A 129,617-nucleotide genomic window follows, 5' to 3' on the forward strand; every position below is an offset into this window, starting at 1 on the left:
GCCCCTTTATCTCAGGATCCAGTAAGGTTCTGGTCTGAGAGTGGCACTCAATGGGGTGGATACAAGCTGGTACAGCTTGAAGCTGTGCAGTTTGGGAGGCTATCTTTAAGAAAAAGAATACTCTTTTTGGTGCAGAGCCTTGGACAGACCCCTCTACAAGTGACATTTGCCCTATTTCCAATTCACCCCTGGCAGCCATTGAGAGTTTGTGGTCTTAGATGTTGTCAGGGTGAGAAGTTGTCTGATGGACAAGACAGGTTATTCTTCAGCTCACCCCTCCATCCATAGGAATAGCCATGGGGATGTTTAGCCTTGCCCCATATTAGGATCACTTGGGGGAGCTTAAAAAAAAAAATATACCGGCCCAGAGCAGATATTCTGACTTATAATTGTTCTTGACTGAGGATTGAGTTTTAGTACTTTTCAAGCTCCTAGGAGATTCTAACATAGTCAAGGCCAAGAACCCCTGAGCAGTGTCCTGCCTCTTAACCTTTCTTTATCTGCTCCACACTTATACCAAGAGAAGCCTGATGACTGTACCTTCCACCACCACCACCTTCCTTCCCCTCTCCTTCTGAGGGGAGGACGCCTGGCCGTGGTCAGTGTCAACACCAGCCACATCCCTGGCCCACCTCCAGGGCGCTCCCTCCATGCTGGGGACAAATCAACCCATAATATTAGGGATTTAATAAGCACCTGACGTTATTTCTAATCCTCACTGCAACACTGCATTTCAGCAGGGAGGAAACTGAGCTCGGGAAGCCTTGTGATGCCTTCAGAGCCCCAGTGGGAATTGCTGGAGCGGATAAAGCCCTCGTGTATTTCCCTGGCCAGGCTGCTCCTATTTATTGAACACCAGCCAAGCCCAGGTCACAGGCCCAGGGGATAGCCCACGGCAGACTTATCCATTAGACACAGCAGACACAGTAGTACCTAGGGCTCACGATAATTCTAGGGGAGGCCTATGAAATATTTCAATTTTGTTTGAAACCAGAGGAAAAAAATGAATAATAACAAGAAACTCAGTGTGGATTACATTTATCTTTATGCCAATACACTTGTAAAAAAAATATGTATTTTTTAATGGAACAGGAAACCCATGTAGCCAAAACTGTCTAAAGTCCATGGAAGTCATGATGCAGCCCTGCATACAGTCATGGGTTCTGGAAGGCCCTTCCCAGAGCATGGCTAGTGCTAGTGGGGATTAAGGCAAGACATGTTTATCACATACCTCTGTACGCCTCGCTCTGGGAAGTAAACAAGAGCATAAAGCCTGCCCTGGTCTGGCTCGGAAGAGAAGATATACACACAGGAAGCCACGGGCAAGACAAGACAGGATGCACTCTCCAATTGTCGTCAGTTCTTCCATCTCTTCTTGTTTTTGTCATTTCATTTGTCACTTAGGTCCTGCTTGCAGGTGATTGAACTGTTTCATGTATGTAATTATTCAATCAACTAGTCTTTTGTTGATTTATTCCTTTCTTCAACAAATGTTTACTATTTTAAGAATATATTTTTTAGCCCTGACCGATTTGGCTCAGTGGATGGGGCGTTGGCCTGCAGACTGAGGGGTTCTGGGTTCGATTCTGGTCAAGGGCATGTGCCTTGGTTGCGGGCACATCCCCAGTGGGGGATGTGCGGGAGGCAGCTGGTGGATGTTTCTCTCGCATCGATGTTTCTAACTCTCTATCCCTCTCCCTTCCTCTCTGTAAAAAATCAATAAAAGATATATATTAAAAATAAAGAATATACTTTTTATTTTTAAATACTTTATTTCTTTTGAATGGCTAATTCAGCCTATGGTGCAAAACTTCAGAATGTACTAAAGAGTACACATTAAGAAGGCTGGAGGCAGGAGAGAAATGGAGGCTTCTTTTTACTAACCCTTTGGTCCTGTTTGGACTTTGTATAAGGTGCAAGTACTACCTACTTAATAGAATGATTAAAACAAACAATCAAGCATGCATAAAAAACCCAAAGTATGGGCTGAATGGTTAATTCCCTCTGATCTGGCTTCCAGCAACCTGGTCCCACCCCAAGAGACAATTATCTTTCCCAGTTTCCAATGTATCTTTACAAAGACATTTTATGCATATGCAAGCATATGTGCTCTGTAAAAAATGTACACAAATTGTAGCATACTATATACATTGTTGTTAGCCACTTAGTATTTTGATCTTTTGATACTGAGGGCTGCCTCATTCTCAATAGCTGGATGATCTAGCATAATTTATTTAACCAGGTCCTCTATTGATAAAGGTGGTTTCTAGTTTCTTTCCTTTTATTATAAAGTAACATTCTGGAGCATAACTCCCACTCTTTAAGATGTGCATTATTTAACGGTATAAAGACACATCTGTATGGTGTATGTATTTATTAAGTGGAATTGCAGCATCAACAGGTGTGGGTGTTGCTGCAGGGACAGGAACTTCCTGTCCCTGGTACAACTTCTATAGGGAGGCCAATTTGGCCCTATTTATCCAATATTAAAACCTCTCTCCCCAGACAATTTCCGGAGTCCCTCCTGGGTGCTGGGCCAGGGGTTCAGACATGAGGAGCACTCAGGCTGTGCTCCAGGGGCTCTCAGAGGCAGACTCATCATTTCCAGCCTGGGAAGGAGGCATGTATAAATGCCAGGACAGTGCAAGGAAGACAGACTTGGGCCTGCCCTTGGGAAGAGAGAGAAAAAATGTTTCTTAGAGGAAAAGAAGGAAGGGCATTCTAGGTGAATGGGCCAGCATGTGCGAAGGCAGAAAAGCAGGGCTCCCTGTACTAAATGCCTTTGGCCAGTAGCAAGTGCCCCACAGAAACATAACCAAGCACCAAGATGAGCCACATCCCTGGGCATCATTTAAATGACAGCTCCTGTATTACCCTGAGGTGGAGGGGAGTGAGCCTCTTCCAGGGCAGGGGGATGGGGAGTGGTCAGGTCAGGTCTGGGGTTGTGATCTGATGCTACTCACAGCAACAGTGGCATTCTTTAGAAATCTCCCATTTCTGCCCTAACTGGTTCGGCTCAGTGGATAGAGCGTCGGCCTGTGGACTGAAGGGTCCCGGGTTCGATTCCGGTCAAGGGCATGTACCTGGGTTGCGGGCACGTCCCCAGTAGGGGGTGTGCAGGAGGTAGCTGATAGATGTTTCTTTCTCATCGATGTTTCTAACTCTCTATCCCTCTCCCTTTCTCTCCATAAAAAATCAATAAAATATATTAAAAAAAGTCTCCCATTTCTGTCCAAAACTCAGGAATTTTGCATTCTATCCCCTAATATATCTGGGTTAGCTTTAATATTACAAATGAAACATATTATAAATAAAACATACAAATAAATTTCTCAACATGTTTGGGTCAAATTCGTTCTCTAAAAAAATCCTTTGACTTCAAGAGCCACCCCACGACCCTGCCCAGATAGAGAAGGGTGCAGGTAATTCAATTTCACTGTTGCAAATCCACAGCTCTCACCTTGACCTGTATGCTGCTGCCTCCAGCCCTCTCAACAACCATGAGGCTCTCTATTTATCTGATCACCGGGTGTTGTCCTCTCCTGTGGCATCACAGCAGAATGACAACAGCAGCTTTAAATGCTTTACATTTTGATACTCTCAATCAATACTCTCAAAGACCCGGTGAGGTAGGTGCTGTTATTATTAAGCCTATTTTACAGATGGGGAAACTGAAACTCAGAAAGGATATGTAAAATGACCAAGGCTACTGTGTAAGGGGCAGAGCCAGGATTAGGACCTAACAGTCTGACCCCAGAGCCTGTCCTCTTACCTCCTGCATTACCTGCACTGCTCAGCTGGGGGTGAGAAGCCTTAAGTACTGCGATAAAGGGCAAGGAGCCCTGGGAGTCAGCAAACCTCTGCTCAATTTGCCCTGTGACCTTGGACAAGCCATTCTCCTTTTCTGGTCCTAGAATCTACCCAGGCTCCTGCTCTCTGCCCATTGTGCCCTGCACTTCTGAAAGGTTACAAAGATAGAGGGTTAAGTGCAGCCCAGGGGGTGTGACCAATAGCAATTGGCAGGGAAGTTTCTGTTGGTTCCCTTACATAGCCCACGTTTCTTCTCCAGGTCACTTCCCACAGTGAGCTGCTGAGTCCTACAGTGTGTCAGAACTTTACTCATTTAACTCCCACCTAGATTAAATAGGCACATTTTATAGATGAGGAAATTGAGTCTCCTACATATTAAGTAGTTTCCAGGGTTAGTTTAGTGGCTTAAACTGGTAATTAATGATGGACTGCATTTCATATAACTAATAATAGCTACCATTTATTGAGCACTTATTAGCTGCCAGACACTGTGCTAAGCACTTTAATCTTCAAAACAACGTCCCAATATTATTATTACCAGTTAAGTCTCAGGCTCCAACTCTGTAATCTACAACATGGGAATAATAATAGTGCACTATTGGGGATTATTGTAGGAGGTGAAGGAAGTTGCCCAAGTCCATAAAGCTCAAAGGTGGCTAAGCAGGATTTGAACACAGGTCTGTTGGGTTTAACAAAGTAATGGTTCAGAACCATTACTCTGTATTGCCCAAGCACAGGCTCTGTGGAGTGGCAATAGTGAAACCAGAAGTCAATTCAGAGAGGCTATGGTAATGGTAATTCTCTCTGAGGGAAAGTAGTCAAAAGTCAAAAAATAAACAAGCCTAAAAGTGGGTGAGATTAGTTAGGGATTGGTTGAACCAGTATTCCCAACATTTCATGCATCCTGGCGGTTCCTAGGATAATTTCAGGTGATGCAAAGATAAATACATATTTATTTTAAAGTGATAAGTATAACTAGCACATTTGTGACTTCATGGAGATCACTGCTTATGATAAGGCTAAATACATATGGTGAGTTGATTTTAAAAATTAAGTAAATAAGCATCAATAACATGTGCATACTGTTCAGATGTTCTCTCACACTCTCAATATGCAACAGCAAATCATGCTGGTTCTGTCTTCAAATACGTTCACTTCTCCCCAACCCAGCAGGGCCCCGCATGGACCACAGCAACAGCCTCCTTCCTACCAAGGCCCTGCTCCACTGGCCCTCTGCGATCTATTCTTCACGCGACCACTAGAGGGAGCCAATTAAAACAAAGATGATCATGCCCCAGGCCAGGAACCTTCAGGGGCTCCCCAGCCCACTCAGAGGACAAGCCAAAGACCCAACAATGTCCAGTATGAACCTATTATCTGCCCTCCAGTATTTTTCCCATCTCATCACATCTTTGTTAGTTTTGGAACGTGGGCATGCTCCCACCTCAGCACCCTTGCTGTTCTCTGTGCCTGGAACATTTTTTCTCCAGATAGTGTCATAGTGATTCACCCATCACTGTCAAGACCTTGCTCAAATGCCACCTTCTCAGGGAAGCATTCCCTGCCCACTTTCCCTGAACCACACATACCCTCCTAAATTCCTCTCTCCCCCTCTCTGCTGTATTCCGATCTTGGCACCTTTGCCTTCCCAAACACTTTATACCTGATTACTTTGTTTATGGTTTGTCTGTCCTCCCATGAGACCCCCTGGAGCTCAGGGATTTTTGTGTTTTGCTGACTGCAGGATTCCTAGCACCTAGAACACAGCCTGTCATACAATAGGAGCTCAGTAAGTATTTGCTGAGTGAATGAACGTAAAGTTCCATTCATGCACGTATGCATTTTTCAAGAGAGAGTGAGAGAGTCCATAGCATTCACCAAAGCCTCAGAAGGGTAGTCTACCACCCAAGGGTCTCCCAATTCCCCCATTTTGGGCCATGTTGGCCAAGTAGATTTACCTTCCAAAGAGGCCGACTTAGTTGGGGCTATAGTTATTTCCCAGAAGAAGTAATGAGTCGGGCCCTGGTTTATTCACCCGTCTACTGTAAAGTGGGTTAGGATGAATCAGTCTCCCTGCCTATCCATTTGACTGTAGTGAGAGGTGGCTCCGACTCCCTCTGTGATACCTCAGTTCATAACCGGTGGCCCCTAGAGCCCGCCTCTTCCCACCACCAAGTAAGTAAGTTCTGCCTTGTTTCTGTGTCATGCCTTATATCTTTCCAGCTAAAGTGGAAACTTCCCAAGGACAAAGAATCATATTTTCTTTTCTAGGAACAGGCAATAAGAAGATGCACACTTACCTCAAGCAGCCCTGGGTTCAAGTACCAGCTCTGCCAACTATTGGCTGTGTGACCAGAGATGAATTCCTTAACTTCTCTGTTTCCTTCTCTAAAATCTAGTCTAGTAAGAATAAATTCTTCATTATGTTGATGGGGGGATTTGATGAGATAGTGCATGTAAGTGTTCGGTACAGGATGATAATGAGCATGGAGCTTGGTGAAGTGAGGGATTTCAATTAACCACACAACCAATATTTACTGAGTGCCCACTATGTGGCAGGCTCTGTGCTAGTGACTGGGGCGGGGGGAATAGGTCAGGTGCTGTCTTGTGTGAGTTGGCTTCTTTGTGGGTACAGCAGAATGGCATCAAATGGCCCGCTTCTGACTCTACTTCCTTCGCGCTGCTGTGGGAGGCCTGTGCCTGATAGTTCCAGCATCTCTCGGGTCTTCCTCTCTAGAGGCAGAGGAGAATGACAAGGAGTTGTATGGTTCTGAATTGCAAGAAGCCCTGTAAAGGGGAAGCACAGGATGCTTTTGGGGGGGGGGGGGGAGGGGGAGGACTGGAATAATGGGAAGGGTGCGGATTTGAATCTGAGGGGATAGAGTTACTTCTCTGTGATTTACTTTGTCAGTGACTTGCTACAGGCACCTGAGGAGCAGCAGCTGGGACCCCACCTTCCACCTCTCCTACACCCCCAGGCAATTGGAGCTTGTTCCCTAGGAGGGTGCTGTTAAGCTGGAGGTCAGAGGCCCTGCCCTTCTGGGACCCTGCTGCACACACCCTCTAGTGGTCATAATGCAGGTTGCGCTAGGCTGGATGGGCCCTGGGAATCCAAAGACCTTGGACTCACTGCCACTGCTCTTCCCTTCCTGATACTATCTCCCCTCAGAGGCAGTCTTCCTGTCAGGCTGTCCTAATTGTGGTAACCACCTCCAGCATGATTCCTATTCTCATGTCACAGAGGAGTACCCCAAGGCTTCAGAGCTGCGATAGCTTAAGTAGGCTCAGTACTGAACTTAGGCCTGGATGACTCTGGGTTCAGCACTCTTCAGGCTCATCCGGCTGGCACCCCACCCCCCAATACCACATCTCTGGGTGAGCAAGAGCTGAAGCCATACTTGATCCGAGTTACTGCCCAGGGGAGAAGGCTGCTCTCCCAGGAAGGCCAACTGCTTCAGACTCCACCTGACATCCCTCAGAGCAGTCCCTCAGGAACCCTGCAAAAAGAAATGCCATAGTATCCCAGGGAGCTACGGGGATGGAGGGGGAAGAGCCACAGTTCAGATTTGCCCCCAGCGGTAGGTGCTGAGCATCTGTGGAAGCTGATCGCCCATCTCCTGCCTGCTGTCCCATTTCCTTTGCTTCTCATTACGCACACACATACCCTTTCCCCAAACTGGCTGGGTTCAAATTACGCCTCTGCCACTAACTACAAGCTTGGGCAAGTTACTTAATGCCTTTGTGCCTCAGTGTTCTTATCTGAAAACCGGTGGTAACAATTATACTTACCTCCAAAGTTGTGTTGTATGGAGTCGGGGGCCTTTACCCCATAGCACTGATTCAACAGGCCAAATGGATCACATTATGAAAAATCACTGCCCCGAAGGATGTGCCTCCTTCTAGCTGTTAGGGGTGAACATCCATACTAGTTTATTATGCCCTTCTGTTTTAGTATTTTAGCACCCTCAACACTATTTTCATTTCAACAGCAAATTGAAAGGGCAAGTTCCTGTGCCTCAGTTTCCTCATCAGTAAAATAGAGATAATAGTACCTAATCAGGGTTGTTGTGAGAATTAAATGACTAAAATCTTTGTAATGTTTCCAACATCGCCTTGCCCATAGTAATGAGTCTATACAATGAGCTATTATTATTGTAATCAACAGCCAAAACAGCAAATACCCTGATAAGAAAAATACTTTACGTTACATTGAGTTTCTCCTTGTATTTTAAGATGCATTAATTTCCCTGAGGACAGGAAGTGACTTAAAGGGGCTTCTGGGGTGTGCCCCCCTTCCCATTACCTTGTCTCCTGGGTACTGGTTACACAGGTATTGTGTTCACTTGTGAAAAATTCATCCCGCCGATCACTTGCGATTTGTGTACTTAAAATGCACTATCTCCTATGGGATCTGTATGTGTCTGTGAAGAACGCAAGGCAGGCTTCGTACCCATTTTACAAACAAGAAATTGAGGCCAAGACAACAATTTTGATTTGGCCAAAGCAGTAGGGGATGAGGGTGGGGAGCCTCTCAGTCCCGTGCTCCATTCGGGAGAGCAACTGCCTCTGCCAGGGAGCGCGGTGCGAAAAGTACCTGGCTCCAGGTAAAGCTCGCCAAAAGGCTCTGAGCCCTTCCTGCAAGTCCCCCTCCTCCCCCAGTGTTCACAGGCGCCGGGTCGGGTGCTCGCACGGACGCATACTCGCTGGGCCAGCTCGACGCGTGGGCACCCGGAAGGGAAACCCCCAAGCGGGAGCCCCCGAAGGCGCCCAGCCCCGGGCCAATGGGAGTAGCGGAATTTCTTTCATTCAGTGAGGGGCCGGCCTCCGGCTCCTGCCCGGAAAGGGGCGGGGCGCCGTGCCGGGGGCGGGGCCGCCGTGCTCCGGAGAGAGGGCGGTGCCCGCCCCGCGGTCGGGCCAATCGGCGCCGCGCCCGGAGGGGGAGGGGGGACCAGGCCTTTTTTCCCTCCGCGCGGGACCAATCGGGACTTTACAAGCTTGAACTTTTGCCACCCACGGACGAGCGAGCGCGCCCGAGGAGGTACCCCGCCGCGCCGGCTCCAGGGCCTTGGAGCGGCCTTAACCCTTCCCACGCCGGGCCCGCAGCCGCCGCCGCGCCCCCAAGCTCGTCCCTGACCCTGCAGGACCCCGTCCCCATTTCAGTGGTGAAATGTCGCTGGAGAAAGCACGACCTCTACCCACACCCCTCTCTGCGGTGCAGAGAGGAAACTGGGGAAGGGGGAGGAGGAAGCATCAGCCCTGCGGGGGCCCGGGAGCGCTGGCTCCGAGGGAGGGCTGTGGCGACCGAGAGGAGCTCGGCCGGCGCAGACGCTCCCGCCTCTACCCCACCCTCAGCAACTCCTTACCTCGGGCCCCTGCGTGCGAAGCGTCCCACGGCAGCCCGTTTGGCCCGGTACAGCGACCCCTGATTTGGCTCGGGAGGTGTGGAGACCTCGGCCATCACGGAAGATCCCAGCACCCCACCAAACCAGCACCCCCTGTTCCTAAGAGACGCAAGCCAGTAAGGCTCACACGCACACCCATTTTTATTAGCTTTCCCTGTGATGGAGTTTGCATCAACTCTAACGTGCAGTGTGTTTGTAAGTTTGTGCCCCAGCCAGAGATAGGCAAGGCGCCCCGTTTGCGTCCGAGACTCGGTGGGTTCGTGGAGCCCTCGCGCCACCCGCCCGGGGTTTGTGTAACCGTGTGTCGTGTGTGCGCGCGCGCGTGTGCTCGCTCGCATCCGTGCCCGCGGCGCAACGCGAGCCCGAGAGCGGGCGGTGGGGGCAGTCCGGCCCGGGCGGGGGTGCCGGGGCGAGCACGGGGCGGGGGCCGGGGTTCGGCCCGCCCCGGGAGCCGGCCCCTCGGAGCCGCGGGCCCTGCAAAGGGACGTGTTCTCCTTTAAGAGTTAAGAAACTTGAAACCTTGTTTGCGCAACAATCAGCGCCGCGGAGCCGCCAAAGTGTCTAGACTGGCATATGATGGGAGGCAGCCAATGACTCCGCGGCGCTCCTCCGGGGGCCCTCAGTGTGCGTTTGAGGAGAACAAAAAAGAGAGAGAGAGCGAGCCGAGCGGGGGAGCGAGCGAGGGAGCCGAGCCGAGAGAAAGAGCCGCCGGGCGCTGCCTCGCTGGACTTCGCCGGGACCGCGGGGCCACCGGGAGGCACTTTTTGTGGAGGGGGGAGGGGGAGCGACCTCTGCAGCCGCGGCGCCCGGGGCGTCCGAGCGCCGTGTGGGGTGGGCTGCGACCTCTGCCTCGCCGGATTGCATTTTTCATTAAGGATTCCCAGCAGCTCTTTGGGATTTTTACAGTTTCCACTCATGTGTTGACACTCGCGTTTGGGAGAAACTCGCTCTAAGTGCATCTAGCGCCTGGGACCTGAGACGGAGTTGGCCTTTCGTGCATGCAATTCCAGGGATTTGGGGTTTGTTTGGGGTTTCTTTTTCTTCCATTTTTTTTTTTCCTTTTTGCAGGGAGTAAGACGAAAACTCAGAGTATCAACAAGCCTGCCTTTCGGATCCTGCAGGAAAAGCCCATGCAGTTAAGCGCTTGGGTTTTACAGGCAGGACTTCCCAGGCACATTTAGGGGGCTCGGCGCGAGCGCTTTGTGCTCATGGGCCAGCCGCGCAACTTTTGAAGGCTCGCCGGCCCATGCGGGGACTTTTTGGCGGCGCGCCGCCTGCGGTCCCCCTCAAGCGCCGGGGCTGGAGTTGCTGAGCAGCCCGGCCACCGGGGTCCATGTAGCCGCTGGCCGGGCGCAGACTTCGGCTCGGCGTGCGCGTGTTCCCCGCCGGCCCACCCCGGCGAGCTCCCTCATGTTGCAGCCCTGCGGCGCCCCTTCGACGACAGGCTGTGCGCGGTCTGCACGGCGCCCGGCGGCGGTGCTTCATGTGGGGCTGCGGCCCGCGCAGCCGGCGCCTCGCTGAGGGAACGGACCCGCGGTAACCGGAGACCGCCTCCCTCCCACCCCCGGCGCCAAAGGATATCGTATGTTCAGGTCCAAACGCTCGGGGCTGGTGCGGCGACTTTGGCGAAGTCGTGTGGTCCCCGACCGGGAGGAAGGTGGCGGCGGCGGCGGCGGCGGCGACCAGGATGGGAGCTTGGGCAGCCAAGCTGAGCCGGCCCCGCGGGCACGAGAAGGCGGAGGCTGCGGCCGCTCGGAAGTCCGCCCGGTAGCCCCGCGGCGGCCCCGGGACGCGGTGGGACAGCGAGGCGCCCAGGGCGCGGTGAGGCGCCGGCGCGCGGGGGGCCCCCCGAGGCCCATGTCGGAGCCGGGGGCCGGCGCTGGCGGTTTCCCGCTGGACGTGGCGGAACCGGGAGGCCCGGGCTGGCTGCCCGAAAGTGACTGCGAGACGGTGACTTGCTGTCTCTTCTCGGAGCGGGACGCGGCGGGCGCGCCCCGGGACGCCAGCGACCCCCTGGCCGGGGCGGCCGTGGAGCCGGTGGGCGGCGGGCGGAGTCGCGAAGCCCGCTCCCGGCTGCTGCTGTTGGAGCAGGAACTCAAGACGGTCACGTACTCGCTCCTGAAGCGGCTCAAGGAGCGCTCGCTGGACACGCTGCTGGAGGCGGTGGAGTCCCGCGGCGGCGTGCCGGGTGGCTGCGTGCTGGTGCCGCGCGCGGACCTCCGCCTGGGCGGCCAGCCTGCGCCCCCGCAGCTGCTGCTCGGCCGCCTCTTCCGCTGGCCCGACCTGCAGCACGCGGTGGAGCTGAAGCCCCTGTGCGGCTGCCACAGCTTCGCCGCCGCCGCCGACGGCCCCACGGTGTGCTGCAACCCCTACCACTTCAGCCGGCTCTGCGGGCCAGGTGAGCGCGCTGCGCCGGGCGAGGGACGGGCTTGGGCGCGGGGTCCCCCTCCGGTCCCCTTCCGTGGCCTTTTTATATCGGACACCTCGGGTGGGCAGAGCTGCGGTGCTCCCGCTCCCGTGGGTGCCCCTGGGTGGTGGGAGCTTCAGTGGAGGCGCCTCAACCTGGTCCTACCGGGGAGGGGATCTGGGCACACTCATCAAATGGCAACTTCATCAAGGCACCAGCAAACTTAAAAAGGGTCACGGTGGAGTTTTCTTTATGTAGCTTCAGGCTCCAACTTTACAGGGAGAGGGTAGGCCCTAGGAGAAGCCAAAGATTGCGAGGCGGCCCCTCATTTACCCCCAGTCTGTGCTCAGGCTGTAGCATTTGTGTGCATACGCCTATACCTAAGCTGTACTTTCTTACCACCAAGTGCAAGTATATGTTGTGAAATTGGGTGTGGACAATTCGTGGCTTGAGTCAAAGTGTTTGTAAACTGTCGCACTTGTTCCTTTGTATACTTTGGAGCAAAGCTTTTTCAGGGTAACCCCTCTCAAGGTGGATACCACCCTCTTGGCCTGATTGCTCCCAGCATCCCTTGGGTGTTAAAGGTGAGGGCTCTCCATCATCATCATTCTCAATTCTGTGTCCAGTTGAGGGTCCTGGGGGCATTTATGAGTAGGTGAAGAAGCCAGGTATTTTATTACATCTGAGGAGTGCTCCCTGTCTTTGTTCCCTCCCTGGGACTTCCTGCACACACATACCACCCCCAGCCCAGCTTACCTGAGGATGCCTGGGTGCTTTAGCAGAGGTGAGGACAGATGGAGGTTCTTAGCAGGCCAGAAGCTTGCAGGAACACACATTTTAACCTGTAGCATCTTTGAGGTGTATGCATTTTAGGGGGCTTTGGGGGGTCCTGCAGGGGTGTGCCTATCAGAGAGTTATAGGCTGTTGGATGTTGGAGGGCTCCGAGTTTCTCCAGTCTGGTCCCTCTGGAGTGAGTGAGCACCCAGCCTGAGGGTCCATAGAGGGTCAGACCACAGGTCTCCTGACTCCCAGCGTGAAAGGGAGGGGTGGGCCTATGAGTGTGCTTGGGGGTAGTGGCTGAAGGGGAAAGGAAGGTGCCTCAATGGTGGTTCACAGAAGGGGGTTGGTGGTGAAAGGCAGCATTGACCTGGCAGCCCTGCTCCCCACATGGGTTGTCATTCCAGGCCTGATTCAGGAGCTTCGACTGTCCCTGACCTGTGGCCCATGGCTTTCTGTGCCCCTTGTTCCTCTTTCTCACAGCATCCCCTGGAAGTGGCTTCCTCCCTTCTGCTAGCCCCTCTCCTCTCTGCCTCTGGGAAGGGGGCCCTATCTGTGGCCACCCCGTCCCTCAATGGTCATTATTGTTTAGTGGCAGATAATTGGTGGGGCCCACTCTGCTATTTTAGAAAGTCCTGGCAGGTATTTTCTCTCTCACCATGTCAGTCTGCCAGCAAATATTTATTGAGCACTTATTCTGTGCCAGGCACCATGCTGGATGCAGTAGCAGAGAGAGTGGACATATGAGTAGGATCCCTGCCCTCAAGAAATACTACAGTCTTCCAGGGGAGTTGGGGTGGAGATGGGGGGAGAAGGGCCAGGTCAGGGAGTGTGAACTATCAGCACTATGGGGTGTGTATGTAACAGGGCCACCTCCTGGAGCACCTTTGCTCTAACTTGGAGCAGGCCTTTTAGAGAGTGGGTAAAGGGAGGTGGGCGTTGGGGAGAAGAGGGGCAGCTGAGAGTCAAGATGCCAGCCAGGCAAGCTCAGGTGTGTAGGTGGGAAGGGGGGTTGTGAAAAAGCTGGAGACAACAGATAGGACCCACCTTTACCAAGGACAATTGGTGGGTTGTCCCTACTCCTTGTCTGAGAAGTCATCTTGGGTGTTGACTTGAGTTTGATGGACTTGGGCAGATACACGTTGAGGGACAAACTGCAGTGGGATGGTGCTTAACCACAGACTTGGTCCTAGGCTCGGCTTGGCCAGTAACAGGACTTGACCTTGGATGAGTAACCTACCCTGCTAGTCCCTACTGGTCAGTGGGGGTGGCTCCAGGAATATTCTCCACATCTAATTCTAGAGTAAGCACTGGCATTTGACTCCCTTCCTGCCCCCAGAAGGAGGCACTATTGCAGGAGCCATGTCTATTCTCCTTTCTCTTCTCCAACCCAAGGGGCCCCCCTTTTAAGCCATCCTGGGGGCTTTTGGGAGGACTGATGGTCATGGAAGAGTTTCCAGGATATGCCAGGTGGACCCTGTTGCTTCATTCCCCTGCCTAATGGCATGGAGACTGGGACTGAGAACTGGGGAACCCTTTACTGCCCACCCCACCCCCACCGGCTGGCCGCCAGCCTGGCTCGCAGAGCTGGGCGGGTGCATAGCTGGAGCTCAGTCGTGCGAGTCCTGATAAGGAGACTGCTCCTTCCAGGGCTCTGGGGGAGAGGGCTGGGGCACTGGGGCAGACAGACAGACAGACAGCTAGAGAGTCACTGGAACACCCAGCAGGCCAATTGAGGGGCACCCACCCGGTGCCGGTCACGTCAATGCCCCTAATCCAAACGGATCCTCAGTGACAGGAAGTCCCTTTCTGGACAGTGCAGACCCTCGCTGCTCAGAGCAAACCCTGTTCCATCTGTAACCTCCTTTGGCACATTGGGGTCAGTTCTCCTCTTTGGATGTCTTCCCATCTGTAAAGTGGTAAGGGTAGACAGAAGCCCTGAGGTCTGACGGGCAGATTTCAGGTGACACTGGCCTACCTCCCCTGCCCTGCCCTCTCCCTCATGGCTTGTCTCAGAAAGTTGGTTCCCTCTGCCCAGCTCTGGTGCTTCCCCGTCCCCCGTGGGAGTCAATCCCCAGCACTCCCTCCCTCTTCTGTGTCTTTTGTGTGTCTTTCTGTCCAGGGAAAAGCCAGTTCACTGAGCTTGGTGCCTATGTGGACGGAAATGTGGAGAAATACTTTAATCACAGTTCCAACCTGTGTTTATAGAGCTCCTTTCTCCCGAAAGTATCCATTAACTTTGGAATAAATCTCCTGCTCTTTGCTTCACCACTTTTTTTTTTCTGTAATTATATTCAGTAAATTACTATTATCCAAATTGCGCCAGGGAAAGAGACAGAGTGAGAGAGAGAACTTCTAAATGACTGTAGGAGGCCGCCTAGGAAAACACAGGGTTCCCAGGCCAGGACTATAGGAATTAGAATGGGCTAGAAAGTTTTCCTTTTATTTGGCCTGGCATTATCCCTTTGAAATGAGATCAATTTCAAGTTGGGCTTCCAAGCCCCCGCCCCACCCCTCTGGCCTGCCCGCCCTGCTCCTTGGAGCTCCTCCTTGGAGGTGAGGAAGGGGTGATAATGTGCAGTTTGCCTCTTGCTGGCGCCAGCCGGCTGCGCTGTTTATCTGGCTGCCGGGGGAATCTGGGCAATTAGGCTCCACCGGCCTTAAAGTGCCAGGAGCTCCCTTTTTGTGTCTCCCACCCTAGGGCTTGGGGTTGAGCCTATGGCTTCTGGGGGAGGAGAGGACAGGCCCTGGGAGGCTACCTCCCCACCATCAGCCACCACTTGGTAAGGTGGAGCTGGGAGGCCCAGGGAGGTCATGGAGCCTTTCCTAAGCAAGATGCTGAGCTGCAAGGATGGGGGGTGGAAAGTAGTGCCCCAAACAGAAACTTTATCAGCCCCAGAGAGAGGCTGTGAACTCTTCTGGCTTTAGAATGAGGTAGATCCCAAAAGGCCAGGTATCCTCTGGGGACTAAGCAGAGGCAGGCTGGGCTGAGCTGAGTTGAGCGTTAGTCTCCTGGTACTTGCTGCCCCTGGCTGACTGCTCTCTCACTTTTGAAGAAAGTTGGAGGAGATTCCTGAAGTTGATGCCGGAGGCTGGATGTCTGAGGGGACTGGAGCTTCTGATCTTTCTGCCTCTCTTTCTCCTTCTCCCTCTCCTTTTCTCTCTTTCGCATTCTCTCCCTCCCTCCTCCATGTTCATTTCTTTCATTTGGGTCTGCAGGACTCTAAAAGTTACTATTTTTAAAAAATATATATATTTTATTTATTTTTACAGAGAGGAAGGGAGAGGGATAGAGAGTTAGAAACATCGATGAGAGAGAAACATCAATCAGCTGCCTCCTTCACACCTCCTACTGGGGATGTGCCCGCAACCCAGGTCCATGCCCCTGACCGGAATCGAACCCGGGACCCTTCAGTCCGCAGGCCGACGCTCTATCCGCTGAGCCAAACCGGTCAGGGCTAAAGTTACTATTTTTAAAGAACACAACTTTTACAAGCACTAAGCTTCTAAGAAGGGCGGGTGCAGAGGGTCTGAGGGCACCTCACACCTTTCTATTCTAACCTTTTGTTTTACATATCAAGTGTCTGACTTGAGTGCCCACCTTGCTCACCTGATTTAATGTCTGGAGCTCCATTCTCCCAGACCCATGGGACCTGGATATATGGCAGTGGAGGTGCCAGTTAAAGGTCACCCAGGCCTGGCCAGTGCGGCTCAGTGGTTGAGTCCTATGAACCAGGAGGTCACAGTTTGATTCCCAGTCAGGGCACATGCCAGGGTTTTGGGCTCCATCCCCAGTAGGGGGCGTGCAGGAGGCAACTGATCAGTGATTCTCTATTGTCAGTGTTGTTTCTGTCTCTCTCCCTTCCTCTCTGAAATCAATGAAAAAATATAAATATTTTTTGAAAAGGTTACCCAGTATTGTTCATAGCATTATTCCTAATAGCCCAAAAGTGGAAACAACCCAAATGTCCATTAGCTGATGAATGGATGAACAAAATGTGATATAGCCAATGAAATGTCATACAATGGAATACCATTCAGCCATAAAAAAGAATGATACGCTACAACATGAATGAACCTTGAACACATAATGCTAAGTGAAACAAGCCAAGACACAAAGGTCATACATGGGTACAGTTGTGTGAAATGGAGAGGAAGTAGATTATTTTGATTGCCTAGCATTTGGAGTTTGGGGGTGATGAAGATGTACTACAGTTGGGTAGTGGTGTTCGTCTCACAACTCTGAATATATTAAAAACCACTAAGTTGTATACTTCAAAAGAGTGAGTCTTAAGAGTGTGTGAATGATAATTAAATTTTTTAAGAAAACATAACTTGATACTGGTCCCCAACTAGCCTCCCCCTTTGTTTAATTGAAAGAGTAACTTCTACTTTTCTATGTGGCCTTGGGCTGGTCCTTTATCTTGCTGGATCTCAGTTGCCCCGTCTTTTAAAAGAAGTTGAGTTGGGTGAACTCCAAGAAGTTGAGTAAGGCAAACCTCTGACATTCTAATTCCTCCTGCTGGGGGTGAAGTCTGTAGGCCTTCATTCTTTTTCACTTGCCGTGTGTGTGTGTGTGTGTGTGTGTGTAAAAAAGTGAGTAATTAGCTTCCAGTCCCCACAGTTGTTACAGTTCTGTGCAAACTGCTTTGCTGGTGCAAATGGGGGCCTGGGAAAGTCTTTCCCGAGAGCTCTGCCGTTCCCTGCCAGCTGGTGTGTCTGACATTTCAGGTTTGTAGATGCTTTCTGTCTCATTCATGTCGTTAGAACCTGCCACCTCAGGTGTGGCCATGGGTGGTGGGTGTCACAATTCAAGGCCCAGGTGGCTCCTGCAAGAGACACTGAGGTTGATGACTGGCAGTGGCTGGACTCCCACCACTGTCCACTGCTGCTAAGTTTCACTTTTGGGACATCTCTGGGGGGCAGCTGTACAGAGCCTCCCACCTGGTGTGGCCTGGGCTCAGCCTTTCAGATTTTTGCCAAAGGAACCCTAACACAGTAATTGCAGTCCTTCTGATAAGTTAGTGGGGTAGCATGGAAAGGGCCTGAGTCAGGGGGTCAGTAGACCTGGCTTCTGGTTCTGGCTGTACAACCAGCTCCCTATCTGGCCCTGAGGGAGTCACTTCCACTGCCCAGGCCCCAGTCTTCTGTACACTGGGAGCACCAGCCTCAAGTCTCCTTCCCTGGGGAACTCTAGCCCTACCTGTGTTTTGACTCTTGTCCTGAGAGGCTGGCTCTCACTCAGGTGTGGTCTCTAGCCCCTCCCAAGTCCTGAGGACCAGTAGATGAGGTGACTCCTACTGAAGGCAAATGACTCCCTCCTTCAGTCCTGGTGGGGGTCTCCTGTGATCACTTTGGCCCTTACGTCCTCCTTTTCCACACCTTTGTCCACTGATGCCCCCAACTTTACCATTGTCCTCATAACTGTTGTCTTAGTCCACAGATGCTTACTGAGCACTTTCTGTGCGGATGATGTGACTTAGCTGGGTGAAGGGGTAGAAGATGGGGTGCCTTTTGATTACCTGTCTCGTTGGGGTGGAGAGCAGAGTCAGCTTGGGCTCAAATCCTAGTTTTACCATGATTGGCTGGGGCACACTGGGCAGGTCAGTTTTCTCCTCCGTAAAATGGGAATATTGACCATTTTGTCTCTGTGAAAGGATAAGATAAAAATAAGTGCCCGATGAGCAACTCTGTACCTAAGGTCCAAGAGAATAAAATACAATAAATGAAATTGAAAATGCCTGGCATGGAGGCACAGGGTAGGCTCTCAGCAAATGTTTGCTTCTCTCCCAGTAGCTACTCCATGATTCACTTTTCCTTCTCCCTAAATACTGTCCACAAAAGATGCCCTGTTTCTAGACCTCAGAGCCTTCACTTTGTTGAAATAATTTCTGGCTGGAAAAGCCAGGGTGGGGAAGAGCTGAAGCTGCATAGGGTGTATGGAGCAAAACAAATGCTCCTACAGCTAATTGTGCCTTATTATAATTACGAAAAACACTTATTACCCCTTGTGTCATTACTGATACCTGCCTAATAATAGTTATTACCACTTTACTACCACTGAGAGTTTGTTTTCGTTTGCGATTTGATGGTGTTTAGCTTCATTTAGGGAAAATGAAGGGTCATTTCATTCATGCAAATTGTTACTTAGTTTAGCAAATTGTTACTTCCCCTAAAGCAAGAGGCTAAGGAATTCTTCTGAAGACAAAGTATATGTTTTTAAGGAGGAGTATTTTAGGCAAATGAAAGGAAACCAAAAGGAAAATACCGTAGACAATAAGGAATCACACAGGGTCTGAGCTGGAAGGCAGTAGAGAGCTTGTGTCCCACCCCTTTGCAGAGTGGGGGCACTGCGGCCGAGGGCTGGCAGGGACTGGTGTAAGGTCTCACATCTAGGTGGCTGGGTTTGGCTTCTCGGGTCCCAGCCAATCTTGCCCTCCTCCTTGCCCCAAAGAATGCTACTTCTGATGCAGCTTGCTGGGAAATGAGCTTCTATGTCTGAGTCTCTGCACTCAGACTCAATTCTGATTAGAGTTGCCAAATTTAGCAAATAAAAATACAGACTGTCAGTTAAGTTTGAATTTCAGGTAAACAACACATACCTTTTTAGTATAAGTATGTCCCAAATATTGCGAGGGACATACTTATACCAAAAGCTATGCCACGGAAATCCAAAATTCAAATTTACCTGAGCATCTGGTATTTTATCACGCAACCCTGGCTCTGGCTTTTCTCTGCACCTGTGTTTCTCATTACAATAATAACTGTTAAGTGTTTGTGGAGGTATTTTTCCATAGTACCAAGAGCTGTACTAAGCATTTTATATACATTATCTTCTTTCACCCACCTGGCAAACCTGGGAGGTCCATATGATTATTGTCACCATTTTATTTATTTTTATTCTTAAGAAGTGTTTTTTTATTGATTTTTTTTTTTTAAGAGAAAGGGGAAGGTAGAGGGAGAGAGAAACATTGATTGGCTGCCTCCTGCATGCCTCCTACTGGGGATCGAGCCTGCAACCTGGCCACGTGCCCTGACTGGGAAATGAACCAGCAACCTTTTGGTGCACAGGACCATGTCTAACCAACTGAGCCACACTGGCCAGGGCTAGTGTCACCATTTTAGAGCTGAGGAAACAGGCTCAGAGAAGTAAAGTAACCTGCCCAAGGTTGAACAGCCAAAGGTGGCAGAGCAGGGATTGACCCCAGGTCTGGACCCTATACCTGGGCCTTACTGCTGAGCAGTGATGTTCCAGTGGATTTGGGTAGCAGAGGTGATGGGAGAAAAGGAGGGTTTCCTGTGAGCTGGGTTTATTTTAGGAGGGAATCAATAATCAATAATCTTGTAGAAGAATCCCAGTGTGACCTTTCCCACCCTGGCAGTGACATGCTGTCTCCTGTCTTCCAGAATCACCACCACCCCCCTACTCTCGGCTGTCTCCTCGTGACGAGTACAAGCCACTGGGTAAGTGTGTCCTTCCGACCCTGGGGGAGGTATGTCCATCCCGGGTGCCCCTTCATTCCAGCGCCCAGCCTCCGAGCCGAAGGGCTGGGGGGCGGGGGGGGGGAGTGGAAGCTGGCCTGGCTGCTTCTGAAATGGGGTGAAGTATTACAAACACACCCTCAGTTGGGCTGAAGCAGACAGCCTCTCCAGTGGGCTATTTACATCTTGAAATTCCTCCGCTCATCATTAACCTCTCTGTGACCTTTAAACATGGGCCAGTGGGAGATGAATGGGTTTGGATTTAAGCATCTCATTGGAGGTGGGTTGGTATTTGTCTCTTTTCCTTTCTCTCCCTCCCCCAGTCTTAGAGTATTCTCCTTTAGTGAGTATTAATTGTTACTGTGACAGATAGGTTGAGCAAGAAGTCACTGTTGAGAGGAGCTATATAGGTTTTCCCCCTTTTTAAGCTAAAAAGTTCACCTGGGCAGGAACAACAGTTGGAACTTCTAAGAAAGCACATGCATTGGTACACAAAGCCGCTGGCCCGGTGGTCATGTCATTTTAGACAGGTCCCGTTCAGAGGGAGAACGTGTTCTCTGCAGACCTTGGGGCTAGATGAGCAGCTTGTGTTCTGTGTCAGTGTGTGTGGTTCTGAAAGTAGAGATGGCTTGTTTCCTGGTCCTCCTGTTTCCTCCAGTGGAGAATCCTAGTGGTGCGGTGAGTGAGTTTGGCCTTAATAGTACCAGGAGAACAGCTTTGTGACCCAGACAGTTCCCATGGGACTTAGCTAGGCTTTAAAAGTCAGATGGCGTGGCAGTGATGCTAACACATTCCCACAAGTGACCACAAAAAGTGTGTTTTGTTTTGTTTTGTTTTGTTTTGTTTTTTGGTAAAGGCTCTTCTCAATAGCGTGTGTCAGCATTCTCTGGGAGGTCCCGTCTCAGTGTCGTCGGCTGTCAGGCATCCAGCCCCGTTTTCCTTCCAGGCCCTCCTGTGGAGCCACAAGTGCCCACCAGGTCCCTCCAGGAGTTTGACCTCCTCTGTCCAGGAGGACCAAGGGTGTCCCATGATGGTGTGTGAGTCAGAGGCTTAACGATAGCAAGTTCCTCGTTGTTTTTCTTGACATACGGTCATCCCATGGATGGAGGAGCTTTATTTAGTTTTCTGGGGAACTGGAAAGGTCATCTGGTTGGACTCTGTCACTTCATAGACGGGGAAATAAACTGAAGGATAGGGAGGGCCCCCCCAGCTAACGAGCATCAACCCAGAGCTGCCCCCTTTTCAGCTCGCTGGTTCCCCATCCTTCCCTCACAGGCTTGTCTCAGCATTCCCTAACATCATTACACTAGTCGCTTAGAGGGTCCCTAGTTTCATTAGGAAAAAAACACACCCTCAAATGTTCTTAGTAAAGTAGTAAACTCGGTTTGAATGTCAAGGATCATTGCCCGGAGGAATTGTGGGTTAGCCTGCGATGAAGCACCAAAAACTGGAGGCCGCTTCGCCCTGCAGAGTGACCATTTGGAAGTCAACAGGTGTCCTGGTTATTTCACGAATGGGACAACTGAGGCCTAGAGAGAGGAAGTGACACTTGCTGGTGGTCATACAGCCCAGGGGTCTGCAAACGACAGCTCACCATCTGTTTTTGTATGGCTTGCGAGCTAAGAATGGTTTTTACTTTCTTAGATGGTTAAAAAAAATCAAAAGAAGAATAACGTTTCATGACATGTGAAAATTGTATGAAATTCCAGTTTCAGTGTTTGTAATAAAGTTCTTCTAGAACACAGCCACACTCACCCGTTTCCACATTGTCTGCGGCTGCTCCCACACTGCAGTGGCAGAGGTGAAGAGTTGCAGCAGAGATTGTGTGGCTCGCAGGTCTGAAAACACATACTATTGGGCCCTTTGTAGAAAAAGTTGGTGACCCCTGATTTTGCTAAGAATGGAGGTGTGACTTGAATCTGGGGGTTCCGACTTCTAGCCGGGGTCTGTCCTTGGGGCTGGAGCCGTGATGGAGGTGGGGAGTGTTCTTTTTCTACAACAGCCCGAAGACACTTAGACTTCTAGGACCTCACTAGAAGCACCGGATGTGAGGGTTTGCAGAGTGCATTATGCGAACTTACTAGCTGCAAAAGGTAGAAACTGCCTGTTGTTGTCACTCTTGTTTCCCAGGAGTGACAAAGCTGTCTGTGTTAGTTCCACAGTGGTTCACTAAGAAATGGGGTTCAGCCTGTGATAATGAGACTCGGGGCGCACACTTTGGGAACATGCAGTATTAAAAGGAACAGTCTTTTAAGAAGATGATCCCACTGAGGTGTTGAGGTTATTTTTTCTTTTAAAGAGATTTTTCCACCTGTCCTTATTTTCCTCCAAACACATTTTACCGGCAGATAACTTTTTCATGCCCTGATAAATAGTCCAAGTTATTTTTTTGTATTATTTTCTTTTCCTTGCATTGCTGCTTTTTCATAAACAAAAAGTCAGTTCACTTCTAAGCCTCTGTGATCACATGATTCCAAAAACAAAATAAAACCCAGAACACCCAGTCAGCATCTGGCAAGTGGGAAATGAAAAAAAAAAAAAAAAAAAAAGAGGCCAAATTGGTTAATGTTTCATCTTCCCGCTCTCCAAGCCATGTGGTAAAAGGAAAAAAAAAAATCCTGCAGGATCGAATGGAATCCTAGCTAGCAAAGGCCTAGGCTAATGGTTTGGCCTTAGGAATCCCCAGCTTGGGTGCCTCTCTTGAGCCAGGTGGGACCAGCTGAACCAAACCTGGGTTGTGCTGAGTGAGATGATGAAAGTGCTGCAGGCCTCCCAGAACATGCCTCTTCCGACTTCTGGACAGGCCTGTCCCTTAACAGGGACCAATACCCTATCGCTGGTAGCAGGAGGCACAGGCCCAGGAAAAATTTTCCAAGTCTGCCTGCCCCAAAAGGCATTGGCTTATTAAGCTAGCAGCTCAGTGTTCAAGAAAAAAAAACGTGCAAAAGATTTTCCTTTTCCCATCTAACGGCACTGCAGACGGGGGAAACAAATAATGCACGCCATATGAAGTACTTAAAACTACGCACACAAAAATGAACACCTTAAAAAAACAGCGGTCCAGGCATTGAAAGTCGCTCTGTGAGCAGGTTGGAATGTTAGGGAGTGGAGGAGGGGAGAGGAAAAAAAGTTAATCTGGGAGCAAATGCTTGAGCCCTTAATTAGAGGGGTGTGAGCAGGACAGAGGGAGGATGGCTGGTAACTTGTTAAAACAGTTTCCCCAGCTCCAGCGGGAGGAAGGAAGGAAGGAAGGAAGGAAGGAAGCAAGAAGGAACAACTTCAAGAATTTTAATGGTTGTAATTAAGTATAGCAACTATGGATTGTTTAGGGGCTTAATTTAACCGTAGCCAGCGAGGCTCCAAGTTGCTACTTGCTCAGTCCCCTGAACTTGGGTTATTTCTGTGGTCAGAGCAATTGCAACTTTTTCAGGTGCCAGGGCTGCAGTGGTTGGCATTTTCCAGAAGAATTCCAGGGCTGGCTGGCCTGGTCTCCTACAAGTATGGGACAGGGTTACAGAGTGGCATCAGTTGGGAGGGACACCCTGCCCTTTGCAAGCACTTCCGTGCACACACGTGCACACAGATGCACGAGAAAGCCGGAACGGGAGGCACACCCCACAGCCAACTAAGTTTTCTTTCTCCTTCCTCCCGTAGATCTATCTGATTCCACATTGTCTTACACTGAAACGGAGGCCACCAACTCCCTCATCACTGCTCCGGGTGAATTCTCAGGTTGGCATTTTTTTTTTTCTTTGCACGCTGCTGTTGCGTTGAACTTTGCAGAGGGGGACAGGTGGGAGTGGTGCTGGATGGAGGCCCTTTTGATATTCCCACTCCTTTTCTTTCCCCCTTTCCTCCCAACCCTTAGATGGGAAGACTGCCCATCTCTTCATCACTGGTGTTCTTGGGGTTAAGAATGAGACCTAAAGATGGTAACCTAAAATGTCTGTCGATCCACGTTTTAACCAGTTGTCTCTACCTTGTCTTGTGGAAGTGAGTAAAGCCCAGTACAGCTCTTCATCTCTCATTTTAGCAAGGGATCCTGTTCTCCCAGCTGTTGGGAGGCAGCAAATGGATGTGTTTGTATACATTTCTCTACATGGGTTTCTCCTTCCATCCCCACTCTGGGGAAGGAGCTATGTGAAGGGTCAGAAGGGGGGGGAAATGGAGTGGGTGGAACAAGCTTTCAGGAGGGTCTGGTAAGGAGGGAGTTTGCCAGAGGCCAGTGGTTTCCCTGTCTTTCCTTGAGCGGTGGAGGCGGGGCTCCTTTGCAGAGAGAACACTAGTTTGGAGCTCCCACCGCTTGCAATTAAGAGTTGGCCATAGGGACATTCCAAGGATATCTGAGTCAAGCTTTCCATAAGAAGTAAGAGGTTGGTGGTGACTTGGGGGCATAGAGGGCCAGGAGGGACTTGGGTGCCGGATGTCTGTGGGACCCTTTGGGACAGCTGGGCCTTGTGGCCTGGCCCTATGCTCCATGAGGTGACAGCCCCCCAGGCTGGAGCTGCATGGCTGGATCTTGGCTTGAGGGCTTATGTCTGCATCTGAGCGGTCTTTCCTCTACCCACGCCCAAGTCATAATAGCTACCACAGTGACCAGAGCTATTCAGTGTTTACTTTTGGGCATGGCCTGTACTTGGGCCCTTTATCTGTATCCTCTCAGAATAGCAGTAAAGGGACTTGGCCAGGGGCACCTAATAGCAGAACCATTTGTCACTGTGCTCCTAACCACTGTTCTGCCTTGTCCCCCCACCCCCTACTTTTCTGCAAGGGCTGAATGTACCCCAATAAACTGAATTGACACACAGTTCTGTCTGTCATTCTTGCCTCATTCTCCCCATGACTCTTCATGAAGCTGGCCTGCCTGGCTACTTACCATTTGCAGACCCTTCCCCATCCATTCTCTGTTCCGTCACAACCATGGGAGACCGTAAGACTACATCAGTTTCAAGGATAAAGAAACTAGAAGCTGGAGTAGGAAGTGACTTGTGGAGGGTCACATTTGTGAGACTCAGGGCACAGTTGGTACTGGGGTCTAGGTCTTCTGGATATTACTTGCCTTTTGGTTTCTGGTGGTCCCTCTAATTGGGTCACTTTGTTTTCTTCTCTGCCTTTTGGCCCTATTTGGTTATGCTGCCTTTTCCTAACCAGATGAACACAAGGAGTGAACATTTTGGATGTTAGGGAGTAGAGGAGGGGGGAGAGATAAATCCATCCTTTTTCCTCTGTGACTGTGGGGATGAAAGCTACATATAATTCTGAAGAAGAGGATTGAAAGTATGTCTGACTGCATGTGTCTGTGTCCCGGACAATCTTCAGAGTGGGTTTAATTTAGTGGATCACATTAGCATTGGTTGGATGGATAGGTAATTTTCTGACATCCCCCTGCCCTCTGTCATTAATGGTGGAAACTCCAGTGTGTGGAAATGGCTTACAGTTCACGGTGTATTCATAGTCATAGTCTCTTCTTTAAAATATATATTTATGTTTGATTTCAGAGAGGAAGGGAGAGGGAGAGGGAGAGGGAGAGGGAGAGGGAGAGGGAGAGGGAGAGAGAGAGAGAGAGAGAGAGAGAGAGAGAGAGAGGGAGAGAGAGAAACAGAGAGAGAGAGAGAGAAACATCAATAAGATTCATTAATTTAATTGGCTGCCTCCTGCAGGCCCCCTCATGCAGGCCCCCTACTGGGGATCAGGCCGGCAACCCTGGCATGTGTTGTGACCTGGAATCAAACCGTGATCTCTTGGTTCATAGGTCAGTGCTCCACCACTGAACCAGTGCGGCCGGACAGTCATCGTCTCTTGATCTCTGTCTTCCCAGAGTGGGCCTGGTGTGTAGCCGGCTCAGCAGGAAGGAGCAGACTCCATAGCACCTGCTCGAGGCCCCTCCCCATCTGGTTCCCAGGAGAGAGCGCCCTTTGGAGGCTGGGGGATCTTTGGAGACCCTGGGCCATTGTGTTTGGCTGCCTTTGGGGTCCAGTGGGTCCCTGTTAGTTATTCCAGAGCAGTTTTTGGTCCTTGCCACTGAGCAGGCCCCTGCTGCTCTCTCCCGTGGGCCAGAACTTTATGGTTCTCATGAGAAAATTTGGCATCCAGTGGCTTTGTAATTCTAAAGGGGTGACAGAACTGGGGAGGAAGTTTGGGATATCTGATGGGGGAATGATTGAAGGGGGTCTGGTGGGCTTTTGTCTGAGTTCCAGTGGTCCCAGTAGGCCAGTGGCTTTCCCCATTGTGGTCATCGTCGCCCCCCCCCCCCCCCCCCCCCGCCAGGTTTCACTTCACCGTTCAGCTTTCCAGTTTACTTGTGCTGTGAGGGTCTGAGGACTAATGGACTGGCACTGCCCTGCCTCCAGGGAGGTCACAGACTTGGGGCTTGGTGGCTGTCACACTGAAGGACAGGCTCAGGTTGGGAAAAGGCCCAGAGCTGTGTTGGTCTCTGGTTGGTGAAGGCTGGAGTCATCCTGCAAAGATGGAATGCAGGGTTGTGCCCAAGGGCAGGGTGGGAGGCGAGGTGAGAAAGGTGAGGGGAAGAATGTGTTGGGTTGGGGCCAGGGCCAGGGACAAGGTGTCTGATATTCAAGGACAGATATTACTGCTGTTGGTGACAACTGTTGACATGTATTGACACTCACTACTTAGCACTTTGCTAAGTGCTGGTCATTCTTCATCTCCTTGACTCTCTCACAACCCTGAGACTCAGATGCGATTCTCCCTATTTTATAGGTGAGGAAACTGAGGCTCATTATTGGGCCAGCTGCCCAAATTCACAAATTAGTAAGTGGTAATTGTGGGATGGGAGCCTGAGCAGTGACTGCCCCACTCTCCCATCCTGAGGGCCCTGCCTAGCATTCTACAGCAAGGGTACCCATCCCCTACTGGGAGACACACCCTGGGGGGCCATATAGGTGATCAGAGGAGCCTGGGGGCAGCCAGTCCCAATTTTAGTACCAAGGATGGGGGTGAGGAGCTGGCTGGAGGCCCATTCTCTGTGCTCTTCAATGTCACCACCAGGCAAACCTTGCAGACCACCCAGAGCACTGCCTCCGCCCCTAAGCTGCCCAGCCCACTCTGTCTCCCTTTGTCGTGAGAGCTTGCCCCTTCTCAGTGCCTTGGGATGGGTGTGCTGCCGGAGTGGGGTGTTTGCAGCCCCACGACAGAGCTGCCCTTGTTTGTCTTGCACAATGACAATCCAGCGCCTGGGTTGGGGCTGTCTATTTTTATCCAGTCCAAGGTCTCCGCTTCACTTTCCTGTCCTGTTGTTGAGGCCACTTTAGAAGGAATGGTGGGAATTTTGAGGCTCAGTCACAGCCAGGCAGGCAGGAACTCATCAGCGGGGGGTGGGCAGGGCAGGGGTGGCAGACTGGAGACTGTCTTGTTTCAGCTCTCTGCTGAATGGTTGACACAATATTCTCATCTCATATCTATATCACCCCCAAATTTAAATCGGAGAGCCTTGACACTCTGGGTTCTTTGCCTAACTCAGGGCCTGGGACGCTTTCCCCCTAAAGGTCTGTCTCCTCCAGCCATCTTCCTCTCTGTAAAATCTCCACCCCTTTCCTATTTCCTTGATTTCAGTTTAGTTCCGGGAGGAAAAGCAAGATTAGCTAGTTAAATTCATACTAAGGTGTAAGTGGCTGGTAGGCAACCCTCATTCTGAGCAATTTAAAGGCAGAATATGCCGTAATTCAAAGAATTACAGGATGAAGGGCCATGTGGGAATGGCCATTCTGAGGAGGGTGAGGGAAGAAGGCAGGTTCTCTCAGCTCTTTAGTGCTCTAGGCTAGAAGAACAGAATGAGCAGAACACAAGGAGCTTTGTGCTCTGTGAGACAAGGAGCAGCTAGGCCAGGCTGGCTGCTGGGTGCTGAGTTATGGGTCCTTTAATGAGAGGCTGCGTAGTGGGGCTGCTTTAGAAGCTAGACCTGCCTGACTCCATGGTGGTGGTGCAGGCTTCTTCAGGATCCAGTGACTTATCGCTGGTATCCTGTTCTAGTGCCTATTGGGTAACAGTTCCAGGGCTTTATTAAGCACCCATTGTGTGCCAGCCATGTTGCAAGCTGCCTGTCATGCGGACTGGGCTGTCCCTTTTGCTGACCTAGGATGTGTGTACCGGTATCTCAGTCCTTGCAGCATGCTGGTTTCTTTAGAGCTGCACCAGCAAGGGCAAACCCTCATTTTAAAGAGAAGGCCTGGGGAAGGAAGGGAGCTATGCAGGAACACATGGAGAGTGGGGTCGCAGCTGGATTTTCTCCACCACTCAGACTGCAAGTTCCTTGAGGGCACAGATCCTTCTCTAGGATTCTTACACTGTGTAGATTGACAGAGTTTGGGAACAGAGGCTCAGAGAGGTGAGGAGAGTGGCCGAGGGCCACACAGCAAGCATAAGCAAGCAGAGCCAGTTTACAACCTAGGTGACTCCGTGCTGCCCACCCACCTGCCACCTTTCCTCCCAGTGGTCCCTAAACAGGTACCTTTTGGGGTCAGTGCTGTCTGATGTTCATCTTTAGTGCCCACAGGAGCTGGGAGAGGAGTGTTGATGCAGTATTGTCTCCTGCTGCTTCCTGATGTTACGGCCCAAGCATGCTCTCCTTGGATGCCCTCATCTAGCAGACCCTTGAGCTCTTCGTTCTCCAAAGTGCTCAGTTCAGTACAGTCAGTGTGTGCTGAGCCTCTATAGCAGTGGTTCTCAACCTTCTGGCCCTTTAAATACAGTTCCTCATGTTGTGACCCAACCATAAAATTATTTTCGTTGCTACTTCATAACTGTAATGTTGCTACTGTTATGAATCGTAATGTAAATATCTGATATGCAGGATGGTCTTAAGCGACCCCTGTGAAAGGGTCGTTTGACCGCCAAAGGGGTCGCGACCCACAGGTTGAGAACCGCTGCTCTATAGCAAGGTGGACCGAAGAGCATGGACTGTGCACCAGAAGGCCCTGGGTTCAAGTCCCAGCTGTGCCTTTTCCTGTTGTAGGACTTTGGGGCAGCCAGGCCCTGTGCTTAAGTCTGGGGGCACAGAGATAAAAATTGTATCATCTCTGCCCTCAAGGTACTCACAGACAGGTAAAGACAAACAATAGTAATGAGAAGTAGTGTAACAAATGGTCCAGAAGAAGGGATTAGTGATCGACTGGGTGTGGTGGGGAGGTAGACCAGGAAGACTCCCTGAAAGAGATGACATCCAAGTTGGTTTTTACTGGATGAATAGGAGTCTACCAAAGAGACAGGGTTTGGGTGTGGGAGATGTTCCAGGTCCAAGAAATAGCACGTGCGAAGGCCTGGAGGGTTCCAGGTCCAAGAAATAGCACGTGCGAAGGCCTGGAGGCGTGAAAGCAAGCCTGATGTTGAGAAGCCAAAGGATGTCAGACGGATTGCAAAGCAAAGCACCAGGTGTTGGTGGGAGACAAGGCAAGGGGAGGCCAGGGCCTGGGCAGTATCTGTTAAAAACTGTACTACCCGGAGTGCACAGGTAAGTGTCCAGCTCGGTGAATTTCTACAGACTGATCACACCCTGGACAGCATTGCTGTGCATGACCATGCTCAGTCCTGACACGTGAGAGTGCTCCTTGCCTGTGGCCTAGGGCCGCTGCATGTCCAGTGAGTGGGCAGGGGGTAACGTTTTAGCTAAAAAGAGGGTTTCGTTTGGTTTTGGAGGGCAAGAGGGATGTTTTGCCTGGAGTTTGGCCCATCCAGTGTCCTGACACAGTCAGATATGAACCTAGATCAGTCCCCCTGGGTTAAGAGCTGCCCTTTGGATATGGCCCATACCCGCTTTCTCTACCTCCCAAGTCAGGCTCCAGTCGTCTAGGGCTGGTGGACAGGTTTCAGGATGGACCCTGAGCTCCTGGGCCAGGACCAGCTTGCCGCTTCCGATTCAGAAATGGCCTCAGACTCCTTGCCTCCTCTTGGGGCGGAGGTGGGGGAGAAGGAGCCTAAATCAGCAGCATTTGGAACTTGCATCAAGCCTCTGCCTTGCGTTTTTTTAGCTTTGACCAACCAAAGGAAAAAAGAGCCTTCTTCCCTCCTTAAAACCTCCTGGATATTTCATAAAGGGACCCATTCTTCCTGGACTGGTTGTGTAAAGTTGGAATAGAGGTGGTGAGGGGTGAAGGGCAGGAGTGACAAAGGTGGCTTCAGCAGTCCTGGGAGGAACAGGTAGTGGTGGAAGGGTTCTGGGCAGCCTGGTTGGCCATGAAGCATACGGGGTTTACCACAAAGCCAGAGTGGGTTCCAGGCCTGGCTTTGCCTTTTCCCCTGCTGTGATCTCAGGTAAGCTCCTCACTCGCTAATCTCAGTTTGCTCAACTGTGCATGGGGCCACTGGGTCACTGATCTCAGGGGCTCCTTGATGCTCATGTGTTCCAGGCAGAGGGTACCAGGTCCTGAGCCCTGAGGGGTTGTGTGGAGAACTGAGGCTTCTGGCCTACAGCATCTTAGCTTGTCATCATTGTCCCAAAGCAAAACTAATGTCTGGGACAAGACCATATGGAGGGAGGGGATTGGTGTCCTGGATTTCCCTCCCCTCCTTTTCTAAAACACTAAAGCTTGGGAATGGAGTGGGGGTACCCTGGACCGATGAAGAATCCAAGGCCCAGAGAGGGAGACGGACTTGCCAGAGATCACCAGCTTTTACATCCTCTGGGATCTCTGACAAAGGACTCCAGGGCTGGTATGTTTCCTGACTATAGGCTTTGGGGTGACAGGTCCATGTATTGAACATTTATTAAGGACCTACTGTATGCCAGTATCAGGTGATACAAAGTGAAGAATGCCTGGACCTTTCCCTTGAGGAGCTGATGATCTAGAAGGGGAAGTAGACAGCAAGCAAAGAATCGTGAGTGATTGTGTTAAAGGCTGTGGAACTGTGGGCATGGTTTAGCACCAGCACAGAAATTAGAGCAGGGGACTGTGTTGGGGTGGGAATGGCAAGAAGACAACAGGGCATAGGCAGCCAGTCAGATAGAAGGAACAGCTTATGCAGAAGCAGGGAGGTGTGCAGTACCACCATGTGTTCTTTGTTTGTTTGTGGCTAGAAGGTTAATATGTGTGAGATGGGAGAACAGGAAAAGATGAATCCAGAGAGGGTATCTTGAATTTATTGGAATGGGCTGGATGAGAGGGACTGGTCACTGGGGTCAAGGGGACTTTGGGATGTACTTGGTCCTGAAGGGCCTTGGACCTTGTCTGGCATCCAGCACAGGGCCTACTCCCTAGACAGAGGTCACTGTGGAATAAATAAATGACTTTGCCTGGGACAAAGGATCCTCCTGCTCATAGGATGGTTGCTGAGAGAGATCCAGAGAGAGAGAACATACAAAGATAAAGACAGAAAGATCATAGCACATATTAAAGAATCATAACTAACACAGCTCTGTGCTAGATACTCTCTAAGTGCATGTCGTACACGCATTCATTCATGGAATCCTCCACACAGCTCTTATGAAGTAGTTACTTTTTTTTTTTTATTTATTTTTTAGATTTTTTAAAAATTGATTTTGAGAGAGAGAGAGAAACATCGATGTGCGAGTGACACACCATTGGCTGCCTCCTGCAGGCCCCTTGCCAGGGATGGAGCCAACAACCCAGGCTGGGAATCGAACCAACAACACCTTGGTGCCCAAGATGATGCCCAACCAACTGAGCCACACCAGCCAGAGCTGAAGTAACCACTTTTATTGGCCATGTTAAAGGAGAAGTAATTGAGGCCCAGGGAAGTTAAATAACTTGCCCAAGGTCACCCAGCTAGAAATCGGTAGAACTAGGATTAGAACCTAGTTAGTCTGGCCCCTGTTGGGTTCCCTAGTGTCTGGCATGGTGCCTTCTATGTCCCCTGCAAGATGTAGGACTCACACAGTTCTGGCTCCTTGGGGGCTTCTGTGTCCCTGGTTACCCCAGATTCAGTGTGTACAGTTGTCACTGGGCCCCAGAGCAGCTCTGCTCATAGGATGGTTGCTGGATGAATAAATGAATCACTCGTGAGATGGTGGGTGGGTGGGCTTCTGAGAGGAGTCCTGTTCCTGTCCAGGGCTGCTCGACTCTGAGTTGGAGGCAGATGGGCCCTACACTTTGGGCGGCCTGCATCACGGAGGGAACCGGCAGGTTTTCTCCGGAGACCTGAAATTCCAGTAAATGCACTTGGTTGCATCCAGCCTAATCACAACCATCTGTCTGCCAGGCCCCATGGCTCGCCCTCCTCCTGTCCCTGCTGGCACGCTTTCCCGGGCGTCTGTAACAATCGGGAGCTGCACTTGAAAGTTTCCTTGTCGGGGTAGAGCAGCTGTTGCCAAGAGCTTCTTCTTTGATGCAAAAAATGTATCCCGAAGGTACTTGGTCAGATGTTTTTATATTAAACATTCTCCCTCCGTGGTCCTTGGCCGCCAAGGGAAGCAGAGATGCATGGCTTTTCCAATTGCCCTTGTGGAAAGAATTCCTGGTGTCCACAGGCCTTTCCCCACACACCCCCAAGTCAGGGCCCGGCACCCCCAGCCAGAGTGAGTCGGGCCTTGGGGCCTGGCACTTCTGAAAAGCAGGGGCTGCCCTGGCCTGAGGGACGGATGCTCACCTCACCCTGGGGTGGGATAGGTCTCAGGTCTGGAGCAGACATCTAAGCCACCATCTCAGACTGTAAAGTGAATCACTGCAGAGATACTTAAAAGGAGAGGATAGCTCATAGATAGGAGCCTGGAAGCCATCTCAATCTCCCTGAGTGCCCAGGGTCGTGCGAGCACTGGGCAGAGCTGGGAGCAGGTGGAGAGGTGGGCTCTGCCACACAGTCACGTGGCCTGAAATCAGGAGGGATTGGGCTGGGCTGGGCTGGGCCGGGCTGGCCTGGGCTGGGGGCTGTGTGGCTCCTCAGCAGTCTTGGGAAGCAGCTCAGGGGAGGGGCTTTGCTAGCCAGATGTGACCAGTGGGGTATGTTGGGAGAGGGATGGAGGCAGGGTACAGCTGTTCTGGCGCACACTCCGGTTCCAGCCTTTTGGGCTGCATGGGGTGAAATGGGCATCCAGCAGGCACCTTTGTAGGCAGGCTGTCCGCATCGGCCATCAGCCATCAGGGTGTGTGCGCCCCAGGAAGTCCCTGACTATCTCCCCTTCTGCCTGTCTTTACTCGCCTCCTCAGCCTGCCCGTCCAACTGCTTCATGTCGGACTCTGAGAGCCTACCTTTCTCAGCCTCCATGCTGGGGCCCAGCCTTCTACTCAGTGACTGTGTGGTTTCCTGCCAACCACATGTCAGCTCTGGGCCTTAGATTTTAGGTCCCTCCCAGGCCTGCCTGCAGGGCCGCAGGAGAAGAGGGGACACTGTTGCCAAAACAAGGACTCCAGGTTGCTCTCCGAGGGCAGATGTTGGGAATGGGGCTGGGGATGCTTGACTCAGGGCAGGGCCAGGGTCTTCCCCACGTGGCGCCCAGCTCAGGGTCTGGTGTGCAGTGGGTGTTGGGATTGTGTTTGTGATTCAGAGCGGCCACGGCTTCTCCACACCCCTTGACTCTCAGCTCACGTTGTCTGTCTCAGGCTCAAGGAGACCCTGATTTTTCAGGGTGGAGGAGCCCTGCCTCCAGAGCCTCTGCTGCTATTTGACCCGAGAGAGGAGCTGAGGAGGGTAGAGAGGGCCCCAGGTGCGAGGGACACGGACTCAGACTCCTCCTACCTGGCTGCTCAGCTGTATCTTAGCTGCCAGCCCCCTTCCTCACAGGGCAAAGGCTGGAGAGAACCCCAGGGGCTTCCTCTAAGTCTCAGGGATTGACACACCTGGGGGCCAGGAGACCCAGGTCCCAGTCCTGGCTCCGTCTCACGTCTTTTTGGTGATCTCCAATTGTTTCCACTCAGCTTCTCCGTCTGTAAGTGGGCCAGGCATTTATTCTCTCATTTATTCTCAGCCCTCTTTGCAGAGTCCCGTGAAGACTTTTTAAATAGTGGAGACCTCATTCCAGGAGTGGTTGGGGAAGACTGGGCTTCAGGATTTTAAAAATTTCCCCAAGTGATTCTAATATGCAGCCAAGGCTGAAAACACAGGTCTGAATGGACCTAGAGCAGTGATGGCGAACCTTTTGAGCTCTGCGTGTCAGCATTTTGAAAAACCCTAACTTAACTCTGGTGCCGTGTCACATATAGACATTTTTTGATATTTGCAACCATAGTAAAACAAAGACTTATATTTTTGATATTTATTTTATATATTTAAATGCCATTTAACAAAGAAAAATCAACCAAAGAAATGAGTTCGCGTGTCACCTCTGACACGCGTGTCATAGGTTCGCCATCACTGATCTAGAGCATCCAGCCATCTTCCCCTCAAGGCAGGAGCCTTTTCTATATCTAGGCCCCAGCCTGTACTTTGTCATTTCTGGGGACGGGCACACATGGCATCTTAGAGCAGCCTGCTTTGTTTGTGAGCTGCCCGGCTCTGGTCCCTTGGGCTGTAGTATGTGTTCTGGGGTTTAGCGGTATGAGAGCACCAGTGAGGTCACGTCGGACTGTCCCTCTGAGGGTCACCAGGTCCCGACATGTTGGATTCTTGCTACAACCCGGTGTTGTACTTGCAGTTTTCAGGTGAGAAAGCTCAGTCTGGAGGGTGGTAAGAATGATTGCTCAAAGACACTCAGCAGAAAGTGAGCACGTGGAGAGGTGGTTTTTGTCTTTGCAGGAAGGCGGGTTCTCTGTGATTGCTCTAGGAAGCTTGGCCAGCCCCACCTGAGCTCTTATGCCCTCCTTGTTATCCTGACACCTCCCTTGGGTCTCAGTAGCTTTACTAAGAATTAAATGAGCCACTCAGCTCTGCCCAGACCTGCTTCTAGACCTTGGAGTAGTAGGGTGTGTAGTAAAGGGTATAGATGTCGGGGATGCTGGGGACTCAAGACGTCAGGGGTGAAAAGCCCAGGCTTTGGGGCCAGACGGACCTGTGGTCTAAATCACACAGCCTCCCTTTTGCAGCCTCACTTCACTCCACTTCTGGCAAGTGGGCTGGGCAACACCTCTCGGACGCTTTGGAGATCCACAAGTACCGTCGATAGCACAGTGCCTGGCACACACCCAGTTTTCAGTCGATGGTAATTAAGTGAATTGGTAACCAAGTATTAGCATGAGGAAGAGAATGGCATGAAGGAGAAGATACCTTGGAATCTAATGTAACCCTAGAGAGAGGCAGGTGAATGCTGTTTCCAAAGTGAATAGTGTGGGCTGGGAGCAGAGCTAGAACTGAAGGAGGAGAGGGTTTCACTAGGCTGAGAGGGCAGGGCACCCCAGGTCCAGGGAACTGCTGGGCAAAGGCAAGGTGATGTGAAATGGTTGTTCTAGGGAGGGGAGTGATCCTGGCAGGGCCGTAAGAAGGGAGGCCTAGAGGGAGGGCCTTGAAGGCTACCTCAGGAAGGGCGGGACTTTCCTCTGTGGTGGGCCACAGCTACATGCCCCAGAAGTCCTTTTGATTGATAGGTAGATTGACTGCAGCCTTAGAAAATAGGTTTGCATGACCCAAGAGTGTAGAGTTCTGTTTGCTTAATGTAAACTTTTTATTGATGCACAACAAGCATGTCAAACTTGTGGACCGCAGGCGGCCCACAACAAAAATTTTTGTGGCCCAGACAATATAACAGCATGTAAGAAACGTTTTAATAAAAATTTCCTAAGTTAATTTTTACAATGTCCTGTTATACATAATTATTAATAATGAACTACAACGTTCGCTAATGACTGATTACTATAAACGTATTGCATTCATTTCCCTCATACGCCTTACACGCAGGCGCACCATTTCTCTCCACTAATACAAGCAGTGACTATTTTAGCAGCCGATTGCCACGTCATTAGTCTTGGACTGACTTGTTTGGTGTGCGCAATACGAAATATTTCGCTTTCAGAGAACAAGAAAAATAGGTTTATTTGCATTACACTTACTAATTTGTGCAGTTAGTCAGTGTCTGGTAAGTTAATGTTCAAGAAAAAATATTAATTTTTATTAAAATGTTTTATTATTTTATGTTAACGATTACTCATTTATTTCAGCTCTTTGTTTTCAGCATGTCTCTATGGAAATAAACCTATGTTTCTATGAAAATTGAAGCTTTTGTATTTTTGCGGCCCACATACACTTACACCTTGTTTATTTGGCCCGTGTTAGCCTTTGAGTTTGACATGCTTGATGTACAATATGCAGAAAGCACAAACAGCACAAGTGAACAATGTTTTCAAACCAAATGTATTTGTGTAACTACTGCCCAGATCAAGAAACAGAACACTGTGTCAGAAGCCCCCTCTCAGGTTCCCTTCCAGTCACTCCCCAGCCCCCCTTGGGCAACTATTAGTAAGCTCTATTCTGACCTGGAACACCATACATGAATTTTCCTGGTTTTAAACCTGGTACAAATGGAAGTATACACTGTGTTCTTATTTTTTATTAATTTTTTTCTTTTATTTATGATATAATTGACATACATTGTATTAATTTCAGGTGTACAACATCATGATTTGATATTTTTATATATTACAAAATGATTACAATAGTAAGTTAACAGCCATCACTACACAGAGTTACAATTTTTTTTCTTGTGATAAGAACTCTTAGGATCTACTCTTAACAACTTCCGTATATACCATACATCCGCGTTAACTATAGTCACTGTGCTGTCAATTGTATCCCCAGAACTTACTTATCTTGTAATTGGGAATTTGTACCTTTTGACCACCTCACACACACCATTCCCCACCCCACCTCTGGCAACACCAATCCTCTGGGCCCTTCTGTATGTTTGCAAAGCCCACCTGTATGGTTGGGACACCTGTGATCGCTCATTCGTGGCTGGATAATATTCTCTGGGCGCAGACCACGGTTCTCCTACTCTAACGTATGCCTTTCACTACTACAGGGCCCTTGGGAGGTTTCCATTTTCTGGCGCCTGTCCATGATGGTACAGTACATATTCCTGGGCAGGCCTGTCCGTGGACGTAAGGACTCACTTCTCTTGGGTGTATGTATACTTGGGCCTGGGACCTCTGGGCTCCCCATTAATCATGTGGGCAGCTTTATTCCACGCTGGACCGTTGTCCAAGGCCACAGTGTTCAGCCAGGAACACTTCTAGGGGCGCTTTGGTTCATTCCACCCATTTTACCGAGACCTTGAGAAGGGGCAGTGCCTGTCCTTGGCCCCACAGCTCCCAAGTGGCAGAGCTCATCTAGACCTGGGGTTTCCACGCTCAGTGTCCAGAGTCTGCCCACGTGGAGGTGGTGCCCGGTGCGCCACTCTGAGGAATTCTGGTCCTGGGCTCCGCCTCCGTCCTTCACCCTGAGGCAGGGTTTGAGCTCCATATCCTTTTTGAAGGCCCTGGGCAGTGCACTCTGGGAAAAACAAAAGGGAGAAAAGAGTGAAAGGAAACCAAACATTAGAAAAGAAGCGTGTTTCCAATAAACCGGGCCTTTCACCCGTAGCCAAAACATTACATTCCTGGGCCCGGGAGCAGCGGTCGGGTTTGCTTCTCTGGTGTACATCTTGCTGGGTGTTGGGTCGGGACTCTCCTCTTGCATCATCCCCAGGACACACAGACAGGCATTGTCTTCTGGGGCTTTGGATCCCTGGACTTTGGGGTGGCATGCCATTTTTTCAGCGGGCTGGCTCAGCCCCAGGGGGCACCTCTGACAACAAGCTGCCTAGGCCCTTAGGAGGGAGCAGTGTGTGAGTTACTGTAAGAGATTTTCTTCGCTTGCCCACCCCCTTCCTTTCTTGGGTGCTTTGATGGGTTTGAGGTGTTTATAGGCTTGATTCACAACGGAGTTACCAGGGTTTTCCACGGAAATAACTTATTAAAGGGGCCGTGCACACAGCGACATTGAAGTCTGGGGAGGGGTGCGCATCAAAGGCGGCCGGCGGCCCAGCCAGGCAGCGGTTCACTGGACTGGCACTCCAGACGAGGCCAGCAGGGGCAGGGAGGGGGCGGCCGGGGCTGCAGGAAAAACACTTGGGCTTAAGAAAACACTCCCCAGACAAACCCAAATTCAGGTCCATGGGAAAAAAAGGAGGAAAGTGAAAGCCCAGCATCCCAGGCCAGCCCTCTGCTGGAGCCTCCTGTCCAGATGTGGGGACACATGTGGGTGCCTGGCTGACGCATGGTGCCTGACTTCGTGCTGTCATGCCTAGCCCTTCCCTTGGCCCTGGGCTGTTCCTTGGGAGGAAATGCTAAGCTGCGTGCGGGCTGCCTACTGCCTTTTGCCAGGGATGGGTGGGGAGGAGTTAGGGGTAGAGGGATTTTCTGATGCCCTGCCTTCCTGGTAGCTCCTCTCCTTTCGTTTAATTGTACCCGATTTGTCCTTTGGAGCTCATTAAAGCCTGCCTTTTCCAGGAAGCTGTCAGGAATTGCACAGTCCACAGTGGCTTCTCTCTTCTCTGAACTGTCAGTACTTTTCATCTCTCTACCACTCCCTTGCAGTGAGTTAACTGCCTTGAGTTTATTCGCTGTCCCCAACCAGACTCCTCAGGGCCTGGGCCCGCCTCTGCCCCTCAGGGAAACTGCTGTCCCTGGTGCCTAGCATTGCCCACCCTGTGCAGGAAGACATGGATTGATTGGAACCTGCAACTCAGTCCAGGCTCTTTCACAGTAATAATGTCAATAGCAGTAAAAGAAGTAATCATAATGGCTAAAATTTGAGAGCAAAACATGTAGCGGACACTGTGTTTCTTATTTCTTAAGCCCATTCAGTCCCAATAAGGTAGGTTCTGTTAATTACCCCCATTTTTCAGATGAGAAAACTGAGTCTTAGAGAGGAGAAGTAATTTGCCCAGGGGCACCAAGCTAATAAGTGGCAAAGGTGGGGTTGACTCCAGAACTTGTGTCCTTGGACAGGTCACTTTACCTGTTTGGGCCGGAATCCCCCTCACATTCTCTCAGTGAGTTTGCAGACTGGTTGGAGAAACAAGACAAGTCCTCATGAGGCTGCATAAGGTTTGCTGTTTGTTGTTTGCTTTACTGAGATACAATCTACATACAGTAACACTTTTTGAAAGTGTATCATTCTGTAAATTTTGATAGTTATGTTACCATTGTCACAATCAAGATAGAGGACATTTCCATTGCCCCAGAAAGTCCCTTGGTGCCCCTTTATGGTCAGCCCTTACCCCAACCTTTAGCTGCTGGTAACTACCATCTGATTTCCATCTTGATGGTTTTGCCTTTTCTTGAATATCCTACAAGTGTAATCATACAGCAAGTAACTTTTATTTATTTATTTTTTCAAATAGATGTTTATTGATTTCAGAGAGGAAGGGAGAGGGGGAGAGAGAGAGAAACATCAATGATGAGAAAGAATCATTGATTGGCTGCCTCCTGCGTGCCCCGCACTGGGGATGGAGCCCACAACTTGGATATGTGCCCTGACCAGGAATCGAACCGTGACCTCCAGGTTCATAGGTAGATGCTCAACCACTGAGCCACACTGGCTGGGCAGCAAGTAACTTTTATTATGCCCTTAAAAAAAAAAACACCTCAGAATAATAATTTGAGATTTATCCATGTTGCATGGATGAATGTTTAGGTTATTTCCAGTGTTTTTGATTATAACCATTTGTGTTTAGGTTTTTGAGTGAACATAAGTTTTGAATCACTTGAGTAAATACCTAGGAGTAGGATTGCTGGTGTATGGTTAAAGGTATGCTTAACTTTATAAAAAACTGCCTAATGGTTTTCCAAAGCGATTGTACCATTTTGCAATCTCATCAGCAGTGTGTGAGAGTTCCAGTTACTCCATATTCTCACCAGCATTTGTTAAAAAAATATTTTTTATTGTTGATGGTATTAGAGATATCTCCCATTTCCCCCAGCTCTCCCACCCCTCATCACCCCCCTTACCAGCATTTGATATGGCCAGTTTATTTTTATTTGGGTTATTGTAATAGATGTGTAGTAGTATTTCATTGTGGTTTTAATTCACATTTTCCTGATGACTAATGAGGTTGAACATCTTTTCATATACTTACTTGCCAGCTGTACTGTACCTCTTTGGTGAAGTGTCTGTTTAGATCTTAGCACATTTTTTATATTGGGTTGCTTTCTTATTGAATTTTGGAAGTTCTTTACATATTCTGTCGGTCCTTTAAAAGATGTATTTTATAACTATTTTCCCCCAGTCCATGGTTTGTTTGTCTTTTCATTTTCGTAATGGAGACTTTTGAAGAACAGAAGTTTTTAAATTTTCTGAAGTCCAATTTATTAGTTGTTTCTTTTCAGGTTTTTTGTGTTGTATGAAGACGTTGCCAAACCTAGGGTCACAAAGATTTTTCTCCTAGACATTTTATAGTTTTAGGTTTTATATTAAGGCTTATAATCATGTTGAGTTAATTTTTATATGTGAGATAAGGAGGTCCAATTGTTCTAGTACCATTTGTTGAAAAGACAACTCTGTTGAGTTATGTTGACCTCTTTGTCAAAAATTAATTGATCATTTGTGTTCTCTTTCTGGATTCTACTCTGTTTTGTTGTCTATGTGTCCATCCTTTTACCAATACTGCACTATCTTTTTTTTTTTTTTAAATATATTTCTTTATTGATTTCAGAGAGGAAGGGAGAAGGGGAGAGAGAGATAGAAACATCAATGATGAGAGAGAATCATTGATCGGCTGTCTCCTGCACACCCCCTACTGGGGATTGAGCCCGCAACCCAGGCATGTGCCTGGACTGGAATCGAACCTGGGACCCTTCAGTCCACAGGCTGATGCTCTATCCACTGAGCCAAGCCGGCTAGGGCTGCACTATCTTGATTACTGCAGGTTCACTCCATTAGCATGAGTCCTCTTTTTCAAAGTTGTTTTGGTTATTTTAGGCATTTTCATTTCCATATTAATTTTAGATTCAGCTGTTGATTTATATAAAAAAAGCCTGCTGGGATTTTGATTGGGTTTGCATTGAATCTATAGATCAGTTTGGGCAGAATTGACATCTTGACAATATTGAGTTTTCCAGTCAATGAGTATGGTACAGGCTCTGTACATTTAGGTCTTTGATTTCTCTCATCAGATAATACAGATCTTGCACATTATTGTTACATTTATACCAGTGTAGTTCATGCTTCTTGGTAGTATTGTACATTGGAAAACATACTGTAGTTATTTACTAGAAAATAGACATAGACTTAATTTTTATAAGTACCGCGCGCTAACCGATTGCGCCACTGGAGCTCCATAGACTTAATTTTTATATATTGTCCTTGGGTGCATAGGATTTATTTTATTTTATTTTATTTTATTTTTGGATGCCTGGGATTTTAATGGCTCTGGTGCTTTGCCTCGGGTGCCATGTTTCCAGAGGAAGTTACAAAATGGAGAATTTTTTCTCCTTGACGCTCAGAAACATCACTTCTGCCTTCTGCCATTCCCTAAGATAGTCAAGTGTGAGTTTATCCTACCGAGTCAGATGTGACATCTTGGGTGAGTTGCTTAAGGCTTTGGGTGTCAGTTTCCTGTCTGTACAATGAGGGCAGTGGAGAGAAGTGGGCCAGATGACCTGGTGGTGAGGTCCCTTCCAGCTCTGAGCTTGATGTTCACATAAACTCCAGGCTGGGAGATTTAGAAGAGAGCTGAGTCTGTCTTAGGGAACCCTCTCATTTCACAGAACTGAGAGTGTACAACACTGGCCTGGGCTTGCACAGCAGCTGATGGGAGTACAGGACCCCTGACTTGGATGGGGAAAGACAGCACAGCATGGTGAGTGGGAGGTGACAGCACTGCCACAGCCAAGAGGGAGGTGGGGAGGAGGGAGAGAGAGGCTGGAGAGGCGGCCATCTGTGCCTCCTGCCAGAAGGCGGCTGGGAGCTGTGGCCTTTAGGAGTGGCCAGTTCACGTTTGGCTGTTTTCGGAGTATCAGAGCACTGTGCTCGGGTTTTGGCTGACCTCGCCCCAAGTGTGGAGTTTAAAGGCCTTTGTAACTCTTTGGTTTGGAGCAGGGTCTGGGCATGGCTAGGGGAAAACACTGGAAGCCATGAGTGCTCATTCCCATTGTTCTGCCTCTGGGAGGGGGGAGCAACCTCCTCTCCCCCTAGTCACTGCAGATGACCCAGGAACTTGGGGAGTATGACCAGGGAGGAGAGGGGAATGGAGGGGAAGAGCTGTTATGGCCATAGAGGCCCCTGTGGCTGTGACTAAATAGGGCCAGGAGCAGCTCTTAGCATTTAGTGCTCATTAACTGGTTTTCATGGCACCTCTATGCGTTACCACCCCATTTTACAGATTAAGAAACTGAGACTCAGAGGTTTCACTTATTTACTAGGGTCACAGAGGTAGCAAGTGAAGGAACTAAAAAGCGGGTGTGATGGGGAAGATTACTGATGAGCACAGGGTTTCCGTTGGGGTGATGAGCTAGGTAGTGGGGAGGTCTGTACAACATTGTGAGTGTACTTAATGCCACTGAACTGTATGCTTCAAAATGGTTATTTTTATATTATCTGTATTGCATTATAATCATAACAGGTTGGTGTGCCCTTTCCCCCAATCTTTGGTGCCTCCTGCCATAGCAGGCTCTTTGGCATGGAGAGTGTGGGCCCTTGCAGCCATGTCTCCTGCTTGGTGCGACTGCCCAGGGTCCAGGCAGAAGGGCGGGCAGGGCCTTTGGCCAGTGGATAGCCATGACTGGGTTGGCCTTTCCACATCATCCCCCTCTTTAAGGATAGAGAGACACTTAGACCCTGACAGCATCCCCAAGAGGATGCTGGGACATGGTCTGAGGACTCTTGATCCACACAAAAGAGGTGGGACCTGGGGTGACCAGGGCCTGCTGGCCACCAAAGCCACGCCACAGTCCAGGGCTGGGCTGGAGCCAGAGTGGATGGTCTTGTGCCCGCCTGGTTGGCTTCTGGTCCCTGTTCCTTGTCATTGATGGGAGCTATGACTTTTTCCCTCACAAGAGCCTTCCCCTTTGGGAGGAAAACCAGGGGAGGAAGTCAAAACCTAACTGCCCATATTTTTTTAGAGATGTGTAATGATGGATGTAGGGGGAAATGGTATGAGGTACGCACTTGAGCCAAACAAACAGGCAAATAACTAACTACAGGGGCTAAAAGAAGCCATCCATGTGATTGTTAAATGAGTGAACGTTAATTAGGTTGTGTTCTTAAAAGCAGAGTCTGAGGTGCAGATTTGGATGCATGTGATTTATTGGGGCGGGGCGGTGTTTGCAGGAGAAGCGAGTGAGGGAAGCAGGACGGGGCAGCAAGCATTTGGTCTCAGCTGGAGTCCAGCCTCAGCCTGATCCGCAGGGAGCGGGGCGGGAACTGCACTCCAGAGTTGGTCACACGTTGAGGCAAGGGTCAGCCTTTTGTTCCCACATTGGTGGTGGTGGTGGGGGGGGGGCTATAATCACCTGACCCAGGACAATTCTCCCATAAAGGGCATCTGTGAACCAGTGGCAGCCTGACCTCCTAGGGGCTAAAGGGGACCTGGTTGGGGCATGTAACAGCATCCACTACATGGATTTATATAGGAGTTTTATTTTTACTATCCTTGTAATTTTGGGTGTATACTTAAAATTTTTCATAATGAAAAATAAAATCTTGCCCAGCCTGCATGGGTTAGTGGTTGAGCATTGACCTATGAACCAGGAGGTCACGGTTTGGTTCCTGGTCAGGGCACATGCCAGGGTTGTGGGCTCAATCCCCAGTGGGGGCCATGCAGGAGGCAGCTGATCAATGATTCTCTCTTTTCATTGATGTTTCTATCTCTTTCCTTCTCCCTGCCTCTCTGAAATCAATAAAAATATATTAAATATATATATACATATTATATTTTTAAAAGAAAGAAAAAGAAAATCTTTAGTGAAACGAGATTCTGAGAAGGAAGGAAGGAAAAGGTAACTTCCACCCTCTGAAGGTTGGCTTAATGCCAAACGGCTCTCTGCTTGCTTTCACCTGGGTTTTCCTGAGACAGATGGGGCAGCTGAGGGTTGGAGAAGTTAAGTAATCAGCCCTAAGTCTAGGGTTGCCAGATGTAGCAAATAAAATTACAGGATTCCAGTTATATTTGAAATTCAGATAAACAACAACAAATTTAAGTATGTCCCATTCAGCATTTGGGATATACATTAAAAAGTTTCTCACTGTTTATCTGAAATTCAGATTTTAACTGGGCATCTTGTATTTTACCTGACAATCCTACCTAAGGCACTTAATTGTAAGTGGTGAAGAACCAAGATTCATACTCAGTTTGGGGCTGACACTAAAGCTTCTGTTTTTCGACCCTGATGGGTACAGCACTAACAAGAGGTTTTGGAGGTAGTTCTCTTCAGGGCCTCACTAAGGTGCTGCCTGAAAGCAGAGGGCAGCTTTGAAACTTACTGATGCCTGAGCACCCCGACTAACGAAATTAGAGCTTCTGTTGGACAACCCCCTCCTCCCCTCAGTAGTTTTTTAAAGCTCCGCAGGTGAATCTAACATGCAACCAGGGCCAAGAATCACTGGCCCAGACTACCAGGGACCTCATTGTTCTCGAATGTGGGAAGGAGTCCACCAGAGACCAAGAGCGAACCTCTGGCACCTGGAAAGTACGCGGAGCCCCCGCCCTGGCTTGGGCCCAGGAATGTGCTCGGGAGAAGCAGGGAGCTCTTTTGTCACCCTCTCCAATTCAGCATCCTCCCATGGCAGGAGCAAGTTCAGCCTGGCACCAGGTCCTGTCCCACACTGCCAGCATGCTAGGCCCTCTTCTGGAGGTCCAGCTCCCGTCTCCTCCTCACTGAGCCTGCTCTGACCCTCCCAGCGGAGCTGGCCTCTCTGTCCTCCACTGACTGATGGCATCAACTCTGCGAGAGCAGTTCATTCCTGCTAAGGGGTCTGCTGGCCCCCTGCATTGCTACCTTGGTACTTGTCCATGTCTGAAGGTGGTGCCTGGCATGGGGAGGCACTTGGAAAATGGGAATTGAATTGGAGGAAAACAGAAGGATTTTATGAGAATGGGATCCCATCTTTCCTCCTTACCCTCTTGTCTCCAGTCGAGTTCCCCATGCCTGCTGCTCCTCTTCTGGGCTGGCATCTACGTTTGTTTGCCTGGAGCCTAGGCCCTGTGCAGCCCAAAGGTAAATAGGTTATAATGACTTGAGGGAAGAAAAAAGCAAGTGAGCCAGGATGTTGTGCAGTGCCAGCTCTGGGCCTGGGTAGGTGGAAAAAGGCCCCTGTGGCAAACCCGGAGCCTTGGAGCCAGGCCCCGGCCAGCCTGGGCTGATTCTCCACTTCCCAGAACTCCACTGGATAAACACGGAAGTGAGGAGCGAAGCCTCCAGCCTTCTGAAAGGGACCCTGGCCCAGAAGGAGGCCAAGGGGCTGGGGAAGAGGAGGAGGGGGGGAGGCGGGGTACTTGTTCTCTGGGTATTAAAAGAATTGCTTTTTTAAAAAATTGTGATAAAATACACATAACAACATTTACCACTTTAACCTAAGTGTACAGCTCATTGGCATCAAGTACAGTCACATTGTTGTGCAGCCATCACCACCATCCATTCATAGAACTGTCTTCATCTTGCAAAAGGAGGAGGGGTTTTTTTTGTTCGTTTTGTTTTTAAGGGGAATGGGTTTTTAACGCCTCGTATTCACTTCTGTTGAAAATAGACAATGAGAGGCTACTTTACAATGGCTTCGGACACAGACCCTGCCCTTAGGGGGCTCTCATTCTTGTGGGACAGATGAGCCAAGGGAAGTTGGACACGAGTGAATGTGGAGGGCCCAGGTGGATGTGTGCTGTGGAGGGGACTTACCGGAATGGGATGAGAGCGATGGCACACACGGGCCACTTCTGTAAATCCATCTGTTCATGTCACTCCCGTGAAAACAGTGCGTGAAACGAGTGTCACAGTGATCCGGGAAGTTCAGAAAATAGGAAAAAAGCGCTCATTCCATACTGACGGCCATGCTCAGTTTTCTCCCTGTCCTTCAGGGTCTTGTCTCCGTCGTATTTTCACATTGTCTCAAGGCAGTGGCATAGAAGATAACATTTTCCTTCCTGCCCTTCTCACCTAACATCTTACTGGAACCCCTTTTCCGTGTTCCACCCCCAGACTTCCCAATGTTCACAAACAGCTCTGCTTTGTCTAGGGAGCATTCCTACCATTAATCCTCTCCGAGGGGCCAGTGGGTGTGGGAGTGCTGGCTACACTGGGCGCCAGACAACAGGTTCAGCTGGATGGGCCGAAATGGCGAAGTAGGCCAGACACCTCGGCAGCTTGTGGGCACCTCATTTGAGCAAGGTCATGGACAGTGGATGCTGGGAATAGTTATATAGCATATTTTCATCCATGCATTACATTCACAGGCATCCCTCTCTTGGTCCTATGTCACCTATGGGGGGAGTTAGGGCTCTCATCTGGCTGCAGATAGAACTCAGGTGTGGATTGTTCAACCCAGCAGCCTTCCAGTCACTAGAGGTGGCCAGTGAACATGTGGCCTGTGTGTCCATCTTCCTGAGGCCTCAGATTGCCACTCCTAGGACCCCCTGGAGAGAGAGCCTTACCCAGGCCGTCTGTCTCCCAGTGCAGCTCCCTTGTTCTCTGCACAGCTGGTAGGGCAGGCCAGCGGGAGCTGCGCGGGGATGCAGGTGTGCAGGGCTTAGGACCCTTGGAGAGAGAGGGCTCTAGCAGTGGCATCACTTTGGTCAGTGTAAAATACACCTACCTATTTGCCTTTGTTTCTCAATGAAGCATATGGTTCATTATGGGAAATTTGGAGAGCATAGAAAAGTGCAGAGAGATGCAAGGAGGAAACTCCCATAATCCTACCATCTAGAGAGAACCACTGTTAACATTTTGGCTTACGCTGTTTAAATTTTTTATTTCTGTTAAAAAAATACAATTTTGTATCCTCCTGCCTTTCCCCCTCAGCATTACATAAATATTTCCCCATGTCGTTAACACTCTTCATAAACATTGTTTTTGATGGCTTCATTCTAGTCCGGCCTATGGATTGACCAGGGCTGACTTACTAGCTCATCAGTGGAACACCTGGCCTCCCAGGTGGGAAGATGAGCCTAGCCTGGGAGGAGGACTGTGCCCCGGGGCAGGCAGTGACTCTGGCTCCTTCGGTCCTCCCCGACCACTCCTCTGGGCTGTGTTGCTTCCTGCCCGGGCCTGGCCCAGGAAGGTGGACACCCATCATGGGTGGCGTTAACCACGCCCTCCTTTAAGCTCTGGCAACCCTGGGCATGAATGGGATGGCTCCTCCAGGAAGCCTTCTCTGGTCGCTCCAGCTTGGGGTGGCAAGTGGGTATTTGCCCTCTGAACTCCCACTAAGGAGGAGCCTTCTCACATGCTGCCTGGATTGTGTGCTTACAGGGTGGGCATCGTCCCTGCTACGCTGGGCCTCTTTTTCTTCGTTGCTTCGTAAAGAACTGGCTTTAGAGGAAGGCCTTGCCCTTCACTCGCTGGGCGGACTGGGCAAGTTCCTTGAACTCTCTGAGTCTTGGTTTCTGTAAATGCGAGTGATAAAAATGTCCTGTTTGCCAGTTTGTTGTGTAGATGAAAAGAGATAATATATGCCAAGTGCCTCGTAGTGCCCAGGGACATGGTGGGAGCTTGGTAAGTGGTGGGGGTTATTCTTAGTGGCAACAGTGAGATTGTACTGTCCTGTCATCTCCCCTTTCGCCCATAGAAATGAACAGCCCAGTGGGGAAAAGTTAACCTGAACCAAGTACAGTTGGCTCAGCTACAGTTGAATGAACTGTCTTTACTCCCTTTTCTTCTGCCCACACTTTGGTTGGGGAAACTGAGGCCACCCTGAAGTTCCGCCTACACTCCATGATTCTTGGCAGATCTCTTGAGGGTGGCGTAGGAAACTTGTCTTTGGAGATTCAGGAACACACTGGATACATCAGTTGGTGAGCCAAGGAAATTAGCAGTAACGAGCTCATTTCGATAGCAATGAGCTGAGTCTCCCTCCAGCTGCCAGACATTTACGAGGCTGGCTGGGTGCCGGCGGCCGGAGGCCTCCAATGGCCCTCATCCCTCTGCCTTCCGGCTGGAAATAATTCGTATTTAAAAAATAACAATAATAAAAAAATCTCCATCTCCTTTTGCCTTCTGGTTCCTCGGGTCCCAAGTGGCGAGATGGTGGATGTCTTTGCCCTGTGCAGGGCAGTCTGACAGAAAGGGGTCCCCTCCCCACCTCATCTTCTAGAAGGTCGGTCCCCACCACTCCGTGCTGGCCAAGGGGATTTGCCTCACAGGGACTCTCTTAGGGAAGGATTACTGGAATTTCATTAGGATCCTGCAGGAGCTTTGGGTTCTTTTCCTGCTCTGGACCTCAGTTTTCCCATCTGCAAAATGGGGATGTGTAACTTTCAGGCCCAGTACTGAGGGAAATCAGGATCTAGGGTTGAAGGTTTCCAGTCCTGGACAGGAACCATGTATTAAGTGCAAATGCTCAGGCCCCTGAATCTGAATCTTCAGGGCAGGGCCTAGCAGAGTATGCTTTGAGGGCAATTTTAAAATTGAGGTTAAATTCACATAACATAGAATCCACCATTTTGAAGTGTATAGTTTGGTGCTTTTTGGTGTATTCTCAGTGGTATGCACTCATCATCACTATGAAAATCCAGTAGGAATGTACTTTTCTTTTTTTTTAAGAATTAAGGGAGAGTTTAGATTTTAGTATTTGTTTGTTTTTAATTTTAATTTTTTTTAAAAAAATTGATTGCAGAGAGGAAGGGAGAGGGAGAGAGAGATAGAAACATCAGTAATGAGAGAGAATCATTGATTGGCTGCCTCCTGCACACTCCCTACTGGGGATCAAGCCTGCAACCCGGGGATGTGTCTTTGACCGGAATCAAACCTGGGACCCTTCTGTCCGCAGGCTGACGCTCTATCCACTGAGCCAAATCGGCCAGGGCAGGAATGTACATTTTGAACAAGTGCCCCAAGAGATTCTGATGCCGCCTGTCCCTCTGGGGTCCTCTGTAAGAGTGTCCTGAGGCATGGATGGGGGTGGACCCGCACCAGGCGAGGCTGCTTGCTGCTTGGGTTCCCTGCTGGGAGAATCAGTGGGTGTCTCAGATCTCTGTGAATAGGGATGAGGGGTCTCTGAGAGAGGAGGGGGCCAGATTCCAGGAGAGGTGGTCCTGTTTCCCCATAACTTTCCAGGGGAGCAGAGGCTCTCTCCCATCCTTGTGCAGTGCACCCCACACCCTGCTATCCAGTTAGCAGTCACTTATATCTGGTGACCCTTCAGCCCCCAGCCTGGGATTCTGAGGGCAGCTTGAGCAGCTTTGGGCTCACAGCCAGGACACACACACAGTGATGACCCTGGGGCTCCTCACCCCCCAGGGATGCCCTTCTCCACTTTCTCAGCTTAGCCCGAATGTGTGTCGGTGTCCTCTGTGGCCCTGAGCAAGCGCCCCTTCTCCGGGCATTAAGGGTGAAGTCCTAGTAATCCCACCCATGTCACACCCTTCGAGAGTTCCCCTTCAAGCCACTTGGGGCACCTGGAAACTTTACCCCCTAGCAGAAAGGTCTTTGGAAGGGCCACAGAATTGAGGCAGGGGTGGGGGTGGGGGAGAAGTTACTGTAGTTCCCACTGTAGTAGCTATCAATAAAGGGGCAGGTTCTTTCCGGGGTTTCTTCCGCTCCCTGAAGATGGTTTAGGAGGCGCTGCCCTGGAGGAGGGTGTGTCTGGTGTTCTTAGGCAGGCCCCTCCCCCCCGGGTGTCTCCAGGCCATGAGACCCTGCACAGGGTTCTGCAGCGCTGATGTTTGTGGTCTTGGGGCCCCATGTGTTGTGCAGCCAGCCCCTGGACAGTAATTGGCAGCCACAGGAATGGCACCCGGCCATAGGGCTCTTGCTGGTTGACCCTTCCCCCAGGGAAGGGGTGGCTGGTTGGCTTTCTGCCCTCTCCTGATGCAGCTCTTGGCTCTCAGGGTCACCATTGGTATTTTTGACCCTGCCACAGTCGGTATCCCTTATTTATGAAGCCCTCTGGGTCAGAGGACATGGCCTTTGCTTTGGACTTCCCACTGGGATCCCTGGCCTGAGAGCTGGCTTCGCTTCTGGGCTTGGGTGCTTTTACTGAGTTCTTGCCTGAAGCTTTAGTCCTGGAAGTCTTTTCCTTGGATTCCCCCACCTGGAGGTCTGGCATTTCAGAGGGGCTGCCCCTCCATGGTCAGCATGTGGTAGGCCACACCCTAGCTGTGTGACCTTTTTCTCTTTGGGCCTCAGTTCCCAAATCAGGTCATAACTGGTACTTCCATAAGTCACCCCTGATCTGGATGTGGTAGCTGCACAGGGAAGGCTGAGGAATGATTGGATGCATCTGCTAGCCAGAGACCCTACAGTGCCTTATTCCCATGTGATTTTGAGAGTCCCCTGCAGTTTGCAGTGAGAATGTAGCACCTGAGAGTTTGCTTTTTAGGAGGGTCGGTGGCTCTGTAGTGGGCAGTTTTCTCTCAGGGTTCTACTGAGCAGTTCCCACTAATTGACTTGGGGTGGCTGGTGTTGGGGGTGGATGCTGACCAGAGACCTCTGGGCTGGCATGGAGTCAGTTTCTGCATCTGTAAAATGGGTATCTACTTGCAGGGGCTTTTGTGACTGAAATGAGATGATGTACACTAACACCTATGCAGGTATTATGTTCCTAGCTGTCAATCTCACCAATGTCCTTCCTCATCATACAGATGCGTAAAGGAGGTTCCCAGAGTCATTACAAGACTTGTTAATACCGCCCGTTAGTGAAGGAGTAAGACCCACACCAATAGCATTTCCTCTTTCTTTCTTTTTTTTTTTTGAAAGTAATACATGATTAATGCAGAACATTTAGAAAACAAGTAAAGCACAAAAGAAAAACAAATTACCCTTAACTCTTCCACCCTGAAAGAAAATCATTTTTATTTTTTAGTTAGCTTAGAATATTAATTTTCTTGTCATCCTCTTAACAAAAAAAGTGGGAACTAGAAATCAGCTTTATCCATCGGTATTGCCAAGTGAAAGGAAGGGCACTATTAAAAGTGCGTATAACCGTTTGGAGCTCCCTTTCTTTCTCTTAGCAATCTTGAGAACATTTCCTCAATTCAGCAAATATTCGATGTGATTTTTTAATGGCTTCTTAGTTATGCCATCTCACGGATGTGCCATATTTACTTACCAAACCCCCAGGGGCCTAGACATTTAGGTTTTAACTGTCACAAACTCTTGTGCTTTCTTGGTGCGCACCCTCACGCATATATCTCTGCGTGCCTCGCCGGTGACTTCCTTAGGATAAATTCCTAGAAGTGGGACTGCTAGGTCAAAGGCCATGCACACTAGGACCAGGGTGCCCTCCGGAAAGGCTGTATCCGTTTTCTCTCCCTGCAGCCGTGCAGGAGAGGGCCCGGATCTCGTAACTCACAACCCTTGGCTATTTCCAAACCACGAGCCCAGAAAGAGTTGGAAAAAAAAAAATAAAAATAAAAACCACCGTGCTGGGAGCGACTTCCTGCCAGAGGAAGGGAGGCATTTGGTAAATAGTCCACTCCCAGCTTCTGAGTGGATGCTCTTCGGCCTGCCTCGGGTCAGGCCATGCGGGAGCGCGCAGGAGCGCCGAGACTTCCCCGGCTTCCCAGCCTCCTGGGACGGGGAAGATGTGGACCCCTGAAAGGCGACAGAGTGCGAGCCCAGGACCGGCGAGTTCAGGCTGTGGGCAGGGCCACGCTGCCTCAGCCACCTCCGTCCCTGGCGTCTGGTTCAGTGCTCGGAGGACCAGAAGTGTGGCGAATGTTTGTCAAATAACAAAAAGCAGCTTGTTAGCAGTGGAAGTCTACGTGAGCGCTTTGAAGTAGGGCCTGAGTCTTGTTCACAGCTGGCTGCACCCCGAGCCTAGAACAGCGTCCCTTTTCCATAAATACTGGCTAGGACCCAGTGTGAATGCTCTCTGGGACAAATGACTCCAAGGAAGTGAAGAAGGAGTGGTCCAGATCACCCAAGAAAATGGGATGAGTCCTTTTGCTGTTGATGCTGGAGTGCACCGGCCAGGGAGTCCGGGTGTCGGTTTCATCCCCCTGTTCCTGTGTGACGGGGTAGTTGCCTCACTATCTGAGCCTCATTTTTCTGAAGGGACTAGATTTTGTTCTCAGGGCCCCCTTCTGGCTCTCAGGCCAAGAATCTGGGTACCTCTGGTCAGGATGGAGCCAAGGGAGGGTGTCAGTTGACAAGACTCTAGCCCCACACATCCAGCAAGATGGGGGCTCCCCCAGGTGACCTCTGGGCCAAGGACAGCTGCTTCCCAGCCAGATCCGTGCTGCTGCTTCCCATCCCACCCCTCAGCAGGGCTGGTGGCATGTCCCTGGGGAGGAGGGGATATGGAAATAAGGTGATCCAGCTTTTCCCCAGCAGTGACCCTCTGTTTTGAATAAGATTGTGGATTGTTTATTTGAGAGGAGAGGCCCCAGCCAAACATCCTGCTTTTAAAATCTGAGCTCCAGCCTCAGTCCCTCCACCCCACCCCCATCCCTGGCGGCCCTTCTTTTGCGGCCCCTAGCCTGGCATGCCTCTACCCCTCCGCTTGACTTCCCCACCCCACCCACTCCTGGGCCTGACAATAAAACAGCTCTTGATGGCTCCCTTCTCCCTTCTGTTCTGTTCCCCTCCACTTGGCTCCTTAAGCTTCCCCTCTGCTTAAGTTAAGAAGAGAAGGGCTTCCCACTCCAGGAGGGCACTTTTACTTTGTCAGAACACTTTCCCATCTTGGACTTGTATCCTCAAGATCTGAGTGCTGAATCCATTTTGTTGGTGAGGACGCTGAGCACCAGAAAAGTGCAGCTACTTGTTCAGGGTGCATGGCACAGCAGCAGCCTAGCATAGCAAAGCCGGGGCTCCAGCCAAGCCTCTACCTTCAGCTTGCTGTGTGACCTTGGACAAGTCCCATTCCCTCTCTTGGCCTCAGCTTGCTCAGCCAGAGGGGGTGGGTGGGGGGGTGGGGGGGGGTGGTGGATGACCTCTCAAGTTCCTTTCCACCTTGCTTGTCTCTCTCTAGGTGAGTATCCTGTGGCATCAGGTGAGGAGGCCCCTTGCAGTGCCTCCAGGGCCCTGTGGCACCCCCACCCCTCCCTTGCGCCCCACTTCCCGCAGCCAGTTTGGAGCCAGAGACAAAGGCCTGCTCTGGGAGGAAGGTGCGGCCGGCAGGGATGTGTGCTGGTGCCTGGCTGTCGGGCCCTGATAAGAAGCCGTGGCTCCCTGTGAATCAGCTGGAGGTGTTGGGGGCAGGGGGCAGATAGGGCTGGCTGGCACTGGCCTCACCAGCCTGGGCCCGCCCCCTTCAGGGCCTCCCCAAGCTCTGTCATTCAGGTGAGAGAGGAGGTTGCATGACAAATGCTGGACTTGCAGAGAGAAAGGGACTTGCAGCTGTGCAGCTTTGGTGACTCCTGCACTATTATGTGTGTGCAAGCCTGGGCGTTTCTGGCCTCAACAAACCTGGGGCCGCCTGAAAGGCCACGTGACCCTGGGGCTCTCTCCTGGCATGTGGGCAGTATGTGGATGGGATGCGTGTAGTTTCTGGAAGTTAAAGGTCTCCCTTCCCAGCGAGCCAGCTTTGTTGCACATTCTCAAGGACCCTGACTTCAGCTTATTGTTCCCACTGCTGACACCGAGGCTCCCAGTTTCTCTCTGGATTTGCACTGGGGTGGGGGTGGGGGGGTTCCTGGTATTGGCAGTGGGGGGGGGGGGGTGGGCGGCTGGGGACTGGGATCTGTGCATACTTGCTTATGAAAAGTTGTTGGCTCATTCAGGGAAAATGTCATTTTGGGGCACCCTCTTGCTATGTGGGAGGCTGAGACATTGTCTGCCACTTCTGTCTGTTGCTGATTTCATGCCCTTGATGGGCATGATAATTAAACTGCTCAGACGGCCAGTCAAGGTTGAGGTTCAATTTGACTGTAGCTGACAGGTAATGCAGAGAGGGCTGGCTTCTGGCTTTTGATGTGAATGGGTATGATGATCCCCTAGTGCAGTGGTTCTCAACCTGTGGGTCGTGACCCCTTTGGCGGTCGAACGACCCTTTCATAGGGGTCGCCTAAGACCATCCTGCATATCAGATATTTACATTACGATTCATAACAGTAGCAACATTACAGTTATGAAGTAGCAACAAAAATAATTTTATGGTTGGGTCACAACCTGAGGAACTGTATTTAAAGGGCCAGAAGGTTGAGAACCACTGCCCTAGTGAATCCAGGAAGTCTGCCCAGTGTAGTAGATTCACAGGACATTCTAATCAGCATTAAGTGTGAAGAACTGAGTACCCCAGAGTTGGGGGTGGGGGTAGGTTCCTGTAATCTGAAGATACTGGCCTTGTTCTAAAGCATAAATAAGGGAAAGGTACATTTAAGCTACTTTCTGAGAGATACTATGCATTTGGACATTTAATATGTCAGTTATTGGCATAACAATACCAATACACAAAATTCTTTCTGACCTGACTTTCGGTTTACAAAGAACAATCCAGTTGATGTTCCATAAGAGGGCCCAGCCAGGAAGACAGAAATTCTTAGCTCCAGTTGGCAAGTGGGAAGACTGAGGCTTGGCTGAGGTTGCCTGGCTTGCAAGGTCATGAGACACTGGGGTGTGGATGGGCCTTGGGACTCTGGCTGCCAAGCCCTGGCCCTTGCTGCCACACCGGCCCTTCCCTTGAGAGCCTCATCTGCCCCTGCTAATAAGCCTGTTCTGGACTTGGGCCCCCTGGTCAGCTCCTCAGCTGCCCCAGGCGGGACCCAGCCAACAGTCCCAATTGGCCTTTGAAGATCTGTGGCCCAGTCTGCTGGGTGTTCCCTGGGGGATTGAGGGGCTTCACGCTCAGGGACGTTCATAGAGATGCTGTTGCCAGAGCCCACCAGGCCATCGGTACCTCCTGTCTGCCCACCAGCATTGCTTCTTCACCTGAACAGTGTTCATGGAGTTCTTCATTCAGGCCAGCCTTCCTCTGCCACCGTGGTTTTCCCCTTAGTCACATGCACTTACTAAAAGTTGAAAAGTGAGCAGTGCACCTTTGATAGAGGTTGAGCAAAACACCCGACCTTAGAGTGCAAGGCAAAAGTGGGTGACTTGGGGATCCCTGGACATCGGGAGTTTTTTGGAGCGGCCACTTTTGATCCAACCACTGTTTCCTTAGGGGGCTGACAGCAGCCATCTGTCCTGTGTAGGAACCACTAACTCACCCTTCTCTCCCCTGCAGAGATGGCCTAAAAGTCTTGAAAGTCATCTGGGTCCCCCTCCCCTTTGCCCTAGCATTATTTGGGGGGCGTACACAGCTACCCCCATATTCTAACTTGCTCCACTGCAGCCAGACCCCTCCCTGGATGATGGATCCTGCCTAGACTCCATAAATCACCCTCAGAGCACATTCCGTGGGGGATTTGTAAAATAATCAAAATATTTTGGGGAAAAGACCTTAAGATTACTTATGGCTATTAGTGCAATCCATATATTTTGGCACCAAACATGGCTTAATTGAAAAAATGTGTGTGCTTGGTGATTTCTCCCCCCCCCCTTTTTTTTTATAAGGAGTAGGCCCAGAGAGAAGAGTGGTTAAGAAAAAAGCAGGGAGAAATTAAATATCAAAAGGGTTTGTGTGGAGGAGCTGTTTACAGAATTGTGGAAAATATAATGCTAAATGGAAAGTAAGCCCTGCCTATATAGTCCGGGATTATTAATAGAACAGAGTTACCACGTACATAATGAACCTTTTAAGAGACCTGGGACAACTTTCCCCATTGCAAAACAAGTTTCCTTCGAATAGCACCATTCACACTGCTAAGGGCATTGGGTTACAACAATAAATAAAAATGAACAGTACCCTGAGAAATTCAAGGAATGCACAAATGTTTCAGTGATTTAGTATGAGAAAACACTACTTAAACATTTAATTGAATCGCATACTTTCATCTTTAAAACGTGAGCTTTTGAACTGCCACCTGAAGCGTTCTCTTCGCTTCATTAGATGGCAGGGCTCCTGGGGGGAGGGGGCAAACCGCTGCCCCTCCCCGGGTTTTTCCCCTTCCCTGCTGTGCCCTAACTCACTTTTACCGGAGATGTCAGGAAAAGGCAATTGGACTGGAGTTTCCTTGTAAAGCTATCTGGAGAGGCCTGTATGCGATGTGCTTTTCCAAATGCTGTGTTTGCCAGGATATGGTGTTGGCTTTGGAACCCTGGGTTAGTCACCACCCCTCCCTGAGACTCAGTTTCTCCCAAGGGGCTTGGATGAGAGCCTCGGGAGAACTTTGTCACCACACACGTGCTTGGTGCCCAGTCTGATTCAGCAGGTCCCCTGGGTGCCAAGGTTGTGCCTTCCTGGTTAAAGATTACTGGAGTAGCTGCTCTTCCGGGTCTAGGAATCCAGAGGGTAGGGACACAGTGGCCATTGGGCACCTCCTGGGGCTGGGCCATGTGCTGGCGGGGGCGGGGTGGGAGGGCTAGCTAGCTGTGGGTTACCTCATTGAATCCTCTAGGATCTAGGGACTTGGCAGTTGTAAGTCCAGGAAGTGGACTGGACCGATACCTGCTGAAGGGGGCCTTCACACCGTGTCCTAGAGTTGGGTCTGTGTATGTGTGTGGACAGCGGTTCCAGGTTGCCGGGACAGCGGAGCCGGTGAGGCCTGCTGACAGATTGGGTTTGGCATCTGTGAGAAAGGGAAGATCATGGGTCTGCAGCACATTTTCAAACTTGGCCAGGTGCTGTTCTTCGAGGTTAATGTGTACACATGGGAAGCAACACAGGCACTCCCTCCAAGGTTCACCACAGACAGGGCTCCAGGTCTTTCCTTAAAAATTAACCAGTGGCCCTTTATTGATTGCCTGCTGTGAGCCGCAATGGGGGACACAGGGGCCTCTCAACCCTGCCCTCGAGGGGCTTGTCATCTGTTTTCACACATAAGACAGAAGAGCTGTGTGACCTTGGGTAGTCCTTTCTCAGTAAGAATCATGACCTTTTTATCTAGATGCCTAGGAAAAACCCCTGGTACCAAATACCTCCTTTTTTCTGAGTATATTCATGAACTGTTTTATGTTTTATCTCCCAGCCAGACTGGGGGCTCCTCAGGACAGGACGAGTATTCCATATGGCCAGTGAGTACTCAGTGAATGAGGCATCTTAAGTTCATTTTGCTCCGTTTGTGGGCACCTCCTGGGAGCCAGCCTGTGCCCAGGGCAGGGGAGGAGACCCAGCTCCCGCCCTGTGGCACCTCCTGTCTCTCCAGGAGCTTGGGCTGGGGACCAGCTACTGCAGTGATGGCGAACCTATGACACGCGTGTCAGAGGTGACACGCGAACTCATTTTTTTGGTTGATTTTTCTTTGTTAAATGGCATTTAAATATATAAAATAAGTATCAAAAATATGTCTTTGTTTCACTATGGTTGCAAATATCAAAAAATTTCTATATGTGACACGGCACCAGAGTTAAGTTAGGGTTTTTCAAAATGCTGCCACGCTGAGCTCAAAAGGTTCGCCATCACTGAGCTACTGTAAGCTACGACTTGTTTGGTGCCAAGGCGAGGTATTCTTAGTTTGGGTGTTCCTAGAAGCAGACCCTGAGACAAAAATTTGGATGCACAGTAGGAAACAGCAGGGGGAGCGTAGGGAAGGGAAGGAGTGGGAGACCAGTGCAGGGAGCATTATGAAGCCAGTTGCCTCTGGGGCACTTGGAGCTAAAGCCTGCTGGGAAGTTGGGGAAACAATGTAGAATTCACCCCAGCGTGTCCCATCTGAGGGGTGAGGGAGCTGGGGTGTTAATTCACCACTCCTGGGCATTTATTCCTGGCCCTTCCTGGCTCTCAGGGCATGTCCTCAGACAACAGCAGATGTTGGTACGTATTTGAAAGCTGGGTCATGCACTGAACTGGTGAGGGCTGAGCGCCCTCCATTTGCCTGGTCCCAAGTGGCCCAGAGATCCCTGCCACTGGCCTCCCGGGGCAGTAGCTTCTTCTAAGCACAGAGAGTCCCTGCCCTTTGCAGAACAAGCGTGAGACGGGCCCTGTGTTTGAGGTTCTCTGGGGGGAAATGCTTTGCCAGTTGCTGGGTTCTGTTCTGTCGGTGGTCAGAGGATGATGGTGGTGACCACAGCTCTGCACTTTGCTCTAGAACAGCGGTTCTCAACCTGTGGGTTGCGACCCCTTTGGGGGTCGAACGGCCTTTTCACAGGGGTGGCCTAAGTCCATGGGAAAACACATATATAATTACATATTGTTTTTGTGATTAATCACTATGCTTTAATTATGTTCAATTTGTAACAATGAAACTGGGGGTCACCACAGCATGAGGAACTGTATTAAAGGGTCGCGCCATTAGGAAGGTTGAGAACCACTGCTCTAGAATCAGAAGTCAGGGCCACTTGGTAGTCTGTGGCCTTGAGGAAGCCACCGAACCTACCTTGCTGGCCTATTGTGACCCTGAAATTAAATGATAGTTCATCTGGTACCTGGCACATAGATGCCCAAGAAATGGCTACTCCCACTCCCATCCCTTACAAGCTGATCACACATACGCTACCCTTCCATAGGCCTCCGACATGCCATGTGTGTCACTGCCTCTTTCACGATAGGAAACTGAGGCCCATAGCAGCTAAGACCAAGACTCGGGTCTCCTGTGTCCCTGGGTGACATTGCTTTCCTGACATGACAGGTGTGTGTCAAAGGTCAAAGCACATTGCAGAGCCTGCCTGGGGTGGGGTGCACCAGCCATGCTCTCTGGCTGTGCCACTCACCCGCCTGGAGCAGGTTGTCGCATCAAGATGTTTAGACTCATCAGAACTGGAGCTTCTGATCTGTGCCTCTGCATCCTCAGTGCCAGGCATGGGTATCGGTGCTTGTGGGACTCTGGCCGTCAGCCACTCAAGCCTTTGTTTTGTTGAGAAGAGGAAACGGTCCCAGAGACACCAGTGACTTCCTCAAGTCACCCAGTGACGTTTTTGTTTTTTATTTTATTTATTGATTTGAGAGAGGAAGAGAGAGATTTGTTGTTCCACTTACTTATGCATGTATTGGTTGCTTCTTGTATGTGCTCTGCCCGGGGATCAAACCTGCAACCTTTGGTGTATTGGGATGATGGCCAGGGCACACAGTGATTTATTGACAACCAGAGCCGCAGCCGGGCCCCTCAGGGCCAGCTTGCTTTTCTTCCTACTCCTTCCGTAGGAGGCTGCTGTGTAGAATACATTTTATTATAGTTGCTTATAAACATAATAAAAGTCCCTTACGTTTAATGGTTCCATTTTATAAAAGCAGTTTACAACCCAGCTTTTCACTTGGTTCTAGGAAAGCCTTGAAAGGAACAGCAGTATCACCCATTTTCAAGCTGGAGTAACTGAGGCCCGGGAAGTTTGCCTGGGCCTTGGAATTTCCAGAGCAGTGATCTCTTCTGCCATACAAGGGGCTTTAGTGGGTCATTTAAGGACACCCCTGGCTTGCTGATCACTACCAGAAGTCACGTCACCTCTCTGCTCTGAGTTCTTTCACTAGGATAGATGGTCGCAGGTCACTCCACCAGCCAAGCCTCTTTTCTCAGAATGCTCGCAGTTTAACAGGAGTAGACACTTAATGAAAAATTACATTTTCAGAAATCTGTACTAAAGATCTGAACAGATTGCTATGGGTTTGCAGCAGAAATTGCCTAAGTAGATGTGTGAAGGCTTCATGGAGGAGGTGACGTTTACTGCTGAATAGGGACACTCAAAGGAGAAGATGCAGGGGGATGACAGTAGCATTTGCCAAACACATGCCATGTACACGGTGCTTTACGTATGTTATTTATTGAGTTCTTACGACAGACAGGCCTGGAGGGTTGTTTAATTATTGCCATTTGGCAGGTGAGGTCATTGGGCCTTAAGAGAAGGGAGATGGCTTGTTTGGATTGGGTTTCAAAGCCCCTTGTCTTCCTTCCACCTCCTGCAGCCTCCCATACCCCTGTCACAAAGGCCCTGAGGCCTGAACAGATCTTCCCAGCACTTTTAGGATCTGAGAACTGCAAAAGGTGATGAGGCTGAGCAGTCCCATAAGAGGGTGTGCACAGGATGGGAGTGGGCGATCTCAATGCCAACACCTTGTCCCCCCCAGCCTGCCCTTGAGTCATCCCTGCTGCGGGATCTGGGTAGAGTTGGGCATCTTTAAGGATTCCCAGAGGCTCCTTGATCCCAGAACCTCAGCACTGCCCCTCGGGCACCATCTCGCTACCTCTCCCCTCCTCCTGCCTTAGCTTCCTTGGGAGGCCTCTGACACATGCACCAAGGGCAAGCAGGTGTGGCCAGGGTAGTCTCAGCATGCTTGCTTCTCTCCCAAATCCCTGGGTGGCCTTTTCTCAGGGTCCTGCTTCATGGACCTGAGACATCAGGGGTCACTCAGCTCAAGATTTCATTCTACAGATGGGGTAATGAAGCTCCGAGAAGGGAAGTGACTTGCTCAAAGTCACATGGACTGGACCAGAACTCTTGTTGCTCCCTGGCTAGGAGTGACCATGTGGGCCTGCTAGCCCTCTGCCATGATAGGGATGGTTAATGGGATCCAGTACTTCCTCCCTGCCTTGTACAACACGGGCCCTCCCACCCCAAAGAGCCTCATAAACTTGAGGAGGAATTTATAAAAACAGTTTTTTCTTTTCCTGCAAGGGCTTCACCGCTCCTTTGGAGATTCGTGGGGAAGGGAAGGCGCCCCAGCTGGGTGATGCCGAGGCTTCATCTCCTGGCCCAGCTTCCTGGCACTGCCTGCCTTCACCATCAGAGACCCTGAAGGGCAGCATTTGGAGGGGAAAGGGGTTGGGGGCTCAAACTCTGGGTCAAATGCCAGCCCTGCCACACTCACCACCAGTGGTCACGGTCTCATTTGTCCTGCTCTGTAACAGTGGGGATCATGGTAGCCCTGCCTCAGGGGAATGAGTTTTGCACATACAGTAAATGTTTCATAAATGGGTGATGCTGTTGTCTGGTCCTGAGACAAGGGGGCGCTTCTCCCCCCTCCTTTTCTCTATCTGACTGTGTTCCTCCGGCGCCCTCAGCCGCCACCAATCTTACTAAGTGGGCTGGCCGCTGGCTTGTGGTCTCCGTTCACGGCAGGCGTTGAGTTCAAACTCTTGCAGAAAGGTCAGCGTTGGCCAGGCTGCAGTGACACTGCCTGGAAGTGGGCAGGCTCTTGTTGGGCTGCAGAAAGGCTTGGCCGTGGCTTGTAGTTTGCAGAGATCACACCCACTTCTCTCTGACCCCCTTCTGCTTATACACGAACACACACCGTTCATCCACATGCCTCTTGTGCAGGGCGACTGGTGGTACTTGGTAGGAGCTCAATAATGCATGTGCCCATTTTATTTTCTATCCCTCTGCAGTGATGCTACCAGGTGGGTGCCCTCTGTGCTGGGCATTGTAGGGTGGTGCAGAGTAACAGCCTACTAGCTGTTCAGCACAAAGTTGGGCACTTTACAAAGAGGTTTGTTTTTTTTTAAAGGGAGAGAGAGAGTTAGAAACATCGATGAGAGAGAAACATCGATCAGCTGCTTCCTGCACACTCCCTACTGGGGATGTGCCCGCAACCAAGGTACATGCCCTTGACCGGAATCGAACCTGGGACCCTTGAGTCCGCAGGCTGACGCTCTATCCACTGAGCCAAACCGGTTAGGGCAAGAGTGTCTTTCATAATCCTTGTAACCATAGGGGTATCAGGGGAGTATAGTTCATTATAATCCCCATTTTACAGGTAGGTTCACTGAGGCTCAGAGAAAAGGCACATATCAACTTAAGGAAACAGTTCAGGGCTTAGAAGTCCATTTAAGACAATAGTGCAAGGGACAAGGTGAGTTCTTATGGTTCCCTACAAAAGTAGCATGGGGAACAGTGGCAGGGGGGAGGGATGGCTCTGTGGTTTGGGGGCACAAGGAGGTTTTACCTCATCAAGGAAGTATGACTTCATTTGGGGCTAGAGATAGGCTGCTTTATTCTTGTCCCTAGTCCCTCCTCTGCCACTTGCTTGCTGTGTGATGTTAGGCAAGCCCCTTTCCCTCTCCGGGCCTATAAGGACTGTACACTTACTCAGTTCATGTATGGATTTTGGCAGCAGATCAGTTGTGTGCAGAAAGGAGCTCTCTTTATTAGTTTCAGCACAGTCCTTACTCTTCAAAAGCTCCTTAGGAGTGTGGGGATCATGGTCCAGCTTTCAGGGTCACCTTCTGTTACGCAGCCACCACCAGGCTGGGGATCCGACAGACATTCCTGTTAGCTCAATCAAGGAACCAGGTAGACTCCACCTGCCCTGAAACCAACAAACCATGATGACTCCCTGTACCTGGGCCTCAGTTCCCCTTTTGGAGGAGAGGAGAGGAGACAACTTGGATCTGTAGTTTTCAAACTCTTTCAGGTGCTGCTACAAAGCATGAGGGATGGGGTAGCTGAACTTTTCCTTATTTTATGTATTTATTTTTAATTTTTTTTATCGATTTCAGAGAGAGAGAGGGAGATAGAAACGTCAATGAAGAGAGAGAATTATTGATTGGCTGCCTTCTGCACGCCCCACACTCAAGATTGAGCCCACAACCCGGGCATGTGCCCTGATCAGGAATCGAACTGGGACCTCCTGGTCCATAGGTCGATGCTCAACCATTAGCCACGTTAGCCGGGCTACTTTTCCCTATTTTAGATCCGGGGACTCACGGTAAGATTCTGTATGGGGGAGAAAGGGGAGTGGGTATTCCACCTGCTAACTAAGAGAACAAATTTCAAGAACCAAGTAAATGATCCATAAGGATATTATTATGCTAAGCTCATCCTTGGATGACCCTCAAGGGAATCTCAGAGGGGGAAGATGGCGTGCTGGGTAGAGGATGAAAGGCAGGATTCTAAGTGGTAAAGACCGTGTCCGCAATAACTTACCAGTCCATGAAGTCCCCACTGCAGCCATCTGATTACCTGCAGTCGTGGTCCTACCTGGGCTCCGGGTGAAGAGCCCACACACAGCACCTCCCTGGGCTTTACGGTTGCTCTGTGTTTCTCAAGGTGCTCGCAAATGATTTCCTATCATTGCCTGGGCAGGGATGCTGCTGTTACCACCCCATTTTAAGGATGAGGAACTGAGGCTCGGGAAGGAGGAGACCTGCTGGAAGTGAGGGACTAAGGGAGTGGCCATGCAGTGGGGATGGTAAGGTTGGGGGGTGGGGGGGTTGTTGGGAATAATCTCCCACATCCCTGGGCAGGACTGGCTTGGCTCCCACCACGGAATGGGGTTTCAAGCCAGGGGAACCCATAGTGGGGTTAAACAGAAAGGTCTACTGGAGGAAGGAAAGGATTCCCAGAGTTCTGTGCTTCAAGCCATTTTGGTAAAAAAACAAAAAAAAAACCTAATTAGAGGTGACAATGGTGACTTTGTCTGTGTGCTCACTTTTTCCTCCCTCTTCCCCACACCTCCCCCTTCTTTCTGTCCCTCATTTGTTATATCCATGGGAAAACTAGGTAACATTATAATTACTGAAAATATTGTGGGTCTGTGGAAGCTAGGGGGAGGGGTGTGCCCAGAAGTGCAGGAGGCCTTTTTAAAAAAAAAAATTTTTTTTTCCAGGTTTTATTTTTTTCCTTTCGTTTGGAAACGGAGCTCTTTGCAGTCATGCTGTCACAGTTAAAATAGGGTTTAAATTACAGGCCAGCCCGTGGCTTTTCCCCTTTCTTTCAGAATTTTTGCCAACTTGCAATTTACTTAATGAAATCCTGCTATTCCGTTTAACGGGGATATTTTTTGCAGATGTTGATTTAACTTAGCTTTGCAAAATATGTGAACTGTACCGTTTCTTTTCCTATTTTTAACGGTTTCAGGATTCTAGTTCAGCAACTCCACCGGCTCTGCCATGCCAACAGCGGTGTTTACTCCCATCCCTTGAAAATATTTGTTTTCCATTGCTCTGTCTGCCCTCCCCTCCATCCCACATCCCCTCAAGGAGGAGAGGTCCCATACACTTTACAGTCTTCCAGTGGAGACGTAATCAGGTTTGGTAATGGGTGAAATTGGGCTGATGAGGCTGGAAGGGACACCAGAGTTTATCGTCTAACCCCCTTGTTTTGGAAATGGAGGGTCAGAGTGGGAAAGTGACTTGCCTAAGTCACAACAGCGAATTAGGAACAGAGTGGGTGACTTGAGGTATATAAGCTGGGTCCTCTGGACCAAAGTGAAAGTTGCGGGGGAATCTTGCTGTTTCTTCTCCCTATGGAGAGACCTTTCTCCTCCTCTCGGGGGGCTGTGGGCTTGGCCCTCATGTTGGGAGGGAAGTTCCACTTTATGTCTACCTGAGGCAGCTATGGCATAGTGGAAACCCCTGACCCCCACCGAGCGTCATGAGACTAGCTTCCATGACCTGGGAAAATTGTGTGATCTCCCTGAGCCTCAGTTTCCCCACTTGTGAAGCATAGGTGATAGTGTCGTCCTTGCCTGTTGTAAGGCTCTAATGGAGAGGGTGGTGTCGGAAGGGCTAGTATGAAGCATAGCACGTGTCCAGGGAATGCTTTTGTAAAAACCTCACAAACTGCCAACTCTGACACCCAGGGAGGCACATGAGAGGAGAGAGAATCTGGTGCCCCTGATCCATGTCAGACGTAGCAGGAAATGCCCTTTCCCTTTTGGTTAGGGACCCACCTCCTCCAGCCACCCTTTCCTTAATGAGGAGTCACCGGAATGACAGGGACTGGAGTCAGGAAAGATTGGACAAATTGTTTAGTTTAGTGCGGGGCAAAGGCCCAGAGATGGCAGGAGACTTGCCAGGGGTAGAGCCTGAACCCAGGGCCTCACTCCTCATGGCTGCTGAGGGGAATCCAACCCCTCAGGATGGGTCTGACCCCAACTCCCAGGCTGGGGATTGGTTCATCTTAAATCGGGCCCCTTTCAGGCCCTCATCCCCAGTCTCTTGGAGGTCTTGCCTGGCCCCGACATAACTGGAAAAGGCTAAAGGAAATTCTGGAGGTGGGGCCTGCAGGGAGAGCGGGGCAGCCGCTCTGTGTTGGAGGGCGCCCGGGCTGGGCTTGCCCCGAGCACTGCATTCCGCACACACACCCTGGATGCCGGAATGTCCGCCGAGCTGTGAAGGAAGTGCTGGCAGGACAACAGAGCCTCTGGTGGAACGCGATGGGCCTGGGCACTGGGGATTAGGTCTCTGTAAACGTGGAGCTGGCCTGGCGGGGCCAGGAAGGGGGGCAGCTGCCTGGGCGCGCTTGGTGACCTCAGAGAGCAGTTTCCCGCGGCCAGAGGGGCTGGTTTCTGGTTAGTCTGAGAAGGTCGGGGACACTCCTTGAAGCAAACTCCATGTTATATAAACTCTATTTATATAAAGTTGTTGTCTTTGTGTGTGTCTGCGGGTGGAGGTGGTGGGAAGGAAAGTGTGACTGGAACTTTTTTGACTGAAGAATTCGTCATACAGATCCTTGTATATTCTTGGCTCTTGGTTCTTTAAACCTCTCCTTTTTATTATTAAATATAAAGTGGTATGCCTTTATACAAGTAATATAGTTATATTCTCTTTCTATAGAATTCAAGATGTACTGATAAAGCCGAAACCTCTTTTTCTTACCCGTCAGTACAGTTAACTATTCTAAAACTCAACAGGATGAAAAATCAACAAAGAATGGTTGATTTAAAAATATATATGGCGAGTCCAAACATGGGTGACAATACATGTGACAAAAGCTCTCAGGCTGTGTTTCTATAAATCCAGCTACATGCTGGATTCCCAGAAGAGAGAGACCTAAACAAAATTATATAGAACAGTTGAAACTAAAGAGAATGGGGGAAGGGAGATATACTAGTCAAAGCTAAACAAAAGCAAGCAAGTACAGTAATATTAATAGGAGGTTAAATAATTCCAGCATTATTAATGCAAAACAGCATTAAAAGGAACAAAGAGGCACATTTTATATAGATCAAGGTTGTCAGGCTTTTCTATAAAGGGCCAGGTAGTAAAAATTTGGGTCTTTACAGGGTGTACAGTCTCTGTCCAAACTGCTCAATGCTGCCATTGTGGCACCCACAGACAACACATAAAAAAATGAGCTTGACTGTAAATAAAACTTTATTTACAAGAAGAAGTGGTGGGCCAAATTTGGCTTTTGCTGACTCCTGGCATAATCAAAGCTAAAATGTTCAGTAAGCTATAACAATCAAGGATTTTCATATAACTAACAACATAGCTTTGAAATATCTAAATCAAAGATGAATAGAAATAAAAAGAGAACTTGAGAAACCCCAGAAGAATGGGACTTTATAACACAGTGCTTCCAAAAGTTGACAGATCAGTAGACAGAGAATTAAGAACACTGTAAACTTGTTGGTAGGTGTGTATTTATAGATGCTTGACCCACTGTACTATGTGAGGTCTTTGGTTACCCTTTGAGTAATTTTTTTTAACTAGAGTAGTCTGTCTATCTCTAAATGGGCTTGACAAATAAAGGTAAGGGCAAAAAAAAAAAAATTCTGCTTTCTCGAGATTGCTGTGGCTATTCGCGGTCTTTTTTGGTTCCATATAAACTTTTGGAGTAGATCGGTGAAATATGCCATTGGTGTTTTAATAGGGATTGCATTGAATCTATAGATTGCTTCGGGTAGTATGGACATTTTAATGATGTTAATTCTAGCAATTCACGAACACTGTATATTCTTCCATTTGTTTATGTCTTCCTCTATCTCTTTTTTCAATGTCCTGTAGTTTTCCGAGTACAGGTCTTTCACCTCCCTGGTTAAGTTTATTCCTAAGTATCTTATTTTTGGAATGGTAAATGGGATTGTTTTTTTAGTTTCTTTTTCTAAGAGGTCATTATTGGTGTATAAAAATGCCGTCTATTTCTGGATGTTAATTTTGTATCCTGCTACTTTGCCAAATTCATTTATTAAATCTAGTAGTTTTTTTGGTGGAGTCTTTAAGGGTTTTCTATGTACAATATGTCATCTGTGAATAATGACAGTTTTACTTCCTCCTTTCCAATTTGGATGCCTTTTATTCTTTTCTTGTCTGATCGCTATGGCTATGACTTCCAGTATTTTCTTGAATAAGAATGGTGAAAGCTGATATCCCTGTCTTGTTCCTATTGTTAGCAAAACAAAAATATGTATCTTTAGTGTTGAGTGCTTTGCACTATCCTAGAGTTCCCACTTCTAAGATTCACTTGTATTTTAGTATTAATCACACCCATTTGTATGCTTAATGAGCTAATGGTCAGTTGGAATGTGCACCCACGAAACAATGTACTGGTTGGGCCCTGACCCTTTTTGCCCAGCACCTTTCCATGGCTCCCTGTGCATACAATACAGTACAAGTGTTCAGACCCAGTCAGATAGCCAAGGTCTTGCATGGTCTGGCCCTATTCGCCCTCTGTAGACTCTTCTTTCTCCATGAGCACTTCTGTGTTCTGTAGTCTGGCCACTGCACACTGTTCTCTCCTTGTCTTCTCTTGCCCCTATGCCTTTGCCCAGGCCGTTCTTGGACCATCACTTTCCCTCTCCATCCCTTCCACCCCTTCTGTAATGGCACTCCCCTGTCCTCCCCAGTGGGTGTGGTAGCCTGCCTTTCCCTTGTCTCACTGCTCCTTACTGATAATGCTCTTTTGCAGTTGTGTTCTTTCCTCCCCTGGGCTTGGCGCTGGGAGGGCAGAGTGTGTGGTCCGGCACCCACGAGAACAGTGTTGTGTGCAGCATAAGCTCTAGGCAGTGCCTGTGTTAGGAAGGCAGCGTCTGTGGGGAGCCTCCTGCCTGTCCTGCCTGCTGCAGAAAGGTTGAACTGAATGCCTGAGAACCCCAGTCCCACCCTCTTCGCCAGTGGGTGACCTGGGATTGGTCAGGAGGCTTCCGTTTCCTTCCTCATCTATGAAATGGGACAGTCATTGGGATGATCACGTATTAAGTTATTTAGTATCTGGTCACAGGGGTGTACAAAAAAATGTAATTAAATAACATCCACTTCCTCGGGTTGCTGCGGGAACTAGATGTACCTAGTAAGTGGTGAGCTTGCAGGACATGTCAGCTATTACTAGCATGGTAGTCCCCGTCCAACAATTCTGTGTTATGGGTGCTTTTGATCCCATTCCACAGACAGAGAACCTGAGGCCCAGAGTGGCTAAGGCGGTTCTTCCCAGACACACAGCTAGAAAGTGGCAAAGTTGGGATTTGAACTGAGGTCTTTGATTCCAAATCTCATGGAGAGGTGCACACCGTCCCAAAGGCCTGTCCTCAGACACACCCAGGCACACCGAGTCAGGGCCATCCGTGTGGCTCCAGAGTGTGCTTTCCTGCTGGTCTCCCGGCCTGGCGCTGGGACCACCACGTCTGTCTCGTTCTTGGAAGTCGATTTGGTTTGGTCTCCTTCCTGCCCCTGTCATTCCTCCCTCGAGGAAGCCAGCTCTCTTGCTAACATGCCAGGCTGTTGAACCCTCCACTTGTGGGATGGTGACATATCAGAGCCAGAAAGGGGGCCTCTTAAATCTTGTTAAAAACAGAGATTCCTGGGCTCCACCCAGGATCATGAATCAGAATCTCCAGGGGTGGGGCCTGGGAATCTGGACTCAAGGACCTAAAGTATGGGAATCACTGGCTCTTTAACCCTTTTCTCTTTCTGTTAAAGAAGCCCAGCGAGTCTGGGGAACTGGGCAGTCCTCTCTGGACTCTCACCTGGGCTGTCCCTTCCCAGCATTGTCCCCGCCTCTCCCTCCCCACCCCCAGCCTCGGATCTCTAGAAACCCTGTACAATGGAAGTGGTTGCGAATGGGTGTGCAGAGACCTTCTGGAAATGCAGGCTCTGCTTGCAGACTTCCTGTGTCTTACAATGTTATCTTCAGAATAGGAAACTTTGCCCCATTTTTGCAACGCACATCCTTTGCCTGAGAGTCTGTGGTGGTGCTGGCCAGCTGGGGCGGGTCACTTCTCAGGCAGAGGCGGGGAGTTGTTCCGACAGCGACGGAGGAAGGACTCTCTCCCTGCTACCCACAAGAACCAACAAACAGGCCCTTTTGCAGAAATAATTCGTGTGGGTCAGACTCGTCAGCATTATTTATTCCTTGAGCCCAGTGGTATCAAGGACCAAGTCATTCCTCAAGAGATAGGAGCCCTCGTTGTGTGGCCTGGCCCTGGCTCTTGGCAAGTGATTTTTGCTCCCTGAGCCTTCGTTTCCCTTTCTGCAAAGGGAAGGAGGTTGGGCTGAATGATCTCTAGCTCTGACATTTAGCAAGTCCCCAAGAATCCTCTAGATTCCCCTAAGCTTCTTTTGGAAATAAACATGCTGTTGCTGTTAGTATGTTCCACAACACCCTATAATTTTCAGTTTCCACCCATCCAAGAGTGGCATGCCTCCCTCACCCTCAACTCTAAGATATTCACATGACCCACTGGGGTGGTGGGTGGATTCCCCAGGTGACAGAGTCCGTTTTGAACGGGAGCAGGGAAATGACCCTCAGAACTCACCGGGAGCGGGCTTTCCACCGGCTTGCAGTTCGCTACAGGCCCAGGCTAGTGCCCACTTCCTATCGGCCAGCTACAAAGAGCATTTATGCTGTTTCTTTTCTTCCTCTCAGACTGGAAATCTCAGGGAGGGCAGTTTTGGTTTGGGGGAGAAAATATATGTGTATGGTCCACCAAATAATTTGGAACTGACCAGAAGGAATGGTGTTTAAAAAAACAAGATTCTCTGATTTCCTTTGCCATCTCTGTTCGTTTCTGTTGACTTCAGCCTCCAGCACGTCCCTCTCCACAGGATTAAATTCCTCCAGGAAGCCTATGGGCACATGGGGGCTGGAGCCATGCCAGAGAGACCCAGAGCCGCCAGTCTCCCCGGGGTGCCTCTGTCCTGGCACTACCCTGAAGCCAGCCAGCCTAAGGACCCCTGAGGAAGATAGAGCCCCTCCAAGTGGCACTGACTTTGAGCAAGGGGTCAAGCCCAGCCTCTGGGCCAGAAGATTATTCTCTCTCCACCTTCCATCCCCTGGTTTTGGAGGTGCTTAGCACACAGTAGGCATTTAGTGAGTATGAGAGAGGTGCCTCCTAAGCAAATGTTCTTCTCGCATCTCAGTGGCACTCCGTTGGCTGGACCCCAAACCAACAATGAGTGGTTCTTGAAAACATCCTACCCACTCTTTCCCCTCAGGGAATTTGCTCCCAGGGTTTCAGGGTGGAGCTCCATGTGTTCAAGGCCTGGGCAGGGCAGTTCTTGTGGCTGGGTCGGAGCAGTCAGGAGGGGGCGCTTCGGGAAGGTAGAGATGGTCAGATTCTGACGTGAATGACCTGCTAGGCTGAGGTTCTTGGTGGGTCTTTATAAATGAGCGAGTCAGTGTGCCCGTTTTATAGTAAAAGCCATGAGGAGGGAGAGGATTGAACCAAGTGGATGCTCAGATTCCATATGAACAGAGAAGATCCTTTTGATCAAACGGTGGGTCAACTACAAAACCCGTGGTGTATGTGGCAGAACATCCATCTGGTGGCAGGATGCATGATGTGGCAAGCCCCCGCCCAGTGCTTTAAATATATATATACACACACACACACACACACACATACATACATATACACACACATATACACATATACATATACATACATATGTGTGTGTGTATGTGTGTGTATTTATTATTGATTTCAGAGAGGAAGGGAGAGGGAGAGAGAGAAACATCAATGATGAGAGAGAATCATTGATCAGCTGCCCCCTACTGGGGATTGAGCCTGCAACCTGGTCATGTGCCCTGACCTCCAGGTTAATGGGTCAATGCTCAACCATGGAGCCATGCCAGCCGGGCCTCAGTGCTTTTGTTGGTCTTACCTGATAACAATTTTTGAAGCCCAAAGGAGTTGGTAGGGGAGGGAGGAAGAGTATCTGCTAGGACACCTGGCTTCCCTGCCTCCCAAGATGAGTCTTCCCCCAGGGACACAAGCCTGGGGAGCTCTTCCGAGGCTGTTTCTGTCACCCAGTGGGTCTTGTTAATCCAGAAGATGTCTGAAATGCCCACGGATTAGAAGGTGGAGGGTGAATAATCTTCTGACTCCCTGCCCAAGGTCAGTGCCACTTGGAGAGGCTCTGCCTTCCTCAGGGGTCCTTGTGCTGGCAGGCTTCAGGGTAGCGCCAGGACAGAGGCACCCCGGGGAGACTGGCGGCTCTGGGTCTCTCTGGCATGGCTCCAGCCCCCACGTGCCCAAAGACTCAGGCGGTTGCTCCTGCCTCGGTGGCCTTGGGGACCTGCCCAGCCGGAACCTGCCATTCCCCCATCAGTACCGCCTCCCCAACTTGGCAGGGCCTTCTCCTCGAGCTGGAGCAGCCCTCGGTATTTCCAGCTTGGCCCACTGCCCGCCGCTGGGGCCTTGCAGTCTGTCCCTCACAGGCCAGGACCAACACACCCTCTCAGCTTGATGGTTGGCTTCCCAACTTGCCTGGGGCCTCTTCCTGTCACCCCACACTCCGCAAGCTTATCTCTGGGCCTCTCACCTTGCCTGCTTCTCCGAAAGCATTATTGACCCCCTGGAGTTGTAAGTGTCTCTTTCTCCATGGGAGAAAACATGGAGCCTGGCTAATTTGTAAGTCACCAAGGAGGCCATAAACGTCCTTGGTTCATCTACTGCAGTTGACCCCTGAGGGGCCTCTTTTTTGGAGATGCCCCAGTTGGCTGAGTGCCCTGGACAAATGCCCTAGGAAATGCTGCTTCTTTAAGGTGGGTATGGAGATAACTGGGTGGCATAGTGGTGTGCTGGAGTAGCCAAGGGCTACCAGTCTCTCCTCGGCAGCCACCGAAGGGCCTGCAGGTCCCGGGGACACTAGAGGTTCAGCCGTCTAGGTGGCTTCCTTTCCAGATACACTGAAAGGGAACCTGACAACTCGGCGACTCCTCGCCAATTCAGGGGAATTGGGTGGGTGATTGGGAAGAATACTGTTCTAATAAACCAAGTTTTGGGATGTTCAAATACTGTAAACTATGATGCTAACTGTTAGAGGTCATTCGGAGATCTGCTGTAGTGAACAGATAAGAGCAATTTGTAATTGGTTTGCCTGTTGTTTATACAGTGCTAGTAGGATAAACAGTTCTCCTGAACCTTGTTTATATTTTGCATTTGTTTATCAAAACTTTTTTTTAACTTGAACCCAGCTGCTTTCGGAATTATTACAGTCTGGATTTATGAGTCCTAATTAATGGTACTTTATTATATGTGTACAATAATTTATCTTGGCAGTATGAGTGCTTTATCCAAAAGCCTCAGTGCTGCCCGGCCCCAGTGGCTCAGTGGTTGAGCGTCAACGTATGAACGGTTCAATTCCCGGTCAGGGTACATGCCGGGTTGCGGGCTTGATCCCTAGTAAGGCGTGTACAGGAAACATCATTGATGTTTCTGTCTCTCTCTTCCTCTCCCTTCCTCTCTGACATGAATAAAAAATATATTTAAAAGATAAAAACAAGAGTGTCAGTGTTATATGAAGACTTGGGGGACAAGTTATTTGTCTTACCAGATCAAAAGTAGACCTGTTGCAGGGTAGATAAAGCATGAGATTTGTAAGGTCTTTCCTGGACTATTACCCTAAGAGTTTGAGTCCCTGGGCTTGACTGGCTCAGTGGACACTCCAGGTGAGGTTTACGTACGGTAGGGTGTGTATGGAACCGGTGGGGAATACTTGATGGCAGTTTCCAATAACAAACATTTATCCTTTTTTATGATCTGATACATTCCTTCTATCATTTTTGTCCCACGCTGGGTTATATCTTACCTTTGACATTCATCCAGCTGGCACTGACATCAACCTTTTAGCGTTACTTCTGATTAGGAATTAAAGATCCTACTTATTACCCCATTAGCCAAGGGTTCAGCACTGATGTTAGGAAAATTGTGTTCTCAGTTCATGAGTGTGGTCCCAGGATAGTGAGATGGGGGCTACCTTTCACACCATGGCAGGTCACCTCATTCTGTTGATCCCAAATTTCTTGTGGGTGTTTGTCCATGCAAAGGCCTCCCATAGACTTGACCCAGACATAGAGGGGCTCACACGTCCATCCTTTTCCTTACCACCCCTGAAGACACCTGAACAACTTTAATAACCTGAACTCAACTGTAGCCTCGCTTGCCCTCTGCTCACCCAGCTGCCTGTCATTTTTTTCACCCAGTGAGGATAGTGAGCCATGGAGTTAGAGTCTGGCCTCTGGATTTGCCTCTTGGCGTTGTTTTAAATCTTGGTGTCTCCCTGTGTGGCTAGTGAGAAGTATCAGAGGGGAGGGTGTACCAGGTACCCCTTCCTACACACACACACACACACGCACACACACATACACACACATACACACACGCATACACGCGCGCACACATACACACGCGCACACACACATACACATACACACGCACACACGCACGCACACATACACATACACACACACACACACACACACACAGCACGCAGCCTGCAGGTCAGGGGGATGGATCCCCATTTCACTGACTTCCAGAAACAGGCATGTTGTGGTTTTATGATGATAATGGCACACATGTTGGATTGGCCCTGCGGGATGGATTTGGGAAAGGAGGCTTCTGGGTATTTGGATTTTCTGCTGTTATTTTAAACTGGTTTTAAGTGTCCTTTATTGCAGCTATGGCCACAAGATAGGGCTGGGATGTTGTGAGATGTTTGATGTAACTGAAAGGGCCTGGCCTGTGAGTTCCCCACTGAGGAGGAAGTGGTTAGGTGGCCAGGAATGCAACCTGTGCCTCCCAGATTAATTAATAATTGAGAGCTGGCCCCCAGCCAGGCGGAGTTGGGAGAGATACAGTGAACAAAGAGTGGTTAACTACGGTGGGGGAAGGAAAAGTTTGACTTTGCCTGTGGCTAAAAGGGAAATTCACAATGGCCATGATTTATGGGCTGAATTACTTGGGATCCTCCTTAGTGGCCCCAATTTGGGCCTGTGCTCCAGGAATGCAGACTGGGGGGCCTATTGGGCCATTTTTGCCTGCTGGGAAGGGAGGAGGAAAGAGGGGGGGCAGCATGGCAGGCGCCAGCCTCTGTGGAGGAGGCGCGAGTCACACCCGTGGGAGAGGGGTTGTACTGACTGCCTGTGGTAACTAGGTATAGGCTAGAAGTTTAATGCCTACCCGGGCCCACTTTGCAAGGAGGAATGGAAGGAAGAGTGGCTGTGGAGTCTGGCTGCTCTGGGTTCAAATTCCTCCTAATTGGCTGTGTGTCCTTGGACCAGGGGCTTAATCTCCCTGCACCTTCATGTCCTCCTTTGTAAGATTATGTCTGCCTTCTAGGATTGTCCTCAGGGTTAAATGAGATGGGGTAGATGGATAGTTGGTGCTCAATAGCAGCTGGATTCCCATAGGATGACTGGAAAGGGCACCTGCAACAACTCTTTAATCAGGATCATTACTTAGCAAATCTCTGCTGATGTTTGCTGGCCCATGCACACCAGGTGTATGCTGCTTTCTAAGTAGACCCGTGACTTTTCAACCCTGTCAGGAAAGGAGCTAATTGGACTTGGGGTTGAGGCATGGGGCTCAGGTCTGTGTCTCTCCGCTAGCCTGAGGGACTTGCTGGCAGACTGGCTCCCTTTCTCCTCTGCCCCTCCCTCCCCAGATCAAACAGGCTATCCCTTTTCAGGCATCCTGGAACTTGGGCAAGGATGGCCCGAGCAGCTTTAGCTGCTTCAGTGTGCACAGTAGCATAGCCACAGACAGGAGACGGGGTCACAGGGGTGAGCTTCTGCCAAGCCCGTGGGTCATTTTGCAACACTTTTGCATGGAACATTTAAATTTTATGTCACCGCATTCTTTACAACAAATATTAGTATTTAATTGTGGCTTAATGATCTCTCCAGTCAATATTAGCTTTCTGGTTATTCTAAAGCACTCCTGTGTGTTCCAGAAATACACAAGAATGATCTAGGCCACCCTCACTTGAAGAAAATCCCATGTGGAGAAGTCTGCATTCACTGCAGAGGCGTGGATTATGGCTTCTGTGTTAGAAAAGGATATTTTAAAGGAAATGATTTAACGCAAGGTTTATTTTAAAGTTGAATTTCTTTACCTCTGGGACTTTAATTTGGGGTTGTTTATCCCAAAGTGCATCTTTAATGTAAATAAGGCAGGTGTATTTTGACTTGCAAAGGTCACATGATACTGTCTTGTTGGTAAGTAACAACAAGCTAGTGCTGGTGAGGCATGTTTTTGAGAGCTTTGCAAACAAGAAAGCCAGCCCCCCACACTCTTCTTTGGCTTTTCCACTCAGAGACTTGCTCTCTGTTCCCTTCACCTGATTGACTTAGCAAAACAGAGAAATGAAATCCACCCCCATTGCCAGATGAGATGACTGTAGGCTTTAGGTGATTTTTGGTTGTTGTTTTTTTTGAGCCGCTGAAACAAACCTTGCATATAGTGAGCTCATCTCGTATTCCATAGGCCAGGCTGCATCATGAGGACCAGCAACGTAGGGACTTTTGCTTCTCCCTCCCTGCCTCAGTGTCCTGGCCTCTGAGCATCAGAGGTGTCCTGTAGAATGGGAACAGCGCTGCGGCTGTGCCTTTTTCAAACGCAGGGAAAACCTGATGATTTCCCATTGTTAAGAGCACCCTGGTCAGGCGGCACAGCCACCGGTCCCAGAGGAGGAGGGGCAGAGGTGAAAGCAGCCTGATCTTAGGCCAGCCTGCTCCCAGGTGGGTGGGGTGGAGACACACCCACCTGATGACAGCATCAGTCACAGAGGAGATTCAGACCCAGGGACTGGGGAAGGCTTTTCAAGGGAGGTGACTTCGGGGTCTTGCCGGTGGAGTAAGCTCTGAAAACACGGGGGAACGGGAGGAAGCTCATATTCCTTGAGTGCTGGTTACTGTTCTGGGCCTTTTACTAATCCCCTCCACCCCTCTGAGTGAGGTATGAAGTGAGAGGAAGCCAGTGCTGAGCAGGGCCTGCTTCGAAAGTAGGCAACACATGCCTCGCTCAGGCCGGTGCTCAGAGGGGCCTCCCCTCCCTTTAATGCTCTGCTTTCACCATTGAAATTCTGGATGATTTTTAAACAAAGAGCCCTGTTGCACTTCCCCCTCTACTCCCCGCCCTGCACTCAGAGACCCGCACTCGGAGACAGAGACGCAGCCGCATGCCCGTAGGAACAGAGCTGTGAAGATTTGCACCAGTTCAACCTCTGCTGCCTTTGGTCTCGGGGAGCCTTACAGATCCAGAGACAGTGGGATGGACCAAGTACACGCAGAGTGGGGTATTAAAGGCACAGAGAGCTAAGGGACCCTGATAGCAGGAGATGACGAGGCCAAGGATTTGTGTGGGCCTCACCTGGTCATCCACTGGGATGTTTCTGTACCACTGGGGGGGGGGGGGGGGGGGTTCCTGTCCCTTAGAATTGAGACGGGATGATTGAGGGCAGTTTTGAGGTACTTTGCTTTTATGGCTCTATATTGGGTCCAAGTAGAAGTCTGAGGCAGGAGGTTTGCTAATGAAACTCAAATTGTATTGGGGAAATAAAAGAAAAATGGAAGTGCCCCAAATTGTCCTAACTCTGGGAACCTGCAGGGCAGGAATGTTCCTTGATTCACAACACTGCTGTCTGCCACCGACCTGCATCCCTGCCCCTTGGACCCTCGGACTCGTGCCTGGGCTGTCCCCATCTGAACCCCCAAAGGGCCGATTGTGTTCTCTGTGGTCTTAGAGTCAGCAAGGAAGTCAAAGTTGGATCAAATCAGTGAACTTTGGCACTTAAAGCCTAAGATGAAAACCCAGACTCGCCAGCCAGGGGCCTGGTTTGTGTGTGAACTCAGGAATTCAGCCATCAGCAGTGCAGACCCCCAGGCAGGGAAGATGGGGCCCCTTCCCTTCTTCCCTGGGGACCAAGGTACTCAGCTTTATCAGCTTCCCGAATCCTTATTTTAAATCTTTGCAGGCCCAATATGAAAAGCCAGGCTTTCCCAACCCCTGGGCCCAGAGGGTCTCTGGGTAGGAAAACAAACAAACACAGAGTCTTTCGGATAAAACAAAAGAGGACTTGGAATGGGAGCAAAGTTCACTGAAGCCTTTTGTTGCTGAAACTGGTTCTAAAAATGTGGGCTGATTGTATAAGCTGTTTATCACAGTCTCTTCCCTCAGACACTTGTCACCATCCTTCCCTCCCAGCGCACAGGAACCAGAATTCTCCCACCTGCCTCCACTGCCTGCCAGAGATAGAGCGGTTCCTGCCCTCACCAGTGCTTCTGGCGTGGAGTCCGATCCATCGGCTGTGATGGGGGAGGCCAGTCTAATGGCAGCCTCAGTGTGGCTCTCAGAAGCCGTAGTTGCCTGCAGTGTTAAGAAAGATGCACTGAGCCCTGCCGACGTGGTTCAGTGGTTGAGCATCGACCTATAAACCAGGAGGTCATGATTCCATTCCCAGTCAGGGCACATGCCCAGGTTGTAGACTCGATCCCCAGTAGGGGGTGTGCAGGAGACAGCCGATCAGTGATTCTCTCTCATCATTGATGTTTCTATCTCTCGCTCCCTTTCTGAAATATATATAAATAATGAAAAGAAGGACGCACCAAGGCCTAGGCAGAAAAGCCACTGGTCCCTGGGCCTAGGGAAGCTGGGACAGTCTTGCCAGGGCTCCAGGGCGAGATGGATGCTGATGAAAGCGGGGCCCCGGGTTTTTTCCTCCCACAGGTCTGCCTATTAGGGCCTGGGCTAATGCTTGTTTTATGTCAAGTTGCAAGATGAGTCCATCTTTTCAGGATTTGTTTGAATACGGCACAAGATAAAAGAATGGAAACCTTACCACCTCGGCCAGGCTGCCACTTTGTCCCACTGGAGACATGGGGCCGATGAGGCAGCACAAAAGGGGACAGGGTGGGCTCAGCGTCAGGCCAGCCAGGCGGATTCCCATGCTGCACTGGCGTCTGTCAGAATGGGCTTGGGGAGTGCGGGAGGGAGAACTGATGAAGAGCACAGGGCACCCAGCAACCTTCATCCTCCAGTGACTCAGCCAGGATTAGCTGCCCTTTCTCAAGATCTTCGTTCTTTATTGTAGCACAGGATCTGTTTGAATGCTGCTTGTGTTTGGAGGGGTGATGGGAGCATGGAGTGTATAGGAGAAACTGAAAAACCAAAAAAGTGTATGTGTTTGCAGGGCTGCATAGAGGCCATAGACAGTTGTGACAAGGCATGCTATTTGAAAACCCCACTGCCCTCACGGGAAGGTGGGTAGTGAGTGTGGGGCAGTGGCCACACCCAAGGATCCCTTTTATTGTCCAGTCTTCATGGAGCCTCCATGTGCCGGCGTAGAGTGGACATAGCTGCGTTATTATAGCACAGTCCCTATGCTCTTGCCCTTGCAGTCCTCTGGGGTTTTGTAGACCACAGGTTGCACCCAATGGGAGTAATGCACAGTCCCTTGTCTCTAAGCCTAGACAGACATGAGTTCAAATCCTAGCTTTGCAACTTCCTAGCTGAGGACTGTGGACGTGGAACGTTCGGGCCTTAGCTCCTTCATCTTAAAATGGGAAATGACTGAGAAAATGAATAGTATGTCGCAATGGTACATTTAAAGTGCTTCATACTCTGCCTGGTATTTGGTAAAGGTTTATTAAATGTCAGCGGACATTATTATTATTATTATTATTGGCTGGTTGTTTTTATTATCACCACCACTACTACTGTTATGATTTCCCCTTGGTTCTCAACTCCATTGGTACATCTTATCTTTGCAGGTATTATTACCTAATATGAATACCCTTATGAAACTATGCCAGCTGAATCAATCTTGTAAATAATTTACACAAATAATATATAGAGGTAGGTGTACAGTGGTAATAATATTAGTGAAATAATAGTAGCTATTACTTATGAAGTGCTTTTTTTGAACCAGGCATTATTAGACACACTTGAAGTAAGCACTGATTGCATCCCCATTTTACAGATTAGGACACTGAGGCCCCAGGGGTGAAGTCACTTGTCCAAGATTTCACAGCTGGTGAGTGGCAGAGCTGAGCTTTATATGCAGGCAGTTTGGCTCCTGGGCCCACATTAATCCAGCCTGTGCAGGAGATAACCGACGGTCCTAGGCATGTGGCTAATTTCTGCTGTGACCTTGGGAAATCACTTGAGCTCTTTGGGCCTCAGTTTTTGCATTTGCAGTGAATTTTGGCCACATGGACTGTCCCATTTTTGGCCTTCCTCCTCTGCTCACTGACATTCTCCTTTTGCATTTCTGTTTACTCTCTGTCTTGGGGGTAAACCCCGCCACCAGCAAATATGTGGCTGGTTGACTGTCCGGTAAGCACAGTCCTTGGCCTCAGGTGACCAGCGGCTGAAAGAGCCCCCAAGGTGGACCCTGTGTAGGCGGCAGTGGTGGCCAGACCACCCGTGATGTAATGACCGATTAGGAACTTCCTCTTGGAAGCCTGGCTTCCTCTAGGAGCCAAAGGTGCTGGCTCTGAGGTGGGGGGTGGGGGGTGGGAGCGAGTAAGAGGAAACTCCTGTCAGCTGGGCCCTGCTTTTGGAAAGAGTTCAGCAGAGAGGCTTGGTCTAAGCTGTTGACCATTAATGGGGCCTGTGTACATTCCTTCTCTGCTTTTACTGCCCGAGCTCAGTGAATAAAGGGCTGATCGCCCCCTCCCTTAACAAAGAAAAAAAGAGCCTTTAATTAATGCTGCATCTTTGGACTCACTGCAAAACCTGAAGCCATTTCTGCAGCTTAAAATGACAAAGGAAGGTTAAGTAGAAATTCTTTTTTCCCCCTTCAGTTTGATAACAAAAACTACTTATCTAATGGGCAAACAAGGCTTTTAAAGGGGTGTTAGGTTAACCAGATGCAGGGCCATGTAATTATTCCCAGGCCTAGGAGCCATGGATGAAAAAGCTGCCGGTTGGACTGGAACTTGAAGCCACAGGCATGACATGGGACAGAAGAAAGGCGTTTTCCAGGGGGACTGGAGGCCCCAGCCTGGCTTGTGAAAAGGCGATTGGAAAAGCCAGCCCTGGGTTTCTCTCCAGCTCTGCCACCAACTTGCTGGATGATCCAGGGCAAGTCACTTAACCTGTTTGAGCTTCTGTCTCTGAATCTCCCTTCCCAGCTCTCAGTGGGGTCTGGGTCTGTCTGCCCTTGCTTCCTGCTCATTGAGGTGTGGCTGGGCCGACCCTTTCCATCCAGACCTGAGAGGGGCAGGGAGGCTGCTGTGGCCCAAGTAGGGGTATGAAGCAGCAGCAAAGGCTGTGAACATAGAGGAGCATGGGGTGAGGTGGACGGCCAGGACCCTGGAGACCAAGAGGACTCTGGCTGGCCTCCTGCAAATACTCTGAGCCTTTATGTCTAGCTCCCTGAGAGTCTGAGGGATCAGAAACAATCTCGGCACGTCTTAGGTTCCCTTCACAGGATGGCGGAGGCCAAGGCGGTCTGGCCAAATGGAAAGGGGGGAATCAGGAGGAAAACAAGCTGCATCGCGTGTGCTCAAGCTTTTGGAGCGTGCAGCCCACGGGGGAGCACACAGGAACGTTCCTGCCCTTTGTTTTGACAGAAAACTGCTGATTCGAAGAAGCTAAAGGCTTTTCTTGGGATTTCAGCTCTCCCCGCCTCCCCCAGACTGCACTTAGCCCCCTTGGTGCCTCAGCACCCCCACAAAATTACATGTTGGGCTCAAAGCACCCTCCCTGGGCAGAGCGGCCAAGAGGAAGGAATGCCAACCATTGGAGGGGCTGGCTCCAGTTTAGGGGAGCGGGCCTATTGTGAGCCGTCTCCTCCAGCCCACCGCAGCCATCCACCTCCCTCTGGTGGCAGGAATGTGGGCATCACCAGGAAGCCGGGCCACCCCTGCCCGGTCTGGAAACACAGGGCTGTCCCCGGGGCAACCACAGAGCCCTGCCGAGCTACTCCACAACTAGAGCTGGCCTGGGCAGAACATTTTTACTTTTTTAATTTTAATTCTTTCATGGCCTCATACCTACAATGAAATCCACAGCTCTTAGGTGTATAGGTCATGATTTTTTACCATGTGTATACCTGAGTTCCCATTGTACCAATCAGGATATCAAACATTTCCATCACCCCACCCACTCATGCTCCTTCCCAATCATCCCTACTCCACACAGGTAATCCCTGTACTGATTTCTATCACTATAGGTTAGTTTTGTCTATTTGAGAATTTCATATAAATGGAAACAAATAGCACTTCTGTGGGCTGTTGGCAACTCGGGCTTCTGATATGCGTTGTTATATGATTCAGTAGTTCCTTTTTATTGGTGAGTCACATCCTATTGTATGGATGTACCTTGTTCTTTGTGTGGTTTTTTTTTATTTCACTGTTTTGTTTTCTTTTTAACTCTTCTTTTGCAATTACAGTTTATATTCAATATCATTTTGTATCATTTTGTATTTGTGTACAGCATAGTGGTTAGACCAGGGGTGGGCAAACTTTTTGACTCAAGGGCCACAATGGGTTCTTAAACTGGACCGGAGGGCCGGAACAAAAGCATGGATGGAGTGTTTGTGTGAACTAATATAAATTCAAAGTAAACATCATTACATAAAAGGGTACGGTCTTTTTTTTTTTTTTTTTTTTTAGTTTTATTCATTTCAAACGGGCCGAATCCAGCCCGCGGGCCGTAGTTTGCCCACGGCTGGGTTAGACCCATGGTCGGCAAACTGCGGCTCCCGAGCCACATGCGGCTCTTTGGCCCCTTGAGTGTGGCTCTTCCTAAGCCTTAGGAGTACCCTAATTAAGTTAATAACAATGTACCTACCTATATAGTTTAAGTTTAAAAAATTTGGCTCTCAAAAGAAATTTCAATCGTTGTACTGTTGATATTTGGCTCTGTTGACTAATGAGTTTGCCGACCACTGGGTTAGACAGTCATACTTTACAGAGGGGCCCCCTGATGTACCACCTGGCACCATACGTAGTTATTACAGTATTATTGACTATATTCTCTATGCTGTACTTTACATCTCCGTGACTATTTTGTAAATACCAGTTTGTACTTCTTAATCCATTCACTTTTCCCCAGCCCCCCAACCCCACTCCCCTATGATAACCGTCAGTCTGATCTCTGTATCCATGAGTTCGTTTCTATTGCATTTGTTATTTTGTTCTTTAGATTCCACATAAAAGTGAAGTCATATGGCATTTGTCTTTGTCTGATTCATTTCACTTAGCATAATACCCTCTAGGTCCATTCATGCTGTCACAGATGGTAAGATTTATTTATGTTTTTTAATCCTCACTCAAAGACATGCTTAGAGAGAGGAAGGGAGGAAGGGAGAGAAACATCGATTTGAGAGAGAATCAATTGGTTGCCTTTTGTATGTGCCCCAATCAGGGATTGAACCCGCAATTTAGGTATGTGCCCTGTCCAGGAATCGACCGGCATCCTTTCCTTCTGTGCACAGAACAACGCTCAACCACTGGCAAGGCAAATTTCATTCTTTTTTATGACCAATACTGCATTGTATATATATACCACAACTTTTTCATCCACTTGTCTGTTGATTGGGTTGTTTACATATCTTGGCTATTATAAATAATGCTGCAGTGAACATAGGGGTGCATATATTCTTTTGAATTGGTGTTTCAGGTTTCTTCGGATCTATATCCAGAAGTGGAAATGCTGGGCAGTTCCATATTTAATTTTTTTGAGGAAACTCCATACTGTTTTCCACAGTGGCTGCACCCACCAGCCGTGCACAGTGGTTCCCTTTTCTCCACATCCTCACCGACGCTTGTTGTTTGTTGATTTATTGATGATAGCCATTCTGACAGGTGTGAGGTGATATCTCATTGTGGTTTTAATTTGCATTTCTCTGGTGATTAGTGACATTGAGTATCTTCTTACATCTATTGTCCGTCTGTATGTCCTCTTTGGAGTAGTGTCTATTCAGGTCCTCTGCCTGTTTTTAATTGGATTGGTCCTTTTTGTTCATTTGTTTTTGTTTTTTTGGGATATTAATCCCTTATCAGATGTTTCATTGGCAAATATGTTCTTCCGTTCAGTAGACTATCTTTTCATGTTGATGGTTTCCTTTGCTGTGCAAAAACTTTTTAATTTGATGTAGTCTATTTGCTTATTTTTTCCTTTGTTTCCCTTGCCTGAGGAGATAATATCAGAAAAAATATTGCCAAGAGAAATGTTAGCGATTTTACTACCTATGTTTTCTTCTAGGCATTTTATAGTTTCGAGTGGTACATTTAAGTCTTTAATCCACTTTGAGTTTATTTCTGTATATGGTGTAAGAAAGTGTCTAGTTTGTTTGTTTTCAAGTATCTGTCCAATTTTCCTAACACCATTGATTGAATAGACTGTCCTTACCCCATGATATGTTCTTGCCTCCTTGGTCATATATTAATTGACCATATACTATATAGGCCTGGGTTTATTTCTGGGCTCTATTTTGTTTCATTGAGCTCTGTGTCTGTTTTTATGCCAGGGATGTACTTTATCTTTGTTCATTATCTTAGTCCATTTGGGCTGCTATAACAAAATACCATACACTGCGTGGCTTAAGTAACACATTTATTTCTCACAATTCTGGAGGCTAGGAAGTCCAGGGTCAAGGTGCTGGCAGATTTGGTGTATATAGTAGGGGCCCATTTCTAGGTCATAGATGGCTTCTTCTTGTTGCTCCTCACATTCTGGAAGGGTTAGAGAGCTCTCTGGTATGTCTTCTATAAGGGCACGCATCCCATACATGACCCTCATGACCTCCCAAAGGCCCCACCTTTCCAAGTGCCATCACACTGGGGGGTTAGGATTTCAACATGTGAATTTGAAGGGGACATAAATATTCAGTCTGTAGCATCCATTCTTCTGTTGGACATCTGGGCAGTTTTCCAAGATTGGGTGATTATGAGTAGAGTTGCTGTGAACATTCACTAAATCACAGAAATTTAGAGCTGATTGTTTCGGTGGGAAGACTGCGGCCAGGAGAAGGAGGTCACCTTCCTGATGAGAGCCTGGAGGCAGGACACCTGACTTAGGACTCCTGGCAGATCAGCAACAGACTGCGCCTCTCCTTCCCTCCTCCCCCAGGAACCGTCCCAGCCAGGACCCAGAGTCTGGCTGGGAATTAGGCCAGGCCCCGAGCAGGGGTAGTGAGCAGGAGTTTCGGTCAGAGCTCGGTCATCTTTGATGTTGTTCACTCGGGTCTGACTCCCCAGCATTTATTTGCAATTAAGGAGCCGGTTCCTAATTAGGCTGATGGCTAGACCACAGCCTTGGAGCCATGAGGAGAAAAAGATCTGCAAGAGACTGTCCCCCTGCACCCCGAGTGGCAGCTCAGGCTGCAGATGGGAGGTGTGGTGTGGTGGATGGAATAGGGCTTTGATCAGTTTGGGGGCGCCAGTCCTCTCAAAGACAGTGTGCCACCTTCTGTCAGACACTGCAGGAGATATGAATACACACATGTATGTATGTACATGTGTGTGCAGTGAAATAGTGCCACAGCACTACTCACCTTTGTTCTAATCTAGACATTTAGTTACGCATTGCTTCATTCTTCATTATACCCAGGCTGGGAGCTAAACCTTAACAGTTTGCAAAGGGCATTGCTGTCCACGGTCCTATTGTAGCCTCCCATGGTGGTGACTGTGGAGGGGTCGTGACTCCCAACACCCCTAGGGATCCCAGGTCTCTGGAGAGTCAACCCAATGCTGGGACCAGTAACAGCCAGCTGCTGCTTTCTGCACCCAGCTGATCTGCCGGGAGTTCCCAGAAAACCCCAAGATAGACTGTGTAAGTGAGGCACTCAGTTATGGATAGCCTGTTTCCAAACGGGGAGACTGAGGCTTGCCCACAGCCACACATGTAGTCAGTGGTGAGAGCCTTAGTTTAGGTCTGCCTCCATCCGGTCTATCGCAGTTCTGGAACCTTTAGATCATGTGGCAAGCGTTAGCTTGGAATTCTGGGGTTTCAAGTTCTGGTCCCAGTTCTGCCACACCCCACTGTATGACCTCAGGGGAGTCACCCTGCACCCAGGGGTGCCATCTTTTGGACACAAGGACATTGGACTCAATCAGTGGTTCACACAGGCTAGTTTTAGGACTAAGTTTTCTTTGGTCCATGATGAAAGAAATAAGAAAATTTCTTATAATCTAAATGCTGTGATTTTCAACCCTTTTCGTCTCATGGTGCACATAAATTAATTACTAAATTACTGCGGCACACCAAAAACATACATATTTTGCCAATCTGACACCCCTCCCGTCCATAGATATAATTTTGATTGACTTACAAAAGAAAATAATAGTAGTAATTACCTGCCCTTTTTGCTCCAAAGTGACTTTTTAAAAAAATTAGGTGTCTATACTTTTATATAAAGATTTTTCTAGTACCAAGAATTAACCAATCAGATGCAACCTTATTATGCAATGTGACCAATAAGATGCAGCTCTATTGTATGACCTATATGTATGGTTCGAGACAGGGCATTCACACCGGATGGCTATTGTTGTGTTGCCTATTGTCATTTTGTTTATTTGACAATCTAAAGGAAAATAGGTCAGTACCCCTGACTAAATAGTCAGGTATTGCATGTTTTAAAAATTCTTGTAACACATCGGTTGAAAATTGCTGATCACTAGATGTATTAACTTTAAAATTTCTGATTTTTTTTAGTATCAAATTATACTTCTGTAATTTTGTTAGTGTTAAGTTACACTTTTTTTAAAAAATGTATTTTTTTATTGATTTCAGAGAGGAAGGGAGAGGGAGAGAGAGATAGAAAATCAATGATGAGAGAGAATCATTGATCCATTGCCTCCTGCACACCCCACACTGGGAATCAAGCCCAAAACCCCGGAATGTGCCTGACTGGGAATCGAACCGTGACCTCCCCACGCTGGCCGGGCAAATTACACTTTTATTCTGTGCTAGTGATAGTAGATGGTCTTGGGGATTTTTAATGTCATGACAAAATAAAATAGTGGTAACCCTGTGACATTCTCAACCTCTCTGTTACACAGTGTATTGGTTTGTGAAAGCCCAAAGTATTGGGGGTCCCCAGATGAGATGCTGTCACGGGGTCCTCAAGCTCTGGAGCCCTGAGTCCCTAAGAGCTGGATGGGGATGGGGATTTCCCCAGAACATGGTGCTGGCTCACCTGTTGGCTTGTTCTCAGGTCAGACCTGCAACTTAAGTCCTTGCCCACCATCCCCTTTGGCCCAGCCCATGGGCCCCACCTGCTGAGCAGGATTCTGATGGGGGCGAGGACAGTGTGCCAACATTTGAGATGTATTTTCTTTCCCTTTTAGTGGCTTTGAGAGCACAGTAGGGATACATGCAGCCTTGGGACAGACAGAACTGAGACCCACCCCTTCCCATTTGAGAGTCTAGCCTAGCCAGGGGCAGTGACACCTGCTCAGGCCAAGGGAGGGGCTGAGCCTGTAATTGCACAGGAGGGAGGGGTCAGGGAGGGCTTTTCTGAGGCGTCGTCCATTTTCTGGAATTTGGAAGATTTGGCCAGGAGCCCAAGCCTGATGAGGTGTCACCTAGTCTGCTCAGCCAAAGAGTCTGCAGGAGGCGAGACCTGGCCCCGGCAGTGTCCCTGAGCCTGAGAGCTGGGGCAGGGGCAGGCTGGGCCCTAGGGGCAGCTCCGTGAGGTTTGTCCCCAAGCACATTTCACCATCCCCGTGAGGGGCTCTGGGGTAAAGCCAGGGACACAGGTCTTGATTGGGAAGGGAGAGGGTGCAGATGATCAGGGGGCATTTGGCTTGGCTGGTGGGAGGAGGGGACAGGAAGTCCCATCTGGCCTTGGATTGAAAGCCTTATGGAAGATGGGAGAGAGGAACCCCACCCCGACCCCAGTCCCATTATCCTCACCCTCACTCCCCACATTCTGACTGTGAACCTGTTTCTTTCTCTGGTACAGTGGAGCAGCTACACCTGGGGGCAAAGGTGGCTTTTTCTGAGCCTTATCTGTGAAAGGGGGATTGCAGTGAGTCCTTGGGGAGTGAAGGACCTTTGTTTGGGGGTTAGAGGGGAGTGACTCATAGGCTTGTGGGTAAGCACCTCTAGGACACAGAGACCATGAGAATAGTCATGGTTACAGATAGGGAGACTGAGGCTTAGGGAAAGGGAGGGACTTGTTCAGTGTGCACGGGTTTTAGGGGGGAGTCTGCCCAGAGTATGGAGAAGCACTCCCTTCTGGAGTATGGCCTGGAACTGATGCTGGCTACAGAACTCAATAGTGTGTGCCCTCGAGCTGTTAGGGCACCTCCCTGGGCCTCAGTTTCTGTACCTGTGAAATGGGGTGATAACAGAGGTGAACCAGGGCTGTTGTGCAGAAGGCGCCTAGCTCATGGAAGACACTCGGGGGTTCCTATTGCCCAGAGCCCTCCAGGCATAGCTTCTTTGCTTCTTCACCTCTCTCTGCTGAGAGCACTATGCTAACTCTCTTTGCTTGGTGAGAAGGTTAGTGCTGGAATCTGATGGCCAGGCTGGGATGGTGCTTGGGAACTCGCAACCAGTGCCAGGTGGGTGGGTGGGTGGGTGGTTGGAGAGGGGCAAAGGCTGCCCACCTGCTGGGACTGACCCAGTGCCCACAGCTTGGTCATTCACCATGGGATAGAGTGGTCTCTGTCCACCGGCTAAGGGGCAGGTCAGTGAGGGCAGGGAGCAGGGCCTCTCCGTTCCCCACATGACAGTCAGCTGGAACCAGGAGGGCCCTGGACGGAGGATGTGAGGTAAAATGATGCCTCCTCAGGAGCTGTCCTAGGGACCTATGGCTGGGACCTGAAGCCACTCATAGAATGAGGGGCGTGCCCTTTGGGGCTGTGCCCAGCCCAAGGCCACAGCAGAGCTGGCGGGTTATGGGAGGCCCCTCAGGCAGACAGTTTCCTGCCAGGTAGCCAGGCGGGCTTCCTAGCACAGAGGAGGAGGTGTCAGGGGGCCAGTTGCCCTGCTGCTCTGGGGCTTGTGGGTAAGGCTGAGCTGACGGTCAGAGCTGACCATACGCAGGCTCCTCAGTGAAGTTGTTAGCAGGGTTTTTTCTCTCAGGTTTAGTTGGACTTTAATCAGTTTCTCTTGGAGAATAGGCGCCTTTGCTGTGTTCTCATCAGGCCTCCAGCAGAATTCTCGCTCTGGGCAAACGCCCCAGCAGAGCCCGGGTGGGAACATGTCACCAGACTGGGCAGTCATGGGTGCCCACGGCTCCTCAGAGCTGTGAGCTCCAGGGAAAGAGCAGACATTAAAGGGCTTCTGACTCTGAACAGCTGCCCACACGAGAACAGCGAGCATGGGCTGCACTTCAAGACAGACTCCAGCGTGTGTGTGTGTGTGGTCTGGTCTCAGAAAACTTAAATTCACCTGGACACACGGAGATGCCCCAGGCTGGAGGGAGAAAGGATGCCAGTCATCCTCCAGGGCACCCCTTTTTGTCTGTGGGGAAACGGAGGCCCAGAGAGACACAGCACACAACCGTGAGAGCTGGCAGACTCCGAAGCCCTTGAGGAGTGACTTTCTCTAGCATTTTAGAGACCTTCACCTTCCCTTTCTCAGAGATGCTGCGGTCCTGGTGACAACCTGCACTTTCTGCCAGAGAGCCAACTCGAGTGGCAGGGTGCAGCGGGCACTGGGGGAACTGGGCACACTGCCCAAGGGCCAGGCTGGGAGCAGTCGGGCAGTTCCCATTCTGGGCTAGAAGGGACCCTGGGGGCCAACCCCCCCCCCCCCCTTACCTCCTCTGCCTGAGTCCCCTGGTTGGTGACTATGCCCTCTAATACTTAACCCTGCTCTGTTCAGGCGGAGGCTTGGACTGACTTGGTTCAAATCCTGGCCATGCCACTCACTACCTGTGTGGCCGAGAGCAGGCTGCTGGTGCCTGCAGTCTTGGGTCCTTCTGTGAAAGGAGAAGATGGCCTCCTCATAGGGTGATTGGAGGACTCGCTGAGGTCAGGTGCGCACTGCAGGTGCTCAAGGCCCAGCGCCTCCTTTGGGTGCATGGGTGTTTCTCCAACTTTGGCCAGCTTGAGAAATTTTATGGCCAGGAGTTGGGTGTGGTTCATGTTTGTGTTTCCACAACACCTAGCACACAGTCGGTGCCTTGCCTTCTCTGTACATTTATAACCTCTGTTTTTACTCTGTGAGTTAGTGAGTGAGTGAGTGAGTGAGTGTGTGTGTGTTTTTGGGGGGGGGGGGGTGCCCTCCTGTTTGTTAAATTTCCTGAGGACAGCCTGGCACACAGTACAGTGGGGCCTTGACTTACGAGTGTCCCGACTAACGAGTTTTTCGATATACCAGCCGTCTCTCGGCCGATTTTTTGCTTTGAGTTCCGAGCTAAAATTCGGGTTAGGAGCCAGCTTCAGATACCCCACCACTAGTTGGCGCAGCGAACGTCACAGCGAACGCCACAACATCAGCCCAGCATCACGTGTCTCACTCGTTCACTTTAACGATTTGACATATGAGTCATTTGAGTTACGAGCTCGGTCACCGAACGAATTAAACTTGTAAGTCAAGGTCCCACTGTATTTGCTGACATCTGTGTTGACTGCTAGAGACACCACCCAACCCCCAGCGTCCTGGCAGGAGTGCTGCTCCCCTCGGCCACCCGCTTCCCCAGCCTGAATCGCTAACATCCTGTGCCCTGTGCTTGCCCCGCAGACGCCAGCATGTCTCCAGATGCCACCAAGCCGAGCCACTGGTGCAGCGTGGCATACTGGGAGCACCGAACGCGTGTGGGCCGCCTCTACGCGGTGTACGACCAGGCCGTCAGCATCTTCTACGACCTACCTCAGGGCAGCGGCTTCTGCCTGGGCCAGCTCAACCTGGATCAGCGCAGCGAGTCGGTGCGGCGGACGCGCAGCAAGATCGGCTTCGGCATCCTGCTCAGCAAGGAGCCTGACGGCGTGTGGGCCTACAACCGTGGCGAGCACCCCATCTTCGTCAACTCCCCGACGCTGGACGCGCCCGGCGGACGCGCCCTCGTCGTGCGCAAGGTGCCACCGGGCTATTCCATCAAGGTGTTCGACTTCGAGCGCTCGGGCCTGCTCCAGCACGGGCCCGAGCCCGACGCCGCCGACGGCCCCTACGACCCCAACAGCGTCCGCATCAGCTTCGCCAAGGGCTGGGGGCCCTGCTACTCCCGGCAGTTCATCACCTCCTGTCCCTGCTGGCTGGAGATCCTGCTCAACAACCACAGATAGCGGCAGCCGCGAGGCCTGGCCGACCTGCCCACCGCCAGGCGGGCCAGTGCCAGAGACACAGCCCCACGGACGAAACCCCCCAAATATCATCTACCTAGATTTAATATAAAGTTTTATATATTATATGGAAATATATATTATACTTGTAATTATGGAGTCATTTTTACAATGTAATTATTTATGTATGGTGCAATGTGTGTATATGGACAAAACAAGAAAGACGCACTTTGGCTTATAATTCTTTCAATACAGATATATTTTCTTTCTTTTCCTCCTCCCTCTCCTTTTTTTTTTTTTTTTTTTTTTTTTAAGAAAATGATACAGCAGAGCTAGGTGGAAAAGCCTGGGTTTGGTGTATGGTTTTTGAAATATTAATGCCCAGACAAAATGCTAAACCAGTCACTCATTGATAATAAAGTATTCGCATTCTAGGTTTTTTTTTTTTTTAAACTGTCTTCTTTTTAACAAAGAGGGACATGCATGGTATTAGTGGGTTTCTGACCCATCAGATATCCTGAAATTTGACTGATCCCTTTACCAGATAAAGAGTAGAGGGAATAAACTAAAAAGGGAGGAAGGGCATGTTTACTCTTAAGACCATAGGAGTTCTGCTGTTCCTTCTTACCCATGGCTGTGGTGTGTCCACAGGATGGGAGGAGGAGGGAAAGGGGAGAGTATTTGGGCTCCATCCCAGACTGATGATGGAGGCTCCTGCTCTGGCCTAGAGGAACTTCCAGTCGGATGGTGGAGACTCAGGCCCACGCCTCCTGTCTCTGAGCCATGCACAAGCTAGAAGAAAACACTACATCTCACTCGGGGAAAAGCAGGCGGTGGGCTGTAGGCTCACCTACCACCACGCAGAACCCAGGGTTCTGCGCTCCTCTTAGGGCCTCCCCAGGCCGCCCTCCCACCCACTCTGAGTAGCTCAGCATCGGCCCGTCTGGGGCTACATTCATGAGTTATGCAAAGGCAGGTGGTTTTTTACTCTAACAGGGAAGAATTGAGGTTCTGGAAGGGTCAGTGGCTCACTCATGAGGCAGATCTAGGTTAGAAGTTGCATCTCACTGTAGGACCAGAGCCATATTACATCAGTTTTCTCTGATGAAGGAAATTCAGAAAGGAAAGCCTCCTTGGCCAAATAGCGAAGGGGAATGTTATGTTATACAGTATATCTTTCCTGGAGATTTACATCAGCATAGCAAATGCTCTGAGAAGTCCTGTGGCTTCTCTGTTGCTGCATCATAAATTATCCTAAAACTTTGCAGCTTGAAACAGCTAACATTTATTATCTCATACTGTTTCTGCTTCAGGAATGTGGGAGCAGCTTAGCTGGGTGGTTCTGGTTCAGGGTTCCATGAGGTTGCAATAATCCGAGGTTTAGTGAGGGCTGCAGGACCCATTTCCAATCTTATTCCTGGGGCTGTTGGCTGGAGGCCTCAGTGCCTCACCATGGAAGCCTCTGCATTTGGCCACTCATGGCATGGCTTTCCCCAGAGCACATGATCCAAAAGAGACCAAGATCAAAGCTGTCACCTCTTACAACTTTATCTCAGAAGTGACATCCCATCACTCCTGCATAGTCTGTTGATCACACAAGCCATTCTTGCTAACATGGAAGAGACTACCCAAGAGTGTGAATGCCAAGAGGTGGGGATCATAGCCACTGTGTCCAAAAAAATAAGGATCATTTCACTTTGTTTCTTGAAGTGATTTGCCAGTAGACTCCCCACCCGTTTACTCCTGTCTCCATACGAAGGCCCAGGAGTACCTGTGGGCTGGTTCACTGCTGACAGCTGGACAGGCCAGGGCACCTCACTGAACCCTGCCCTGAAGACGCTCCTCTGGGATGCCTGCACACTGGGGTATCCTCAGTGTGGGGTCCGTGGAGGCACCTCGGGCTCAAACAGCAGGATCCCCAGGAAGACAGAATAAGGAGCCAGAGCCGTGGGAGTGCGGAGGGAAGGGAGCGGGGACCTCCCAGGAAGTCTCAGTGCTTCACCTCTGATCCTTGCAGGAGAGATGAGTGGCCAGATGACGGGCTAGGAGTGGCAGAGGGGACAGGAGCAAAGGGGCAGTGCCATAGGAGTGGCAGAAACCAGGAGGCATCCACTGTGCAGATGAGGCAGGAGAGGGGAGTCTTCAGACATTGCACCTCCCAGGCCTTGGTCCTCGTGCCTGCATTCCAATTCCAGCTCTACCATTTACAGACTGGCTTCAGAGACTTAAGGTACCTCAGTGTTCAGGGGATAAAATTATTCCCACCTGAGAAGTAGGTGTGAATTGGAAGAATCCAGCAAAGCACATCGTACCTAGTTCATCATTAGTGCCTATCATCTGTTACTAATACAGGGCCAGGGCTGGAAGGGAGGCTGGGGGCCCACAAATGCTAAGATGAGGAGAATAGTTGGCATTCAGGAGGCAGATGGGCTGGTTTCTGAGTGGGCCAGTGAGCTGATGAGAGCTAAACTAAAGGGATTTCCCAGAGGAGGGCCAGGCTGCAGGCAGGAATAGGCCACCTGAGCCCTGAGCCCTGAACCCTTTCTGGCTCATTAATGCCAGTCTCTTAACAGAGACTCCTTACCCTTAGAGGCAGCAGCCAGTCACACCCAATGCCTCGGCATGGAAGTGATAACTCCCCTTCATCTGTGAGCAAGAGGGACGGAGCTTAACTCTCCCATTTTATAGATGAGGAAGCTGAGGCCTGAAGTGGGGAAGTGCTTATCTCAGGCCAGGTGATCATGGGTGCTGGGATGTGAGCAGGTTTCCTGCTTCCCGCCACGGTCTACTTCATGCAGACCAGATGGTGGCATCCCTTCCCCATCTCCCAGATTCTCAGAGGTGCCCACCAGGCAGATGGCATTGTCTCCCTCTAGAATTAAGCCTCTTGGACCACACAGTTTATCATAGAAAACTGTCCTGGTTCCCCTGCCAGCCTTGGGCCTGGCCCTCCTGGGAGGCACAACTCCCTCTGCTGTTCTGCACCTCCCAGGCCTTGGTCCTCGAGCCTGAGCAGAGCTGGGCTGTGCTCCTTGGGGATGGGCTAGGAGTCACTGAATTATTTTCTCTTTTCAAGTCGATAATAACACTAACCGTTTGTGAGCCCTTCCTGTGTGCCAAGGGTCTTTTATGCACCTAATCTCCGTGCAGTGCTCTCAGTTATTCCCCCTTTTCAGATGGAGAAACTGATGCTCAGTTGCTGTCATTTGGGCTCCTGTGTGCTAGCTGTGATTGGCTCTGCCGGAGTGGCCTGTCCCTTGGGGACAGTCTGCGCTGCAGGCCTAACCTCAGGGGACCCAGAGCCATCAACCTCACAGCTATTTCGCCTCCCAGACCTGCCCTGCTTTGAGGCGGGGGACCTCCCTGGGGTCCGTGGGGGGCCTCAAGTGTCAAGGGGAGGCCCTGTGGCTGCCTTTCTTCATGGGGGTCTGAGAATCCAGGTCCAGCCCCTCAGTTTACAGATGGGGAAACCAAGTCCCAGACAGGAGAGGCCGAGTTACTGTCACAAGTGGCGGCAGGACTGCCCTCCTTCCCCTCGCCCAGGCTTGGCGGCCCTGGTAGCACCCACATAGCTGGTGACTCGGGCTCCGAAGGAGACACTTTCTAAGCAAGGCCTGGCCTCGGGAGTGTTGTGCAGCCTGGTCCCTGCAGGCTCTGGGAAGCAATGTGGGTGGGGCTTACTGTCCCAAACGCAAACTCAGGCCTAGAGTCGGGGTGGGGGGGGGGGGGGGGAGGCAGGATATTCTGCAGTTGACTAGGTTTTTGGAGAAGGATTAGCCCATCACTTCCTCTCCATTCCACAGTGCACCCCATCTCCAGCCCCGCCCCCCGCCTTAGTCTCCTGGAGTGTCTGGGGTGTGGGAGTGGAGGGGTTAATCTAGGAGTGGGAGAAGCATAGCTAGGAGAGGGGACTCTGCAGATCTGTGTTTATGCCTCATGTGAGAAAACTCTAGGCCCAGAGAGGGGTGTGAGTAGCCCAAGGTCACCCAGCAAGTTTAGGGCAGAGCTGGACCTAAAGCTTAGCTCTCGGGATTTCCGGTCTGGGTGCTTCCTCTGTCTGGGCACAGATTCCTCCGGTGCTCTGGAGGACGTGCACATACACCCCTTCGCCTCTCCTGTCCCCCACGCACATTTCAGGGGGCTTAAACGTTCTGGCCACCTCTGGCTGCAGCTGCCTGATGATAATCCTGACTGCCACTGGCCAGCTATGTGATCTTAGGCACGTTACATTACGGAACCTCTCCGTGCCGCAGTTTCCTCATCTGAACAATAATAAGAGCACCTACCTCTGAGGTTCTTGGGAAGATGAAATGGATTCAGCATGTTACGCACTCAGGACTGGCATGTAGGAAGCGTTCAGGAGTGCTCACTGTTTGGGGGCCTGAAAGGCAGCTCAGGGAGGTGAAAAAAGCTGATGAATTTGGGCAATTGCCTTACCTGTGAAATCCTCCGTTTCCTCAGGGGGAAGTAGAACGGTGATCCACGGGGATGTCCCCAGTCTGTGACACCAGGGCCTCCCCCTGCACCCCCGTCCCCAACAGCTGCTGTGGCTTCTTAACTGGGCCTCCTGCCAGTCCTGCCTCTTTCAAGTCACTCTCCTCCCACCCCAAGTGGTGGTCTGCACGCAAATCTGACAGTGTGCCTCTTCTCTGATGACTCCCTGCACCCTCAGGATAAGGAACTACCTCCTAGAGTGGCCTTAATGGAATCTGACCCTGCCCCACCTCTACCTGCCAACCCCCTTCAAACACCACACTCCAGACCTCTCTGTCTCTCTGTCTCTCAGCCTGTCTCCCTGTCTCTCTCTCCCAGGTCTTTGTCCAAGCTGCTCCTACTCCAGATCATGCCCCAGCCCGCGCAGTCCAAGCACTGACCACACCGCTGCCCCTTTCTCTTCCCAGGGAGTCTCCTGGAAGCTGGAGATGTCTCACGTACTGTTTGCCCCCGTGGTCCTGGGCCCCTGCGTGTTTGTGAAATGAAAGGGTCATGGATGTGATGGATGTGAGTGTGTATTTTATAAATGCTAAAGGACTAAGCAGGCATCCATGGTGTGTGTGTGTGTGTGTGTGTGTGTGTGTGTGTGTGTGTGTGTTTGGTATCCTGTGTCTCCATGACAACCCCCAGCTGGCTTCTCCTTACAGGCCCCTAAGAACCCTCACCCTCTCCCCTATCCTCAGGCCCTGGGCTCTGGGGGCTCATCTTCTGCAGCCTTATTCTACCCTCTCAAGAGTGTGGTAGCAAGACTTCCTGGTTGGGAGTGTTGTCCCTTTGATAATTTAGAACACAGAGTCAGAGCACATCCATACTGGGAAAGGTTCTTAGAGTACATCTAGTTCCATTACTCACAGAACTGAGGCCCAGAGAGGGCAGGGTGCTGACCAGGGTCACACAGCAAGGCAGTGGCAGAGGGGGGCCAAACCCATGGCTGGGGGCTCCTTCCAGAGCTGGCCTCAGCAAAGCTGCAGAGTCTTCTGTGGAACCAGCAGGGACCTGAGCAAAACAGTTGGGGGGCAATTAGGGCAGGGTGCAGGTCATTGTTGTATTTTGTTTTGATTGTGGTAAAATACATCCTATATAATAAAGAGCTAATATGCTAATTAGACCAAACAGCAGAACGACCATCCGGACGACCGTCCAGACAAAGCCAGGGCTGCGAGGCGCTGTGAGGGCTGAGCCCCTTGCACGAATTTCGTGCATCAGGCCTCTAGTATAACATGAAATTAACTGGTTTAACCATTTTTAAGTGTACAGGTTAATGGCATTAAGTACATTAGCTTTGTTGTACAACCATCACCACCATCCATCTCTAGAACCTTTTCATCTTCCTTATACTTTGTATGTTATTATGATAAAATATACACAACATAAAATTAGCCATTTTAATCATTTTTAAGTGTACAGTTCTGTGGCACTAAGTACATTCTCATTGTGCTCCATGTGCTACATATAGTAGTATATATATATATATATATATATATATATATATATATATATATATATATATGTTTCAGAGAGGAAGGGAGAGGGAGAGAGAGAGAGAAACACCAGCGATGAGAGAGAATCATTGATCGGCTGCCTTCAGCATGCCCCGCACTGGGGTCTGAGCCTGCAATCGGGCATATGCCCTGACAGGGAATCAAACCTTGACTTCCTGGTTCGTAGGTTTAGGCTCAATCACAAGCCACGCCAGCCCGGCTTCCCTGTGCTTTTTAATAAAAGCCAATGAAGAGAAAGTTTTAAAGCTCTTCAGCCTGGGATGTTGAGGCCTTTGCTGACTTCCAGCCCTGATAGCCCAGAGGAAGCTGTGTGTCCTCTTGGCCCTGTTGGGGGTTGGCAGAGGGTGCTGGGGAAGGGTGTCCAGTCTAGGCTGACATCAGTAGGGACACAGGCTGGAACAGCCCTGCAGCCTTGCTGACTGTTGTAAAAGCAGATCACAGCAAGGCTAGTGGCGTGTAGATAAAATGCCCATCATTTCTGAACATGAGACTGGGACGGAGGCCATGGGCTGAGCCCAGGAGAGAGATGGATTTTAATGTGCCTTCCTTGGACTCCCTGGAGCACCAGGGGAGACCTGAATGACCTGGGGGCGCCCCCTCCTCCTCTGGGTGTCTATTTCCCCTCAAAAGTAAAAGAGCTAACCCAGATGGTTGGAGGGTGCCTTCTGGGAGAGCCTAAGGGCTCTGGAGGGGCCCTGCCCCTCTCCTAAAAGTCTGTTCCAGGAGTGGCAGCTAGAGTGCACTTTAATATTGGACCTGCTGAGAGAAGCTGGGATAATCATTAGAAATATAACTCTTTGTCGCCCTAACCGGTTTGGCTCAGTGGACAGAGTGTCAGCCTGCGGACTGAAAGGTCCCAGGTTCAATTCCGGTCAAGGGCATGTACCTTGGTTGCAGGCACATCCCCAGTAGGGGGTGTGCAGGAGGCAGCCTATCGATGTTTCTCTCTCATCGATGTTTCTAACTCTCTATCTCTCTCCCTTCCTCTCTGTAAATAAAATATATTAAAAAAAAGAAAGAAATATAACTCTTTGTTTAGCAAAACTAATAGCAGTTATTTATTGGGGAACTTGTTGTATACAGTAGTCCCTCTTATTCACAGTTTCACTTTGGTTTCTTACCTGTGGTCAACCATGGTCCAGAAATATAAAATAGAAAATTCCAGGGTAAACAATTCATACGTTTAAATGCAAGCTGATTTGAGTGGCGCTGCAATCTCGTGAGTCCCGCTCTGTCCTGCACGCGGCTTGAATCACCTGTTTGTCCTGCGTCTCCGGCTCTGCTCTACGCTGCCCGCATCTTGGTGATCAGATTGACCGCTGCAGTATCACAGTGCTTGTGTTCAAGCAGCCCTTATTTTACTTAATAATAGCCCCGAAGTGCAAGGTAGTGAAGTTGGCAATTTGGATGCCAAAGAGGGGGTGGTAAAGTGCTTGTTTCTATTGTCAGAAGGTCACCAGTAGCCTATGTCAGGTTGTTAGGTCGCAATGCTGCGCCATTCACCTCACTTCATCTCATCCCCTGGGCATTGCATCCTCTCACATCATCACAAGAAGGGTGAGTACAGCACAATAAGTTATTTTGAGAGAGAGAGAGACCACATTTACATAACTCTTATTATAGCATATTGTTACAACTATTCTATTTTTTATTAGTTATTGTTAATCTCTTACTGTGTCTAATTTATAAATTAAACTTGATCATAGGCATATATGTATAGATGAAAATATAATATATACAGGGCCCCGTGCTATCTGCAGGCATCCACTGAGGGTCATAGAACATATCCTCTATGGATAAGGGGGGACTACTATACTAGGCACTTTGTATCATCTCATTTAATCCTCACCCTGTTTTATAGATGAGGCTCAGAGAAGTTGAAAGAGTTGCCCGAGGTCATACACCACAACGAAGATTCAGAACGAGGATTCTACCCAGATCTCTCTGGTTCCTGAGCTGGTTTTCCTACTCCCCTTCCTGCTGATGTCAGCACTTCTGAACTTGACTTTGATGGCTGCTGAGCACACAGGCTTTGGAGGCTATGCCCTCAGCTAAGTGACCCTGAGCAAGTTACTTAACTTGTCTGAGCCTCAGTTTCCTCATTTGTTAAAATGGGCATAAGAATAAGGTGGTTAGGAAGATTAAATTAAATGCGTTTATGTTTGTGAAGCAGTTTAAACACGGCCTGGCTAGTAGTAACATCTAGCATCTGTTCAATTTAAAATATGTTATGTTCTCAACAGCTTTATTTTATTTTGGTCAGTTTTGTTGAACCAGCAAATTAATTGGAAATTTAAAAAAATACAAGTTTTGCTTTTTATGTCTTATAATTGAGTAATGGACACAATGAAGCTTTAGGGATACCTAGAAAAAACACAAAAACATACATACAGGCAAGTCCAAGATGCGCTCTCCTTAACATCTTAACAAAACAAAACAAAAAAAACCTATTCATCCTGTTGGCCAGATTCTTTAAGTTGTATAAAATGGGCAGCATTTTGATGTTTCCTAAGTATTGTATTAGAAGCAGGCCCTTTGAGTGGACTGACTATTCTTGGGGGGGAAAGGGGTGAGGGGGATGCGGGAGGAGACTGAACAAAAATTGTGCACCTATGGATGAGGACAGTGGGGGGCGGTGAGGACGGAGGGTGAGGACGGAGGGTGAGGTGGGAACCGGGTGGAGGGGAGCTATAGGGGGAAAAAGAGGAACAACTGTAATAATCTGAACAATAAAGATTTAATTTAAAAAAAAACACAAACAAAAAAACACAGAACCTGGCTGGAGATCCTGGCTAGGCTGCTGATCAACTGGAAAAAAAAAAAAGAAGCAGACCCTTTGAAAATGGCTACACCACCCCCACCCCTGCTCCTTCTTTTCTTTCCTGCTCTACCCATGGAACTAGGATGGTTGTTACTAATGGTCACGATGACAATTATTTAGACTCTTTAAGAATCCCCTGCTTTGTGCTGCCCCAAATATAATATCAGTGAGCATCAAAACCACATCAGAAAGCACACACAACCAGAAACACATTAGATCTCCAGAAAGTCGAGTGGCACCTGGCCTGCTTTGGGGACAGGCCTTGGCTGGCTCCTGGGCCCTCTTTACTCTGGGGATCTGAAGTGGGGGTGGGGGGCTGAGGTCAGCTGATGCCTGGGGTCACTTGGCTCCCCTGGGCTCAGAGCCAGGATCCCTGCCACACACCCGCGCCGGTCGTCCTGAGGGGAGCTCTTGCCACAGCTTGCTTGAGCCACATGGGGTTTTAAAGTGAGAAATTGTCAGTCCACATGTTGGGATCCTGTTGTGAGTCGGATTCTGGAGATTCCCAGGGTGCTCCTCAAGGGCGGAGGGCTCTGGCTGGTCTGGCCCTCCCCGAGTGGATGATGTCGCCAGAGTCTTCTGTGACCATTTCTAGGCTTAGGGGTGGGCTCCCAAGTGACTACGAGAAGCCAAAGCCTTTTGAGCTGAGTCTGTTCTTGAATTTGCTATGACTGGGGAGAGAGGAGATACGGGGGAGCTAAAGTCCACAGAGCCACTGAAAACCAACTTTGTACAGAGAGATTTCCCCACCTTTTCCATCAGCCTTATGCCTGAGCTGCTGCTAATGAGGATGAAGGGGTCAGCTCTGGAGAGAAGTGTGAGCCTGGGGACATAGGTTTGAATCCTGCCTCCACCACTTTCCACAATGTATGAACTTGTGCATTTTATGTGTTTCCTCTGGGTCTTGGTGTTCTCATCTGTAAAATGGGGATGGTATCCTTTACCATGGAGGGGCCAAATGAGATAGATTGTAGTGTTGGGAGACAATTCTCCATGGGCCTCTCGGGAAGTCTTGCAAGCAGAGGTATCGACTGCCTTTGTTCTGGGCTATATCTTCAAGAATATATAATAGCCAACAGCCTTAGAAGACAGAGATAGTGTTTCCCTCTGGTGCAAAGGGCAGACATGTTTACTGCCCATTATAGGATTTGAGTTCCCTAAGCTAAGGTTTCCCTCCTATAAAGCACTCCACCAAGTGCACAGGTGCCACCTGTCTCTCTTTGCACTGCAAGGACACCAATGCAGACATGATGCTCATGCTGCTGGCTGTGCCATGAGTGACAGAAGTCTGTTGTCTCTGTCTCAGGAGTCTTGTGTCTTCTGCCAGCTTCCAGGGAACAGGGCAAGCTAGCTTGTTATCTTGCAACTAGAGACCTGGTGCACGAAATTCGTGCAGGGGGGATGTGTCCTTCAGCCCAGCCTGCACCTTCTCCAATCTGAGACCCCTGCAGAGATCGGGCCTAAACCGGCAGTCAGACATCCCTCTTACAATCTGGGACTGCTGGCTCCTAACCGCTCGCCTGCCTAATTGCCCCTAACCGCTTCTGCCTGCCAGCCTGATCGCCCCCTTAACCGCTCCTTTGCCAGCCTGATTAATGCCTAACTGCTCCCCTGCTGGCCTGATCGCCCCCAACTGCCCTCCCCTGCCAGCCTGATTGCCCATGACTGCCTTCCCCTGCCCTGACCTGCCTCCTCTGCCAGGACCCGCCTCCTCCACGCTGTGCAGAGCTGCGGGACCCCCAAGCCTCACCACAGGGAGTGGCCACCGGGCCCTGCCTCTGCTGTGCGTGCAGCCATCTTGTGACAGTCGTCTTATGATGACATGAGGGCTTGACACCACCTAGACCAGTGATGGCAAATCTATGACACACATGTCAGAGGTGACACGCGAACTCATTTTTTTTGGTTGATTTTTCTTTGTTAAATGGCATTTAAATATCCTATCTAATAAAAGAGAAACATGGTAATTGGCGTACGACCGCTACCCTTCCCACTGGCTAATCAGCGAGATATGCAAATTAACTGCCAGCCAAGATGGCGGCTGGCATCCAGGCAGCTTGAAGCTAACATGAGGCTTGCTTGCTTCGGTGACGGAGGACTCCAACGTTCCCCGCCTGCCTTGCCGACCTCTGAGCTTGCAGTTTAAGAAACATTGTAACAAATATAGAAGCTAAACAAAACCCCAGAAACCTGCTTTCAGCTAGCCCAGGATTTCAGAGCTGGAGTTGATACAGAGTTTCGATTATAGAACGCAAACAAACCAGATACCTTCTTTCAGCAGCAGAGGCCTCAGAGCTGGAGCCAGAGCTAAAGCTGGCCCAGAATAAAAAGGAAAAAGAAAAAAAGGAGCAGTTGGGAGCTTCAGTCAGCCTGAAAACAGCCCTCAGCACCTCACCCAGGCTGGCCAGGCATCCCAGTGGGGACCCCCACCCTGAAGGGGGTGTGACCAGCTGCAAACAGCCATCAGCCCCTCACCCAGGCTGGCCAGGCACCCCAGTGGGGACCCCCACCCTGATCCAGGACACCCTTCAGGGCAAACCAGCCAGCCCCACCCATGCACCAGGCCTCTATCCTATATAGTAAAAGGGTAATATGCCTCCCAGCACCAGGATCAGTGGAGCCGAGAGGCCTCCCGGCACTGGGATCAGCGTAACAGGGGGCAGCGCCCCAACCCCCTGATCAGCCCTGCTCTGTGCCTGATAGGGGGGAGCTCCCCAACCCCCTGATCGCCCTGCGGCTCTGTGTATGACAGGGTGCGGCGCCCCAACCCCCTGATCAGCCCTGCTCTGTGTGTGACAAGGTGCGGCGCCCCAAGCCCCCTTCCCCCCTCACGGGCCCTGCTCTGTGTGTGACGGGGTAGAGCCATAACCTCCCTATCGGCCCTGCCCTGAGTGTGAGAGTGGCGGCGCCCCAACCACCTGATCGGCCCTGCTCTGTGGGTGATAGAAGGTGGCGCCCCAACCCCCTGATCCGCCCTGCCCTGAGTGTGACAGGGGCGGTGCCCCAACTCCCCTATCGGCCCTACTCTGTGACAGGGGGGAGCTCCTCAACCCCCTGATGGGCCCTGCTCTGTGCATGACAGGGGGAGCTCCCCAACCCCCTGATTGGCCCTGCTCTGTGCGTGACAGGGGGTGGCGCCGCAACCTCCCCTTCGACCCTGCCTTGAGTGTGACGGGGCGGTGCCCCAACCCCCCAATCGGCCCTACCCTGAGCGTGACTGATGGTGGCATCGCAACCTCCCAATCTGCCCTGCTCTGTGCATGACAGGGGGTGGCGCCCCAACTCCCCAATCGGCCCTGCTCTGAGCCTGACCAGGGGCTGCACCTAGGGATTGGGCCTGCCCTCTGCCACCCGGGAGCAGGCCTAAGCCAGCAGGTCGTTATCTCTCGAGGGGTCCCAGACTTCGAGAGGGCACAGGCCGGGCTGAGGGACCCCCCTACCCCCCAAGTGCACAAATTTTTGTGCACCGGGCCTCTAGTATAAAATAAATATCAAAAATATAAGTCTTTGTTTTACTATGGTTGCAAATATCAAAAAATTTCTATATGTGACACGGCACCAGAGTTAAGTTAGGGTTTTTCAAAATGCTGACACGCTGAGCTCAAAAGGTTCGCCATCACTGGCCTAGACTATTATTAGTACAGATTGGGTAAAATCTCAGATCCTTCACAGTTCTTGACAGCTTTGGGGATGCAGATGAAATACTGACAGAGACATGGCATTCTGGAAGAGGAATGATGAGGGCCTCACAGGCCAAATAATGAAATTTTGAGGGACGTCCATGGAAATCGATAGCAAATATGTTGACCAAACTGTATGACCAAGTGGGCAACAAATGGCTCTCTCTTGCCTTTCCATGAGGAGAAGCTGGAGAGGTGGTTGCAGGCTGCGTACTGGGAAGCAGGTTCAAAGGCAGCTGCCCAAATGGTACCCCGGTCGTGGCTAACGCACCTCTTGGTGGGAGGACTTCCTCACCAGTGTAGTGGCCAGCCTCAGTTCTTCACCTGAAGCAAACCAGCATTAGGACCTGCCCTGGGTGGCAGAGAGGCTGCTGTTTGTCAGATAGCAGTTACCAAGATGGACACCTACACTGAGCATCATTAGAGGGACATTTACGACCGCTGTGGGCAGAAACCAGAGGGATCACTAGAACTTCGGCGGGTTTACTCGGAGACAAGAGGGTGGGGCATGCCATTAAGGAAGAATGGTGGCTCAGGTCCTCTGGCGGTTTATCATGCCAACTTTAGATCCATTGGAGGTGATGGTAAAAGGACTGCGAGTCCTGGCAGCTGTAAGGGATTTTGGTCTTCTTGGGGAAATTTCCCTGAGACAACCACTCAGAGGAAAACATGGGTGAGGAATTGACTACTATCAGAGCTCTTACTGCTCCAGATTGGGTTTGTCCTGATGGCGTCCACTAGGCTGCTGTGTCTGTTCCACCTCGGTGTCAGTTCTGCAGAACCAAAAATGGCCATGGTCACTTTTCCGAGTGGACAGAAGTCAAGGCTGTTCTCACAGCTCTAGCCAACACTACCCTTGATGCAGCTTGTTATATTTGTACTGTCTCTTGGGTATAGCCAATGACTTGGCTGTTGTGTCTGCCACTTGGGAAACAGGCTGGCACACTGAAAACACCCCTCTCTAGGGTCACCATCTGTGGGAATGAGTTGAGGCTGCTGATTGAGCTGCGCGGGTCACTCCTATGGGTGCCCATTGTAGGCATTTATTCTCTTATGAGACCAACTGGCATGCCCGCCCCCCGTTGCTGCCTGGACCTACCGTCCTAGCAGATGTAGCCATACCCCGACCCTTAGAGACCTGTACAAGTAAAGGACTCTGTGTTCCACACTGCTGTGACTCCTGCCAGAAGCTGACCTGTCTGTCTCACAGTGGCATGGCCCCTGCCTGCTTAAAGCAGATGGACGGCCTTGGAACTTTGACCCCTTCTGCGGCTATGGGTGGGGGCCTCTCTGCTGTTGACACATTTTCAGGTTATGGTGTTGCTGTCCAGTCTGTTCAGCCTATTCCAGCCACAACATGGTGGCCCTTGAAACTAACCTGGGTCATGTTTTCAGCTTTCTGGATCATGTGCAGTCTGATCATGGTGTGCTGTTTATCACTCCACAGTGGGCTGACAGTCCAGGCATTTGACGACCTTCCCTGCTCCCTGCCATCGACAGGGATGGTCTTGTCAAGTCAAAGTCCTCGACTCCATCTCCTTCACCTCCTCTTGGGCCATAACCTGAGGAAGGCAGCTTGGTCATTGACTGTGGCTGTCTGCAGATCACCTGCCCTGGGCCACCTCCTGTATGGATGTCATGAGCGGGATGAAAGAGGTGCGGGTTTATATACACCTATTTTGAAAATTTGAGGTTCCTCCCTTACCATTCCCGAGCATTCCCGGAATGGAATGGCTAGCCTCATTCATGCAGACTATGCTTGCTATCTGGTCAAAAGAGGATTCAAACTGAATTCTGGTTACATTTGAAAAACCAACAGCATCCTATCACTCTTGCGCCCAGTCCTGGGAGAAAGTTCTGTATATAAGTGGGGGTTGACTGGGGAAAGGGTGAAGTTATAGCCCCTGGAACAGAACACACTGCTTTTGTGGCCGCTTAGGAAGAGTAACCACCCAGCAGCTGGGAAGGGAACACCTTAGATGTCAGGGCCTCCTCACAGGGGACAGTGCCCTGGGCAGCCCCCCCCCACCCCCCCCACGGTGGTGCGAGTGCCTTAGATCTAACTGACTGCTGGCTTACTCATCCCCAGCCAGCCAGCTCTGACCATGATTTGGTTGCCATTTCCTTTAACCTTCCCCTGAACTGAGAAGTTATGAGGAATAGCATGAGATGACCCCAATTCCTGCACTTCCCATGCAGAATACCTGTCAGCAGCACTTTTGTACGTCTACCCCATCCACTCCCACAGCTCACGCACCCTTTGGGGCTGAAGAATGCCACTTGAATGGCAGCGTTGACAAACAGGATGGATTGGGCAGGTTGGTTTTTGGAGGTGGTCCCTCCAAAAACAAAGTAACTTGTAACACAACAGTAGGTAACTAATACACCATCAGTTCTCTTGTTCCACGCTCACAGCAATGCTTTAGCATTCGTGGGCTGATGCCTGCTTTACTGATGGGAAGCAAAAGTTCAGAGAAGTCCAGCATTTGCCCAAGGTCACACAGGCAAGTGGTGGTACTGAGTTGCAACCAGGTTTGCCTGACTCTTGTTCCGGTGCTAAGCTCCACCTCACCATCTTTCCCTCATCCAAGGTGCTGGGTTCTTCCACGTACCTCACAGACCCTGGTCCGTAGCATTTCACACCTTTTAGCCTGTGCCCTGGCTCTGGACATGTGGTTGGGAGGCTTAGAAGTTTGAGGGAGCATGAAGCTGCCAGTGGGCTCACTACCACCTTCTCCCCATTTGTGGGGTCTTGGTTTCTTCATCTGTGAAATGGATCTAAAACCTGCTCAACAGAGGAATTGCGAGGAACAAATGAACTCAGGAGCTGGAAAGGGCTTTAGAAAACTGGAGGTACTGCTGTGAACAGTGATGAGATCTGAGCCATGGCCCAGGAGGAGAGAATCAAGGGCCAGTCAGACACAGAGCCTTGTTCAGGGCTCCCCTATGCGTTGTTTGTCAGTTGCAATGTTGCCTGCCTTCCTGTGTCTGAAATCCTGGACATTCTTTTGGGTTAAGCAGTGCCTTTTCTAGACACTCATCCTTACCCGGCCGGTGTGGCTCCGTGATTGAGCGTCGACCTATAAACCAAGAGGTCATGGTTCAATTCCTGGTCAGGGCACATGCCCAGGTTGTAGGCTTGATCCCCAGTAGGGGGCTTGCAGGAGGCAGCTGATCAATGATTCTCTCTCATCATTGATGTTTCTATCTCTGTTTCCCTCTCCCTTGCTCTCTGAAATCAATAAAAGTATAATTTATTTTATTTTATTAGAGAAAGAATGGGAGGGAGGGAGAAAGACAGAGAGAGAAAAATTGATGTGAGAGAGACACTCAGTTGGTTGCCTCTGGCACAGGCGCCAACCAGGGCCAGGATGGAGCCTGCAGCCCAGGTGCATGCCCTTGACCAGCATCAAACCCCGGACCTTCAGTCTGGGCTGACACTCTATCCACTGAGCCAAACCGGCTAGAGCAGCCGTGGGCAAACTACGGCCCACGGGCCGGATCCGGCCCGTTTGAAATGAATAAAACTAAAAAAAAAAAAAAAAAAGACCGTACCCTTTTATGTAATGGTGTTTACTTTGAATTTATATTAGTTCACACAAACACTCCATCCATGCTTTTGTTCTGGCCTTCAGGTCCAGTTTAAGAACCCATTGTGGCCCTTGAGTCAAAAAGTTTGCCCACCCCTGGGCTAGAGCTAACATTATATTTAAAAAAATAAAAATAAAACAGTCATCCTCTTTAGAGCAGTATTGTACAGTACACACTGGTATACCGTGCCCCTCTCACGTGCCAGGAGCCTTGCATACACCATCTAATGGAATACTCACACTGCACACTCACGCTAACCCATGGGGTCCCGCGTTATAGATATGGAAGCATGCGGCTCAGAGGAGCTCAGTCACTTGCTTAAGGTCTCATGGGAGAGCAGGGACAGAACCAGAGTTTTGACTGAGATGGCTCTTATTTCAGGGCCTGGTTGCCTTTGGACTCCTTGGTTCTTTTATACCTTTGGCTTTTACCCAGAGAAGCCAAGCATGCTGAAGCTGGGGCCTTTCTAAGGGGGTGTCCTGGCCCAGAACTCCTGCCCCTGCCTCTTCCCCCCACCATGGGTGGAATCCCAAAGTGACCAAAGATTGAGTTTCTTTAAGGAGAGGCTTCCAGACTAAGGGCCAGCCCCTGACCACCATGGCGCTGGGAACATCATGGTCGTTCTGTGACCTTACCCCAGCCGCCTGGCAGTGCCCCGCCACCGGCCACCAGAGTTCCTTTTGTTCTCTCTAAGCTGCAGCCAGAAGGACCTTCCTAAAAGGCAGCCCTGGCCGAGCCGTTCTCCTGGCTAAGCCACTGGTTGGCTGCCCATTGACGTCCAAGCCCCTTACGGGACCTGTAAGGCCTCCTTAGCCTGCAGCCCTCATGCGCCCTCGGCTGAGCCAGCAATGCTCCCTAAACGGCCCAGCTTATTGTGACTCCACCAAGTCTTTACTTAGGCTGTGTCCTCTTCCTAGATGCCCTTCGCCCACCCCATTACTTAATTGTCAGACTCCTTTTTGTTCATTTAAAGCAGTGATCCTTGTGAATATTTAGTGTATTCGTTAGGAGATATATGCATGTGGCACAAAGTGGCATAGAATAGCAGTTGTCTCTTCCCAAGCAGGCCCCAGCACATAGACCTCCGTGGATTCCCTGTGCGTTGGGTGCCTTTGTATCTTTAATATATTCACTTCTGAATGCTCTAGCTCACTTGTCCTTTCCGCTGGGACCCATCCCCTAATGACTGTTCTCCCAAATGCCCAGATAAGCCTGCCCACTGAGTCTCACACCGCACCATATGTCTCTCCCATTAAAACCTTGGGCACATTCATTGTGATTGTCTGTTGACTGGCCTATTTTCTGTTGTGTTGGTTTCTGTGTCCCCAGCGGGAGAGAGAGGGCCCTGAACATGGTGGAAATAAGTTAAAGGTATTGCTGGAGGACTGGGGGTGTCTTCAGGTGGTGACAGCACAGTGTCCGGGGCTGCTGCATGTCACAACGTCCCCTAGAAGGGAATATTTGCTTAATGAGTGGTGCTGGGGGAAGCGAGGAGATGGGAGGGTGGGGGTAGGGAGAGAATAGCTACATCTTCACCTCACACTATAGAGTAGAATAAATTCCAGATGGATGAGACTGAAAATGTGAAAACAATGAAATAACTAGAATAAAATGTTCATGATGTTGATCTCTGGATGCAAAGGGCCTCTCTCAGCACAGCAGTAATAAAAGAAATTACAAAGGAAAAGATGTATGCATTTGTATACTTAAAAGTGGAAACTTCTGTACATCAAAACATCCCATAAATAGAATCATATAAAACAAATATGTAAAGAGCACATGAAAATAAAAAAAAAATTCTGAAAACCTCAATAGAAAAAAAAGGGACAGTGGACATGAAAATTAATAACAGGAAAGTGTAAGTGTGTAAGAATATGAAAAAATGTTTAACCTCATTGGAAAACAAAAGATTCAATTGAAATAGTGAGATGTTATTTCTCACTTATTACTTTGGTCAAACTATTTAAAAAAAAAAAAAGTAGGCCTAACGGGGCTGAGATAAAGTGAGATGAGCAAGATTATGTCCCCCTGTGCTGATGGCTCTGTAAACAAGGGTGGCTTTCATGCAGTCTGTTTCTCAGTATTAATCAAAAGCCTCTACAATGCTTATGCTCGCCTAGCTGGTGTGGCTCAGTGGTTGAGCATTGACCCAGGAACCAAAAGGTCACCCATTAGATTCCTGGTCAGGGCACATGCCCCGATTGTAGGCTCAATCCCCAGTGGGGGCGTGCAGGAGGCAGCTGGTCCCTGTTTCTCTCTCTCTATCCCTCCCCCTTCCTCTCTTAAAAATCAATAAAAACATTTTTAAAAAGGCATATGCGCTTTGTTCCAGCAATTTTGCCTCTGGGGATATTTCCTGAGAAATATTCTTTTTTTTTTTTAATAACAGCAAAATTTGGAAACAGTCTAAACATCCAATAACGGGAATTACAGAAATGATGGCATATCTGTGTGATAAAATATTATTCACCTTTAAAAATCATGTTTAATTATTAATAATGGTGCCTTGGAGAATGGGAGACGATATCAAGGTGCAACTGTTCTTTTTTCTCTTTCCACTTTTTATTTTTCTGGACTATTCGCCATACCATAAGCATGTATTATTTTTATAAAGAAAACTATCATGTTTTAGAATATTTTAAATTGCAGGTTCCCCCCACTCTCTGAAAGTAGAGCGTTCCTATGAAACCTTCCACAAGCCAAAACGGCATCAAGCAAAGAAGCAGTCACCCCTGATTTAGACGAAAAATGTTTTGAGTGTTCCCAGGCCCAAAATGCAAGGCATGCACAATGTCTTAATTTTGTTCACCAGGATCAAAACACTTAATTACATCCTTACGAGCTCATTTAGGCTTTTCAATACCTTAGGACACATCTTGCTAGCGGAGGCACAAATCAATAAAGCCCAGATGCTCACAGACCCAGTTCAAAGCTGCTTGTCTTGATGCTGAGATGCTGAGTGTGGTCCAGGGGAGGGGCTTGGTCGGGCCACGCTCACTGCTCTGGATGCTTCTGCTTCTATAGCGCTTGCTGCAGAACAAACACTGGTCGCTATTTTTGCTTTTTTTTTGTAAAAGTAAAAATCCTCTTCGGATTTCTTTCGGTGAGCAAAAACAGGCAGCAATGTCTTTCATCAAAGTGAAGTGGCATAAAGCAAACTTTTGAAAAGCAGGGGATACCTGCATATGGAAAAGTTATCATGACGCTGGGTGGAATAAAAGCAGATAATAAACCTACATATACACACTATAATACTTCATTTACATGTATGTAGATCACGAGTAAGCACTGGATTCAGCCCTTGTACATATAAAGTGCTGAATATATATTCATCTCTATATTATAATAGTAATGCATATATATGTATGTAAAATGTAACCAGTCAATATATCTGGGAACACGGTTGAGTTAGGGAGGCTTTTCACATTTTAAAAAAGCTTTCCCACATTTTTCAAATTTTCTACAATGAATATGTAATGTCTTCATTATACTAAGCTTATTATAAATTATAGTTAAAAACACACACACAGATTCTCCACAGTAAATGTTGAAACAAAAGGGATTTGGTGTTAAAGCTCAATTGAACTTTTATAACTGCCAGTATTCAGATTAATTGAAGTTTGTCTGTACTAAGGGACAATAAATGAACCCTCACATTTGTATCCTTTAATAGTGCACTTCCACACTTGGCTGCCTCCCTTCACCCTCTGCAGCACCCCTGTAAGGAACTGGGATAAGGAAACTCAACAAGACGTGATGGGGAAAGTATTCTCACACATACACTGCACACACCTGGCACACACGCCTGCTATGACCCTGGGCAAGTCACAGTGTTCAGGGGCTTCAATCTCATATTTAGAGGACCAGGACACAGCACGGCTTTCTGAGGGGCTTCCTGGCCTCTCCAGGGTTTGGTAGGCACAGGTGGGAGTTGGCAGGACAGGAGAGGAGAGGAGAGGGAAGGGGAGGGGAGGGGAGGAGATGGAGAGGAGGGGAGGGGAGAGGAGCACACCCACAGTCCTCAAGAGGGGTGGGGTGCATCTCATCTCTCACTTGGCTTCAGAGAAGGCTCCTGGCTGCTGTCGCTGGAAGACCCGTAAGGACTAATGAGGCTCCTGCTGCTCCCCATGCCCGTAGAGCTGCCTTTCTCATCCCCAAAGTGGGTCTGGCGAAGGGGTTACCATTCCTCGGAAGAACAAAAGAGAAAGCCATGTTCTACCAATGCTCCCAGGCTGACTGCTTTCTGTTCTTTCAGTCACTGATTTTGTCAACGTGTGACTTATGTGTGACTTGTTTCTGGGGTGCTCAGAATACAGAGGGCCCTCTGAGCCTCCGCGCAGAATTCCCCAGTTCATGGAGAGACTGAGAAATCCTGGGGGGGCAGGAGCAGCACAGGCAGGAGTATGGGGGCAGCACGGCACCGGACATGTTGGTCATGCACATTGGAGGCCAAGCCATAGAAGAGATTTAGAAAGAGAATAACAGTAACAACAGCAATACTAAGTAACAACTATCATTTATTGAGCACCTATTATATGCCATCTCTTATTTCATTTAATTATCCCATCACCCCTGTGAACTAGATCATGTTATATCCATTTATAGATTTTGAAGCTGAGGTTCAGAGAGGTGAAATCACCTGTTTGGATACTTGGCAAGAGATAAATGGCAGAGGTGGAATTCAGATAGGAGGGATGGTTCTCCCTCCCAAACTAATACCCAGACCTTACCCAGCAAATGATATTCTAGTGGGAGGTATTTGAAATGAATGGATTTAATGAGTACCTACTGAATGCCGAGCCCTGGCTTTGGTGATCTGTATGTGGTATCTCATTTAATTTCCAGGACAGCCTTTGTGGGGCATGTATAATTATTCTCATTTTACAAATGAGAAAAATGGAGGCTCAGAGGTTTGGCCAAGGTCACACTGGGACAAATAAAGGCCTTTTTAGGGAAGCATAATGGGGAGAAGGAATCTGGAGTAACCTGGAGCCCCAGAGCCAGAAAGGACTAGGGAAGGGGTGGGGCGACTGGGTGGATACTGTCTCCACCCACAGGAGGCAGCAGAGTGTCCAGGGGTAGCTATGATTTTAGACAAGCCACCAACCCAACCTCGATGTCCTCATCTGGAAAATGGGGCCACCAGTACCTACTGTGCAGGGCTGTCATAAGGATTAATGGGATGGTGCACATGGCATTCTCAGAGCATTCATAAGAGATGCCCGACAAATGCGAGGTCCCTCTCCTCCTACTCACTCTTCCTTTCCTCCTGGTCTCTGTTAGTCAGTCCGCACTCTGGGGCATTCGTAGAACCAGCCTGGCATTCTGCCCTTTCTCTCCCTGACGTAGCACCAGTGTGTCACAGGGTTTATAGAATGAGAGTCAGCTGAGCTGCTCCTGACTGTATGACCCTGTGAGCTCACTTACCTTCTCTGGGCCTCAGTTGGACTGCCTGAGTGGGCGGGGAGCAAGGGTGCCAATTGGACCATCTCTGGGGCTTCATACCCACGTGAGCTCCCTCCCCCAGCTCTCTCTTAGCCTGCACCACCTTCCTCCTGAGCCTGCCCACAGAGCCTGGGGGCTTAAGCCGCTGCCCGCTGCCGCTGCCCAGGCACTGTCCCTGAAGGCTTCTCTGGAGGGTCCCTCCCACCACGATTCAGGTGACAGACCCATCCTTCTTTCTCCTACACCCCCTGCTAGAGGCCCTCCCACTCCGGCAGGGGACAGGAAGGTGACTCAACCCCCACAACCCCCTCCTCAAACTCACACACTCACAGTCTTGCTTTTGAAAAAGGGTGGTTTTCATTTCTTTCTTTCTTTCTTTTTTTTTTTTTTTCCTTCAAGCACTCTTACTTATCTGCCCCTGGGCTGTCTCGTCCATGGGCCTCTGTGGTCTGGGCCAGGAGGGTCCCGCCATCAAGGCAGGTTGTGTGGCCCTACTATGTGTGGTGGGAAAGAGGCCGACCTCTGGAGGCCCTAGCTGGCCCCCTATTATATTGGCTTCTATTAAATTGAAACACATAGCACATCTATTACACAATAAACCACAGCTATTTCATGGATCAAATTAAGTTTTATTTGGGCAAATTACAACCTTTCCTACAGTCGTGCCTTTGTGAGGCCATTCCTTTTTAATAAAAGCAAGCATTTCTGGGGCTGGCCTTCCTGGACCAAAGCTCCGTGGTGGGTTGGGGGCTCAGGCCAAGGCTGGCAAGAGGATGGAAGGATGCGTGCAAGTGTGTGTGTGTGTGTGAGTGCGATTGTGTGTGAGATGGGAATTTTGGGGGCCCTTCTTGGGAATGGTTTTGTCCACTTTCTCCTCCTGCCTCCCCATCCTGACGTTGCCATGGAAGTCTGCAGAGAACTTCTCATTAAACAAGAAAAAAAGCATCAGCTACAGCAGCAGGAAAGCATTTCCCGGAATCCGGGAGGAAGTGTGAGTCACCAGCCTGCTAAGTGAGCTCTGCGTGGACACTGTGGCCCCAAGCCCAGGAGGCCTGGAGCCCAGGGCCCGCCAGCAGGACCGCGCCAGGCCTGCCCGCATAGACATGCCTGCTGCCCAGGCTGACGCAGGCTCCAGGAATGCAAACAAAGCTGGGTGGAGGGGCCTTCTGAGGGCTGGGGCACGGGGCCAGGCAGGAGGGAGCAAGCCTGGAGGAGAGGCCTGCAGAGGGGCCTTGGGCCTGGCAGGCCCCTCTCTGGTGTCCTGGGAACCTGGGCTGCTGGGAAGGCCCCCACCTCTCGGTGTGACCTGGCCTAGCACTGCCAGTTCTGGCCTGGCCTCGAGGCTCCTCCTCATGGGGCAGAGGCGAGAGTGCCCTGGATCAGAGGTTCTCAGAATCAGTCCTTGGACCAGCGGCATCAGTATCAGCCGGGAACTGGTCAGAGATGCAGATTCTCAGGCGCCAACCCCAGACCTACTAAGCCAGAAACTCTTGGGGTAGAGTCCGAGATCTGTGTTCTAACAAGCCCTCCAGGCCATCCTGACGCACACTGAAGTTGGAGGGCCGCTGTACTTGAAGATCTGTAAGTTGGCTTCAAACTCACATCTGCTGGTTATTCATTCAAAGAACTAGGAGGTAATGCTTAAGGCGTGCTTACTGCGTGCCGGGTACTGGGCTATCTGCTTTACACACGCCGAGTCGCTGAAGCCTCACGTCCACCCAGAGGTCAGGTTCTGTGATAATTTCTCTATTTTACAGGTGTCATAAGTGCTAATTTTTGGCCAGAAGCCAGCATGCTTGGACCTTGGAGGTGATGGGAGATGCAGGGCCCAATTGATAGATTTCGCCCATGCTGGTTACCTGGTCTCTTAGCTGACCTTTCCCTGGGTAGCTTTTCTTAAATCCGCGGTTCTCAACCTGTGGGTCTCGACCCTTTTGGGGGTTGAACGACCCTTTCACAGGGGTCGCCTAAGACCATCGGAAAACACATATATAATTACATATTGTTTTGTGATTAATCACTATGCTTTAATTACGTTCAATTTGTAACAATGAAATTGGGGGTCACCACAACATGAGGAACTGTATTAAAGGGTCGCGGCATTAGGAAGGTTGAGAACCACTGTCTTAAATGCTCTTCCGAGGCGGCCCTGCTGCCTGAGAGGTGGTGGCAGGGCAAGCTCTCCCTCGGGAAGTGGGGAGTGCAGAGGCAATCGGGCAGGTGGAGTCAGAGGAGGAAGAAGAGAACAGGGTGGGCTGAGAGACACAGGGTCCGCCAGAGAAAGCATGTCAAACTCAAAGGCTAACGCGGGCCAAATGCACACGGTGTAAGTGTATGTGGGCCGCAAAAAACAAAAGCTTCAATTTTCATAGAAACGTAGGTTTATTTCGATAGACATGCTGAATACGAAGGGCTGAAATAAATAAGTAATCGTTAACATGAAATAATAGAACATTTTAATAAAAATTAATATTTTTCTTGAACATTAACTTACCAGACACTGAATATCTGCACAAATTAGTAAGCATAATGCAAATAAACCTATTTTTCTTGTTCTCCGAAAGCGAAATATTTCCTGTTGTGCACAGGAAACAAGTCAGTCCAAGACTAATGACGTGACAATCAGCTGCTAAAATATTCGCTGCTAGTATTAGTGTAAGGTGTGTAAGGGAAATGAATGCAACACGATTATAGTAATCAGTTATTACTGAACGTTGTAGTTCGTTATTAATAATTATGTATAACAGGATATTGTAAAAATTAAGTTACGAAATTTTTATTAAAACATTTCTTACATACCGTTACATTGGCTGGGCTGCAAAAGCGTTCGTTGTGGGCCGCATGTGGCCTGCGGGCTGCGAGTTTGACATGTTTGCTGTAGAATCTTATTTCTCCAAACGTGGTCCCTGGACCGGCAGCATCCACATGACCCAGGAGCCTATTAGAAATTCAGGATCTCGGGCCCCACCAGGCCACCTGAGTCTGAATCTGCATTTTAACATGATCATGTGCACTTTCAAGTTCGAGAAGCATGGGCAGGGGCACGTAAGTACATATATCCCTGAGTCTCTTCTTGCCTCAGAGAGGGAAGAGTCATGGGATCTGGGATCTGCATCCTTTGGGCTTGGGCTCCAGTGTTAGCACAAGCATCCCTTCAGTAAACTCTGGAGCCCAAGGGCACTGGAGTGAGCCTTCAGCCCTTAAAACTCATAGCCAAACTAATATGGCGGGCGGGACTCTCCCTTTGCCAGGTCTGCTTTCCCCAAGATCAAGGGTCTTCACTTCCTATACTCTCTTCCTAGAAGGTGGGCTCTGGGCTCAAATTCAGGCTCTGCCATTTAGATTGACTGGTTCCTGTTATAACCTTCTTGGTGCCTCGATTTTCCTTTTCTTTAAATAGGGTAACAATATTTCCTAGATCACATATTTTGGGGGGGCCGATTAAGTTAGTGAATACACATAAAGTTCTTAAAACAGTGTTTGGCACACAACTCCCTTACCATTAGCTACCTGCTTTCATTCTTCCTGCCCTCCCTCTTCTGGGTGGCCCGTGGGCTGAGGCAGGCTAGAGAAAAGGTAGTCCTGACCTGTGAAGAGTTAGTGCCAAGGCGGGGCTGCTGAATTGGATTCCGGAGGTGACAGGGGCTCCTGTGGGGGAAGAAGAAATGATCCCTGTACGATATCATTGCCAGGCATTGTCCTCCTCTCCACTTGTACCTGGAAAGCAGTGTTATTTTCTGAGCTTACAGATGAGGGTTGAGGTTCCAGAAGTACAGTGACCAGCCTAAGGACACAACTGTTTAAGGGTAGAGCTAGTGTTGGTGGGCTGCCTGGTCAACCTCCCCTCAGTCCCGTACCCACTTCACATGACGCCATGCTTTTGCCTCCATTATAGCCAAACCCTGTCCCCAAGGAGATCGGGGATCTAGAAGGTCTGAGCTGGCAGAGGTGGGTGGAGGCTCCTAAGGACATGCTCAGGGCTCTCTCCTTAGGGCCTCCGTCTCCTTTGTGATGCATCCTCCTTGCAGGTGCCGGTCCGGTCTGCCGAGTGGACCTGTAGGGATTTAGCTGCTCCTGGCCTTGCTCCTGCAACAAAGTTTGTCCATCCCTCTGTCCTGTGACTAGAAAGCAGGCCTTTGGAAGATGTGTGAACACCCAGCAAAGGAGGACTCTGGTTTCAACTCTGGAGCATAAAGGCCTTGGAAGTAGTCATTCTACACTAACAACAAGAAAAAACGGATCAAATTGAAAGTCAACACCTTTCCTTAGATCCATCAGAGAATTCATGTCACAGGTAGAGTTCTACTCTGAAATCTGGAGAAATGGGTGCATACGGAGAATCATAACTAAGATCAACTTACCCGCAGCAGAAGCCTCCAGAACCAGTAACTACTGGAAACACCTAAATGATAATTTTTAAAACTACGTCATTGAGGGGTGGTTGACATACAGAAAAGCTGTACATATTTAATGTTTGCAACTTGATGAGGTTGCAGGTAAGTCTAGACCTGTGAAACTGTCATTACAATCTGTGCCATACACTGAGCGGGGGCTAGCTTGAAAGTTAAAAGTTTCTGGGGGCCCATCTCAAACCTCCCATACGATCATGGGTTTTATCCCCAGGAACCCCACCAGGTCCACATGGTAAAAACCAGGGGAAAGCCCTCTGTTTTAGGTAGAAAGAGAGGAAAAATAAACATTTTGAAATATGCCAGCGCTTTCTCCATAACAAAGGCCTGCCCTTCAGGAGAAACTACTTTCCCAGAGCCTGTCTGACCTGGGGGAGGGCAGTTAGGCAACTCCAGCCCTCTGAGGCTCCCTGTCTCATTGAAGGGAAGGGAAAAAGGGCTACGATGGGCTTCTAAAGGTCACAGCCCAGGGACTCAGGTCAACTAAAACGCTGAGGTTTAAGGATGAGTGTAGGAGGCTTCCCGTCCCCAACATCTTACCACCAACAGCAGGTCTTCAGTATAATAAGAGCGAATGACAAGTAAAAGAGCTGCCAGGCACAGACTCTTTTTAAGAAAGAGTTCTCAGGGAAACCCAAAGATAACAAGGGAGGAAAACAAACAATTCTAGGGAACTGAAGCCTCTGGCACCTACAGTTAGCAGCAAACCTTACGCACAGCCCAGCTCCTAGTAAAATTAATACAAAATCTCACACTAGGAGCCTAATTACCTCAGTTCCCATAATTCAATATGTCATGTCTGCCTTTCAACAGAAAATTCTTGCCAAAAGGCAAGAAAAAGCAGCCTGAAGAGAGAAAGCAATCATTAGAACCAGACTCAGATCTCACAAAGATTTTTTTTTGAAATTAAACAAGCAATTTAAAATAACTATGATTAATATTTCAGTGGAAAAAATATATGACATGCAAAAACACCTGGGTCATATAAGCAGAGAGATTGGAACTCTAAGAAAAAATCAAAGGGAAATGTGAGAAATCGAAAACACCCTAACAAAATGAAGCATGCCTTTGATGGGATATGGCCAAGGAGAGAATCAGTGAGCATAAAGACATATCAATAGAAACTTCCCAAACGGAAATGCAAAGAGAAAAGAAAAAAAAAAGTAACAGGATATACAAGAAGTATGGACAATTATAAAAAAATATAACACATGTGTAATGGGAATACCAGAGGGAGAAGAAAGAGAAAAAAAAGCCAAAGAAATAATGGCTGGGAGTTTTCCAAAATCAATGACAGACATCAAACCATAGATCAGGAAGCTCATAGAATACTGAGCAGGATAAATACAAAAATACCTATACTTAAGCATATCATGTTCAAACTGCAGAAAAGCAAAGACAAAATTTCAAAAGGAGCCAAAGGAAAAATACATTTTACCCACAGAGCAACAAGGATAAGAATTATAACAGACTTCTCATCTGAAACCATGCAATGAAGAGAATGGAGTGAAAATTTTAAAGTATTGAAATTAAAGTACCTATCAACCTAGAATTCTGTGTCCAGCAAAATTATATTTAAAAGAGAAATAAAGACTTTCTCAGACAAACAAAAATTGAGAGAATTTGTCACCCATAAGCCTGCCTTCCAAGAAATGGTAAAAGGAGTTCTTTGGAGAGAAAGAAAAAGATGTAGGTCAGAAACTTGGAAGTACATAAAGAAAGCCTGAGTATCAAAGAAGGAATAATGAAGATAAAATAAACCTTTTTTAAAATTCTTAGTTGGTCTAAAAGGTAACTGTTTAAAGTAATAGCAAAAATATAATAAAAAAGTATTGGGTGATTCTAGCATGTGAGTAAGTGAAATGAATAGCAGCATTGTTATAAGGGATAGGAAGGAGGAATTGGGAATATTCTGCTATCAGGCACCACAATATGATATAGTGCTGTTGAAAAAAGGACTTAGATCAGTTGTAGATATATACTGTAAAGTTCAGGGCAACAACTAATTTTTTTAAAAAGGAATTTAATTGTTATAACTAAGAGAGGGGAGAAAAATCATATAAAACCAGGTAAGGCAGAAAAAGTGCAGCATATAAAATTAGTTACAAACATGGTAGATATTAACCTACATATTAGTAATATCATGGTAGATATTAGTAATCACCTTAAATGTGAATTATGTATATACACCAATTAGAAAATAAACTATTGCTCTAGCTGATTTGGCTCAGTGGATAGAGCGTTGGCCTGCAAACGGAAGGGAACTGGGTTCCATTCTGGTCAAGGGCACATGGTTGCAGGCTCAATTCCCAGTAGGGGGCGTGTGGGAGGCAGCCCCCTCTTCCTCTCTGAAATCAATCAATCAAATAAATAAATAAATAAATAAATAAATAAATAAAAAAAATAAAATAAAATAAAAAGCAGACTATTAGAGAAATAAAAAACAAGACTCAACTATCTGTTGTCTATAAGAAGCCCACTTTAAACATAAGGATACAGATAAATTAAAGGGATGGAGGAAGATTAAACCATGCTGACACTAGTCAGAAAGCTGGAGTAGCCACACTAATTTCAGAACAAGCAGACTTCAAAACAAGCAAGATTATCAGGGATAAAGTGGGGCATTACATAATGACAAAGGGATGCAGTTTCTAAGAAGCGATAATGATCCTTAACGTGTATGCACCTAACAAGAGAGCAGTCATGCACGTGAGGCCAAACACTGATAGAACTCAAGGAGGAATGGACAAACCACTGTTCGACACCCTTCTTTCTGCCGGTAACCAATAGTCCATCAGGCAGAAAGTCAGTAAAACATCGTTGAACTAAACAGCACCATCAATCAACTGGATCGAAGTGATACAGTACATCATCCAACAACAGGAAAATGCACATTTCTCCTCAAGTTCACATGGAACATTCGCCAAGATAGACCACGTACGGGGCCATATAAACCACCTTAACAAATGGGAAAGGACAGGAGCGTACAAAGCATGCTCCCAGGCCGAAACCGGTTTGGCTCAGTGGATAGAGCGTCGGCCTGCGGACTGAAAGGTCCCAGGTTCGATTCTGGTCAAGGGCATGTACCTGGGTTGCGGGCACATCCCCGGTGGGAGATGGCAGGAGGCAGCTGATTGTTCTCTCATCGATGTTTTTAACTCTCTATCTCTCTCCCTTCCTCTCTGTAAAAAATCAATAAAATATATTTAAAACAAACAAACAAAAAAACACAAAGCATGCTCCCAGGTCACAAAGAAATAAAACTGGAAATCAGAACAGAAAGGTAGCAGGTCTGTTGGTCTGTTGCAAAGTGAAAAAATAAAAATACTAAATTTGTGTGTGTGTGTATATATAGCTGTGTGTGTAGGCATGCATGTGTATGTGTGTGTGCATGTTTGATTATAAGATGACGGTAGGAGTATTGGCAATTCACTTTCCCAGTTTTCTCAGAATTTCTAATTTTGTTCAGAAGCATAATGGGAAAAAATAAAAAATATATAGTCAAAGGTTTAGATAATTAACGTTAGGCGGGGTCGCCTGCCCTGAGAACTTCCTCGTGGTGGAGCAGGGTGCCCCCGTCATTCTGTACTCCCGACATGCAAGCTGTGTAATGTCAGTACTTCCTGATCTCCATTCTGTGCTTTCATGAGTTTGGGGACATTTGCTTTTGTTTTTCCTTCCTTCCCTCCCTTCCTACCTTCCTTCCTTCCTTCCTTCCTTCCTTCCTTCCTTCCTTCCTTCCTCATTCTTTTTCTTTCTTCCTCTCACTCCTTTCTTTTTGGGGTGTGCTTGGGGAGGTGGCAGTAGACTCGGTTCTTAAAATATATCCCCCCTTCTTTCTTGTTCATATAATGCTTTCTTGTGGAGGCGTCTAGGGGGCCAAAGAACAAGCACACAAATAAAACCAGATCATAACCATTCTGCTGTCTGCGCCTCGTCAAGCCGGGCCCAGGTGGAGCCCCAAGACAAAGTTCTGGGGGGCATAGGAAGCAGGGCCAGCACACCCCAGGAGGGGGCCCTCCGCATGCCCTGGCTCAGGCTCAGAAGAGGAGAACAGTAGCCAGATTCCCCCAAGAGGGGAACCCCGTGCCCGCTATGAAATGGCACTGTTGTGAGCGACCACTGGGATGACACAGGGGCTCGGCCGGAGCTCATCAGTGAGGGCTGAGCCCAATGTGGGAAGGTGGGCCTGGGGTGGGAGGAAGCTTTTGCAGGTTAAAAAGCCTGTGTGTTGAGAAACCCTCTTTCCATTTTGGCTTGGGAACTCGTGCCGTCTGTAAACCATTTCTTCGTGCAGTGTTGGTGCTTTCCCTACCTCATCGCCAAGCCATGTGAACCCCTAGCGCCAGTTTCTGCTTCCTCCTGGGCCGGCTGCCAGCGGCTGCCTGTCTGTGCCATCTTGAGGCAGCATGACGGACAGACAAGGAGGCTGTGGGCAGTGGCCCCTCCTGAGAGAAGGCCCTGGGGGTTTAAGCGTCTGGCATGGGGCAGTGGAAAGAACTCTTGATTGGTGTGAGAAGCCCCGAATGCCTCATGGTCCTGCCGCGGAACTGTCTTCCGCCCTAAGAAAGCGTGGCCTGAACACCTCAAAGGGCCTTCTCCACCTTGTGAAGGGCTGGCACCGTGGAGGAAGGCTACCAGGAGGCTGAGCCCTCTCCTCCAGGGTCCTCCCTTGAGGTTCCCCATCCAGCCCTGCTCCCGACATGGTTCAAGGCAGTGGCAGCTACTGGTTAACGCAGACCAGATGCAGCCCTTTCCCCAGACTTGCTCAACGGCCTTCCTCCTCTGCGGCCTTGGGGATATTTGAGACTCCATGGAGTTTGGCTTCAGAGCCCGAGTGGAAACCACAGCTCCATGACGTGGACACATATGATCTCCCTGGGGGGGGAGAGGCAACTGGCATCAGAAAACGAGAGGCAAGTTGGAGGCCCTGCTCTGCGGAGAACACTCTGCCGCCCCTCTCAGAGCCCAGGGAGGCCAGGTCCAGCGTGCTCTGCCGGAAGGAGGCGTGACCTCAGGGCCCTGGGCTCGCTGGTACCAGAGGTGGGAGCAAAGGCCAGGGCCCTTCAGAGAGGAGATCTGAGCCCGCCGTGAGAGCCGGACTTCCACCAGCAGCCATTCTCCCTTTCTCCTAATGTGGCCACGCATTTTGAAAGCTTTCTGTCTGCCAGACAGATCCTTGGAGAAGGAAACTTCCATTGAACTGGAACTACCAACCTGTCTTTCTCCCGCCCTCGGGCAGACCACACCACGAAGTTTGCACCGATGAGTGAGAAATGGCCTCAGAGTCACTGCCAGTTTAAGACACCCCAGCTTCTGTCACTGCCCAGGTGGGCAACTTGGGGACAATCATTTAATCTCTCCAGCCTCAGAGTTAAGGAGCCTACCTGGGAGGCAGGTGGGTGGTGCTGCTAAAGATATGCATGGAAAGGGCCAGGCCAAGGCTCAGAGCAAGTCAGTGTGACTCCCAAAGGAACTTCATTAAATCATTATTCCCATCTATAATAATAAAAGCATAATATGCAAATCGGCTGAATGGCGGAACAGCAGAACGACCTTCCCAACGACCTTCCGGACGAAGCCAGGGCTGCAGCTGCGGGATTGAGGCAGCTGCTGTGGCTGTGAAGGCCTACCCTTGCACAAATTTCATGCATTGAGCCTCTAGTTTCTAAATAATCCAAGACCTAAATAAGAACTGCCCATCAGCACTGTGGTTGGCAACCCCCTCCCCCCAACACCCCCCCCCCCTCCCGAGATACCCCTGGGGATGGCTAGTCAGCCAGCTTCATGAGTATGCACTTTGGGCTTAAGTGATGGTCTGGGGTGGGCACTTTGAAAGCTGCTGACATGACCTTTTTGTAAACTAAGGTAACACTGGTTTATAACATTACTAGAGGCCCGGTGCACAAAATTCATGCATGGATAGGGTCCCTAGGCCTGGCCGGCGATCAGGGCCAATTGGGTTTCCCGCCTCCCGTCCTCCCAGCCTTCTTTTTCCCTCGCTCCCTCAGCACCCCACCACTGCCACTGGCTGCCCACTCTGTTCCATGCTGCCCCCTGGTGGTCAGCGCACGTCATAGCGAGCGATTGAACACCTGGTCTCCCGGCCGAACTCCCAAGGGGACAATTTGCATATTAGCCTTTTATTATATGGGATATAAGTTTCAGGTTTACAACATTATAATTCCACATCTACATATACTACATTGTGCTTACCACCAACAGTCTAATTTCTATTCATCACCATACAATTGACCCCCTTAACCATTTTGCCCTCTTGACACCACTCCATTTCTGGTAACCACCAATCCGTTGGTTACATCTGTGAGTTTGTTTTGTTTTGTTTTTAGATTCCACACATGAGTAAGATCATATGGTATTTGTCTTTCTCCATCTGACTTATTCCACTAAGCATAATGCCCTCAAGGTTCGTACACATTGTCCCAAATGGCAAGATTTTATGTTTTTTATGTCTGAGTAGTATTCCATTGCGTACGCGTGCTACATTTTCTTACCCAGAAGTAGAATTACTGGACCATATGGTAGTTCAGTTCTTCATTTTTTGAGGAACCTCCATAATATTTTCCATAATGACATACCAATTTACATTCCCACCAATCAGGAACAAAGTTTCCCCTTTCTCCACATCCTCTTCAACACTTGTTATTTCATGTTTTTTTAAAATGGCCGTTCTAACAGGTGTGAGGTAATAACTCATGGTGGTTTTGACTTGCATTTCCCTAATGTTTAGTGATGTTGAGCATCTTTTCATGTGCCTGTTGCCCATCGGTATGTCTGCTTTAGAAAAATGTCTGTTCAGATTCTCTGCCAATTTCTTAATCCAGTAATGTTTTTGTTGTTGTTGTCAAGTTGCATGCGTTCTTTATATAGTTTGGATATTAACTCCTTATTAGATACATAATTTGAAAATATCTTTTCTCATTCAGTGGGTTGCCTTTTACGTAGTTAGTTATTTTTTACTCACCCAAGGATAAAAATGTTTATTGTTGAGAAAGAGAGAGAGAGAGAGAGAGAGAGAGAGAGAGAGAGAGAGAGAGATTGCCTCCCATGTGTGCCTTGACAAGGAATTGAACCCCCAATCTTAATTTTTAAAAAAATGTATTTTATTGATTTTTTACAGAGAGGAAGGAAGAGGGATAGAGAGTTAGAAACATCGATCAGCTGCCTCCTGCACACTCCCTACTGGGTATGTGCCTGCAACCAAGGTACATGCCCTTGGCCGGAATCAAACCTGGGACCCTTGAGTCCGCAGGCCAACGCTCTATCCACTGAGCCAAACCGGTTAGGGCCGAACCCACAATCTTATGGTGTATGGGATGATGCTTTAATCAACTGAGCCACCCAGCCAGGGTGCCTTTTTGTTTTGTTAATGGTTTTCTTTGCTATGCAGAAGCTTTTTAGTTTGATGTGATCCCATTTGTTTATTTTTGCTTTTGTTTCCACTGTCATTGGAGTCAAATCCACAAAATCATTGTTAAGACCAATGTCAAGGAGCTTGCTGCCTATGTATTTTATAGTCAGACTCCTGGGATTTAAGTTTCAGCTCTGCCAACTTCTGGCTGTGTGACCTTGGGCAACTTACTTAACCTCTCTGTGCATCAATGTCCTAATTTGTAAAAATGCCGTGCCCATCCCATAGAGTTCCTGTAAGGATTAAGTGAGTTAATATATACAAACTCTGAAGATAGTGCCTGACTCATTATAGGCTCTCAATAAATATTATCTCTTGTTCTAATCCTCCTCCTCTTCCTCTACCACTATTATTACTATGTCCCAGGGGTTCCAAGCTGGACATTTCAGTATTCTTGACCTGAAGGAGTTCATAGTCTCACAAACTAGAGGTATAGCTGACATCTAAATAGGTAAGGTATAATTTAGAGGGATCAAAATAAGAATAAGTCTGGTCAAAAATAAAATAAGAATGGTTAAGTCTGGGAATGGTGTATTTTGCCTGGAAATTAGGAAGGCTTCCTGAGAGAAGAGACCATTGAATGGGGTTTTAAGACTGACAAGGAGGGTGCTGGCTTTTTCAGTTCGGCTTACATTCGACTCTGAGTAAAAGCAGCAACCACCATCCTCACAAAACCAAAAACATAAACTCAAAAATAATAGTGGCTTAAACAAGATGAAGCTTCTTTCTTTTTTTTTTTTTTTAAATATATTTTGTTGATTTTTTTTTTTTTACAGAGAGGAAGGGAGAGGGATAGAGAGTTAGAAACATCGATGAGAGAAACATCAATCAGCTGCCTCCTGCACACTCCCCACTGGGGATGTGCCTGCAACCAAGGTACATGCCCTTGACTGGAATCGAACCTGGGACCCTTCAGTCCGCAGTCCCACGCTCTAGCCACTGAGCCAAACGGGTTAGGGCGAAGCTTATTTCTGACTCAAGCAGAAACCTGGTGGTGGAAGGCTCAGGGCTCATGGGCTGCTCCACAGTGACAGGCATCCAGGTTCCTTCCATCTTGTTGCTCTGAGATATCCTGAAGCATGGCCCCCATCCCACACTTCTTCCTGGTTCAAGGAAGTCGCCGGAGTTCCAGCAACCCTATGCCTTTAAGCGAACTCCTGCAAGTTGCACACAGTACTAAAAGCCACTGTCAAGACTTCATCCATGGCAAAGGAGAAATACACGTATTATTCTGGCTGGCCATGTGAGCAGCTAGCTGAGAATTGGGAGGACGTGAGGACCAGACACTGAAAGTCATAGCTGGCCCAGCTGGCCCACTAAAGACAGGGGATGGGAAAGGTGTTCCCAGTAGAAGGGGCAGCCTGTGCACTTGAGGCATTTGAAGTGGCCAGTTCTGTCCCCACCCAGCCTTCAAGGACCTTCACTCTGCTCTCCTGAGGGTCATCGTGGCTACTTCTGTGGACTTACCTTTAGTCTAGCCTCTCGCCAGGCAGACATGCCCCATTCCCAGCTCTCCTGTTGTTCTGGAGGCTCCCTCCTTCTCGAGGCACTCCTGGGAGGAACGGAGATGCTGGATGAATCCTCAAGGAGCTGGTGGTCGCTGCGCAGGTGGGGCTGCTGGTGGAGGGCCCACAGAGGACAGAGCCAGAGCTCTCACCAGGCTTCTGACCTAGGTCTGGACAGCTGGGGCAGGGGTCTGAGAGGGCCCCCCAGGCCCGGGGAATGCTGTGAGCAAACGTCAGGAGACGGGGCTCTGAGGGGACCCTGGAGAAGAGCTGTCCTGTCAGTCCTGGGGGCCTGAGGCCTGGCAGGACCTGATGCTTCAGGGAGGAGGGCCCACATGCATGTAACAGGTCACATCGTACAGATAAGCTGGTTATGGCGGGCCGGGACCGTGTTGTCAGTGGTGGTGGGGAGGACAGGGACCCACAGAGGATGGGTGTTGGAGTGGACAGCGGGAAGCACAGGCCCCACACGGAGCTCCCACGCTGGGTGTGGAAGCAAAAAGCAGGAGAGTCCCTGCTCCAGTTCGGCTTTGGATGTGCTGGCCGACGTGCAGTGTCCGCTTTCCCATCCGTACAGCGTGGTCTGCTTCTCCAAGGGCACAGCGAGGATTCTGGATGGTGGACGGAAAGGCCTTTGCCAGCTCAGGTGCTGTGCACGCAGCTCGTGACTGTGGAGACCCTAAAAGAAAGGCCTCCCAACGGTGACGTCCCTTCAGAAGCCTCACAGGCCTGGGCTTTCAACAGGCAGTGTTGCCTGGCCTACGAGGCCCAGCTGCCCTTCACCATTTGGGAACCCCTCCCCTCACCACCCAGCCTTTCACATCCTCTGGCTCCAGTAGGCCCAGCCCTTCGGTCAGAGCTCTGAATGCAGACTCTAGCCAGCAGCCTGGCTCCTAAGACCGGCCAGCCCTCCATGAGCCTGGAGACTGGGGCTGAGGTGACCTGCATGGCTAAAAGCCCAGGTTCTAGAGTGAATACTCGCCCACGTAGAACCGACTGCTCACACGCCCAGGGACCACGCAGGCAGCCCATGTGGGGAGGGGCTAAGGGGGCAGCAGCCTCTGGGTGTGGGTGTGCCCGCCCGAGTCAAATGACGTGTTTTTACAGACCGTACCCATTCGAAGAAGCAGTATTGCAAATTGGGATTTGGTTTCCCAACAACAAATGTCTGCTCTGGGTGTGTGAGGGGGAGGGAGAGTGTGCTTTTCTACAAACTGACAAAATCAGCCGGCCTGGAGGAGAGAAGTGCCCGTCTGCTTTCCTTCTGTGACGGAAGGTGGGTGGGGTGGGTGTCTGAGGTGTGATGGGTGGACAGAACCAAGGCATGGCAGAGAGCCCTATCGTTTTCTTTGCCCAGCATCACCTTCTTTGTGAGAACTGCTCTTCACCATCGCCAGCCGCAGGCTTCCTTCCACTAAGATTTACCACATGTGTTCTCCCCGGGTGGTGAGCGCTTGACCCAAGCTGAGCCAGTCAGCAATCTTCTGCAGAGAATTTGAACTTGGGATCAAAAGGCTTGAACTAAGGCTGGTGGTCTTCCCATCTACCGGCCATGCCAACCCAGGAGCTGATTTGTGGACGGAGGAGAGGGAAGAGAAGGAGGGAGCCCAGCTGGGCACCCACAGGACTGCCAGCCTTGATGGCACCCTTTTCTGAGCCAGACCAGGTCCTGGCCTGGGATTCCAGGAGATACCCAGGCTCCTTTCAGTAGCTTCCTGGCTCCCCTGCCCCCTCCACCATTTCCTTTTATTTGGGATAGCTAGTTTAGTTGAGTTTCTGTTGTAACTGACCTAGTCGCACCTGCTCTACAGAAAAGCCCAGTGAGATCTAGCTTTGAGTGACTGTTGCTTGAGTCAGCAGCTTCACCTGCATCATTTCATTTATTCCTTATGCTGACTCTGTGAGGTGGGTATTGTTTTTATTTCCATTTGACAGATGAGAACACTGAGGCCCAGAGAGGATAGCATCTTGCATACAGTCACAGAGCTGACAGGAAACTGAGGCTGGGCTGGGGGATTCCGGAGGCCAGAGTGGCAGCCTTCTTGTGCACTTGTGCACTTTGCTGGCCTGGGGGTTCTGTTGGGCCTCGTGCAGAGCCCATGATGCGTCGGGCTTATCTGGCTGTCCTATGAAATAGGTTTGTACATCTGAGAAGAAGCCAAGCTGGTCGGGCTCTGTGGTTTTAGTACTGGGCTGGAGGTGGCCTCCTTGGGGAGCCCAGCCAGGGCCTGCTGAGCCCCCACGTCCTGCCACAGCTTTGAGGCCTGCCTGTGGGTCATGGGTCTGGGCAGCTTAGGGCACAAATGGGTCTCCCCCGACACTAAGCCACCCCTTCCAAGAGGCTGTTAGGGCCCATGTGACTGTGACCTTCTCTCCTCTGTTCTCCCTAACACTCATGTTGGAGCCCTTGGTTAGGTTCTCCTGCTGAATCACCATGAAGGACAAAGCTAAGACCTGGGATAACTTGGCCCCCGCCCCCCATGGGTGGGCGATTGTTCTTGGAGGGTCAGACGGAGAAAGAAGACCCAACATGGGCTGAGCCATGGGCAGCCATGGGGTCCCAGGGAAAATAGCAGAGGGCCTGACTGTCCATCTGCAAAATGAAGTGGAGGAGAACATTAAAAATGTAATGCATTATAATGGAAAATGCATTAATGTCACTGATAGCAGCGAAAACCCACCTGAGAAGCACACAGCATGAAGGCTCCTGCTGAAAACATTAAACCTGAATTCAGCCATGAGGCAACAAATCAAGCAGAGTGACATTGGTCGAAGAGTCTGGCCTGGACTTTAAAAATGTCAGTGACATCCGATCAATGACGGGCGTGCAGGAGGCAGCCGATCAATGATTCTCTCTCATCATTGATGTTTCTATCTCTCTCACCCTCTTCCTTCCTCTCTGAATCAATAAAAATATATTAAAAAAATAAATAAAAATGTAAATGGCATGAAAGCAATAGGGAAAGAAGTGTGGAGAACTATTCTAGATTAAAGAAGATGCAAAGGGTGATCCTTGACTGGATCCTGGGCAGGATGGGGAAGCTATCAAGGCCATCATGGAGACCGCCGGGCACATTTGCATATAGTCAGTACATGAGATAACAGCATGGCCATGTTGAAGTTGCTGAGGGCCGTCACTGTGTAGAGGGATTGTGTAGGAAAATGTCCTAATTCTTAAGAGAGAACTGCTGAAACACACAGAGTGAAATACCATGATGTTTGCAACTAACGCCCCAATAGTTCAGAGATAAAGTAAATGTAAAAAATCAAATGCCTCGCACAGGGCCATTACTCCCTCCGGCCTAGAGCTGCCTCTGCCCTGCCTCCTCCCTAGCGGGACCCCCTTTCCTTCCAGTCCTTCCCCTGACCCTCCTTTCCCAGAGGAGGTGGCCACCGGGAAGGCTCTGGGAGAACAGCAGGAATCAGCCACAACCATCTCCCTGAAAGTCACTGTCTTCCCCAGACTCATGCTCCAAACAGCCTCACCCCACCTCCAACAACATGCCCTGGAAGCCTCCTTCATTACACAACACAGACGGCCGTCTCCCTCCTCCAATTGGCTCATGCAGTTCCCTTGGCCTAGAATGCTGTCCTTCCCTTTCCTGTCACGGAGTCAACTTATCCTTCAAAGAAAGCCCTCACCGGTGCTCAAAGACCTAGCTCTCTTCCCCGGGAGGAAGCAGCCTTTCCTGGAAGGACCTCTGTGCTCTCAGTCCACCCTGCAACGCACTCGTCATTCTGTTGCTTGCATGAGCCCGGAAGCTCCAATTCACACAGACAGGTCACAACTTCCCCTGTATCTCTAGGGTGTCCTGAGCGCCTGAGATGTAGTAGACACTCCACACATGTTTATTAACAAAAGCTGAGGTGCCGGTATGAATCTGCCGCCATTTTAGAAACTAGTTAAAGACATGTTGGTATGTTCATATAATAGAATACTATGCAGGTGTCAAAAGACTGCCATGGGTTGTTATGGGATAATACCAGATGTACCAATAAGTGAAAGAAGCAAGGTGCCCTACTGTGAATGCACAGTAAGCTATTTGTGTCAGAAGAAAAGCATGTATACCTGCACCAGCACAGGTTGCCTTAGGGGTGGGGGACCGGGTGGTAGGGACATGGGGAGGGAGGGAGGGAGAGATTTTGCCATTCGTAGGTGAACCTATTTAATAAATTACATGATTTATATTTATAATAGTGTCCTACTCCTTGAGGGAGGTTGAGGGAATCCCAGGAGTTGGGTGCTGAGGAAAGAGGGGAGAATCAGGTGAGCATTGCTCCTGGGTGGAGGAGACAGCTGAGCCGCCTGCCTATGGTTCTAGCTGGAGGACCCTGACGAAGAGCCCCTGGCAGTGAAGGGGTGCAGCAGCTTTCCCAGAATCCTCAGCACCACAGGCATCTCCGTGTAGGTGCTGTTCCATCCCCTGGGTCCTACAGCAGCGCATGCCACACACTTCTATGCCTCTGCCACGCTTGTGCCTGCCCTGGAAATGCCCTGACTCCATTTTCACATGCTGAGTCCCACTGAGCTTTCAAGGCTCACACCATTCCTGCCTCTCTCACGCCATCTTGCTCCTTTAGCTCTCAGTCCTTGCTCTAAAGACCTCAGAGCTGAGCAGGCCCAACTAGGAGAAGGTGGGAAGGGTGTCCAGAGAATTCTGTCCCCACTGGCCTTTCCCAGGCCCAAGGCCTCCTGCTGTCTACGTTCCTGGTGTTGGGACACAGGGCTGCCCGCTCCAGGCCTATACTCCCCTTTCACCACCCAAGCAGTAGTGGGAATGCTCCTTTACATGGGGAAGGGACTGGAACATATATAATAGGATGCATGTGTTAAAGAAAAAATTATCCTGCCCCTTGTT

At 49.6% G+C, this 129,617-nt stretch overlaps 1 protein-coding gene across 3 annotated transcripts; it reads left to right on the forward strand.

Annotated features, from left to right (window-relative positions):
- Positions 1–9,647: 9,647 nt before the first annotated feature.
- Positions 9,648–90,313, forward strand: SMAD6 (SMAD family member 6). 3 transcript variants are annotated; one of them, XM_036305610.1, is made up of 6 exons: positions 9,648–11,610; positions 19,804–19,860; positions 21,624–21,714; positions 23,309–23,376; positions 23,533–23,610; positions 89,341–90,313. In XM_036305610.1, the coding sequence occupies exons 1-6, from the start codon at positions 10,797–10,799 to the stop codon at positions 89,880–89,882; spliced, it is 1,650 nt and encodes a 549-aa protein (XP_036161503.1). In that variant the 5' UTR covers positions 9,648–10,796; the 3' UTR covers positions 89,883–90,313. The 3 variants fall into 3 exon arrangements, with proteins under 3 accessions (XP_036161503.1, XP_036161515.1, XP_036161511.1); XM_036305618.1 differs by lacking the exons at positions 21,624–21,714; positions 23,309–23,376 and having other exon boundaries at positions 9,660–11,610; XM_036305622.1 differs by lacking the exons at positions 19,804–19,860; positions 21,624–21,714; positions 23,309–23,376 and having other exon boundaries at positions 9,651–11,610.
- The last annotated feature ends 39,304 nt before the right edge of the window (positions 90,314–129,617 follow it).

The sequence above is a fragment of the Myotis myotis genome, unplaced genomic scaffold (assembly GCF_014108235.1).
Source record: "Myotis myotis isolate mMyoMyo1 unplaced genomic scaffold, mMyoMyo1.p scaffold_m19_p_1, whole genome shotgun sequence".
Taxonomy (NCBI): Eukaryota; Metazoa; Chordata; class Mammalia; order Chiroptera; family Vespertilionidae; genus Myotis; species Myotis myotis.

Excerpts from the sequence above, each read along its gene's own strand:
- SMAD6 (XM_036305610.1), top strand. The coding sequence starts at position 10,797 with ATGTTCAGGTCCAAACGCTCGGGGCTGGTGCGGCGACTTTGGCGAAGT. Across the intron at positions 11,611-19,803 it reads CAGCCGGCTCTGCGGGCCAG|AATCACCACCACCCCCCTAC; the intron begins GTGAGCGCGCTG and ends CCTGTCTTCCAG. Across the intron at positions 23,611-89,340 it reads TGCTCCGGGTGAATTCTCAG|ACGCCAGCATGTCTCCAGAT; the intron begins GTTGGCATTTTT and ends CTTGCCCCGCAG.